We start from the raw sequence: 136973 nt of genomic DNA on the forward strand, positions 1-136973 counted from the left end.
ACCAAACTAAGCCAAGGTTTGGACAATCACATATACATAATTATCATTGTAGCATGCATATATTAAGCATCAATATGATACATTTGGTGAAAACTATAGCCATAGAGAGTATGACATGTTGAGAGATAAAATATGATGACAAATCTAGCAAAGAATCTTGATCAAGCTCTAATTATTAATTAATCTAATTTCCTAGATTAAAAAGAAGGCAGATCACCAATTCGGCTTTGTCTTGTCACCTATAATGAGATTGTTCATTGATTGATGGCCCTACGAGAGTTGCAGACAAGTACAGCTTAGCTCGAGGTTAGGTCACATGAGAAGATTAAGTGAAGCAAATAGACACCCTCGGTTCTTGAAGAACGCATATGACTATCCAAGCTTTAGTGAGTTTATTATTGACATCATATCATGCTATTTGCAACGAGTGTAGAGAGAGAAAGCATGGAGTTTTAAGCCATCACTTGATTAGCAACACATGTGTTTATATGTTAATGCAATCTTTAAGTTGTGAATTAAATCAATTTTCCAATCCACATTAGTGTAAGATTATTATTTGATCGTTTTTAATCTTCATTATGCATAGAGAGAGAGAGAGAGAGAGAGAGAGAGAGAGAGAGAGAGAGAGAGAGGAGGGGTGGGTCATTATACATGGCGGCAAGGAGATAGATAGAACTCCGTGATTCGCGACGAGAGGTGCGAGCTGTGTCTTGAGGTTGGGGTCGGCGTCGCCGACAGCTGACATCAAAAGCAAGTCAGTAACGTGATGTTACGTCCAAACACCTTCATGATCTCCACCCACCGCTTCCTTCCTTCCCTCCACTGTTCCCCTCTCGATGACCTCACCAACACGACCACCATGCATGGCCACTGCCAACACCCACCTGACTCTTGAATTGCTTGTGTCGATGCACATCCATGCATGACATGACAGTGAGAGAGAGAGAGAGAGAGGGAGGTAGCTGTCTTCTTGTGTTAGGGTTAGGCTTTGTGCAGCTTCTATTCTGTTCCTTCCCCACCACCTGTCTCAGAGAGGAGACTGATGGCGAGTGGTACCTCCGAGACCTCGAGGAGTCGTCCCTCGGGAAAGAATACCGCGGCCGACGAAGAAGACGATCCAAGAAACGGAGTGAGCTCGAGCAGTAGCACGGTGGAGGAGGAAGACGACGACGACCGGAAGGTCAGCGTGCGGCCGTACGTCCGATCCAAGAACCCAAGGCTGCGGTGGACGCCGGATCTCCACCTCTCCTTTGTTCATGCCGTGGAGAGGCTTGGCGGCAAAGACCGTGAGCAGATCCAAACCCCTCTTCTTGGAACTCATCAGAGAAGCACTCTCCTCCTCGTCTGACCCTTTCCTTGGCTGGATTGATGTGCAGGAGCGACACCCAAGCTGGTCCTCCAGCTGATGAACGTAACAGGACTCGGCATCTCTCACGTTAAGAGTCATCTGCAGGTATCATCTGATCAACCCAACTTTTCCTTCGAGGCTGTCGATGTTCCCATGCACTAAGATTCGTGTGGGCTCTTCCGCTCTTGGCAGATGTATAGGATCAAGAATGATGATGCTTCGACTCATGGTATTCTCTTCTCATAGCATGATTAACCTGCATCCTTTGGCTTCTACAGCCTGCTACTTACGGTTTCTTGTCCTTCGCTGTAGCAAACCCCAAGAACCCTATCGATAGTCTCAGCCATTTCCCCATGATGCATGACAACCATTCGAGGTGTGTGAAACACTTGAGTTCCATGCGTGCAACATCAAACAACCTGATACAAGAATTGGGTTTGAACTCTTCTTGTTGTAGCCATATGTATTGGAGGCAAAGCCAACTCCTTACCGCAGCTGGATCAAGATCTTATGCTTCTGCAACTGAAACATGGAAATTGGAGGAACATGAGCCTGATCTCACTCTATCTCTAAGTACAGGATCAAGAAAGGATAAGCGACCAAAGTTGAGGCAAGTCGAGGAAGTAGATAGCAGCTCGTTACTCACCTTGTTTCCTCCATCATCTTCAAGACAAGACAATGATTCACGGATGTTTTATTAGATGCTAAGGAGTCCTCTCTACCTCAGCAGGTTCTGTTAGAGGAAGAGATCAGCATGGAGCATGGGAGTGTGTCGAGGACTCTGTGTCTGACTACATGATGGAAATGTGGTCAGATGTTTGGTACTCACACAAGGATGAAGAAGCTGATCGATGGACATTAACACATCCTTCTCTTCCATTGTTTCCAACATGTATTTGTCTAATGAGGTATTAGAATTACTTGCTTTGATTGTATAATTCTTATATAAGTAGATTTGACATGCTGTTGGGGATTGATATATACATTTCACACACACACACACACACACATATATATATATATATATATATATACTTATTAAGATCAGTGATGATGATTTTTCCTTTTATATATGTATTGGGATTGTCTTGTACCATCTTTTGACATGTATTGGGATTGAATTAAGTGGTCAGTATCATTGATTATATATATATGACGTGGTTAAATTTTTATTTTAATCCAATTGGAGATATTAGCATTGTAAAAACTTTTTCGAAAGTTTTTAAAAGTTGAATCAATTTGAAAACTTTTTCGATTATCGAAAATATATTTAATGAGTAAAAATAGTAAGCAACTAAATCAGTTAGTAATTATAATGAAAAATATAAAGAAAATATAAATCGAATTTATAGTGGTTCAGTCGTCCTGACGTATATCTATTCCCGATTCCTCTTCACTGATGCCTTCGACTTTTATTACCGTTCTTCTTTCAACGAGCAAAGATCAAGTATCCTTGTTATAACTCTTTCTCTTTTTCACATGCTTAGGAAAAAACCTTCACGTATCTCTTTTACAATTAGACCTCATTCCTCCCTTAAAAGACTTTTACCTTTAGGAGGAAGAGACTCAATGACTCAAGAGAGATTACAACTCTTTTTTCCTCAAGAATTCTTTCCATTTTCTACTTTTTTCTTGTTATCATAAGCAAGAATGGGTGGAGTATTTATAGACACCAAATAACTTTTAAAATGGAGCTGAAAAATTAGATCCCCAGGTTTTCGGGATATTGGCGGTATCACCTCTTGCCACCTTGAGCACCGACGGTACCACTGCCTAATACAGTTTGAGAGATCATGTTTGGGTGGGGTAGTACCACTACTGACCCTGGTGGTACTACCGTTGACCTTAGCGGTACCACCATTGGGTTTTTTGAAAAAATATATTTCATACTTTCCAACTCACAAACGGTTCCACTGCTTGGCTCAACTTCATGTCACTGAATTGACTATCCAATAAGCCCAATTCAGCCTTGATTCAGGCTTAATGGACCCCTAATTAAGTTGGCATAGTTACACCCAAAATAAATTCAATTAAAACCTAAACTACTTCAATAAATACATAATTGATTATAAATATGAATCCTATGTTATCCAACGTGTCATTGGTTTATCCAATACATCATCCTCTTTTTCGGTGTATTGCTCAATTCATCGACATGTTGACCTCATGCAATATCTGATTTTTTTGGCATAATGTTCGATTCTTTTGGCCCGATGCTTCAACTCATGGTACAAAATCTATCTTCCTACACGTCGACCAATCTTCCGGTCCAATGTCCAATCTCTAACATGATCCATTCCGGCCCAATATTTGATTCTTTCTATTTCAATTGATTTATCTTTTCATGAACGAAATTAGTCCTGTATCACTCAAACACTTATTAGATCATAATTTATCAATTGATTTCATGATCAAAATCTGAAATTCAATAGAATATATCACATGTACCAATATTCTCTATTATATCTCCTTGTACCATAAACATCCTAACATAATCTTGTACCTTAATCTTACATGAGGTTTTTAAAAAAAATATAAAATAAAGATTAGGTATCCAATATTTACTTAGCGGATCTCAAGAATAGAAGATCGATCTAACCTATCTCAAATAGTCAGCACTTACTATTTTGTTATCTTGTTATATTACTATTAATGAAAGTTGAATAATGTTCCATGAGCTTCTTATATTGTTATTGTATGGTCAGTATAGCATGTCTAAAAAAATACATATTTCTGGGTTAGAATAACAATTCTCATGATAATATATAATGCATATGTGTATAATATTCTAGGTTTAAAAAATATATATATTATATAGTAATACTATTTTTAATATATAATACTTGCAGTATTTGTATATTATTATTGTATGGTTCATTATAGCACGTATAAAAATAAATAAATAAATACTTATGTGATGATTCACTGTAATTTATCTAAAAAAGTTAAAATTAATGTGGCTGCTGGGATTCGAGCCCAGGTCTCCACGGCCACAACGTGGAATTCTAACCACTAAACTACAGCCACTTCATGTCATTGTGCTTACAAAGAATATATACATATATTTATACTAACATAGCAAAGACTATCCGCCTCCATTCCTCAGTGACCAACCGTTGCCCACAACCACCACCAGCTCCAAAGTCTCCTCTCACCGCCGACATTACCACCACCTTCACCTCCACGGCGATGATCTCAAGTCAAACACGTGCGTGATGGAGTTTCGCCGTCTACCAAAACGCATGTCAACCTGCACGTAATACACTGGCTCTTATTAAGATTGATGATGATTGTTCCTTCAACTTATGCATTTGGATTGTCTTGTGCCATCGTTCTGACATGTATTGGGATTGAATTAAGTGATCAGTATCATTGAATCAATTTTAATATATATATATATATATATATATATATATAATAATAATAATAATAATAATAATAATAATAATAATAATATGGTTAAACTTTTCTTTTTAATCAGGTTGGAGATGTTAGGATCGTAAAGAGGAGCTATGAATTAGTGTCTTGGAAAAATTAAATGAATTTTAAAACTCGATGAAACCTTATCAGAAATATGTTTAATAAGTAAAAGTAGTGAGCAACTAAATTAATTAATAATTATAATAAAAAAATATAAAGAAAATACAAACTGAATTTATAGTGATTCGGTTGTCCCGACCTATATCCACTCTCGATTCTTTTTCACTCGAAACCATCAACTTTTACTACCGATCTTTCAATGGCCAAAGATTTAGTATTATTGTTATAACTCTTTTTCCTTTTCACATGCTTCAGGAGAGAACCTTCATGCATCTCTTTTACAATTAGATCTCACTCATCCTTTAGAAGACTTTTAACTCTAGGAGGAAAAAACTCAGGACTCAAGAGAAATTACATCTCTTTTTTCCTCAAGAATTATTTTTCTTTTCTACTCTTTTTCTTACTATATCAAACAAAAATGAATAAGGTATTTATAGACCCCAAATAACTTTAAAAATAAATTCAAAAATTTAAATCTCTGGATTTTCGAGGTACTAGCGGTATCATCGTTTGCCACCCCGAATACCGACGGTACCACCACCCAATTTGGATGGTACCACCACCCAATCTGGACGGTACCATTGTCTGATATGGTCTAAGAGATTGTGTATGAGCAGGGCATTCCACCGTGGACCCAACGGTATCACCGTTAGGTTTTTTGGAAAAGTATATTTCATATTTTCTAGCTCACAGGTGGTTCCATCGATTGGCCTGGTGGTGCCACCGCTTAGCCCAACTTCAGGTCACTAAATTGGTCATCCAATAGACCCAATTTTACTTTGATTTAGGCCCAATGGACACATAATCAAGTTAGCATGATTACATCCAAAACCAATTTAATTAAAACCTAGACTACTTCGATAAAAACATAATTGATTACAAATTTGAATCATATGTTGTCATTGGTTCATCCGACACATCATCCTCTCTTTCGGCATATTTTTCGATCTATTGGCATATTGATCTCCTATAACACTCGATCTTTTTGGCGTAATATTCGATCCTTTTGACTCGATACCCGAACTCATAGCACGAAGTCTATCTTTTTGTATGTCGACCAATATTTTGGTCCGACGTCCAATATTTTGGTCTGACGTCCAATCTATAATATGATCCATTCTGGGCCAACGTCTAATTCTTCTTACTTCAATCGATTTACCTCTCCATGATCAAAGTTAGTCCTACGCCATTTAAACACTCATTAGATTATAACTTCATCAATTGATTTTATTATCAAAATCCGTGATTCAAAAAAGAGATCACATGTAACAATATTCTTTTTATTTTCTCTTGTACCTTAATCTTACATGTGATGATGAGATTTTTTATTAAAAAAATATAAAATAAAGATTAGGTATTTGATATTTACTTAGATATGATTTTTTACCGATCTCAACAAGAACAATAAAAATGGATGTAACCTATCCCAAATAGTCAGAACTTACTATTTTATTATCTTACGTTACTATTAATGAAAGTTGAATACTGTTCCATGAACTTCTTATATTGTTATTGTATGGTCAGTATATCATGTCTTAAAAAATACATATTTATGTAGCTGGGTTAGAATAACAATTCTCATGATAATATATAATGCATATGTGTACAATATTCTAGGTTTAAAAAATATATATATTATATAGTAATACTATTTTTAATATATAATACTTGCAGTATTTGTATATTATTATTGTATGGTTCATTATAGCACATATAAAAATAAATAAATAAATACTTATGTGATGATTCACTGTAATTTATCTAAAAAAAGTTAAAATTAATGTGGCTGCTGGGATTCGAGCCCAGGTCTCCACGGCCACAACGTGGAATTCTAACCACTAAACTACAGCCACTTCATGTCATTATGCTTACAAATAATATATATATATATTAAAATAGCAAAGACTTTCGCCCTCCATTCCTCCTACAACCACCACCAACTCCAAAGCCTCCTCTCACCGCCGTCATTTCCTCCACCTTCACCTCCGCGGCGATGATCTCAAGTCAAACACAAGCGTGATGGAGTTTCGCCATCTACCAAAACGCATGTCAACCTGCACGTAACACACTGGCTCTTAAAGTCAACGTATGCCCATAATAACAGTACTACTGATGAAACCTTGCAGAGATGGTTTCTACCTTGCGTGGAGTCCAATCTGAGGAACCATTCTGGAGTCGGAGTGCTGATCAACACTGTTTGTAGGAGAAGGGTAAGCTACAGAGTTGGTTCTGAAGGAGGAGGATGAGGAGGAAAACTAACAAACGAAGGCAGACACCAATGGAGAATGATGATAGATGACCTATTTAGTGAAAATGATCAGAGCCATCAAACTTCCTGATTCGATTTACACAGGAAAGCAATTACATTAACAAGATTATAGTCATTTCACGAGGAGTGCTAATGCTACATTATGCAAGTAGTGTTACATCAATCTATACATTCTCAGTCGATGATGATTCTTGAAGGAAGGAGAACTCCAGGTGCATGCTCCTGAGCAAATGTATCCTTGCAAGCAACAAGTCTAAGAATGTTGTGAGTTGATGAGAGGTTGTACCTGCATCTCAACTCAGTGAGACTCCTGACAAGAACCTGCTCGAACCAGTTATTTAGAGCTCCCCTATCTTCTGATGACCATGCTGCTGCAAGTATCTCCTCCATTGCCTTTTGTTCAATCTCCAACACACAATCAGAACCAAAATTACTAAGAAAGATCTTGTTTATATCTTTCAAAATACTATCAGCAAAGGCATCGAAATCAATAGGCTTGAAGTCCACTGTTGCATCGACTAGGCCGAGGAAGTCTTCCATCCATGCCGCCGAATTTTCTGATTTAGAGTGATCTTTGTGACCTTCAACGTCTTCTACAGGCAGATTCAAGTCTAAGAACACATTTGAGGTTGTTTGTGCCCGTTTTGCAGACATCAAATCATCAGAAATATCCAGCTTGCGCTTTCTTACAAAAACAGAGTGTTCATATACTTGATTATTCCTGGGTTTTTGAGTTGAAGCAAATGAGAGCTTAGCAGTTTCTGGAGATGGTTCTAAGAAAATCTTCATCTGCCAACATGAAGCTGCCAGAATATTCTCCTCGGAAAAACTACTGTGATCTTTCCTCCGAGAAAAGTTTTGGCCTTGAGTTCCTGATGAAGTCAGGATAAATATGGCATCGTTTATGCCCAATTCCCTTCCATGGGAGTCAGGAAATTTACCGGTACGAATAGCTTGGGATAAACTGTTCTGAACAAGCAAGTCAGCTTTATCCACATTTTCAAGGAATACAACAGATCCTAGTTTCTTGCTTAGCTCTATAGCAATATGGTCCGCATTCATTTTTCCTCTACATTGTAAACCATTTCCGATGGCATCCTGTTGGTTACAGATGCTCCTGGGATGAGCAACACAATCCTGGTAACTTAGATCAATGCATACAAAGTTTTCTTTGATCCCATATATTGTTTCTGCAAGAGCCATTGCTACTCTCTTCTTTCCAATCTTGTCTGGGCCGCGAAAACTGAGCCAAACATCTCCTCTCAGGCTTGCACCACGACGTCTTTCACCAGTTTTACAATGGACTATAGCTTGAGTAGCAGCAATAGCTGCTTCTTCTTGTTGGCAAACTTTGTTGATGAGACTTGAACATAATGGTTTATAGTTACTCAAATCAAACTTGTGCCTTGTATTGGACGAGATGAGTGAGCTTTTATTGTAGGCAGAGGCACAATCATTTGAAACCTGTGAAAATGAGTGGGTCAGAACAAGTGGATGGGTACTCTTTTCGTCTGAAGATGATTCAACAGCAACATCTGGGCCAAATTTTCTAATCATATCAGCACTCATTGATGGCAAACAACCAGACAAATCCTCCAAATGATCTTTTTGCTCTTGCCAAACAAAATTTTCCTCATTGCAAAGCGGCTCATGAAGAGTTCCCAAAACCAAATCTGTCATGACAGATGTAACAGAGGAAGGTGAAGCATGTTCATCGCCCTGGTGAGATTGGAAGAACTCCCTTTGAAGCTGTTCACCTTTGGAAGGTCTGACCTGAAGTTTCAATGATAGGTCCTCATTTTCTGGTTCCAAAACCGAAGGCAAGGAGATCCTCTTACCAGCCATGATGATCTTCTGTGTACCTACTGAAATAGGATATGGAATTCCATGCCCTCTTGGCCTTTGATCATCATCAGGATTTTCACCATTCCAACTGCAGGCCCTCTCCATGTTAGAAATATATGATGGATTCGTAGTGCAAGCAACAGCAGCACAATCGTCTGTGTTTGTTGTCTGACAACCATGATGGAGGCATTGGCTGTTATCATTCCATTTCTTTTGCAAATCCATAATCTTAGCATTCAAAACTATTTGATCATCTTTAGCCTGCATTGAAGAAAACTGCATGACTTCTACTTGGAAAGGTAGGAAAATAGCTCAATTGCAATTGTTGCCTAAATTTACTCTTTACACAAGAGTAACAAGACCATGGCATGACATGTCTGGTGGTTCCATGACAGCTGGTGAATCAGTTTCAGAGGTGATATAAAGAAATTATTAAGATTTCCTGCTGTAATGTATGAAAATAAATAACCTTATCAGAGAACAAACCTTTGCTGCATAGGATCCATCATTCAGGCTAACCATATTGGCTTTGTGCAGCCAAAAAGGCAAGTTTGCATTTTGCTGACCATCAACTGAAAGAGTAAGAGAAACTTCTTGCTCGCACTTGTCATTGCAATCGTCATAGCGGAACACTGATGAATACACACTGCTAAATATGCCCTTTGACTCATATGCTGTAGGGAAAAATCCTCCTAGTGGAACAAATGACTCCATCAAGCTGTAATATGAACAAAACATGGTTGAGATTCCAGAGCACAAGTTTTTGCATCTTAAAACAAGCATATCTTTTACAGTGTGAAGACTAATATCAGGTACAACAGTTGAAAGCCTTCAGAAAAGTGCCTTCAATTAACCAAAACAAATCTCAGAATCATGTTTTGCCAACCAAATATTTTGCTATATCTTATGCATAAACTGGAAGCTTGTTGTCATGCATTGCTAGCAGATAAACACTTTTCGCATTTGCTCAAATACTACATCGGTGGCTGCAAAAATTGAGACATATATAAAACCGAACATCTTTTTCATAGACTTTGAATCTCAAAGTGAAAAGAAGAGGATGTAATCATATGGAATTGAACTATAAGAATGGAAGATCACAATAACAGGGCAATTACTTTGGGTCAAGGGAAAAACAAATCCTTGTTCAGAAGATTGGTGTAGCTGAAAAGTGCCAGTGATTGTCATATTGTTGTCTCTATATGTATCTTACTCTTTTCTTTTCAGTACACAAAACTAGTGCCATAACAGGCTTCAATGCCAGAAGAGACTTTGGATCAAGACAGTGAGGTATATTTTGTCCAGATTTCAGCATCCAATGCCAGAACAGGATTCAAACTGTTTGTTATGTATGATATTATACTTTAATCTCCAACTTGTCAAAAGCCGAAAAAACGAAAAAACTGTATTTTATAATCCTACAAACTGTATTAGCATACACCTGCCATCTGAAACCATAGTACTCTCAGTGTCATGTGTCTTGCTTTAAGCACACAGTATGGAATCTTTAATTCTTCCTTTTGTTCAAGCATGACAAACTTCAGTCTCTAAGAGCAAAAAGCTTTCATGAGCATATCAAGAACTTATAATCCTTGATGTAACATACACAATTTAGAAATTGGTCATAAGGTAGGTTCAGTTTCAAACCTAAGTAGAATAAGACTTAGCTGGAAAAAGAGACTAAGAATATGAAGCAATATCATGTTCAACTAATAAAGATAATCCAGTACTGAGATTTAAGAGCTTAAAACTTTGAAGTCAGTGATCCACCCACCTTGAAGGTCTGGTAAGTGATCTACCCATTCCAGTCCTCACTGAAGTGATTGGCAACAACTGCAAACCCCAATCTTTATCCAGCATTGGATGCTTGGACAAGAACTTCATGTATGTCTCGTACGTCGCCGACCATCCCATCACCCACAATCTCCCATGGTGGACCTCCAACAATCTGGTAACCTCTGAAACCAAACAGCTTTCCTTATCATTGCATTCAGCACAGCCTTCCACTGCCCTCTTCAAGTCCCCAATGTTCAAGATGGCACCTGGTGACTCTGCTTTCTTCCCCATCTCCTCCAGCCGAATGCCAACCGCCAGCTGATCACAGCCGCCAGTACTGAGCTCGGCCACCTCCTTCTCGATGCTAACAAGCTTTATTCCATGTAGCTCTGGCGGCAAAACCGCCCAATTCTGCCGCTCGACTACTTGGGCGAAGTCTCGAGCTGCCTCGCCGGCGCCAACTCCGACCAGCATCGGATTCCGTCCGCTGCTCTTCCGAGCAAGGATCTCCCCTATCCTCCGGCAATTCTCACCGCCGCCGTCGGAGCAGAGCTGCGCGGTGGCCGTGGGGAAGGGGAAAACGAGCTCTCGGGAGGTGAGTACTGTCTCGAATCCATCCCCGGCCGAGAAATTGGACAGGAAGAGCGGGGAAGATCGGGCGGCGCGGGGAAAGCGGAGGATGGGCGGCGGGGGGCCGAGAATGGCGAGCTTGATGTCCGTGCTGCAGAATCCGGCGTCGCCAAACGCCCGGCTGACCACGGGGTCATCCAAGATCGCGAGCAACAGCTGCTGGAGTTCCACCTTCACCCCGGAGAACGACGATGCGCCACCGCCGCCGGGGGTCTGCTGCTGCTGGTACAGGTACAACGTCTCCGGATTCCGCCGCTGGATCGCCTGCGACCGCTTGATCGCCGCCATCAGCGAGTTCGAAACCGGCGGTTCATCACCGCCGCCACCCTCCTCCACCGCCTGCCTGTTGCTCGACGACGACGGCAGCCGGTTGAGAGCCACTCCGAAGCAGAGCTCAAGCGCCTTGAACTGTAGCCTGGGCGAATATACGGAGCTCCGGGCTCGTGAGAGCGCGTCACCAAGGAGGATCGAACACGGCGCATGCGAGCCTCCATCCGCGCCTCTTCCGGCTGCGGGGGAGGGGTAGGAGGAGGAGGAAGAGAGGAGGAGAGCGTAGACGACGTGGAGGGACGTGGTCTGGGCGTGGGCGCGGCGGAGGGCGACCGACACGGCGCCGTCGAGTGCCGCAGCCGCCTCGGCAGCGAGGCACGCGCGCGCGTTACTAACCGGCGTCGGCATTCCGCCCTCGACCAAGCTAACATATACTCCACTAAAAACTAAACCCCAAGAATAACATATACCCCTTCTCGAATGCAAGATTCTCCAGGGAGTTCTCCGCAAAGTACAATACAATAGCAATTAGCAATAATAAGAACACGATGACTACCGCGAGAAGAAGAGAGAAGAGAGAAGAGAGAGGCAATCGATTGTCTATGGCAGTTGGCACTCCTCCGGTTTACTTATCGCTGGCGACGAGAGGGGGAGAACGGCGGGCCCCAGGGCTTCCAACCAACGGGGGAGCAGAATGGCCGGCGGGCCCCACACGGGGTGCTCCTCACACAACCGTCACCGCCAGCGGCGTCGCTGCTGCCCTTCGTTTCCCCCGCTCCTTGGACCGTAGGTCTCTCGTCGGTGAGTGACGGAGGAGATGCTGCGGATGGCGGAACCGCCGGTCGCGTCGCCCTCACGGGCGTACTTGCGCTGGAGAGCCTGGGGGTTTTGGTCAGCGGCCGGTTTCTGCTCGCAAAGGGCAGTCCCTTCCACAAAAGGCCTCTTCCAGTTTTGGGAGAGCACGGGTGATTCACCCGCCGAATCGTCAAGGGGTGATGTGCCGATTCGTCCGCACACGTCCTCATCAAGTCTTGAGAGACTTAAAGCACTCGAGGTGGACCCCACGAGAGGTGAGGGCCCAGCCACCTAGCCTCCCCCCCTGTCCCTCGCTTCATACTGTCCTCCCTACCCCCGGATAACTATATGGGAACCGAGACGAAGGTTCGTGTCCTCCTCTCCCTGTCTCTTCCCACACCGGCCGGTCCCGCTCACGCACTTTCCTCTACTGATGCAGGTGGGCACACTTCAACTTTTGAGTGATGATGAAGTCTCCATTGACTTAAGAGAGAGAGAGAGAGAGAGAGACTGCTCCCCGCCTTTCAGAGGCCGGCTGACACTACCACCGCCACCAACAATAATAACTGTCACTTGACGATCATCAGAAACAATTTCCTCGCACTGTAATTATTTTCCTGTGACAGAAAAGAAGAAATATAAGATTAAGTTTGATACATTTCATGCATCCCTGCATCTTCATGCAAGTGAACTGCTGTTTACGTGAAATCTTTGCTTTGAGCATTCTTCTCTTTGTCTGTTGTTTAATCTTAATCTTTAATGCATCACACCAACTCTTCTCGCTCATTATTGGTTGGGGTGCGTCCCTTTCTTGTAACTCCGAACAGCATTAAAGGAAGGAAAGCAGGCACTCGACGCCAATCAACATCTCCCTCGACATCAAATCCTTCTCAGCAGCGCAGGGTGGATGCGCTTTCCAGGATGATGACTGTGATGCCTTTTGGAAATGGACTTCTCCCTTGACACGCACTTGTCCTCTCTCTCTCTCTCTCTCTCTCTCTCTCTCTCTCTCTCTCTCTCTCTCTCTCTCTCTGTGACTTGTAAAGGCCACAGAAAAAAAAACCTAGCTAGCTACTTTCTGGGTAAAGCTCGTTCATACGACGTCTTCCGTTCTTCTTCTTCCTCGCTTTTTCTTGAGGGAGATAGGTTGGAATCTGATCCACTACCACCCTTTCTCTTGCATCAGGCTTCCACTGGGTACCTCCTTCCCCCCTTCCCATCTGTCACTCATGCTTATCATCGCTTGGGCGGTGTTTTTGTTTCGTGCTTCCTGTTTTCGAAAAAAAGAAACAAAAACAATGATTGAGATTACGACCTGTCGTTGTTTTCTAAAAACATGTCTTTTGTGTTCCAAAATTTGTAGGAAGAAAACAGAAACAAATTGTTTTTGTTCGTGCATGCAGATTAGGATGAATGTCATTGTTTACATTGTTTATCTAGCGGCCATTTCTAGTGTTCTAATTTGTATCTGTAGAACAAGAAATCATCTCCTCAGCAAGCTAACTTCAGGCATGAAGGATAAAATTCAAGAGGACCATTATAGTGCGGGAGGAACTCTAAAGTCAGAAGAAGATGCTCCATGCATTGTATTTTATTGCCTTACATTCTCTGAAGCTGAAGCAGCAAGAATTCCTCCACTAGTTGAGAGAAATGCAGGTGTAAGAATTTCATCTCATTAATCATGCAGGGGGAAGAACATATACTGGGGAAGATCTCATAGCACAAGAAGCATATATGCTGGGCATTTGAGAGTCATGCAGGTGTAGGAATTCAATGAGTAGGCCTTTTTCTCAGTGGAGCATGCCTGCTGGTGAGGAGAGGGGGTGGGGTAGATGTGAATGAGATGACACAGGCTGCTAGTGTGTAATGAATGTGTATGATGGACCAACCCCACTCTCAAAAGAGCTGTTGCACCTTTTTTTGATGGCTCCTCCACTATATCAAACAGGGGGGAGAGAGAGAGAGAGAGAGAGAGAGGCCTTGAAATGGAAGCAGAATCTTTGGTAAAGTAAGGCCTTCATTTTCTTCTTTGGTGCTTTCACCTCAAACTTTCTCCATGGCAGGTCAAGCTGCAAGTTGATCTGTAGGGTTCCCTTTCCACAGGGTTAGTGGCATAAATTAGCCTACATTTGGACCAGAAATCATTCCCTGCATGCAGGATAGTCCACTTTGTATCTTGTGGAGCCTGCTGCAATCAGCTCAAGTTTACATGTGGCTAAGGCCAAACACCTGTGATCCTCTAGAAGCAATCACCACCTTGCGGTTCTAATGACTCCATGGAAAGCGATTCAATCATGAATGGTTGCTACCTGGCCAGATGCAACCTTCTCCCTGAGAGTGGAGGGAATCACCTGCATCTCATGACAGACAAGATTCCATGACTTCCATTGAACATTACGAGTGGATACCAGGATCCCAACTTAGCTGGTCAGATCAAAGTAACTGGAGCACTGTGAAGTGTTATTGTGTTGGTGGGAATGGGGAGTCGTGGCAGGGTTTGACGTCTTACCATGTTGAGCTTGAAAGTTCTCCTTCAGATTAAGTTCCATCATGTGTTCTAGATCCGAAATGTTATCCAGAAAAATAAGATCCACCATGCAGCAGAAAAAATAAGCAATGGAATCAACAGGTGGTGCTGAAGAAAAAGGTTTGCCTGAGTAAAATGTGGGCAGCAGTATCTTTCGGGAAGATCGAAGAAAACTTAGCACAGAAATCTGCAAGCCTTCATTGTGTTTCCATTTTGTTCGATCACCATCTTGAAAGATGAATTATCATCTGGTTTTCAATGGTTTTTGCTGCTTTCTAAAGCTTGGAACCTCCACCATCTCTATGCTTTTTCTTTTTCTCAATATTATGTCTAATTCAGTGTGAGCTTCCTTTCTGCTAGATGACTGACTTTGAGGTTTATCATTTAATGTTTTATCAATATCATTTCATTTAAAACTTAGGTCAGTAGAATAAACAAGATCTACATAAATTATTATTAGTAGAGTAGAGTGATATTGACGATCTCAATAGCACTCAACCATTTTGAACAACCCTCTATCCAAAGATCTCTTCAAGTATGGAAGTCATATTCGGCTAGACAAAACCCATATCACAATTGTCCATTCATCTCAATCTCAGTCCTAGTAAAAATAAGACTAGGATAGTCCTCACCCAAATAATAGGAATAACAACCAAACAAGAGAGGTACACTCCTAGTTAAAATAAGATAAGACTATGTGATAGATAGCCTTAAACAAATCTTAACTACAATAAGACTTTCCAAATCCTAACCTAACTAGGACTTCACCTTTACCTCAACTATAAAAGAAGGATAACCCTCTCCTAGTATCCAAATGGTGCCCTCTTTTGAGAAGCCAATCAATCCTAAATTGAGAAGAGAAGAGAGAAGCAAAAACAGAAGAGAAAGAATAAGGGTAGAGAAGAGATAAAAGGATGGGGAGGAGAAGGTGAAGATGGAGACAAAGTAAGGAAAGGCAAACGAGGAGACACAGGAAAGGGGAGAGGAAAGCGGAGGCTGGAGAGGTAGGAGGAGAGGAAGACTGAGGAGGAAGAAGAGCCAACAGGGGCAGTAAAATGCACAACTACGAAGTAAAATGCAACAAATTTGCCTAGAAAAATTGACAGGAAGCACATCTAAGTAAAAAAACTAGTGCAGTGTGCAACATAAGATGATGCAACGAAATAGAAACGAAACATAGAAGTTTATGAACATTATGATATGATTGTAACTATCCAATCGGTATATGATATTTCCCTTTATGTTCTGAGTTATCAGACAATACACAAAGATACATCTGTTCTTCCAGATGCTTTGACCAGATTGAAGTCTCCTTATTATTACAGTGGAAAAAGAAAAGCAGATATAGGGTGTTATCTGTCGAGAGAGAAAGAGAGAGAGAGAGATGTCAAGCTAAGCTATGCGCTTGAAAGAGCTTACAGTTGTTTGATCCAATGGCATGGTTCAGAAATTACAGTCGTTTGATGCAGTCACATTCAGATATTATCCATGTACTGCTTGTGGACCATCTTCTTGTAATCTGGTAGGACATAAGCATCAGTACAAGTCAGATCACCACATTTTAAGTGCTGAAGAATTGGATAATTTATTATCACAAACTAAATAAGTCTATTGTCCACAAACTAAATAAATGGAGCAATTTATCATAATGCACCAATCAACTGATCATGAACCATGAACACCATGCTTTTGTTTCTTAAGTAGAATTTATCTCAGAACAGTTACCAACAAAACATCCAGGAAGAAGCTTATTGCTCAAACTTCAGGATGTAACTTGGCTAAAGTTGGAATGTTTTATGTATAGTAGAATACTGAGATGGATAAATATAGTAGCAAAAAAGGTAAGGCCAGAGAGAACATATGAACCTTCTTGGTTGCTCCACAGTGTTGCAGCATAGCTGTTGAGAGGACTTTCATTATTGGGTTCTGTGGCAAATGAAAATAATCCACAGTTAACAAGATGGGGCATTCAGTTGAACGAGAAGACGGTATTCCCATCACAAATCATAGAAAGATTCCGTACCTCCTAACAAGCTCTGTATAGATAACAAGATCGTTCTGCAATCATATGCGGAAGACCACATGTCCTGGGTCAGAGTACAGAATATATCATGAACACAAGTGCAGTACATTGCATTAGGCCATTAGCGTAGTAGTTTGCTGATCGGAAAGCCAAATATCAGAGTACCTGAAGGATGTCTAAACAAATGTTGCCACATTGATCAATATTTGGATGGGAAGCATGGAGTTTCAAGCTTAACCAGGGGTGGCTTAAATGGATAGACCAATGGGAAGCTTAGTGACAGCTTGTACAACAAGCCTTTGTATGGAGTTCCTTTGCTTCCCTCAATGGTACCGATCCAAGAGAAGATGTTTTCACCCTCAGGAAATGCTGATACTCCAGTATCTCCACTCATCTATGCATCAAGAAAATGATCAGACACACAAAAAAGAAAAGGCAACATTACGGGAGGGAAACCCATAAAAGTAAACAAATATTTAACAATTATTCAAATGCACTAAATGAAATTATTCATCACAAAAGGAATTTCATAATTGCATGACAAGAAAAGGTTCTTTTTTGGCAATAACATGGAACCATATTAAATATTCTTAGTGGGTCTTAGCTCTTGTGTGGCCTATATGGAGAAGATATTAATTCATATAATAACACTCATTGAAATAAGCAAGATATGTGAGCTTAAAACATTTGCGTGTCCAAGAATCCTCAACTATTGATAGTCAGCTTTCCAAAAGCTAACAGGAAGCTGACTACACAAAATGACAAGTGCTATTGTCTTGAAATCAGTGAATTTAATGGCTCAAAACTAAGTGCTTGTAGTTAGCGAATCTTGAACTGAACTCCTTGTAGGTGATTTTTTTCTTCAAATTGGCAAACTACTTCTAGCTCTTTCTTAGCTTGTGGCTAACCTTGCTTGCTCCCAGAAAAGTACCGTCAGTGTGAGCATCACAACCACAATGCTGTAAGTTACTCATTACCCACCTGCTTCGGACCTTTAATTTGTTGCTGTCTGCATTCCAATTATCTGATTTGATATTTGATATGTTAGTACTGTAAGCTTTCTATTCATCTTTCTATTGAATAACTTGACATGTGAAGTTATTAATTCCAACTGATTACAATGGCCCATATCTGATGAGTACTGAAAATAATTTGTCGCTAACCTAACAAACATCTACAAGTAGTTGCCAAAATGAAGACTGATACTTCCCATCTTTGAAGATGGGCGGCTCAAGAAGACGAAGGATAAGGAAGTAGGAATGCAGAGGAGGAAAAGGAAGCCAAAAGAAGAAGTGAGCAGAACAAACAAACATGTCGTCATAATAAAACATCAGTTCGAGAACAAAAGGAAGAACCTAACCCATATTACCACATACATTTAATGTTCTATGGACTGACCATGTGTATTTATAAACATCCATCTCAATTATCTCATCATATACTACTATCAACACTATAAGCACATATCATAGCTGGAAACAAATTCTTTTGAAGCATGTTATATACTATGGTTTCCTTGACAAATAGTATATGTTGTCGAAGAAAATGGAAATTGACATAGATAATAAGATGACAAAGGGTAACATGGTTCTCACCATAAAAAGTAAATGGAAAACCAAACACAAATTCTAACAAGTAAAAGAAAAAGATTATTCAGAAAGCTTATTCACCTGTCATCACTATCAACCATGCAATGAATTGGAAGGTTCATTCTTGAAATTGCAGACATGTTAGCAGTCATAAATATTAATATCTTTTTAGTGTAAGTGAGTAGCATGGTCGAATGATTATTGATGTCATTACTGTTGCATGGACATGAATTCAGGTGTCGGATTCGGTAAGGAACAAAATGAAGATACTGTAAAATGTCAACTATGAGAAGCTGAGTTCAAAAGAAGCCTTAGAATCACAGGAGGATCACTTATCAGATTTGAATACCATTTGATGTTGGAACAGTATAATTAAGGGCGCGATTAAGTCTCTGATGTGCAGATATGCAGATCCATATCCAACATGGATTTGGGTCTGGGTGTGAGAGTCCATAGAGCTCACTTCAAGAACAAGCAGGAAGAAATTTTGAACCAACGTCTTAATCACAAACTACCATAATTGCACTGAACATGAGTGAAAGATCGTTATTCTACAATACATATTTGTCCAAAGTAAGGGCTCTTATCAAAACAGTGAGCCTAGTAATATTAAATTCATTCAACTTAGAAAATTTGATTTCAGGTTGCATTTCCTAAGATGGAAGGTAGGCAGAATGCCTCTATCTTAATAATCTCCCCAACTGTATGCTACCCTTTTGACATCCAAGACATTCAAACCTTTCGATTATAAAAGGGCTAAAGCTAGCAAAAACTACTCACTTTATGAATTGTACCATGATCTTGAAGAATTGGAGGATATAACGAAAACGATGGGATGAACTACTTGTCCTCAGTTATCAAGATAATCTGAAGTACTGTGTTAATTAATCTCTCTGTTATCCAACTTTTCAAACTGAATCTTATTATACAACGAAAAAATCGTAAAGTCCCAATTATTTGGGGTCGATAAGATGGATCTTTTGCCATCACTAAGATCTATAATGAGTTTAATAATACTTAAATCTTTATTTATAGTTTCTATTAAAGTTTTTTAAATTTTCATTTACCTTTCTTGTACCGCTAATACCACTAACAATAATCATTTAACCTCGTCTAACTATGTATTTGTAGGTATTCTTAGTGTATGTTTATAACATCATAAACGTTTCTCTCTCATTTTATCATCTACTGAAGCGATAACTTCACAAGTTCATCTCAGCATTTTTAGCAACACAAACTATTATCAGCTTCATTAACACTCTCCAAAATGAGCCCTCGAAAAGATCCCTCAACCAATCCATGGTGAAATCATTAGGCATTTCAACAGTAGCAACTTTCAGCTAATCTTGGGAACAAGATGAAAAAGGCTTGGCCAAGCAATTCAAAGCAGAAAATGGCTCCAAATTTAAATGCAATCTAAGGGTTGTATTATAAAACTCCTATGTTTTAACATAAGGGTAATTTACTCGTCGATGATTGTTATGAAACTGACTTCATCTAATTATGTCTGCACAATCTCGGGAAGAGATCGCGCATATGTGTAGATTAATACGAGAACAGAAGAATAAGAGAAAGCAGTCATCTTTCCCAAAAAATCGATCATGAATTAGTGCATCAATGATTAGAGACTACAACAATTAAGAAGAGATGTAACTCGATTGCAAAGGTACTCTCTTCCATCAAACCCTAAGAACAAAACAGCAGACTGAATCTAACAAGGAGACGAAAGCAAACACAAAGCAAGCTTACGTGAAGTTTTACACAGTTTCTTCCGGAGATAGGTCGGCGGCGGATTAAGATCCGCCGGAGGAGCGGTAGCGGTAGAGCTTGCCGAAGACGTGCAGGGCGGTGACGAATCCGATGAAGCAGAGGCTCATCACCAGGACGACCGTGGGCGTCATCTTGAACCCGGGGGCATCGTCGGTGTAGAAGCGCAGCATGTTGCTACCTCCCCCGCCGCCACCGGCGGCCCCGAATCCCCCGGCGGAGCCGCCACCCAGCCTCCGCCTCCTCATTCCCGCAGCAGCCGCCGGCGTCCCCCTAGGCCCCACCGTGGCCGGTCGCCCCCCGCCTCCCGCCGATGACGCCTTCTGCGACAGCGAGCTTCCCCTCGCCATCCTACTCGAGATCGACAGAACAAAAACGAACTGGAAACCACGAACCGCAAAAAGCCCTTCCTTTCGCCGTCTCCTTGGGAAAGAGACAAAAGAAAAATACGTATAAAGTCTTACCCATTCATTTATTACGCAATCATTTACCTGCCTCTTCATTGGAAAAACTCTTGGGTCCCAGTACACGACTACGTTCCCACCAATCACTGTACAGGTATCGCAGCTAATAAAATACAAGCATCCATATCCGGTTTCAGACAACAGTTGGTAGAAACAGTTGGTTAGTCTAAGAACAGGTCGCCATCCTCTTGGAAGATGGGCCCCGCAATGTGGGTCGCTAAGTAGGTAGGCATCGAAGCAGAAACACCATGCCGTTCTTGAGGTGGAGAGCAGTGGACGAGACGATGATTCCCGTGCACCCACAGCAAGGCTTTCAAGGATTCCATCGTGCATGAGAATGATCTTAGAAGCTCGTCAGCTTCCAAAAGTTCATCAGGCAATCTAAACCAAACAATTCTTTCACAGTTAGATCTCTAAAAGATAGTTTCTGTGGAGGGGAATGGAAACAAATGGTGAAGAACATTTCAGCAATGGATGCTATTACAAACCAGTTTCTGATGGATAATCTCTCACTAAAGATCGAAGGCGATAAAAGCCAAATCGCTCCCCATTAGCTCACTAACAAGCCATATCAACAACAATGAACACAACCCTCAAGAACAATCCCCACACATACAACAGTGCACTTAGTAGCTAATGCTGTGTCACCACAAACCACCAAGGCTCTCTCAATTGTTGGCTTCTTGTTCCTTCTCGATAGCTACATCCTTCAATGGGGAAATTTCTACCTTGGGAATTCTTGCAGGAGGTGATATACTGTTCACGTCAGTCATAGGAAAAGAAAGCCTCTTCACCGAGCAAATTAATCGCTCCTTTAGAGTTCCATGTCTTTCACTTTGAGGGCTAAGGAAGCGAGACCTGGCTCTCACTGATTCTGTGGATGCCATGTAGCTTGGAAGGGACACCGAGCTCACCAGGCTCTCATTGTCTCTTGCCGATGAACTGCGCCTCCTTGGCTGCTCAGACTGCAGGCTGAGCATGCTCCTTGAGTCATCATCTGCAGAGCACCGACTAAGTCTTGGGGGGCTCACTGATTTCTTTCTGTTCATGACCGATGATGGCTTAGACTGTGGAGTTGCAGGTGACTGGTGGCTGGGAGGCCGGCTTGATTTATGAGCTGCTGATGAGGTGCGTTCCATGCTAGTGTCATAGCGCTTCATTGTCTGTCCTACGGTGCTGCAGTTGGCTATCTTAATGGTGGCATCATCCTTGGTCTCTGTCGTTCTGTGGTTCTCCCATGGCCTTGCTGCCATCCAGCGTTGCAACCAGTTCCAACCCCATTGTGGATTGCTCGGGTCTGTGGGAACCATAGTCGAGGATCTGGAAGAGCTCTTCCACTGTGCCAGAGAAAACGGATAAAAACATTTGAGAGTACTGAATAAAAACTTACAGAAAGTACTAGAAGGAAAAGCAAAGAATGGTATGAAATGCCTAGTTAAAAAAAATCCACAATTATAGTGCGATTAAGAAAGCTGAGAATTGAGGTAGCAAGAACATCATAGATGCATTTAGGGATCAAAATGCCTACTACCTGATGAGAAAATGCATAAGCTAGTGCCCTTTCTCTTCTTATAGCAGCTTCTTGTTTGTTCAGTATATTTGCTTCAATTTGCTCTTTGGACCGAAGACTATCATCCCATTCCTCTTTGATCTGTCAATGGCCATTAACCATAAGTCCAGACATAGCAAAATTTAGTTTTGATGAAAAGATGAGCAACATGAGTTCAGGATATTGTGTAAAATCACATAATAGGTAACAGATTACAGTATGAAATACCAAAGTTATGGTCTTGAACAAGAACTGTTAAAATTGTCCATTTTGTTATTAAGATGACCACCACATACCCATTGCCATTGATAACTTCCTCTTTCTAAATCAAACAATATAATAAAACAGACTAGCAATAGGTGTATAAAGCAAGGTTCGCAATACCGTACCGTACCGGTATTTCGACCTGGGCTCGGTACCGGTACGGTACGGTATACCGAGTGGTACACCCAGGTGTACCGAGCGGTACACCTAGGTGTACCGAGTACAGTGCACTGCTACAGTGCACTCGGACCGGTAATAGTCGGTCCGCGTACCGACAACCTGTCGGACTGGTACGTACCGCCCGTACCGGGCGGTACGGCTCGGTACGGCAGACCCTGGACTATAAAGTAGAATATTATGATCAAATTCAAACTATGGATGCAATAAATATATTTGCAGCAATAGCACGGGGCTCATTGATAATTTTTGTTAGTTTCATAAGTGAGCTAGTCCACCGCAACAAAGATCTTGTGGTTAGCATAATGCGCAATTGATAAATCTCATGTTTGAATCCGTGTAATATAATGGAAGGAAATTAGTTTAAAGAAACAAAGATACTAAAAGAAAGCCATGAGGCTCTTAGCTATCTCGTATTAGGTAATTTAAACTTTAAACTAAACCTATACAAGATGCTGAAAAAATGACTCTCTGCACTTGCTTTGGCTCATTGTCTTAGTAGCACATAATTTGTAGGGAATATGTCATGAAATGACTGCTAAGTTGCAATAGTTACTGTTAGAAATGACAAGTGGAGTTTGAGGGTTTTACCCACCTTTAAAGGATATAGGTAGACAGACCTGACAAATTGGGACCAATCCATGTGTTGCTGACTGGAACCTGCCCTAGTTTTTGTGGGTTTTTGCTGGATGAACAACATTTAAGAGGTTTTTGAAGGGAATTTTGTGTAAGATCAATGGTGGAAATTCAATTTAGACCTGAACCAACCTGCGCCTCGACCCAAACCTAGTCCAACTTCTAACCATTTTACAGAATACAATCTACCCTATGAAACACAATATAACCCTGATCAAGGAACAGAGCATGTATGGGCGAGTTTGGAAATGACAAAACTTGGCCCCGATCAGCACCATTGTCAACCCGAGATACAAGGCAGTTCACCACCAAATATGAAGGCTCTATGTATTCTACCATCTAAAAATTTTAGAAATATAATTAAGTAAAAGAAAAAGTCCACCACAGGATTTGATTGAAGATTAGTAAATCATGTAAAAGCAGTTGCTAGTTTATTTCCTAACGTCCAAGTCTTAGCTCTCGTGAAGTAGCATGGTGAAACTGGTTTCCTTCCTAGAATTTATATTCATCACAGTTTTCAGAACATGCAAATCTCATATGCATCACCATAGCACAACAAATGCAAACAAAGTAGCAGATCTGGTATATCCAATTGTATACATTGAACAGGTATCATCAATCATTTAGACCATCCTTCACTGCATCTAAACCATTATCAATCGCTGCAAACAATTTCACCTTTCTGAATCAAAGCATCAAATGGTGTGTAAAATGATATTGCAGATAGTGACAAAATGCACACTCACCTTTATTTTTGCTAGTTGAATCTCATGTTTTCGTTGCAGATGCCTCTGAAGAGCCTGGTTTTCCTCTGTCATTCTGATCCTCCTTGAGCGTATCTGTGTCTGAACTCTTGCCATTGTTTCCATGGAATGCAATGTGTTAGTAGTCTGAGACTTGACAGAATTTCCATCAACCCATCTCTTCAACCTAACAAATCCTCTCAAATCTCGTAGTGTTCTTCTTGCCTTAATAAAATTTTCAACAAAATAATAATAGATCATATCACCAACAATTGAAGACCGGCAAAAGATCATAAGATAGTAAAGGAGCATCAAGATGATAAGTGCAGAAACACATGAACTGATTCAATGCAAGATGAATGTGCAGGTCTCACTAATAAGTGTAGCCCTAAATAAGAAAGGTCTTAACCCAATTAACTCAATGCTCGTGAATTGGTGCCGCACGAAGAACTTGATATAAACCAGCTTTATCTTTGTACATATGCATAACGGTTTATATTTCATGATAATTTGATGATTTCTTGAACTTGTTTAAACAATTTTTATTTCATTTGAACAAGTTAGTAAGTCAAATGGACAAGGCTTTGGATCTGAAATCCTAAACGACATTAGATCTTAAAAATATGTGTGATGCAAATTTGGCATTCATTGCTAAAGGGAAAATTATGAACATAGAATTCCCATTATAAAGCTTTTGAACCCAACACATCCACGGTTTTGCACTATATGCTAATGTGGATATCAAAAAGTCAAGTAAATTAGCTTCATATGCCTGCTAATATGTAAATAGAGTATCAATAAAACACAATGGTTTGCTGACCTTATTTAGTAAAGGGAGGTACAGAAAAACATAGAACAGATAATTAAATGGATAGGACACAAGCTAAAATAGGGAAATTATAAGAAAAAAAGCAAGCCGATTATGTAAAGAGAACAATAGAATGTCAAGGTTCCATGATTTTCAAGACAACCAAATGGTGATATTTGCACTTCCAACAAGAACAGAAGGAAGCCCAGTTTCTCTAAAAATATATAAAATAACAAAATAATATTCTCTTGCAACTTAACCATTGTTTCCAATGAGAAATTAATGATAGAACAATCACTAAAAAAGACAAAATGTTGAAACAAGAAACTATACCAGGCACCCCCGGAACGCAGCCTGGATCTTGATGGCTGCAATATCTTCTTTCGATTCACCTAAGAGCCCGGTCATTGAGGTGGTGAGGTGGATGACCTGCGCTGCTGCTTCAGCAGCAACAGCTGCAGACTCTGCAGCAACAGCTGCAGCCTCTGCAGCAACAGCACTGGCAAGTGCCCCCGAGTTGGCATGCTTGCTCTCTTCATCCCCCGTCTCTGTCAGCTTAACCCCCTCAATGGGAGCCAGCGGCAGCAGTTGAGCATCATCGTGAGCAGCAGTCTCCACTTCTTTTGTAGGGAGTGGATCAGAATGCTTGGATTTACCAAGATTCTCCCTTTGTTCTCCTTGACAGCAGTTACAGATCAAGGTTCTCTTGACCGCAGTAAACCACTTCCCTTTTTTCCCCATCTCCACCCTCTTATTGGTATATTGTAATCTTTATTAGATCACTCCTGTGCGAGAACCTTCATCGGACAAGCAGCAAAGAAACAAGAGAGTGAGATCAAATCCTAATTCATTTGGTGCTATCCCGCGTCCGCCACAAACCAAGAAGACTAGGTTATATAAAAAGTAACGAACTTTCTTCCCAGAAATCAATACTGAAAGCATAAAGATTAGGACAAAACTTTCTCACAGATTTCATCTTTTCCCCAGAAAAATCAGCTCCAGGACAATCTAAATCGCATTTATAGCAGCAAATGGAAATAATAAGGAACTAAAACCAAAAAATCAAAAAAGGAGCAAACAACTGAAATTATCAAAATGAAAGAAGCAAAAAGTAGAACATAACGTAGGGAGACAAAAGGAAAAGGAAATCGAAATGGGAGCAAAAGGAGAAGCTTTTCGGGAACACCGTTACCTTGTACTGGTGGCGAGATAGCAGACACGCCAAAGGTCCACTCTTTCTTCCCAAAACGATGACAGGAAGCAGAAAGAAACGAGGTCCCAAAGACTGGGTTGGTGGCACGATCACGCCAAGGCCCACAAAGAGGACCCTTTTTCCCTCCCTTTTTCTCCGTCTATTAGAGGCGAGAAGAAGAAACAATTCTCGGAAAGAAACCAAACCCTGGAGATCGGTTAAGACCGCGAGAGGAGCACACGGCCACCCACACCCTCGCTCTCCCTCCCTCTCTGATGGAACCGACCTTGGCGGGAAGGTTTGGGACCCACCTCGCCAAGCCGCCCTCTCCTACTCCTCCTCCTCCGACGCCAGAAGGGAGCTGCCCTCGCAACCCTTTTAAGGCTCTGTTGCCGTCCCATTCCGTTCCTCTCTCTCTCTCTCTCTATCGCTCTCCCTCTCCCTCTCGCTCTAAACTTCGCTTCTCCTCCTCTATCCCAAAACTAATCTCTCGTTTCGCCGAATCGGATAACCGCCCGTGTTTAACGTGGACAAAGGTAAACGGATAGGCCACCTTTTTGGAGGCCATCGCGGTGGGGTGCGTTTCGGTGAAACTAATAACTCTCACCGCCGCGTAACGGTGGCAGTAATGCCGTTGAGTTCGCACGATGCTGCAATTTAATAATACAGTAAAAAAATCGAGTTTTGCAAACTTATTTCTATAAATAAAAATATGTAATTATTTATTAACCAAAAGACCATATTTTGTTTACTCCAATACTGTCGATGGGGAAAATAAAATGTGAAGTTTTGGGTTTTCCTTTCCAAAATACCTAAAAAAGAATCTCAATTTTTCAAAATAATAAAATTATCCTCATCGATAATTGTTTATCTTAATTTTGGAGTTTCCTTTCGAAACGATAGAATCAAACAAATTACAATCTTATTATAGTATAAAACCGATTCAATTATAGTGTTTTTTATTCAATCGAACTGATTAATAATAATTTTTAAATAAATTATATTATTTTTTACTAAACTAAAAACATCATAACTCGATCAATTAAAATTCTCACAAACCTTAATTATTAATCTTATTATGAGTAATAAAGTTTTTTTAAAATATTTTATTTGAGAGTGTTTAGGTGATTTTAATGAAAAATCAAAATTATTTCATTTTTATGAGTTTCTAAGAGTATATATATATATATATATATATATATAGAGTGTTTTTATTAATTATTTAGAGGCTCGTATATTACTTTTATCTGTAATCATGTGCTTTGTTCGGTGGTTGAATTGAGATGTGGTGTAATATAATGGTTGACTATTAACAAATTCATAGTTGACAATTAGTTTTGGTTGCTTGTAGCTATTAAGATCATCAAAAAATAATCTTGTTTGACTTCTAAACAATCCACGATGAGAATGTCATCTCTTTGACCCACGTCTTATGGTGATATTATATGGCATCATAAATTATATTTAAATTAAATATTCAAAATAAAGTTGGGTCTACTATGTATCCAACTAAACAAAATTGGATCCTCCAAGTCAACTTCATATAACTGAAGGTTTCATGATGTGCTCTCTCTCTCTCTCTCTCTCTCTCTCTCTCTCTCTCTATATATATATATATATATATATATATATAAACATTGTAGTGCATGCTTCGATTAGTTAAGCCATTAAGGCTGTCGATAAACATTAATATAAATTTTCTTTCTCTTTCCTCTGAGTCCACTTACCAAAAGTTGTCATGTTTTAATAAAGGAACCTCTAAGGGTTTATATGTCCTTTTAATATGATCCCCTCCAAGCAAATATCTCGTAACATCATAGAATTATAAGTCAAACTAGCATGATAGATATGCTTGATGAGATTACTCGTACGAGAGTTGATGATATTATTTTCACACTCAAAATCAATATAAGGTTTGATTTGATAAAAAAAAATATTAAAAAAATATCATTTATGTTTTGGTCAATTCGACATAGTGTCTGCATACACAAGATTATCCAAGGGTGATGGACTTAGTCGTCACCTCCAGGGTCCTAGCTGGTATTAGCTTGAGGGTTATGGTGGCCAAGCTGGTCATCACGGTTGATGTCCTCGGCCTCTACCATTATGGAGGATCATTGATTGAGCAAGGATATCTTATGTCATGATATCACTTCGTATCTCATTTTATTTTGGTGGCAATTAAGATACTAATCATGACTGAGATGATAGTATCATATGTTGGGATAGTTGTGACAATAGCATAATAACAACTTGCATCGTGCTTATTAGTGTTTGCACATGTTGGGTGAGATTTAAAGAGATTTAAAAATAACTAAGCAAGGATGAGCAAATGACTTGGGATTACCGTCGAGGGTGATAGGCATTAGGCCCTCTTTCCAACAACAAAATGATATGCGAATGCATCTACCTCGACATAAACACCAACATGATATGGGCATCTATTCAACGACTTGGGCCTCTCGCTCTTGGGAGTGACCCCAAGCCACTTGTTTGTTCTCATTTAGGTGTTATTGAATCTTACCCAATATGTGCAAACGCTAATGGGCATGATGCATGCTTATTCTGCTCTTGCTCTGGCTAACCAAATATACAACACCACAATCTCAATCGTGATCAGTAGCTTAATCGTCATCGCCACCGGCATCCATCAGCACCAACTCCTAACATAAGACCCCAACAAGATAAAAAAGAGATAATAGAGTGATATTATGCCTCAACTTATGGATAAGATATCCTTGTTCGACCGATAATCCTCTCCAATAATAGAGGCCAAGGACATCGATCGTGATGGCTTGCTTGACCACCGTACTCCTCAAGTTAACGCTAATCACGCGACAACAATAAGTTCATCACCCTTAAATAATTGTAAGCATACGAGAGTATATCCGATTTACTAAAGCATCAATGATATTTTTTCATAATAAAAATTTAAGCTCCGATTACTGTCACATAGGACTTTGCATACGCACCACCCAATCCCTGGGTTAGTGTTTCTTTAAGTATGATTCAACATATGATATTGAGTGCATAAGATGGAAAACAAGAATTTTACTTGAAAAAAATATTTTATAACCATTATTTTATCAAATAGCCAATCACATGTCCATCATTATGATTTATTTGGCAAAAGCTTTTTTTATGATCAAATTATCTTATTAATACTTTTTATACCCATTAACTATTGCTAAAATAATTAATATTATCATCGTATGATATGATGTGTTTCGTAGGTAGTTGACAAGAGGGGGGTGAGGCGGTGATGCAATAATTCCACTCATCCACTAATTCGCAATTAAACTAAAAGCAACCAACCATTCTCAGACTAATTAAAGAAAGCCTTATAGGAAACGCGAGCCACAGAATTAAAAGGGTCAACCTGCGACCACGAAAAGGAGGGAAACGAATTAATATTAATTTAATGATTAATTAACTTGAAAAAGAATATTCCATCCCCATTATCGACAAAGCAGAGGCAGCCTCATTTCCCGCTCCCCTCTCTTCTTGGCCTTTCGACTTCTTCCTCCGATCCGATCTCTTCTTCTCTCCCCCCCAACCCTAGCCCTGCCCCTCCACGATCGACGCTTGGTGGTGCCAGTCGCAGCGAACTCCGCTGGAATCTTTCCCCATTTCTCCATCGAACGATCCAGAGGCTGGTGACGAGGAGGAGATGAGCACCAAGGGAAACTGGTCGCCGCCTTCGGTGAGCGGGAGGCTGGTCACGCTCGGGCTGGTGGCGTCGTGGTACTCGTCCAACATTGGGGTGCTCCTGCTCAACAAGTACCTCCTCAGCAACTACGGCTTCAAGTACCCGATCTTCCTCACCATGTGCCATATGACCGCCTGCTCGCTGCTCAGCTACGTGGCCATTGCCTGGCTGCGGGTGGTGCCGATGCAGACCGTGCGCTCGCGGCTGCAGTTCGTCAAGATCGCCGCGCTTAGCGTCGTCTTTTGCGGCTCGGTGGTCAGTGGGAACGTCTCGCTTAGGTATCTGCCCGTCTCGTTCAACCAGGCGGTGGGGGCGACCACGCCCTTCTTCACAGCGGTGTTCGCCTACATCATTACTGTAAAACGGGAAGCCTGGCTCACTTACGTCACCCTCATCCCGGTGGTCGCCGGCGTCGTTATTGCCAGTGGGGTACGGCCGCTCTCTATCTTTATTTAATTCGGATTTGGTAGATCAAGTATTTTTAACAAATTGTGATGAATGCCATGTGTTTGATGTTTGCCATTGGTTGAATCTTCGTTCTGCAATTCAAATGAAAGGAGGAAACTATGGAATTAGATCACTTTAACTTAAGAGTCTATAGAGCGCAGGGGTTAGAAGTTGATTTTTGGTTTATTTGATGTAGTCCTTTTAGCTACTGAACAATGCAGGAGGCGTAATTGACTATGACATCAGTTTTACATTTTTTCTGTTAGTTGATCATGATATATGGGTTTCGATTTGAGAGTTGTTTATTGATCTAACTCTCTGGTGAGTTGCATCATAAAGCACGTACAGTCAATGCAGCAAAAGGCATAATTGTACATGTTAGATGTTGCAGTATATGTGATTTAAGTTATAGAAGACACTTCATATTAAAGTAGCCCAGCTTTTTGTGTTTGGGAACGAGTTATTCTGCCGTTTAGACCTCTTGTGTTTATTGTTCCATAGGATTCATGTTTCCTCTTTGCTTGTGGCTCTTGATTGTCATGCTTTTGATTAGACAGCTTAGAGGTTGTTAAATGCAACATGGTATATCAGACAAAGTATCCATGATTTTCTTCATAGGTGGCATACTGTTTACTTCCAATGCTCTGATTTAGTTTTGACATTCATTTATATATGTTAAGAACAAACACAACTGACTAGAAATGTTCATCGGAAAGATTGTCTTGAACATTCAGAAATTTATTTTATTAAGAAATTTCTTGCTAAAATGTTCTTGACTCGTTTCTTTACAAGGTTGCCCAAGTGCTACATAGCTCTAATTGGTGAATCCTTACAGTAGACTGGGTGAAATACCTAGATGGCTAGGCCAGAATATAAGTAACTCTATGCCTAGAACTCATATAAAATTGTTCAGTTATTATTTTTTGATATACCATAAGTTGTTACATTAACTTGGCCTGTGAACATCATACGTTTGAACAATAATAATATCAAGTTGCAAACATATGCAATTATGAAAACTTATGTTAACTAGTAAGTTTTGGATAAACAATTATGCTAGAAAACAAATCTAGATGGGTGATTGATAACAATCAGAGACAGGAAGATGCTAATATGTTGAATGTTATATGTGAATTCTGTGTTTCGCTACAAAAGGCTTTTATTTTGTAAATAATTGTAATATGTAGATGAAGTAAAAAAATTACAAATTCCCTCTGTAACGCTATTAGAAGTGACTTATAATACCTAATTCATTTTGCACATCAAAATCGCCTACAAGCACCTAAGGCTGCTCTAGCCTTAAACTCCTAAAAGCTATCAAGCATCCAAGTAGTGGGGAAGTTCAACATCCCAAAAAACATCTTGGAGTCCTTGGAGGCCACTTCTTTAGTTTAGTTGCACAATTTGGATTTTGGTTGTTGAATGCTGGATGATACAAGGCTAAAGTTGGATGATCAAGATAGGAAATACACTAGTCACTATAGTGGATATTTTAGCTTTCAAAGTTTTTGGAGTTTAAGAAATGTTCAACAAAAAAAAAGTTTATGCCACTTCTACCCAGCAGGTGTAACAAATAAATGAAGAAACCAGTCATTTAAGAAAATGATCTAGCATAATTGATTGTCCTGGATGTATTCTGATTCTATCCGTGAGAGCTTTTGTGTATTCCAAAGGAATGCTATTTTGACCAGGAATCTCATCTGGATTACTTGCAAACCTTTAGTTTCTCATTGAATTATATTCTCAAGACTCTTGTCTTGTTATGTAATGGGTAGATTCTTATATGTAATGTTGAATAAGAAGTTTGATTGGTAATGAAATGCCACTTTGCACTAACATGTCAAGGAGGATTACAGTTTACGTAGAGACTGCCTACTGCAAGGTGAAATTGGCCCTTTAAGTTCTCAACCATGTTGTTTTCCAACTATGTTTAATATTGGTTTATGGGCCCATATATAAATTTTATTTCTCGAATGATTCCTTGAGAATAATTATTAACTGGTTTTTACTTTTGTTTACCAATGCAGGGAGAGCCAAGTTTCCAACTGTTTGGTTTTATCATGTGTATAAGTGCAACTGCTGCAAGGGCACTTAAGTCAGTATTGCAAGGAATACTGTTGTCTTCAGAGGGGTAATAAATACATTTTTGTGCTGTATGATAATTGCATCTTCTCTACTCATTTATAACTCTGTAACAGCCTTACAGTATATTTACTTAGTTATTACAAACTAGAAATTTTAGGATGTTAATATTTTTCCTTGAAAATGTTATAATTCATTTTCTTCTGCAAGACTGGTGTCAAATATTTACACTTCTCTTGTGTTTTTATACTTCATTTCAGGGAAAAGCTAAATTCAATGAATCTGCTCCTACACATGGCTCCGATAGCAGTTGTTTTCTTACTTCCTGCTACATTAGTTATGGAGAAAAATGTGGTCAGCATCACATTGGCACTTGCTCGAGAAGATAACAAGATTATATATTACCTATTGTTTAATTCTGCTCTTGCCTATTTTGTGAATTTGACCAACTTTTTGGTGACTAAGCACACTAGCGCTTTGACACTCCAGGTATGTTCCGTACACGATTTCATTGCCTTCTAAATAACAAGAAAAGACATTTACATCTTATTCCTTTTATATTCATCTGCTTGGCTTCATGAAAATTTATTTGCTTTAAGTTTTACACATTATAACCTTGCATTAGTATGTTTGATTACAAAAACTTGAAAATGATATTTGTTAATTCATATCTACTGTTATCTTTACATCTATAATGACCTTCAAAAGCAAATGCACAATGGTCGTGTTGTTTTCATCTCTTACAATGGGTTGGAGCTGCTGAACACCAAGTACTTGGGAATTTGAAATATAACTGTGTCAAAAATACAGCAGATGAAATGCTAATACCTAATTTGTAAATGACAAACAGCAAATAAGGTAATAATGGTGTCGTTCTTTGATGGGCTCAATTTCATGTAAGACACTTGACATATATCTAGCACTGCAATTAAAATGATTGAAAGCATAGCTTTTGGGCAGTCATGATGTAGGAGGGGATTACTGGAATAAAGGCCATCAGACTTGTTCTGCTGCATGATAGATGATTAGTTCAGCAGGAAGGAAAATTTTATCAGTGGTTGATCTCATTTAGTGGTGAAATAGTTTATATTTATGTCAACTAATTGGACACTGTTCTTTTTGTTGAAAGACTGAAGTTGTTTGTAGTAAAAGAAGAAGAAGATGCTTATAAGATAATCTGCAACTCCTAAAAGGTCTTTGCTGCCACCGCAAGGCACTTCCAGTTTATTCTCTGCAGGATCTTGCATAAGGTACTTCTTATCCATTTATTAGCAGGCTGTCCAGCAACCACACAACATAAAGAAATTATAATTGGTAAATGGATTCTCTTTCTGAAATAATGAAATGGTAAATAAATCTCATAGCCCGACATTTACATAGTAAGCATCTGACTAGAACACAATCATCTGCATCTTACCATCATCAGATAGACAAATGATTAACCCCACCAGTCTTTTGAGCAGGCAATCCTGAGTGATTATCTTTGTGAATCATAGATTTAGATCACACCCCAACATTTTTGTTGATCTCAGGGCATTGAGTGAAGATTATGTTTTTATAGTATGATGCCTGATTGCAGTCAAATGATAACCTCTGCCATCTTCCTAATATGACCTCGCATATGATGGGATCTAGGTGTCAGCCAGGACATGTAAAAGAAAGAATAATGTGGATGGGAAATTTTCTAAGGCTGCTGTATAACTTTCTGAGGTCCATTTGCAGATTTATCCAATATTAAGGATTAGAATAATAGAGTCAGCCTATTGCTTGATTTTTTGATAACAACATTGGCATTTGGAATGAAATCAATCATGTCACCTTCATGCACAGATATCTATGACCTTCTAACATTGAGATTGCAAGACATTGACCCTAGTGACCATTTCAGCTCTATTCATGAGTGGTGGTTTTGGGGTTTGATGGACCTCTTTATAACAATACTAAGAGGCTAAGAGTATGGTTGTGTTATTATTATTGCACCATTACTCAAGACTTGAAAGGATAGAAGCATGACTTAACTGCACTAGATCCGAATGTGTTATACTCATAAAAAATATTGAAGAATTGATGGAAGCCTATAATTTTCTATGTGCTCCATAAATAATTTTGCCTGATCTACCTCTAAGATTAGCAGTCTACCCAGTAGTCATAATACGTGGCATAGCTTTTAGGACCATTCTTAAACTTCTAAGATGAGTTAGTTCAATCCAGCTTAAAACTCAAAATTTAGTGCCTGGTCTTTGCTTCTCTAAAGAATTCAGTAACCTGCTTGATTCTTGGAGGGATATGAAATTGATAGTAATATCAAACATGTTTGCCTTTTCTTCCAATCTTATGTCAGCTTGAAAAGCAGTCAAGTTCATAACTGGTACCAAGTTCCTCCTTAAGAACTTCAGTCTTCTATTGACATTCTGCTTCAAGCTCCTTAATTCTGTCATCAAATCGTACCAAGATGTTGAAGTTATGTTACTATCAGCATCAAAGAACTATTTATAGCTGATGAATTCTGATCTTTGTTACCATTCTGCTTTTATATACTTTGTTTATTGCAATGCTGCAACGATTGAAGATCAGCTTTTGGTGGTTTCAGGTTCTTGGAAATGCCAAAGGTGCCGTTGCAGTGGTTGTCTCAATTCTAATATTTAAGAACCCTGTGACAGTGACCGGGATGCTTGGCTACACCGTCACAGTAATTGGAGTTATTCTCTACGGTGAAGCAAAGAAACGTAACAAGTGATTGTCCTCAGAAACAACCATCAGGTGCGTTTTTGTTCCTTGTTAGTGGTTGCAGTGGCATTGGATTAACTGAAGTGGGAGGTTGGTTAGCTCATGTGTGACACTCATGCATCCTGTCTGCACCTGATTCTTGTCTTTCCTTGTTAGTGGTTGCAGCGGCATTGGATTAACTGAAGCTGGAGTTTGGTTAGCTCATGCACGCCACTCATGCATCCTGTCTGCACCTGATTCTTTTGTCTGAAGCCTGGAAACATTCCCATCTTAACACCGAAGACCAGTTAGCAAATAGGGATAGAAAGTGCCAACAACTAATTGGCTTCATTTATTTTGGGAGTTGCATTCTTTTCTAAATCATTTTGATTGAGGTTCCAATGAACAGAACTCTTTGTGAGAGGATCATGTTCCATTTTACTCGTGTACTTTAATGAGTTACATTCTTTACGATTACTAACAGTTCACTTCTAAGAGGATCATAGGCGTATTTTTTTTGTTAATTGATGTATCGTTTAACATCTTTCATCATACATCAGACAACAAAAATGCCTATATTTGTTCATTTTTTTGGTGTTGGATAATGTCATGCTTCTTTTTCTTGGTCTACCAAGCCAAAGATGGCATTGTTTATCATAGACTTGTGCCTTGAGGAAACCTTAGTGAAGTCTAACCACAAATCTGTTTGACTAGCCTTCTAAGTTTTAAATCTACCTGATATAGATGGAAAGATTTGATGTCATGTGCTGCTCGCAGATATTGCACCTATCTATATCTTTATAAGCTTCACATATTCCATATCGATCATGCTTTTTCAAACTTGAACTTGTAGATGTTTAGATGTAGTCATCAGGAGGGATAAAATAGAGGGCCACCAACCTTTGTTTACTGTATCTAAATTAACTTCTCAAGTAGCAGTTTTGTAGGATGTGAAATTTGATTTGCTAATGCAGTTATAACAAGTGAATAGCAATCATAGGCCCAGTTCTCTTAAGCCAATATGAGCCTCACCTCTAGTGATTTAATTGTTAGCCAACAATTTGCCTTATCGTTAGTCATCTTGATCACTACATTTTATCTGTCAGATAAATAATAACTTATATGCATTCTAATAATTCCATAAATCACAGATAAACCTTGACTATCCCGACGAAGTTCAAGGTCACTAATATTTGAGAGCAATCGCTCAAAGTATGGGCCTTTCAGTCTTGATCAGGGAGTGTGTTTCTCATTCCCGATAAGTGGTCACAAGGTTGCGGGATTTCATGGTAATGCAGGCTGGTACCTTGATTCCGTTGGATTTTACCTGAAGCAGGTGAGGAGTCCCAGTCTGTCAAAAGCTTTGGTTCCATTTCAAAGTCTAGCAGCCAGCATGGAGGGGACTGCTAGTCAGGGATATGATATAGTTCTTGTAGTAAGAGGAAGGGGGCAAAACTTTACAGTTCTGTCAAACACAAACACAAGGGAGCTGGCATGGCCTTCCCAGGACTATAGAGCTCTAGATCTGAAGAATAAGGTATGATATCCTAACTGAATTATATTGCTTTTAACATTGTCAATTAGATAGAGCTAAAGATAGATGTTCATTTTGATGAATGATTTTATAGTTTTTGAGCACTCATTCTTGTGCACATCAGCATACATTTTCAAATTGTAAGCAATTTGAAAATGTATGCTGATGTGGGATCAAATTCTTTTTAGTATGTATGTTGCCAGCAAAGAAAGACATTTTTATGAACTAGATTCTGATATATATATATATATATATATATATATATATATATATATATATATATATGTTACTCTTTTAGATGATATCCTTCCTGAGCTATGCTACTTCAGAAAAGGATCCTCAACCACAGGAGGTCCCTGGGGTGGAAGCGGTGGAACAATATTTGATGATGGTGTGTACACAGGTGTTTGACAAATCAATTTAACACACAGAGTTAGTATCACATTGTTAAAGGTTCTATATGATAGATATGGTCAGGCAGTGTGGGGAAACAGGCATGGGGGCAGTGGAGGAATCAAAACTGACAAGGTAAACACCATGCAGTTTATTGCAATGACTTATGTTGGGTGTAAAGCCTGACATATATGTATATTTCTCTGCAGATAGCTTTCAAATTTCCATTTGAGTTCCTACCACATATAACTGGTTACTTTGGAATGACTATGCTCATGGGACCAACTGCAGTGAAGTCCCTCATGTCTCACACAACAAAGAGGGATTATGGACACTACGGGGACGAGCAGGGAACATTCTTCTCCTCTTGGTCGATGGGATGATCATTGGCTTTCATGGTAGAAGTGGATGGTATATTGACAGTGTCAGTGTTCATGCTCTGAAAGGGAAGGTGCCATCAACATATGGTCACGCCAATGACTCAAAAAGATGTCTATCCTAGCTGGTCTGGAAAACCAGTTGATTCAACAAAGGAGATTGCAGAAGAGGTAACCTATTTCTGCTGAAGTCACTCCCGTTTGTATGCTTTTAACAGCTGTTAATGTGTGATTGCTATGCTGCAAAGCTTGATATGGATCCATTTCTATAAGCATGAAGTCTCCATCTATAGAAATGAGATTGAGGCAATGTTGACTATTTAGTGCACTTTTGAGGTGTAAGTAATCTGTCTGTTCTAACAATTTGTGTCTTGTGCACATCATTTTCTTCTTGCAGCCTGTTACACGACAGTCTCTGATGCATGTATTTACTCTTGACCATCTTGTCAATTATTATTAGTCGAAGATTCAGTCCCTGGAATAAAAAGCCCAAATAGTATCTGCAACAATACGTAAGGAGTGACATTATGGTTACATCTAAGCATGGTCACTGACACTCTCTGACTAACACCGTAATTGGTTAATTTGCTTACAGAGTATGTAGCCACTAAATATTTCTTTAGTTGGAATCAGAACACCTTTCTTTTTTTTAGGAGAGCAATCAACTCAATTTTATTGAAACCGAAATAGTATAAACAGTTGAAGAAAAAATTATAGGTTTCTCCATGTTAACCCTTTGTGAACACAACATCTTTCAGGTTACATATGGTCTGATCAAAGAACCAACCCCATCTAGACCAGGACCTTGGGGTGGTGATGGAGGTAAACCATGGGATGATGGAGTTTATTCAGGAGCCAAGCAAGTTCATATCACAAGGGGAGATGCCATAAACTCTGTGCAGATTGAATACGATAGGAGTGGTCAGTCTGTTTGGTCTGCAAGACATGGAAGCAGCGGAGAGACCTCGCACCAGGTAATAAAAGGGTATGCATCGGTACTAGATTCTCTAAACCTCTGCTCTCCTTTCCTGCACGACTGCTATAAACACTGACAACTTCATGCCAGTGACTGATTTTTCCATGGTTTTTGCAGGTCAAAATTGACTATCCCAATGAGATCCTTAATTGTACAAGTGGATATACTGCACCATCAACCATGGCAACAGGCTCAAGATCGTAAAATCTCTCACATTTCACACCACCAGGGGGAAGTATGGAGCATTCGGTGTAGAGGTTGGCACCTATTTCACTTCCACTACAACCGAAGGGAAGGCCGTCTGCTTTCATGGCAGGAGTGGACTGTCTTTGGATGCCATTGGCGTTCACATGCAGCGATGGCTGGGGGAGAAGAAGCCCACCACTAAATCCATGCTCTCCAAGTATGTCTTCTTATTGCTTACATTGCATGCACGCACAGGAAAATGGACAATCTTCACCTGACGGACCTATGCTCTGTACAGCACTGAAACTTATATACTTGAGAAGATACATACATGAAACTTATCAAAGCTTCATACAAATCTATTCGGACAGGCCGTACCAGCAACTGGTGTCATATGCTTGGAAATAGAATCTCAATAAAATCTCTTTGTTGATGGTAGAACTCTCTGGTATGCTCCAGTGTGTTGTTTAATCTGCACGAGTTAGATCAAAATATCTTGTGTTTGCAAAAATTATGCAAGTTCGTACTTCCAAAGTACAGATCCTCAGCTCTGAAGATATATTTTTGTATATTAGCACATTTCGGTGCCAGAGGCCTTCTGCCACCATAACCTGAAACACCAAAGTGTTTGACATTGCCCAGTTTGCATTGAAATGGGCCTTCTGTACGTGTAGTTTCCATGTTTGATTTGTTTATCGACTCAATCTTTTGTTGCTTGTTTTCTCAGCAATGGATCATTTGTGCATATTATGGTTTAGAGGGTACTAAAATATATATATATATATATATATATATATATATATATATATATATATATATATATATATATATATATATATATATTCTGGGGCATGCATGTAAAACATCGTGGGTCCAGCTATACTATTTTTTTTGGCCAACATGGATTGTTCACAGCCATAGAGAAATGAAGCATGGAATCATTCCTAAGTCTGCATTCAGATCACCTGACCAATGGCTTCAATTTCAATGGTGACAACTTTGGTTGGTACAGTTAATCTCAGCAAATAGAAAAGTAAAGCTTTGACTTTTCCTATGCCAAACTAGTGAAAATAACACTAAACCAATAATTGCTAGCAACAAAAACTCACGAAAACCATGTCAACTGTGATCAGAAACGGACACGCTGATATCAATGCATGCGCTATATTGGTGTCCTCATAGCTGGAAAGAACAAAAAACCATAATGGTTGAATGTTAAAGGGATAAACTTTGAATGCTTCAACTCATATGCGCCATCGAGAGTGACAATAGGTTCAGTGTTTCCTTCTGTTCATTGGCTGATTAGACCAGCATGCGCCCACAGATTCATCCACAAAACCATGTGGTATTCCTCCAGTCTTCTTCGACTAGTGGAGAGCATGAATACCGACTGTTTTCCAAGTTGATTATTGATTCAATATAAAAGTAGTGCTTCCCAGTTGGATGCTCTTACACCCTTTCCGATTGGCTTTCCTCTCCAAGAGGCTGAACTGTGACAAGACTTCCTTCCGAAGCTGAGAAGCCCCCCTGAGAGAAGTAAGGAAGAAGATGGCGGCAGAAGGGAGTCGCACGGTGGGGATCGGGATGGACTACTCACCGACGAGCAAAGTGGCAGTCCGATGGGCCGTCGACAACCTCGTCTGCGCCGGCGACCATGTCGTGCTGATCCATGTCCTGTCCAAGTCTGATCACCACACGGAGAAGCAGCTTTGGGAAGAACATGGATCACGTACGTCTCTCCCCCTGCCCCGATCTCCTCTCTCGTATGCATCTATGAACGAAAACTTCCTTGTGTTGACTCGTTTCATCCTCTAGCTCTGATTCCTCTTGGTGAATTTGAGGACATGAACCTGACGGTGCGATATGGGATCAGCCCGGACGGCGAGGTCTTGGATATCCTGCACACTGCATCCGAGACCAAAGGGGTATTATTGTATACTCGTTCCGGTCCAAGAACCGCCGAGCAAAATCCAGTCGAACGATCTGCAGCTATAACACACGGCTCATCTTCCGCAGGTGAAGGTGGTCTCGAAGATCTACTGGGGCGATCCGAGGGAGAAGATCTGTGATGCAGTGGAGGAACTGAAGCTGGACTCACTCGTGGTCGGGAGCAGGGGCTTAGGAGCCATTAAAAGGTAGATTGCTCGCTTCTTCGTTTACAAGCTTTAATCCTCTCCAAATCTCTGAGCCGGTGATCACTGATGCAGAGTGCTGCTCGGGAGCGTTAGCAACTACGTCGTCGTCCACGCGACCTGCCCGGTCACGGTTGTGAAGTCGAATGCCTGATTCGCTGTGGCGTTCTCCCTAAGACAAACCTGTTTGCTTGCTTTGGTGGAAGAACATTTAGCTCCTCATGCTTTACTTGCTTTCTTTGGAGAATAAGCTTCAGTGAGCAAATATTACCGATTTAATGGATGTGTTTCTTGGATTGTCTTAATCGTATTCATCATTCTCATGCAATACCAGAATAGAAATGCTACAGAAATATCCTTACAGAACTTATTGGAAGCCTCAATTCTTCGGGCTGCTGCCTTAAGCCCGGCATCACATATAACGCCAAGAGAAGTATGATTGTTGTATGCCTGCGACAAGTTGACTTTTTTGTTTGACTTGTAGTCTTCTGGAGAAGCTGTCTGATACATGGTTGTGATGACTGTGTGCATAATCTAAAACCGATCATCCGATGACATTACAGGAGATTACAGAGGATCTTTGTGTTGTCTGTGGATAGAGCTTGGCAGTAGGTAGGCATGCTAATTTGGATCATGTCTTAATGACTTCAACTTCAAACTTGTAGATAGAATGAATGTGTATTGATGTATATCTAAGTGAATACATATATATATATATATATATATATATATATATATATATATATATATATATTCCCTAAATAAGAGTTTGTATTAAAAGTGAATGTATAATTCAACATCCATTTGTTAATATGATGACACAAGTTTTGACTTTGCACACCTCAAGTGGGTCCCTGACCAACCTCCGCCGTTGGATTGCCACGTGGAAGCACGGGAACGCATCTAGTGTTTGGTTATGGAATGGGCCCGTCTAAATAGCGTTTTTGTTTCCATTATTATTACTTATCGTTATTCCTTCCCGTCTTCTCAGTTTACCGCCTTCATCTCCAGTTTGAAACCATAACATAACCGAAGCCCATTTGGAAACTTCCCTCTTTCTCGCTCTCCTCCTCTGCTCCTTCGCAAACGATGTCGTCTCCTGGCTGAAACCCTAGCTCTGCTTCGCTTGTTGGAGTTCTTGGCGGACGAGGCTTTGTTCGTCTCCCTCAGGGTGACTGATTCCGTTCGGTGGTTCTTCGCAATTTCGTTTTGTTGTTTTCTTTAATTGCGATCCTCTCTGATGTTTGATTCGATCGGGCGGTGCGTTCTTGAACCCCTTTGCTTCAGTTCTCGAAGCAGCTTTCGCCCGAGGAAGCGAATTCTCGTGGAAGAGATCGCCTCTTGGGGTTCTTGGAGGCGGCTTTGCCGAACCGCCACCACTTTATGAAAAGCCTTCTTTTGCTTCTGTGGGTATTGATGCATCTTTATCTGTTGTTCTCCTTGATTTCGACCCAGTCGGAAGATTCACTTTCGTTGCTCCGTGTGTTCTTGAATCGTTTTGCTTCATTTCTTGATGGACCATCGGGGTTGAATTCGGGTTCTTTAGTGAACGATCGACCAACGCTTTGATCGGTGTAGCAAAATTAAAATTTGTTCTCTTCCTTCCAGTTTTTTTCTTGAATTTTTATTGTTTTGTCTTCGGTTTCGATGGTTTACGATGGGTTTCTTGCAGGTCGGCGACGAGGAGCTGCTCCGAAGATGAACGACCTTATGACCAAGTCTTTCATGAGTTACGTGGAACTCAAGAAGCAGGCGCTGAAGGATCTCGAGGCCGGGGCGGATGACCCACCGAAAGTCGAGGCGGCGGCCGGCGGTCTCACCCGCATGGAAGAAGAGAACCTTGCTCGCTTCTTCAGCGAGATCGGCGGGATCCAGTCCGAGATGGACGACGTCTCCAGCCTCCTCGTCGATCTCCGCTTCCTGAACGAGGAGTCCAAGTCCGCCCACAGCGCCAAACTCCTCCGCGGCCTGCGGGATCGCATGGACGCCGACGTGGTGGCCGTCCTCCGCAAGGCCAAGGCCATCAAGGTCCGGCTGGAGTCCCTCGACCGCTCCAACGCCGCCAACCGTGGTGTGGCGGCGTGCTTCACCGAGGGCAGTCCCGTGGACCGGACACGGGTGTCGGTGACCAATGGCTTGCGGACCAAGCTTAGGGAGACGATGAATGGGTTTCAGCTGTTGCGGGAGCGCATAGTTTCCGATCACAGAGAGGGCCTGAAGCGGAGGTACCTCAACGCCACGGGCGAGGCCGCGACCGAGGAGGCGATCGACAAGATGCTCTCAGGGGCCAGCCAAGTCGGGCTCCTGGACAACAAGGGCGAAGTGGACTTGGAGGTATTGGAGAGGCAGAAGGCGGTGAGCGACATACAGAGGAGCTTGATGCAGCTGCATCAGGTCTTCCTCGACATGGCGGTCATGATGGAAGGGCAGGAGGATCAACTGAACGACATCGAGGAGAATGTGGCCCGGGCGAAGGATTACATCAGTGGGGGAACCGACCGCCTCGTCTCTGCCAATGCAATGAGGAAGAGGAACAAGAAGTGCGCTTGCTTGGTTTGTGCTCTGCTGCTGGTTGTCATCTCGGTTTGCTTGGTTCTTATACTCACGGATCCTTAAACACACGCCCATGAATTCGAGGATGCTGATAGTATAGATTGGTCGGTACGTTTTGCTTTACCTTTTGCTTTTTGTGCTTGTCTTTTTCTCATTCTTGCGGAAGACCTTTCGTTATCCAAATTGCAGAGGAACTGTAATAACCTGAGTCACGTGAATGCGATGGCTGATGCTTATGACTGTGGAACATGATGAACTTACACGGATGTAAGATAAGTAGTTGTTGTTATTTTGTTAGGTGTTCAAGTTCTTTATGGATTTGGTGACATAATCTTGTTTGAAACACAATCTAGAATCTATGAGTGAGAAATCTCTCAAGGCAAAGAGAGCTTTGAAGAATTAGGGACAAAGATATGGTAATAGAAGACATCGCAAAGCAGACATTAGCCACAGATAAAAGAGTACGAGGTATGCTTTATTCGGAAGTATCGGTATGGGAAAGACTCAGGACTTGTGGATACAATTATAGTTAATTTATTATGGAAGGACTCAGAACTTAATTGCAGAGAAATGTTTTCTCACAGGTCGTGTAAATGGATAATGTAATTATGTGCATGTTTTATATGGGAGAAGAAAGCTTTGGTACCAAAAGAATAAATAAAATATAATATATATCTGATTTGGGTTAGGATATCTCTTGGAAAGGTAATGAATGTAAGTATATATATAGTGTGTTAAGGAAAATAGAGAATCTTCAAAACTCATGACTATTATTGAATATTAAAATTTATAAACTTTTAGACTCTTGATGATCTCTGGCCCTCTCTACTTTTATCTCTGACTTTCAAATTATATATTTAAAATATTATATTAACTTTATATACATATATTTAAATATATATATATATATATATATATTAATATATACATCAATCCTAACAAAATATTAATATATTTTTAGTTATTCATCAACTGTTTAATTTAAATGATCCCATAATTATTAGTTACAGATTTTATAGGATTTTCTTGCTAAGACCGAGTCTAGTAAACGATAATGATGTTTTGTGATTTCAAAATTGACTAAGTAATAGTTTAGGACGATCTTATATTAATTAATGATGATGGGATTGCGTGCTCTCAGAGACAACCAAAAAAACAAAGGAAAAGAAGATGACGACGCCACTGCGAGAAATTTGTCCTGCCATAGAACAACAACAGAAACAGAAACTTCATTGATCTAACGTCAAAACTATCTCCAAGATCGACAATTAATGAAATCGTAAGAACTGCCATTAAGTCATTCACCGTCGATTAATGAAATAGTGCATGATTATATAATTTTTTAAATAAATAACAAATAATAAAAAAATATATCGGATGAGATTTCGAATCTCTATCATTTAATAAGTAAATTTAGTATTTAAGATATAAAATATATATTAAAATTTTATAATATATCATAATTAGATAAATATTTAAAATATATTAGATGGATTGCGATCTCACTTTTAGGTCTCGACATCCTGCGGCTCTGACAGCACCCCTATTTGAAGCAATCAACCGTCCATATTTATTGACTTAGGATCCACGAGGTCAACGACCAGATAACAAAAAATAACGGACGTCGGTTCGCTTGCGAGTGAAGCGTTTCGGCAACCGGGGGGGGCGGCACGTGGTCGCAAGTATTCCAGACCGGCTCATCTGACGCGTACTTGAATGTGAGCGGGGCCCATCGGGGTGGCCCTCGTCTTCGTCGTTTCCTTTTATTTTTATTTATTTATTCTGATTTCTTTTTCCTACTCCCCCGAGTCAAGTCCACCGGCGAGAGACTTCAATAAAGACGGCAGAGACTCGACGAAGGGCCCTCCATCGATACAGCCAAAGCGCCAGTGATAGCCCTTTCGATCATTTTAATTTGGAGAGATTCTTTATATTTTCCTCCGTTACCACGAAGAAACACGCGATGCTTCCTCCCGACTCGGCCTTTTCACTCTCCCCCTTCCTCACCCGCGGTGAAACTTTCCGTCCCACATCCGGCGCGTCGAAGATGGTGCCTCTTGCCACTGGTGTGGGAAAACGCCGCCAGGTTTCGCTGTTTCCTTGATGTGAGGGAGCCGATCGGAGGCTGGAGTGCGCCGGTCAGTCTCTGCTGCTGCTCGGTTGTTGTGATCTTCGTCGCATGAATCCCGCAATAATTTCGGATCTTTTGTTGTCGCTCCGCTGCTTCTTCGGTTGAGGTTTTGGGCGAGGGAGTTGTTTCCTCGGCAAAAGGTAGGATTTGGAAGCAGTTTTTCGCTCAAATTGTGTTGCTGCTTCTTGGGATAGACAGGATGATGGCCCTCTTTCGGGCAGTGGTTTTTCAACCGTTTCCTCAATATTTTGACAGGATTTTCTTTGAATCAAGAGATTTGCTCGAATATTTTGTCTTGTACACCTGAACTGAAACCTAAAGTACTTAGCACGTATACTTAAAACTTCTGTGAATTTCTTTGTTCTCATGCGAAAACATTTGAGTATTGGTGCAAACTGAATGTTTTGATTCATTACTTTTTGCCCTTCCTTTTGAATAGCCTTATCGACGCTATTGTCGGTTAAACGTCTCACTTGTGTTGAGGACGTCTTCTCGATCGAAACCTTGTCTGAGTTTATTTGCTTTTCCACTGCCTTGCTGGCTGATATGCATCTTTTCTTTTACTTTAGAATGAATTATGAAACAGTCAAATCGTATGTTTCTGGGTTATTCTGGCTATAGACCAATTTCATCTTAAGTTGTTTGTTCTTTGTTTTTTTTTACCCGTTCCAGTTTGTTTTGAAATAGAATACAAGTGAGACTAGCAACAAAATCACATGTTCTTGCTGGAAGACAAAAACATTCATGAACGAATGATCACCTAAACTCTCTACTGGTACTAAGAATGTTTAAGGTTCTAAGATTAGTCTGTTACGTTCATACTTAGATGTTGACTTGCACATGATCTTGCTGGAAGACAAAAGCCTTCATCAATGAATGATCACCTAAACCCTCTACTGGCACTAAAGAATGTTTAAGGTTCTCAGATTAGTCTGTTCTTGCTGGAAGACAAAAACTTTCATCAATGAACGATCACCTAAACTCTCTACTGCTACTAAGAATGGTTAAGGTTCTAAGATTAGTCTGTTACATCCATACTTAGATGTTGACTTGCACTTTTACATAAATATGATTACCATGTTCTTAAGAACTAAGTCCCCAAAAAGAAAAAAGATTATATGTTAGTTAATAGAACAAAAATAACCATGTCCCAGAGTGTCACTCAACATTACATAAGAGAAGAGGGAACAGTCCCTTGCCAAACAACTTCAAACTTGCTAACTCTGGCCAAGTTAGTTTCCTTGTTCCCTTCTCTAAAGGTACAAACAATAGATAAATCAGTAAAAATTCCTCAGCAAGCTCAAAATACTCCTAATTATTTCAAGAATTAACCAGCGAGGGGCACATTGACCATTAATAATGTCAATTAAGCACTTGGAATCAGATTCCACCAAAATCCTTTACACTCCCTTGTTTGATGCCCTCCTAGGTCCCTCCACAATGGCAGTAGCTTCGCAGTATAAAATATCTGGTTAGGAAAATACCTGCACCTAGCAAAAAATAGTGTTACTACACTCATTCCTTAAGAGAGGAATTAGGTTTCAATTCTCAAGAATCTCTTGCTTCAATCTACATAGTGTATGCTTGTAAGAAAGAATGCCTGTAATCTAAAAAGTTGTAGCTAATTGGTGTTACCAAAGAAAAAACTCCAAAATCTATGGTCAAATATTATTTTACCTTGTATATATTAATTTTTTGATATAGAATTTGCCCTACCTATGAGTTTTAGTTGCATTGTTTCTAGTTATATTGGTGTTCCAGATGTTTTAAGTTTTAAAGAGATTGGAAGATTGCTAACAAAATACTTAAGAATGTGAAGAAATTAACAATGTAAATCAATCTTCAAATATTTTTACTCTCCATGGCATCATTTTACATGATAATTTTGCATACTCTTTTGCTTCTTTGCTATGAAATTAATACAATATTACTAGGTAACCTAGGTGGTATGATCATTGCTGTTGAGTTCAAATGCTTGAACTCTACTTCATAAAGAAAAAAAAGGAAGAAACACTATGATGCAAACCTTAAATGAAAAAGAAAGAAATATTACAAGTCATCTATGTATTCTTCTATTGTGATAATATCATTTGATATAGCATATATAACAAACGTTTCACACTTGAAGATAACACATGGATTATGGAACTCATTACTTAGAAATCAAACTTAATGCTACTTAAACGTTAGGAAACAATTTGTTTGTTGTCTTATAGCCATTTGATTATTTCACAAGAAACAAATATTGGAGTACCATTAGCTTAGTTAATTCTTTCCCATATGTGCTAATACTTCTTTCACATATATTGATGTTTGAATCACAATAACTGAAATCTAGTCTGTAAGCTCAAAATCTAATGAAATAAATATAGAAAAATGATAAAAAGGGGTGGTTTTGTTGCATGAGACTTCTACGAATCTAGTGTCGTGTGTGGTTCAATGTAAGGATTGCCTTTTCAGGTATTGGACCCGTTTCAACAATCTGTTGGACCGGTATGTACCAGCATACTGACATGGTATGCCGGTGTCAGTGTACCAATGTTTCGACGAGGAAGAAAAAAAGGGTGAAGAGGAGGGGACGGTGGAGGAACAAAGGAGGACGGGGGAAGGAAGAAGGAGGAAGAGGAAGCGGTGGAGGAAGAAGAAGAAGGAAGAAGAGGAGGAGGAGGAGTAGCGGTAGCATACTTGGGAAGCAGCAACAGTGGTAGTATCAGCATCGCAGCGGCAATGGAAAAATTAACTGATTTCTTCTTCTTGATGCTGTTGAACGTATATCAATATAGATCTTCCAGAAATTAATTGACTTGGTAACATAAGAACACATGTAGAGATGAATCTTGGTCAAGCACATAAAGCAACTTTAACTCTGATGTTTCCATGGTGTCTACTGGACAATGTATTAATCTAGTTTTATAAGAGGTTACTTGCTATATTTAACGCATGTATTCTACTCGACAATTTGGAATGGCTTATAGTTTATCAGGAGCTTTCTATTAGTATAGTGTTTTTTTTTTTCTTTTGCACTAAGCCCTTGTGGTGGGTGGGTGGTGACTATCTGGAAAGAAGAGAAAATTGATTCATAGAAAAAAATCTTGGACAAAATATTTCTAAAAATGAACTCTTTTACTAGAAGGTCGTTTTTGTTTCAGGTTTAATTTATTTTACTAAAATGTTGTTTTTGATTCAGGTTTAGTCATAAAAAATGGCTGAACATGAGAAAGATTATGTTCCGATGCTATCAGGCAATATAGAGATGCGAAGATTTACTGCTAGGAGTGCATCAATGTCTGTGCCACCAAATGCATCTTATGATGGTGAAGATTCTTTGGTGTTTCATACTGGTCCTCTGCGTACCCAGAGGACAACAGAGTATGGAGTTGCAGTTGGCCCTTTAAGTAGGAACAGAAAACCAGAAAATCATTGGACTGGACATGGCAAACTGCACAACAGATCCCAAGCTGTTATGCCAGAAGTATTGGGTGGAGGGGCCTTTCCAGATACTAACTATGTGACGAGAAATGAACATCTGCTGATGTCTGGACCTTTGGGTTTATGCAATAACCCTGACTGCACTGAATGCCCTGCAGTTTATAAAGCCAAAAGAAGTCACCAAAAAAGTTCAGTTTCTCTGGAAAAGAAGGTACACTTTTTGCTCTTGCACACATGTTCTAGTAACCTTTGTTCTCCTGTCTGATATAGGTCATTATGAATCTATGATGTTCAAATTTGTCTGTGCAGTTGCAAGTTTACTATATAAATATTATTACATAATAGCTGCTTATAGTCATACGTATATTATATATCAATATAATTAGTGAAAATACATTTCTTTTCTAAAGTCGATCATATAGATATTTCAAGACTCTAAGATAGACTTTTTTTTAACGATAAAAACATATGCAAGTCTTTTCTTCTCTCTATACCTTTCCATCGATTGCCTAAATAAGTAAATAGCCTCTATGGTTGATCTTCAGTGCATAAAACCAAAATGATTTTTGGATATTTTCATTTCACATCTTATTGTACCTCTGATCATCCTTTCCGAAAGTTTCATGGTATAATTCATTTCTTGTTTTCGCTATAACTTGAATATCCTTGGATAGTTTTCTTATTCTTATAAATTGATACTGAAAAGCTTCTCATGCATTCATTAGAGTCTTTCTTAACCTTACAACTTGTTAAATAAATTAGTCAACTGAATCATCCTGTATATCCTACACTCTTCTGAACTAGTGCTATTAGGTTCCACACTCTTACTTATTTTCATTTTTTCTTAAATATTTTTATTTGCTTTAATTTTATGAATAGATCTATGATAACTAAACCTTTCACCATTGTTTATCTCTAAAATTAAGTTGTATATTCATCAAATAAATTATAATAATGGCTTCTCCATCTTCCACATCATTAACAAGTATCTTTTGATCTGTACCCTTCTTCTATGGTACTTAATTCCTCAATTATCACAAATACGTGGTGGAAAATAATTGCAAACAATTTTTCTAGTATGAATCGGCAGCTTCCTGTTTGCTGTAAAGATTTGTCGTTGCCAGTATTAAGTTTGTTGTTGCTCCAATAACCCCTAGTGCTGTTTTTGTACTATGTTTTTTGGGATTATTTTTGATGATATTACATTAGATAATTTAGTCTATATAATGGAGTCATAAATATTGAACTGACATAATTTTTATGATTTCTGTGGCTTACAGCTTCATAACATTCTCTATGGGGATGATGATAGATGGGTTAAGAAATGGATATCTGGTCTCAATTCATATTTCCCAATCATGAATCCTCATACAAAAGTTGTTCAACAGTGGAACAAATTTTTTGTCATATCTTGCTTAATTGCAATTTTCATCGATCCATTGTTTTTCTTCCTTTTGTCTGTTCAGAAGGTATGTTATCACCTATTTTAATCTGTATCATGATAATTTTTGTTGTCATACCAGGTCACATTTAAATGCAAAAGATATTGCTATTCTAGTTTTTTGATTAGTTTATGGTATCATAAATTAATGGTTTTCGAGTTTCGTAATTATAATTAATTCTCATAAAACTAATAAGCGGAAATGTTGGATAAGTCCATGGGACAAAGTTTTGCTGTCTATATAATAATGATAATTAACTCTAGAAACTAAACTGCATTATCTTTTAGTTATTCGGATTCAATTTCTGTGAAACCTTTATCACCTTGTTTGGGTGTACAGTTCTATATGGATGTTAAAAAGAATGTCTGAAAATGTTGAATTTGAGAAAATCAAGAACAATTGTAATCAATTACAATTTGGAAAGATCATTCTAGATGATGCATCGTGGACCGTGTCCTCAATACGTCAATGGCAATACATGTATTACCTGCATTTTCTGAGTTTGGATTGTGGGTTTGGTAATAAAGCCCATGGCAGTTGATTGTGTGTTTTATATGTTTCTTTTCAATCTAGACTACTAAGTTCGTAATGCCAAAGGATATTTGGCCCTTTAATCTAGGTAAAATATCCTAAGATTGAACAAGTAATGGCTCTACTAAAGAACTAAACTCATATAACAATAAGCGAAACTGATTAAGGTCTTGAATGATGAGCACCAGATGTATTCTCTAATGGGGACTTCTAGAAAGGGTTATGTTGTTTATTTTTGTAGGGTTACTCAAGGATGAGAAACTAAATTCTGTCTACTATATAAGAAACTTGATGGAATTGCAAGACGGACATTAATTGACAGAAGCAAGTTATTTAAATGAATAGAAAAGAAGATTTGGTTTCATGTTAATTGTGGGTTTGAACTTTGAACAAAAAGTGGCATGCTTGGGTATGTCAGTGAACAAAATCAAATTATTTTTAGTGTGTTAATTGATGCACGGGCAACAGATCTTTTTCATATTGAGACATAGTAGTGAGTAACGAGTGCTAGCATGCAAAACGTTGAGGTATACTCTAATTTTGCACACCATGAGGTAACTATGTAATCAATCTGAGTTGTTGGAGTGGCTTATTCTTTGTTGTACAAGATCATAATGATACTGTTCAATTTACCTGTGAAGTTTTCTTATAAGTTAGTGCTTTGATGATGCTGTTTATTTTCTTGTGATAAACCATGTTGTTTCTTATGTCACTATTTATTCTTTTTGGAGAACTCTTAGAATTGTTCTCTTCCATTCAGTAAAAGAACTCATTTTGTGGTTATCTTATTTCATGCGAGCTCAGAACAACAGATACTAAATCCCAACTTTTTAACTTCCTTCTCTTTTTGAAACTTATTGACTACAAAGCTTCTTGTATTTGGTTACATGTCCTCTATTGTGTACATATTCATTGGATGTTGCCCCTTATTTTTGTGAAAGTTGCACTATATATGTTTTTTCGTTAATGCAGAACAACAAGTGTATAGTTTTTAACTGGTCCTTGGCAACAGCAATTGCAGTTGTGCGAAGTCTGACTGATTTCATTTACCTTCTGCACATCATACTTCAGGTAAAGCTTTAGGTACATGTTTCAGCTAGGAAACGTTTGGTTGCACTGTTAACTGTACGTGTTATGTTGTGGTGATTGGTGAAGTTGAAAAAAGATGAGGAAAATTAGAGCAACTTTTAAATATAATCCATCAATGATCAGCTACTTAATACTAATTGGTAAAACTTTCCATCAGATAATTGAGTTCCACTGGCTGGGTGAATACCTAACTATTGCACTCCTTTTAGCTTCTTATAATGCCAACGCCTGCCAATTATATAAATATCAGCACACTGGCACTCTTGTTTGCTGTTTAAATGTACTGCTCAGAGCAACTTCTTTCATCTGTCTGTGTTGAGTTGTTTTCCAGTGAGGTTATCTTTCAGTACTAGACTTGCCTTTTAAGTTATCATGATATTTCAAAAAATGTTATCATGATTTTGCCTAGAACTGTCTCAGGTCATAATTCTCACATTATCTTATGACTCTTTTGTAACAGGGAATACTCTCACAAATAGTGAATTATGAGTGCACTATTTGTCTGTAAAAATCAAACATTTTGAAGCATTTGACGAATTAAATGTATATGATTATGGATTTTCTTTGGTTGGTTAAGCTGTCAGATGATGTGATTTGCAAGTTTGTTTTTTCAAAAAAAAAAAAGCATGATGTTTTTTGGGCATTGCAGAATCAGCACTTGACAACTCAAAATTTACATATCCAGGAGTTTACAGTTTTCTTATTTGTCAGTGGTAGTGTTGTAATCAATGCCATTGGTTAATTGAGCAATATTGCTTGATTTATTTGTTTTCTGTAAATGGAGTCTGGTTTTAAATATTCCCTTTTAATTATAACGCAACTTCATTTTTTGTCACAAATTCAATCACTTCTTTTACCTATTCTATTGATTTATCTGCACAGTTTAGGCTTGCATATGTTGCTCCTGAATCTAGAGTGGTTGGCGCTGGGGATCTAGTTGATCAGCCAAAAAAAATTGTTCTTCATTATCTTCGTGGATACTTTTTATTGGATTTGTTTGTTGTGTTGCCGCTTCCTCAGGTATGGACTATTTTCATTTCTTTATCGTTCTTGATTAATTCCTTAAGTTCTGCAAGTGTATGTCTGGTCTGTAGAATGTCTGGCAACTAACAAATTATCTGAATTGCAATATACTTTTTAGATTGCTTTAGTTGAAAGACGGAAGGAAAGAGGTTCTTGATTGTGTTTGATGACATATTGGATGTATTGGTCACTCATTGGGACAAACTGAGCGGTGCATTGGGATTTGCATAAGGTAGTAGATTTGCCTGGTGGGATTAACCAAACCAGGTTGGTTCTCCAGGTTTGAGCACATAGCCAAAACATTGGGTTTGCGGGTGCGTTGAATCTGACTACACACTGGGCTGTTAAGTGAGGTGAGTGGGGTTTGTTGGGCTCAAGCGCAAAGCAAGGGCATTGGGTTTGTGAGTGCGTTGAGCCTAATGGCATGCTAAGAGGGGTTTCAGGCTAAATGTGGGTTAAGTCAGTTTTGATCATTCAGGTGGGGCATTGGATTGGGCTGGACTTAATTTCGTCGGTGGATGTTTGAGTGTAAGTCATACTAGACAAATTCAATCGCTGGGGCTATCATTAGGTTCATTGGGATGCCTAGTTCCCCATTTGAGGCTCCCAGTCTAAGGTGTCTTGTACAGAGCCCTTTGAGATGCTCGAGACTCATCTCGTCACCTGAGTGCCTAGGCAAGCACTCGAGCACCTTTTGACAACAGTGATATGAACTCTTCCATGTGGGTTGCCTGTAGGCATGTTCTCATGCCACAACATTGGTCATACCAAGTCTTTTATTCTTACTATGTTACACTGAAACATATAACTCAATATATGTACAAGCCATTCATTCTCATTTTTTATTATTTTATTTATGATCTTGAATAATACATATCAACATACCACCCAGTATATTGGTATTGTATCAGTTTGATAGATTACCAAAATCGGTGCCACAATGAAGGTATCAATTTTTGGTTAGGATGGTGCTCTTTGTTTTGTGCTATGTGTTCGACTGTTTCATTAGTTAGGACCAGAATTAAGAACTTTGGGTGTCTTATTAGAGCCAAAGAGATTGTACAAAAACCTAAAATTTTGGAATAAGGTAATCTAAGAAAAACATATGGAATGAAACTATAGTTGTATATAAGCAAGAATTTTCAGAGATCATTAAAATAGATCCTTTGGTTTGAGCTGCTATTCTCTGGCTTGCTAAATGCTATACTTTTCCTGTTTGGAAGTGAAGGGGACTTCAAGATAGGAAGGGTTGTCTGGATTTTCTGAATTCATCCAAGGATGGAAGTCTATTCTTCCTCTATTCTGTTGGTTTAGACTTGATTGTTTCCACAAACAAGGGTACAAGTATGGTTCTCTTTGGAAAGTATTCAAGCAGTCAGTCTGAACTTATTGATATTGGCCTTTAGATCTTAGAATAATGTTCATATCATGGCTTTGTGTGAAATCAATTCAGCTGCTTTTTCTGGGTAGTCCAGTTGTATAAATACATTAATATCAAAATGCTTCCTGGTTCTTGCAAATGTCGTTCATGCATGAACTACAGCTAACAAGTAACCATCCTGGTTTTCTTTCATCAAACTTTTATTTATAAATTTTATGCAGAAAAATGGCTTTGTTCTTGTAGTACTTTATGGACAGTTGGTCTTTATTATGGGTTTTATTTGATGTCTTTCTTTTGATGTGGTATAGGTAATGATATTAGCAGTAATACCAAATTATGTGGGATCATCAGAAGCAAATTATGCCAAAAATCTTTTACGTGTAACTGTCCTTCTTCAGTATATCCCAAGAATTATCAGATTTCTACCACTTCTTGGTGGGCAGTCAGCAAGTGGTTTCATCTTTGAGTCAGCATGGGCGAACTTCGTAATTAATCTTCTTATGTTTGCATTGGCTGGACATGTCGTGGGTTCATGTTGGTATCTGTTTGGCTTACAGGTTAGACTGGTGTTTCTGACATATTTGTCCATCAGATGGATATATCCTTAGTTATATGCCTTTTCCAAAGCTGTCTTGAGTTTCATTTTTTTTAGTTTATGATTCTATTGCCCAAGAACTCCTATTTATATGGTCAGCGCAGTCTATTTAAGGTGCACATCTGCTAAACTTAGTATGACATAATCCGGATGCTGTTTAGCCCCTAGCCTTTAATATTAGCCTTGCTCTCTTTTCACTCTTTACCTGCTTTTACTAATGAATTAGCAGGTTTAAAGTTGAGATTCACTGGACATGGCAAATGACAAAAGTGTTTGCCAAATATCCTAAGAGTTTCTTAGTTCTTTATAACTATTGCTAGAGGGTGATGTTTGAGCTAAGCTTCTGGAATCCAAGATTTTATTAAAATCTAGAACTTTCGCATTAACATATTTGTCTTCTATTATGTCCTCAGAATAATTCTATGAGCGATATTATAGCTTTATTTGGATTATAGTTGTGAGTTCTGAATCTTAAGTACTTTGTCCATGAGCAAGCTATGTTTCTTTTTTGTTCTCATAACACTCCTCCTACACAAATGGTTGCTACATTCTTAAGCTATAATCTGGTACATTCTTTACCTGCATTCATCCCAACATTGGAGCAGTCCGTTGGACAGGTTGTTAATAATAGTTGCTATTTATTGGGTGTGATGGATCCAATCCGACTTCCCATTGGACATCTTTCCCAATGATGGTTGTCAATGATGGTTGCAATTTAAGTTCTCTCAAAATTCTGTTTCTTTGATATTTTCATGACCTATAATCAATTATACAATGAAAAACATAAATAAAAGTTTTATTTAGCCATAACATTCAATAATAAAAGCTTTAGAGTTAGCACACAACTTCATTCATGTGGCATATATTCAAATATTACATATATATATATATATATATATATATATATATATATATATATATATATATTCAATCATAAAAAGCTTTGTCTATGATATCCATGCCTTGTCATCCGATGCTGATATATCTATGTATATTCTGCCTAAATTCAAGTTGATCAAGCCTAGATTTGTGTGGATCCATCACACATCCTCGTAGATTTAGGATAGATTTGTAAGAAACTAATCTATATTTGCAAAGATCTAGGCAAACTCATGCAGATGGGACTCAGATACATGTAGTTTAGAGTCTTTAGACCATATCTATGTGAACCTGTGCTTGATTAATGTCTTTGTTAAATCTTAATGTTAAGTTGCTGACTGAATTTTGAAATAGTATATAGCAACTTCTAATGATGATCATATCTTAAATGTGGATGGATCAGAGTAAAAGACAACTGTAATCAAGGTGGATGTAGCCCAGTTGGATTGCTGAATTGGAGAGAAAGAGAGTGAAAGAGAGAGGAGTCAAAGTGAAAGATGAGTGAAAGATTTTCTCTGTGCCTTTGCTTGTGACCCAGTGAATGGTTTTTCAAGCATGTCGGTTTAGAATTTCAGGCATAGTGCTTAAACTTCAAATAAGATGGACTAACCACCAGGCGGTATGCTTACACACCCAGCATAAGGCCCGTCTTGGTCCTTACGATGATATTATTGGATCTTCTTATCGTTCCATGTACTAGTCCAAGTGGTATTTTAAAGTTAAACCATGACAGAGGTGTTGCCTCTGGTCAGCATCTTCTTTCAACACTCATATTTTACTTTTCTTGCCTTATTTAGGTGAATTGCTTATGAATTAAATGTATCATTCTGACTGTCTTAAGACTCATACTGTACTTTTGTCACCCTTGTTTCATGAATTGATTATCATAAGAACTTTTGGTTCATTGGGATCATTTATTTAGGAGGCAAATGTTCAGTTGAGAAAAGATGGAGCTCCTTGAATGGAAGGCATTTATTTTTTCACATAAAGTAATTTGAATTAGATTATAGATATCTAATGTATCAATATTTTCAATCTAGTCTTTCTATTCAGAATACTGACCCTGCCATTTCACATATCTTGATATGTTGGCATGGCCAGGCCAGCCGTATTTATGTCCTAGTACCCATTGGACTGTTCATACAAATGCCATGGGAAGGCAATTTGTCAGGATAGCTTTACCACCTTTGTATGTTATGATGATTTGTATTACTTAATTGATGGCTTACCATTTCTTAACTGTAAATAAGCTCTGCAAGCTGGTTTTCTGAAGGCATCAACATGTTCTTCATGTATCTATTTAGTTTTTGTTTTTCTTTAACAGTCTCGTTGTCCATGTTAATCATACTTAACTAATCCTTGATAAAACTTACAAGGTTTGCTTGCATAATGAGAAGTTAGAGATTCCACATAAAAAGAAATTTCTATGCAACACTTCCTTGCACCTTTTATCACGCTTAAATAGGTAGCCTATTGCACGAGGCTACCACCAATACAGGGTCGGTGAAGGGTCATTATTCACAGCCTTAGTGCCCTTTCGGGTAAGATGTGGCAATATGTTTTGGTCTTGGCATCTATGTAGACAAGATAGTGTAGAAAAATGTAATACAGTTTGCTTTAGTTATTTCCATATGTTTCTCACAACTATTGGTTATTTTCTTTATTTTCTATTCAATATTTTATAATTGTAAGAGCTTCTGCCATATATGCTATGGCTTTTAAGATATCTGTCCTGAATTCCTTGTTATAAATATTAACCATTATTTGAATGCAATTGCTATGTTATTTCCCATATATTTTTCTTATCAGAGAGTGAACCAATGTCTACAAGATACCTGCTCTGCAGCACCAAATAATTTTAATTGCAGCACATTAATTGATTGTGGACGTGGTCATGCTATTCAAAGTCATGCCAGACAACAATGGGTTGATGATAATGATTCTTCAGCTTGCTTTAACACTGATGGAGATTTTGATTATGGGATATACCAAAAAACTGTTTTGCTGACCACGAAGTCTAGTGCGGTGAAGAGATATATATACTCTCTTTTTTGGGGCTTTCAGGTACCAAAACACATGCATGCCAACAATAACTGTTCAATGATGCTAACTTGCTTGTAGCTGTCTGTTAGATGATATCTTGAATGTAAACAATAATTGTGCACTTTCTTGTTGGCATGCATCAATATTCAGTTATATAAAATTCGTTTATTTATACACAATATACAGATTGGGTAGTATTTGGTTCCTTTCTGCCATTGAGCTCTATTGAGGGCAAGAATAGCCTTTCTTGTACAGGATCTTGTAGCAGATCTACCAATAGCAGTTGGAAAAGGAAGGGAAGAAAAAGAAGTAGAAGGGAAAAAATAAAGAAAAAACATATGGTCTGTGATTGGATCCTTTTTTTCCTTGCTCACAATCAGGTGGAACTAACCAGTCAACGGTATGCGAGGCAAGTTTAAGGGTTGATGGTGGCATGACCCAAGTGGAAGATTGATTGAGATAGATAGGGATTAATAGAGATAGAGAGAGTTTTCTTTTATAGGTCTTTCATTGGGCATTGGCCAAAATTTTTAATATGTTGTTAGTCATAGTAGTTTAAAATTAGTCAGGTTTAATGCAGTTTTGTTGATGCCCATGAAAGTCTGTCCCAGTATTTGGTCAGACCAACATGTATCTACTTGTCACAGGTGGTAGCTCATGATATGACAATCCATGATATAGGGCTAATTGACAGCCAAACCAAAAACCCATCAAATGCTATTCTATCATTTGTGATAATATCTTCTTTTCCTTTGCCTCTTGCACCACTAATTTGAATCTGATCAGCTTAAGTAATTGATGGCATGCATCTATGAAAATCCTTTCAACACATCTAGAGTACCTTAAATAGTTTTGTTATTTTATTTCTGATTGAGATGAGCGTAAACATTCTCAAATGCGGTTGCTGTATCCTTTCTAGGAACCTTTTGTGTTCATCTCAACATCCTTATCCCACAAAATTGAACTTTGCAGACCAATTGTGAGTGGTAGGAAGCATTTCAGGAATGTAGGATTGTGACAAGTATGGCTCTGTAGGATCTAGTCTAATAAATTTGCCACTCTCTTCACTTTAATGTTGCATACCATATGGTGCATTTGACTAAGAAAAACAATATCCAACTATCGGCATGCAATTGTGATACAGGGTATTAGGAAATTTGATAATACAAGGAACTGTTGCCTAATTTGATATCATGTAGGTTATGTCACATCTCTTAGTATGAATCAACATCCTTTATCTTTTCTTTATTGTTTTGGTTGTAAATGAACAATGTGGATCCTCATTCTCAGTGATTTGCATCTTCAAATGAACAAGTGTGAACTGTAAAGGAGAAGGTATTTTGTCATCCAACTAGACATTGTTTGTCAATCATTTATAACGATCTACCTATTTGTTGCAAGCATGACCCTTTCCCTTATTACAATGACCTGATGGTTGACTCTTCTGTGATCTGCCAAGACCCATAAATTGACTGCTTGAAGTTTGACCACTTCTTAACATCAGACCCTACTCATCCTGAGGCTCCCATGATCCTTATCACTTGATCTTTCTCAATAGCCTCAGTGATAAAATGAGATGGACATGGGAGATCTTAATAGTCTAAGCCTTTCGAACCTAGTCAATAATAAGATAAAAGTCACTATTATAAGACTGAAAATCCAATGCGTTAATTAATTAGGTTTGGATTTACCTAATCTGGGAGAAAAATCGAATTGGATCTTCAAATTGAACCTTGAGAAATTGAGCCTTTTCTTAAAATATTTGAGTTTGGAAGAGAGAGAGAGTGAAGAGAGCTAAAAGCCTAAAACGACCTTTTAAAGCCTCGAAAGAGAACCCAATGGGTCTCTTAATGCTTGGGACCGAGATATGGGCTCACCACTGATGCAGGCCTGTAATGGGCAAAAGACTGCTGGTGAGTTTGGTTGAGGCGATGAGCATGTTAGTAGGTGGTAACCTTTGGTTCATGCCAAGAGCAATAAATACCATGTTGTATGTACCGGTTCAGGAAAATTTTAAAACTATATTTTTCACATAGAGAAACATATGCTCAATACAACTTGCTTTTATTTCTTAGATGATGTTTAAATGAATACCTTTCCATTTTTTTCACATTTTGCTTGTACGTTGTGTTATTGCAGTTTTGGTTGTAAGAAGTAAGAACAATTATTGAAGGTTATGCATGGATAAATCATATAGGAAATTGTATTGATAACCAAAATTTGAAGCTAATCATGTGACATAGTGTATAGTCAAAGTATAAAACTAATTGGGTTTGATTCTATAAAAGATTAAAAGTACCAATTAAGATCAGATTATAAGGTTGAAAATGATTATTAAGACAAAATTATATGCGGTGATTGTTTTAGGATCTAAAAGTTGTAAATAAATTCTCTATGTTTTTGACAAGGTATTAACAGTTACAACTTAGTGAATATCCCAAGTCTAACATATATACTTTCATGATCTTTTACATGAAAGCCTCTGTGCTTGGTTTTTATCCCTGTCATTTATGACTTAGCTTAAACAGAAAATTTGGTGATTACATTAAATAAGTTGGTAAGGAAAATAAAAGTATGTGAAAACTGAGAATTATAACTGTAATCAATTACTCATGTCCATCAATTTAGGTACTAGATATAGAAAAAGAAAGGGTCCCTTGAACTTAACAAAAGAGTGTTTTTTTTTTGTTGGTATCAAATTAAAAGTTTTAACTTCCAAGGTAATTATATATGATTTTCATGTACTTGTTACGATAAAAAAAATTATATTTACCTTCCTACTGTACACTATTCACTAGCACCTATAGCTAAACTTGGTATTTGTTAATAATGTTGCTAACTTTACACAGTTATTTTTTATATATTTAAATGCTAACTTCTGACTCTTTTCTCAGTGGTTTTATATTTTGATATTTGAACATTCATATGTATAAGTAGAAAGTTGTCTTTTGCATTACACAATGTGTTAAATTTTTATAATGTGATGTATTTTCCCCAGCAAATCAGTACTCTAGCTGGTAACCAAGTTCCAAGTTACTTCGTGTGGGAAGTTTTGTTCACCATGGCAATCGTTGGACTAGGCCTGCTTCTTTTTGCCTTGCTCATCGGAAACATGCAGAATTTTCTTCAGGCTCTTGGTAGAAGGTAAAAGAACACCTAACTTTAGCTTCTGTGGTTTATATTGTTGTTACTATTTATCACATAGGGTATTATTTCTCAAGAGGAAAGAGATTTTTATTGCTCTTGTGATGTATTCTTTTGTTGCATATATGTGACTGAAAGTTCAGATGTATGATTGAGTGTAATCTACTTGCTAAAGTTGGATGTTGCTGAAGAAAAGGGTAGTTTGAGAAATTTTTGGTGCTGGCTTAACACATACTTTTTTTCTAATTTTATTTTAGTTTTAATGTTAATGCTTATTTTGCAAGAAGATATCTAAATGCATTCCTTCACATTTATATCCCATTTAATCTGCTTGTTTTCATGTTTGAATTAGGATCATTTTATTTATTATTGTCAAAATGTTTAAGTTATAATTTTTTTTCAATGAGATATTGTGTCAGTATTCAGATAACAATAGCGTAGTTGATTGTTTTTTATCATACATGATAGCTTACATACTGAGAAATGAGAATTAAATTGAAGTCTTAAGATTGGTGAAGGTTCAAAGAGCAAAATGTTTTACTAGATAGAAAGTATTGTGTGGCTTATGACTAAGCTAGAACTCATGTGCACCAAGAGAAAACTTTGCTTGCTATAAATAGTTCATGCCGCAAAAATCTTGAAGGGTTTTGGTTCAAGCCCAGCACCTGTTTCTGGCCAAGATTGTACATGTCTGGTATGTACCAATTCACCAATAAATGGTTGCCAACATACCAGGTGGCATGGACCAAACTGAAAGAGGGAGAGAAGAGGGAAGGAGGACATGGATAGGAGGTAGAGGACCTGAAACGCACCTGTTGTTGATAGTCATTTTCACCTTCTAAGACCCCATATTCAAAAACTTATGTAACCTGTTTAAAAAAAAATAATAGATCTTTAAAAACCTGTTTCAAAAGAGGACCTGAAAATGTACCTGTTGTCAACAGTTGTCAGCAGCTGTTTTCAGCTGTCCATAATAAAAAGAAAAAGCTATTTTGAACTGAACCAGGTGCTAGTCCCTGGTCAGAGAGGTAAAAATACTAGTACATACTAGTCTGGATGGTTCTTCCAGCCTGATTACTTTTCTAGGCAGTAGGCACTTCATTATTAAACCCATTGGTTTCTATAGAACTTTGAAAATGAGCTTCAAGCATGTTCAGTCCCTGTACCTATTGGAATCTTCACCTTTGATGATCTAATTAGAAACTAGATGGAGATGTAATTGCCCATTAAGTTCATCAGTCTGAAAATTGATTAGATAATGCTTTGTGAATCACAATTTCTAATAGATAGATGAAAGCATGTTAGGGACTTCCAGTTACTTAAATTGATTTTCCTTTATGTAGTGACTTGAGGTGGATTCAAAGAGGATGTAAAGAGACTTATTCATCTAATTGGGACATTCTGATGCTGCTAAATTACCTAGGATCATGAATCTTGTGTCTGTGTACAAGAACTAAACATTTGCAGTTGGTCCTCCAACTTTGGCTGGTCAAGTAAAAAACTGGTCAAGTAAAATTGTCATTAATCTAATTGGAAGTAGCTGGAAATTAATTGTTCTAATAAAAAACTATTAGATATAGTCAAACTAATATTTCAGAAGGCTTGTTTAGTGAACTTCAATCTTCCAAGCAATTGTTCTATAAGTCATTGTTTAGTATTTGAAAGACATTTTATCTTGTTGATCTTATGACTTTTATCTTGTTCCATGTATTTCTTTTACTAGGAGACTTGAAATGCAACTTCGACGACGTGACGTTGAACGGTGGATGAGCCATCGGCGATTACCTGAACCATTAAGGAGGTTGGTTAAAAAATGATCTTTTGCCTGTCTTCATCATATTTTCTTCTCTTTATAAGTCTGTCCCCGACAAGTTTGGTAGTCTAGTTTTATTTTTGTTTACCTGTGTATAACCACTTAGTTGTTATGTCTTAAGTTCTATAGAAATCAATCAAGCTACATCTGGCCTTTTGTTTATTGTTGACTATTTTGTCCTTTAACTTGAAATTCTATCACCTGCTAATAGAATGCTACTGCATGCATACTTAAATTAATAGTTCAGACTTCAGAGGATTGGATCCAGATTAACTGACAATCCAACCTATCTTGGCTGTTTATCCTGGTAAATTCTAGCAGACCTGTAATTATTGGTTGATTAATCCAATTCTTGCTGATCCTGCAGATCTCTGTCGATTTTCGACAGATTGCAAGTGATTGTAATTTCAAAAAAAAAAAATCACAATCTGATTCGACGACCCCATTGCCAACTTGATCTTTCAGCCTGATCATGTGATCTTTGTATGACATTGTACCACTGGTATCATGAGCGCACATAGAAACAACCTATTTTAGCTGTTGAGTTTTTGTTATAATTAAAGATTTTCCTCTCCTATAGTTTGTGTTTGTAAATCCCTATCATGGGATACCTTATCTAACTCAAGCATATGATTATGATAAAAATAAAACAAGTTGATTAAAGTGTATAGTTGCCTTAGAGGTACTCAATAATGGTCATGTACCCTTATATTAAATGAAAATTTTTATAAACAAATAAGGCTGTCAGGTTTACCATGCTTTATAGACTAGAATATTAGGTAGACAGATATATACTTGTGATGTTACTTCAAATCCAGGACCGTCATGCTTTATAAATAAATAAGGCTGCCAGGTATGAATATTTACCAAATGGTACACCCACACCATTCTATCATTGAGTTGTAGCAAAGGTGTTTGATGCACATCCGTGACTTTTCAATTGTGTTTTTTGTGTTTTTACGTGATTTGTCATAGGCAACTTGTACAGAACATGCAGCGGCATTGTCAACTGCATTTTGCTTTTAGCAATGTTTTTATTTCTGTATTTGTTTTGTAAACCTTGGAAATGTTCTTGGTTGTTTGTCATCACGCGAGGAAAAATAACCAAAACAATCCTGTTTTTGTGTGCCACGGGCTGAATTTTACTGATGGTCTTACGATGAAAATGTGAGCTGTTTTAACACCCTGGGTGGCAGTAGTCCGGATGGAGCCTTGGTTCTACGTGTGAGGGATGGTGCAAAATCTTTAATATGTGTGCTTTATGTTAGATAAAAGTGATAGGTGAACATTAGGTCTAAGCTTCCTTCGAAACCCCTTTGTGTGTGACCAGTCAGTCAGTATGTGAGAGCATTTTGTATCTAACAAAATCTAGTTTCTAAATCTGGTATTCTTACCCTTCCTATGCGCGATGGCAGTATATTACTTGTGCGTTCGTCTTTCTATTTTTATCTTTTCTATGCAGTCCACAACGTACAGTGTATAGAGGTGAAGGTCTTGGCTAACCCTTAGCGGGTGTGGCTTGGATGTCACATGCCTTGAACAAACGAACTAAGGAAGTGATGACAATATGACCCTTTATCACTCGGAAAATATAATTTAAAAATTAAACTCCAATCTTTACCAACCTATATTTTTCCAGTATTTTCCTTTGGTTGGAGCAGTCCCAGTCTGACCGATATTTGATTCCTTGGAATTATTCATTTGTCCCAATGGTATTTGATTCCTTGGTGGAGTTATTTGTATGTACAATTATTTTGTGGATTAAGTGAAAGGTGTATTTGCCATGGTATGGATGCAAAAGGCATAGCCTTGATCTTAAAAACTTGTAACAGACAGGACCATGGCCATAATAACAAGTAATGTGCATAACCTTCAACTTAAACATTACTAATATGACAAAAAATAATAATAATATGACTTCTTACAGGGAATGACAACGTTCAGTCGATCTACGAGTGTGAATAAGTGTTCAGAAGGCTTGATAATATCATTTAATTGTTGTTGTGCTTTGGTATGCATGTGGGGAAAAGGTTGTGAAGAATGCTTAATAGTAGAAAGTAATGAGTACACTGGAACTGTGCTATGGTATTCTACTATTAATATTAAAAGTATTTGTGCTCTGATAAGTGAACATTCATGAAAAGTATCAAAAATTTCTCTTGCAACTTATGTTAATTGATAAGAAGCTAAAAGAAGGTAACCAGCCTGATATTGAAGAAGTTCAAAAAATGCTCCTTGGACAAACAAAATGAAAGTAAGTAAAATCCACCATCTGAATAAATACACCTTGGTTCCATCTCCATACCATGGCATGAATAAGTAAACCATGCTGTCAGGGTGTATATTCACAAACGATATTGATATTCAGGACTGTTGCTGAACAATGTGTCAGGATTTTCAAATAACTGATCTCATTTTATTTAGATCATAGCTGCATTTGGGTAAGCACGAGGTTTATTCCAATGGATTTGTCCGATGAGCCATTGTTGTATCCAGATTTCAAATACCACTGGACCAGTATGTGGCAAACCAGCAGTTATTGGTCTAACCAAGGATCAGTACTGGACCATATAGTTCAATCCCGCTCAATATTTATCTTCCAACATTTATTCAGTCATATCAGGTGGTATATGTTGGTTACCAGTACTATTTCAATCCAACAAGATATCAAACAAGAAATGAGACAAGGTAAATCTTTGTCTTTAATTTCCTTCCCTTGAACTGTGGTCTTTTTTCTCAAATCCATTGACACTTCTCTTTTGCATGATAGTGTATGATTTGCCTTGATGACATATACCATGCTAGCAACTAATAGACACATAAGCACACAGCAAGGCAGATAGAAAATCTTTTTCCTGCATTTTCTAGAATGATGAAACTTTGGTCAATCTTTCATTTTATTCATCATAAGATAGAACATACATTAGAAAAAGCCTCTTGTGAAATTATCTGTGGATTTTTCCCTAAATTTTGATCATTTGGGCATTGTTATAAGCATGGTTTGCAGTAGTACTGTAGCAGTATACCGTACCGTACCGGTACTGAGCCCAGGTCGAAACTCCGGTACGGTACGGTATTACGAACCTTGGTTATAAGTGTGCAATGCATACCTAGCATGCATTCATAATAGGACTAGCTCATACATGGGTGCCGACTTGTGGTGGCCTGGCAAAAGCAAAGTACCAGGATATCTCCATGCCTGCTGACTTCTTCCTCGTGATAACTAACAGTTAGGAAGCATCTTTGGTACTGGCACATTAAGAAATGAAGCAATGTCATGAAATTGAAAACCTTCATCCAACAAATTTGTATTCAACTTATTTGATGGTGAGAAAGCATATTATTTCCATTCCTCTTTTAATACTACTTAGTGTTTTCCTACACAAATTTAATGACTTCAATCTCATATTTTGTTACATAACTAATGCAGACTATCTGGACGTAATATTGTGAGTATTGTCCCTTAGCTACATTTTCTACTTCTGCTTTTTTCACTAGTGTAATCTCAAATTAATTTATTTGCATGTTTGCTCTTTTTCTCTTTTTATGTTTTCTTTGACAGCTTCGTTTATTTATAATGCAGGAAAGTAAGACAAGCTGAAAGATTTAGTTGGGCTGCAACTCGAGGTGTTAATGAAGAAGAACTACTAGAGAATTTACCCGAGGACATACAAAGAGAAATACGTCGCCATTTCTTTAAGTTTCTCAATAAAGTTAGTTCCTAAAAAGATAATATTTTTGCACCATATGATTGAAGATACTATATCTGATAATAACCATGTGATGTAGTTTTAGGGCTCAATATAATAGGTCGATAATATAATAAGCAGTTTACATTTTGTATATGCAGCAAATAGTATAGAAGAAGGGCAGAACAGAAAAACAAGAATAAAGAATTTGAGAAAGAATAAACAGTGGAAACAACAAACAATTAACTGGCTGCTGAAGCCTTTTCTCATGTTTTAAATATCATAATTTCAGGAGCGAGAGAGAGCTTTAGGGAATCATCCTATTCTCGAGGAAAAAGGAACAGATTTTCGTGAGGAACCATCAGGACAGTTTGACTACACAATTTTAGCAAAGGGATATTGTGATTTTCTATAATGGAGGACATAGTTTTAAGAAATAGAAGAAATTTCTCTTTTCTCATAATATAGACATCTATTTACCATAAAATTGCATAGTACCTAATATTCGCATGAAAGATGTGAGTCAAGTGAAATGTGTCACTGTAATTTATTTGAGAAAATTCTCAGTGGTCCTCTTTAAATTTTGTCCTGTTGCTATAGTTATTAGTATTACAGATATACCAAAAGTTTTTTAATCCATTACTCTAGTTTATTTTGATTTTCTTTTTCTTTTTTGTTTCTTTTATTTGTTGTTTTTCAACCATTTTCGATAAAACCTATTGGTGTCATGACTAGCCTAATGAGATAACTTGCCTATTAATTTTGTTGAGCTTGAACCACTGAATCGAAATGCTTGGTGTTTTACAATCTTTTCCATTGAAGTAGTCTAATGTCCTTGTTAAGGCCCAACATATTCTAGAATCAAAACCTAGTATGGTGCATATGAAGCTTAGCCTAGTGGTTTCTCCATGTCGTGACACACTCTCCAACCTCGTCCACTAAGCCCTAATATGAGATGAGTAGCTCTTTCCGAGCCTCTCACTATTCCCTAATACAAGGTTTGATATTAAATATCATGATCCTATATGATGAGATAAGATCAGGGATTTTAATACCGTTTCGTACCGGTAGGTACGGGCGGTATCAGTCTTTTGGCCTTGTATCGGGCGATACGAGGCTATATCAGGCGGTAATGGTCGAAATTTCGACCGTTACCAACCTGTTCCGGCTGATATCGGGCGGTAACAGGAGAAATAAAGCCCTCGCGGAAGAAGAAGCTGCCTCCCTCCGACCTTGACTCCTTCACTTCTGGTGAAGCTGCCTCCTTTCGACTTTAACTCCTTCGCTTCTGGTCTCGACCTCCCTCATCGTCAAGAACCGCGGCCACTTGAAGAAGCCCTTGTGGAAGAAGAAGCTTCCTCCCTCCGACCTTGACTCCTCCGCTTCTGGTCCCGTTGCAACCCCCCTCGTAGGGGCACTGGTACGATATGAAATTAGAAACCTTGGATGAGATAACTAGTCTTTTAACTTTGTTGGGCCTAAACCAAGTTTAAATTAATACACACCCTTATAAGACAATATTAGTATTTGTCCACTTCCAATGTGGGACTAACCTGATGTTACAATTGAACTTAACAAAATAATGACAGTAGATGCTGGGCCAAAACTTGATTGGAAGTGAAATGTGATATTGTGATGTTGGATTGGTTAGCCACTACTGTAGACTTCTACTCAGTATCATATGGCTATTTTTTTTTAAATGATTATTTACATTTAAATAATGTAACTATGTTGTCTATTTTTCAATTTATAATCATCATATAGGACCTGATTTCTCTTTCCTAAAGCTTTGACAAGCTATTGTTGGTTTAATTTGTTGTAGCAAAATTCTGGGTTATATTAAATTTACAAATAATAAAATCATATTTCACACAAAGTAATTGTCCACCTGTTAATTTTACAAAAATAAACTAATTTTGCAGGTCCGTATTTTCACTCTAATGGATGAGCCAATCTTAGATGCTGTCTGTGAAAAGTTAAGGCAAAAGGTGTACATTGGAGGAAGTGCCATATTTTATGAAGGAGGTACAGTTGAGAAGATGGTTTTTATAGTCCGTGGGAAATTGGAAAGCATTGGAGCAGATGGAAACGTAGCTCCACTCTCCGAAGGAGATGTATGTGGTGAGGAGCTCCTTACCTGGTATCTTGAGCACTCTTCAATTAATAAAGGTATGATCTATCTTCTCAAATTATGCATAGCATTATAGTCTTACAATGTCATTCATTATTTGTTTTTTGTAATATGTAAATTCAAGAACCATCCTGTCTAGTAAAGTTCCTGCAAACATCTAAAGTTAGGAAAGCATCAGGACATCAAAGCCATGAGTTTTTTTTTTAATAGTCATCTTTTCCTTTTGAACATGGATCAGCTGTTCATTTGTGACCTTGTTTTTCTGTTTTTGGTAATGGAAAGTCCTTTAGTTTTGCTGAAAGTGGCAATTAGGAAAAAGAAAAAAGAAAATCCTATGGACTTGTAACTGGATGTAATTTTGCAATCATGCTAAAATGTGTCTTTAGGATTTTGTTTTGCTTGCAGAGGGTGGGAAAATCCGATTCCCAGGATCGCGCTTATTCGCTACCAGGACTGTTAAATGCATTACTAATGTTGAAGCATTTGCTCTTCGTGCTGCTGATCTGGAAGAAGTAACTACATTGTTCTCCAGGTTCTTGAGAAATCCACGTGTACAAGGAGCCATTAGGTAAATCATGCAGTTTCTTCAGAAAATAAATCCTTTTAGGTGATGAACATTATTTTGCATTTTTCGGAAAAAGAAGCAAGCTATTGTTTGCATGAAGGTTGGTCTTAATGAGCTTGGTCATAATTAATTTTCTGTTGTAATATCTGTATTTAAATTATTTGCATGGTCAATGGTGTGCATAGACAGAAATAGGGTGGTCTATGACCTCTAACCAACCATCCTAGGAACTTTTAACTTTGCACTATTGGGAAAATTTTGGTGGAAGAACTTAAACGATAGAAAACTGTTGTGCAAGAGTGTGCTATGGTAAATGTGCTTTATGTGAAGAGAACCTCGTGGAACAATTGAGATATAGGAACATGAAGTTCTGTTATTTTGAGAGGCCATCTGAACTATAAGATGAATTCACAATTGAAGTTGTTGGAAAGATGGCTTTCACTTGACCGATTGTTACAGACCTCTGGTAACTAGAGCAGCTTAGGTTAATGCAACATTTTGGGGCATTCAATCGACTCACTATTTTCATTTCAGCTTGCTACTGAGACACCAATTTTCCTTGAGCCTTGCCTTATCAGTATCTCTTTCATCTGTCAACCCTAATAATAATTGGACTTTTAATTCATAGTCAGCCCTCGCTTGTCCACCATCTTTTTTTTTTTTTTGGCTCAGGTAGCTACGTTTTGGTTGAAAGTATTTCTAACTTCATGGGTGGTGACATGGAATAGTACCTAGAACTAACTGAGATCGTGGTGGAATGCTACTAAAATATCTTTTTTCATGAATTCTGATTAATTCTGTTCTAAATTCCATTTTACTTGACCTTATTTTTGTTTGGCTGTTGTGTAGTGCTTTTCTTTTTTTTTTTCCTCCTAGTGTCTTGTGTCAGATCACCTGCTTTCTGTCCATAGGGAAATATAAATTATATGAGCCTAACGCTCCATGTGAAATGGAAGTATGGATGATCATTTAGGCCATTGGCCTCTATGGTTTTAAAATAGACCACCTGGGTTCCTCAGAAAGTTTGGGATGAGAATAGACTAAATCTGTGCAAAAACTAGGAAAAACATGCCACAAAGGCTAATCCTTGAAGGCATTTTCCAATTTGCAATTGTTTTGCATATAGATAAGATGGTCGTGTTTAATTGGTGTGAGAGTATCATTAGCAGAAATATTGAAGGATGAGGAACATTCAAGTAAATATGGAATCTCATTTTTTATATCCATTCATGAGTCATTCTGGGTACTGTCATAAATTGTCGTTTGGGGAAGTACTTATTTAATTTTCGTTAAGAGAATTTTTTGAAACAAGTTTGCTTGTCACTGAGCCTTATAGGAGATTCAGTAGCTGCTTAGATTATCATGAAAGTAGTGCTCGTAGGTCACAGGATTTGGTGTATCATCTATAGTAGGTGGATGCATGTCACACGAGGACTATAGGCTGTATGCACATTCACATCCTTATATGTTGCCTCCAGACACTACATTTACCATCACAAATGGGTATTTGTTCCATTGTTGTAATATCAAGATTTGCATGTTTTATATAATTGAGAAACAAATAAATCAATATGTCAATGAAGGGTAACTTCTATGTTAAACGTAGATTAATCTTATAGAATGAGAAGGGTGACAGGAAAATTCAAAGTAGGCATAAGGACTTCCATGTTAAACTTGTTATAATCTTTTTAATGATTCGTTTTAAATCTTGTCACCACTGTCTGAGCTTTAAATCTTGTTGAGCAGCATTCAAACACAATCAAAACTTCAAAAACCCTTAGATGGTGCCAGTGGTACTATTTTCAGAGATTTGCAGTTTTAGGCATACAATAACTGGTTGATAATTTGTATATTTTTAAATATTCAGCTCAGAGTCGATTCATTATTGAACCATCATTTTCAATTTGATTTTCTTTCTGGACCATTTATACTATGTGCAACCGTAAGGATCAAGAATGCCTTTTCATCAAAATGTCAGGTATGAATCACCCTATTGGCGCAACATGGCTGCGAGGCGCATTCAAGTGGCTTGGAGATATAGGCAGAGGCGTATAAAGCGGGTGTCAACTAACTCTAGCTCTCGTGCTCGTTGATGAGCATCCATCCAATTCAGCAAAAACAAACATTTATTCCTGTAATTTGTATCTATATCCATATTCGGCTGTATGAAGCAAAAAGAAGGTCCCTTCCTGGATAGCATTCTCTTGCGATAGGGTTATGATCGTCTCAGGCTCAACATCGAGAGGACAAGTGGTGCGTGAACGTGCCCAAGTTTACTGTGAAAGAAGCTTAGGGCAAAGATGGTTCATATGTTCTACTCCTTGGTCACAGTTTATTGCTGTGTCACACCTCACAATCTGGCCTTATTTCATATGAACCATTGACAAGAGTACATGGTGGGATTTCGACAATCTCGGTGGTTCCCTTTCTTATTGTGATCAAACACGATATCTGATTTGATCATTAATTTAGGATCTAACAGGATTATGGTGTGTGCCAAAGGAGTCAACAACTACAGCAACCTGCTTGACTTGAGGATGAGGTCAATACATAAGCTTAGTTTTGTATTGACCTCATCCATGTAGCAAACTACAGCAAACTACAGCCCAAGGAGAAATCTGACAAGTGATGGATGAAGCCATGTAGGATAAACATATTTATCATATGTTATGACCAATACATAGGCTTAGTTTTGTGGAGATTCGAGTTAATATTGTTGTCATCATTATGTATGGGAGTATGTTTGACCATTCTATGACAATCTGATTGTTATGTCATGGTACACAACGCTTGTGATTATTGGGTTACTGACATGGGTTTGATATGCTAAAAAAAAAGAAGCCAAGGTTCTATATGTTCCGGTAAGCGGTAAGACGACACGAGACACAAACCAGATGTAAATATGATGGCTTATTATGTTAGATTGCTTTGTCCTTGGATTTGTGGAGACTATCAAGATTATATAGTTATAATGATTCTTGTTCTAATTATATTATTGATACAAACGAATTAGTTTTAATAATTGAAAATCATGTATCTTCCTTCTGCAAGAAAGCCGTTATCTGTAGGAGAGATGTACAGGAGAATAATTAGTAGTCTCTCATAGGACTCTATTAAGTGTTTGAGCTCTCAATATTTATCTCTCTTGAGAGAATTAGGCACTTATGGGATTTGTCTACTCTCTCTCCCAATTAGGGTTGGTACGATAATTTAGGACGTTCGGACTAATCGATAGGATTTCTAATTAAATTTAATTTTTTTTTATGGATTAGGATTTGGATTTAATTAGGGATTCAAATAGGAAAAGTCTTTAGGATTAAGATTTATTTTTTAAAATATATTTTGAGTCGTAAAATTTTGGTAAGACGGATAGTAAGAGATTAGATACTTTGGGTCCGGTTTTTTCTAGTGGATTTAAAGAGTGATGAGATAAGAGTTTTACATGTTTATATGATAGGGGTATATAAGGAGATTTTTTTTTATTATGAATAATTCAAGGGTCTTGTAATTTTTTTATATAATAAAAATTTTAATTTTCTTTATAGATGGAGATAAGAATTGTCGAACCATGTTATATCTTGCATCGACTTTTAAATATTCTTTTGATTGTTAATCTAGAGTCTTGTTTTGGTTTTTTGTTCTTCAGCTCAAAAGGTTCGATGATCAAATATTAACAAAGATGTTGATCATTTTTGCGGATGAATGATTCTTTTGTTCGATAAGATCTATCAATAACATTAAAAGGATGAGCAAGCATACTAGAAAAGAAACGCAATGAAGATTACGATGAGCTTAAGGTAAAATGTACAAGTATTATTCATCTTTGCATTATTGATAATATTATCAATAATGTTATTGATGATTACTCCATCATTTGTTTGAAATAAGTACTTTATTTAGCTACAAGTTTAATTAACAAGTTATATGTGAAGTAAAAAATTATATAGGCTGACAATGGAGGAAAGTAGAGATTTGGTAGAATATCTGGATATATTTAAAAAATAGTAACTTAGAAAGTTGAAATTGCATAAGAAAGATATAGTAATTTTGAAACAAGTTGAAAAATATTTAGGGTTTCTTGCCATCAAGAAAAAGGATAAATCTAGAAACCTAGAAAATCAAACATTAGTCCTATAGGGTGAAGGTCGAGGAGGATGATTCTCTCAAGAGTTAGGTCTTTAGATGATATTCAATATTATAGATACAAAGAATAAAGACATATTAAGTTGAATTGTTCAAAGAAAATGAAATAGAAAAAAGAAACCAATCGCTTGTGATAGATGATGATGAAGATGTCCTCACAGATCAAATCGAAACCGAATTGTTATGATCTTTAGAAACAATTTTGTTTTTGATTCATTTTTAGAATCTTATATAAATTAAGTTCTTCTGTTTTTGGCATTATAGTTTAATAACTCAACATCTTTGTCATTCTTTTTCTCACCATCATCACAATTTACGTACAAAACCAAAAGCCATATCTATAGAGAAGACACACTAATCTTATTTAATTGAATTGCTACTGTCGCTAATCTTCATGAAATCCCTTTCCATTCTATGTAAAATTCAACGTGACATTTGAGACCAAGCCATAGACTTATAATAAGCATGTAATATACATTCTAGAATTGCTAGTCGTAGGTCTCATAACTATTTAGAGTCTTGGATGATGTCGACACAGTTCTTCTCTTGCTGCTGCCAAAATGCTAATCCGGTCGAGTCATAGCTAACGACAGTAGGTAGATTTGGTGTGCCAAATCAGATTAATCCTTGTCGCGGACTCCAGCAAAAAAGGGTCAAAAGAATTAAGCACCCATCGCAAGGATCCCACCCAAACAGCTGCAGTGGGAGGAAATATTGAATGCAACAAAGCTGCTCTACCTCAGAAAGCCAGAGCTTTCTGCACCCCAACTCACACCTCCTTACAACAGCTAACATGGATGCTTAGTCTTTACAGTTCTTGTCCTAACATGCCATGTCTTCGCTACATTACACGAGTCTTACTGCATAAAATAATTAGCAGCATCGATAGTAGTAAACCAGTTGGTGCCATTAGCATGCCCGTGGAGAATAATAATCGTCGCGCTTGTGCCACAGTTCTTAGCAGGACTTGCATGTCTTCGGAACATAAAGGAGAGAGGTGACAAGCACGATCGGGGTTTGATCTCTCCGACCACATCAGAGTGTTCGATCTCCTTATCCGGTAGAACAAAGAAACAGCAAAAGCCTGAAGCAAATTCATGATCTTCCTTGTTTCTTCTCCGTGTATCCTCCATCGCTTTAGCTCACTTTACTGGCCTCCTGCGATGGCGAGGATGATGACGCCGGATGCTTGGTGTTGTCTAGCAAACTGCTGATCGATCGAGCTTTCACCATGCCTATCCTCTTCCTCTTCTTCGTTTCCGTCTTCTCCTCTTCCTCCTCCACCTCTTCTTCTTCCTCCATCTTTTGCATGCCATTATCAGCGGCGACGGCAGGGCGCTGCCTTTGCTCCTTCTCTGCTTCCTCCTCCTGCTCCTCGGGCGAAGTCGATGGGACAACACCATTCCTCCCGTTAGCACGCCACTTGGGCTTGCTGGTACCCAGCTGCCCTCTGACGCTGCTCATGCTCCTGAGCCTTCCTTTCCCGAGGTGGTGCTCGCAGAGGGAGTACCCGACGAGGGTCTGCTGGCAGCACCGCCATCCCCTTCCATTGACACGGCTGCACCGCGAGCCCTCCATCAGCACCGCCGGGCTCCTCCGCCTCTTCCCGTTAGCGTTCGTTGCGTTCCCAGATCTCACCACTGCTACCCCACCAATGTGGCATCCCTCCATATCAGTATCCTTACCACTGGTGCAATTATTGTTCGCTGAAGCAGGACCAGTGCTTGCTCTCGCCTTCGCCTTGGCCGTTCTCTCTTGCTCCATTCGCTGATCCCCTCCTCTTGTATTCTTCTGTGGCGACACCGTCCCTCCAAGCTGCGCCGCGCCTGACGCTACTGCACCAGAGGTGCCACTTATCCTAGGGAGGCAAAGAGATGCCAACACGGAAGACATTGCATCACAGCCCAGATCTCATCATCCATTGATTATTATTGCACCACACACATTACTATCTTCCACCTCTCGTGTGATGATGCGCTACCACGAGTTTGGGATGAGCTAATAACTACCCAGAACTAAAAAGAGGAGGAGATGTGTGTGAGTGATTGCATCAGTAGATGGGAATGGGGTGGGCTGTCATTATGGGGTCAGGCTGGCATGCATCGTATATGGTGGCAGCAAATACACGGATTTACCTTTGTCTCTATTTTAATCCACAAACGATGGTGATACAAAAGGGAGAAAGGGGGCAAGTTACCTACCTCTTGCTGCTGTTGGCCTGGCCATTCCACCTCCTGCTGGAATCCACCACCACCACCACCTCCTCCTCCTCCTCCACCACCACCACCTGCCATAACCCATGAGGGTGTGTTCTAATCACCACATTGCACCCGGCAAGCAAAGAGATGTAGTAACAATGCAACCGAGAAGACAAAAGCCGGGGGGGGGGGGGGGGGGGGGTAAGCAGTAGGCACCTGCATACTTGTGCTGCGGCGTTCCTTGGCATCTCTATATGGATCTGAACGGGGAGGACTCCGAGTAGATCCTCCATTAGGAATCCTCCCTGATTCATGGGGGTCTATAGACAGATCCTCCCCAACTGGGTGCAACCTTTCTCCTGAGACAGTTGTTCCTCCTCCGCTGTTATCCTTGTTTCCATGACTCCCATTCGGTGGGTGGACATGGAGGGAGAGATCTGGGGAGAGAGGAAGCGAAGCGAGAGAGGGACAGTGGGAGGAGGAGGGTCTCTTCCGGATCCTCATGGTAGAAGAGTCTGAGATGATGGATAGTTGGAGGGGAAGAGAGAGAGAGTGGGAGATGTGTGGATATAGAAGACTGCATCAAACCCCCCCTCCCGAGAGACTAAAAGAAAATAAAAGGGAAGTTTGCTTTGGTTCTTTCTTTATTTTTTCTTCATAATTCATTGGATGGATAATTAATATTAATCTTATTATTATTATTAATATTAATAGACTCCTCCTCGTACTTCAAATAATCTAAGGTAGAAAACTGGACATGGATATTAAACCCATATTATGTGGGAAGTGGGAAATCCTTGGGAGAGCTGCACCGCAATCACATACTCACGAGACCGACAGGATTCAGAAAAAGCAGACCTCTCAAGTGAATACTTTCTGTCGCAACGGGCCGATCGGAAGACTAAACCATGGATTCGTTTCCTGAACGCTGTCTCAGCCGTGACAGGTAATCCGCGCTTGGATCTGAAAACGAAGACAGCCACCAAAAGTGGAATCCGACCTTCCTTTCTCGTTGTTATATGAGACCATATCCTTCATGTTTCAAGCATAATCTATATCTTTAATTTCATCTATATATAATCCACCAGAGTCCACTGTATGCTCGTCATATGATGTACACCAAGATCACATCACAATTTTGAGTGGCAATCAGGGAGACCACGTGTCGCGCAAAGATCGATGATCGAGGAACTTGTTTTATATGTTGGCTATTAGATATAATTGGCTAATCAGTGAGCACTAATCTTTTTGCAGCCCACCAAAATGTCTCGTCCAATAATATGAGAAGAAAACAGGTATAACCTGCGATTGATTCATCAGTAAAAGTAGAGAGATGAACAGAGTTTGGGATGCCCGCACACTATCTGAATTCAAAACTGAGGTGAAGAGAGAGAGAGAGAGGGATTGAGAAGGTGACGGGCACATGAAAAAGTCGATGGTTATCGGTTGTCCAAAGTAGCACTTCAACAACTATAGTTAAGTGGTCCTGTAGGGCCCCACACACCACATGCAAAGACATAGAGACCAATACTATCTTTATCTACTGGCGTTTCATTTACTTCCCGACATGAAACAGCGACACACCGGACGAGAGAATGAGAACTCCCAAGTGGTCTCAGGCCATGACTAGCTAAGCTGTTATGATACATCACCCCAGTTTGAAGGGTCTTTGACGAATTAAAGATTATAAAGCATATATATTTTTTTGCTTTGGATATTCTCATAAAGGATATTGATCACCCTTGGCCTATACGGCATGCCGTCATCTTAATGGAAAGAAAGAAATCAACTTTGATACAATTCAGCAGTATTAATCAATGATCAATGAAATTTCCGAAATCTTATGCATCCAAAAGGCAACTTGGAATATTGTACTCTTTATGTGTAGCACCATCCTGACAGTAGAAACCAAAGAAAACAGATGAGGCACACTGATATATGTTAAAACAGCCCAAACAGAAAGAAACCTTGGATTGGATTATTCGTACATTGTAGCAGTTATTTGACGCATCCCAAGATTAATGAAGCGAATGTTCTTCAACTTGAAATAAGGAAACAACAATCGGGAAATATAAACTTACATGACATTCTAGGAGAGGCCGAGGACTTTCCCCGTAGCGATATCAATGTCAATGTCGAAGAAACAAGGTCGAGTTGGAAGGCCGGGCATCGTACTCATTGTTCCTACTAGAGGGTATATGAAACCAGCCCCAATGCTAGCCCTCACATCTCTGATCGGAAGCACAAATCCACTTGGAGCACCCTTTTGAGATGGGATGTGCGAGAATGAGTACTGGGTTTTCGCCATGCAAATTGGTAAACCAGAAAACCCTTGCTTACTGTACATCTTAATCTGCTTCTCCGCCTTTCGATGAAAGCAATAACTGTGTCAGCAAGGATTCTCAAGAACTTGAAACCCAAAAGTAACGTGCATGGCATTGATCAGATAAAAAACTTTAATTCCTATGTCCAGTTAACAAGGACTAACATTCAACTGTCAGATGTGGAGCTATGGTAACATGGTCCATAAGTTTACTAAAACAGAAGGCATAGGAATGCGCTCAATTAGTTTTTTATGTGGAGATTCTCACCTTTGCCTCTACAATTATGGTTCCAGCAATTGTAATTACTAGGGAATAATAGGATCGAAAAAGGATTACCTGTTCGGAGTACTCAACACCAGAGGCACCATATGACTTAGCAATCGCCTCGATTTTCTCCTTTATACCAATGTCCAAAGGATATAAGAAGTTCAACGTCTGTGATTGACTTTCACATGCTCTTTGAACTGCAGTCCCAAGGTCAACCTGGACATTTTGGAAATGGCGATGAGAATGAGAACTTAGATAACATTACATTAAACTCTAACGATGCTGATACACGGGCAAGAGAAATGAGGGAAATCAATTTACTATACCAGACACAAGATTAGTCGTATAAGCAACTGAAAGCACAAGGTGACACGACCAAACATTCGGGAAAATAAATTGATGATGGTATGATCATGTGAAATGAGATGAAGTGGTTGCTAAAGACGGTACATGGATAAGTGCTTTATTTAGTACTTCAAAATTAAAGGTGCACAAAGCAATCCTGATCACCAAAGCTCCACTGGAAATGTTATATAAATGATTATGGAAAAGAGGTTATGATATGCAATCATACAACACTGCTAAGTAATTGATAGTTTAGACAGAAAAAAGATGCAAGAAACAGTAAGGAGAAGTACACAGGAAGCATGCGGAACAGCAATTGGAGTCTAGAGTAAGTTTGTGGAGAAAGAAACAACAGGCTTAAGTAAAACATCTATAATTTCATGCCTGAAATTATAATGGGAAACCTATCAGAAGCCACTTAATATTTCAATTAGCACAGTCGTAAACAAGAATGTTCCTTAAAAAAATTTAACAATGCTATCAAACCAGCTTTTTGAGCATTTATACAATATAGATAGACCAAACCAAAAAAGGACAATAAAGATGATAAGTTAGTACAAACCGCTCCTTTTCCGCCATGAGCATGATGAGTGCATACAACAGCATCAAAAGCACCAGCTGCTAAAGCTGCAGTTCTAACTGCATTCATCTCAGCATCAGTATCGGTCGCAAATTTATTGATCGCAACTACAACGTTCACTCCATATGCCTTAGTATTTGAAATATGTCTAGAAAGGTTTACACAACCAGCCTCAACAAGGGCAACATTTTCAGTTATGTAAGCACGGTCCAGGGGCTTTCCAGCAACAACTTCAGGTCCACCCCCATGCATTTTAAGGGCTCTTATAGTTGCCACAATAATAGCACATTGTGGCACCAAACCACTGTACCTGCATTTTATATTCATGAACTTTTCTGTGCCAATATCAGAACCGAAACCTGCCTCTGTGACTACAAAACCACCCTTTCCAACCAGCTTAAGGGCAATTTTATCAGCCACTATTGAAGAATTTCCATGAGCAATATTGGCAAAAGGTCCAGCATGAACAAGGACAGGAGTTCCCTCAAGAGTCTGCATTAGGGTAGGGTTGATGGCATCTTTCATTAGTACAGTTAGAGCACCTCCAACACCTAGATCATCTGCAGTTATTGGTTCACCAGCATTGCTGTTGCCTATTACCATTCTTCCAAGCCTTTCCCTCATTTCTGCAAGAGAGGTAGTAAGAGCTAATACAGCCATGATTTCACTAGCCACTGCAATATCAAACCCTGTTTCTCTGATCATCCCCTTCTCCTCAGGACCTTGTCCAACCGTAATTTTTCTTAGGAATCGGTCATTGACATCCATGACCCTTCTCCAGGTAATGGAATCTGGGTCAATATCAAGCCTAACAAATCTTTTGACTTCATCAGGCGTAAGCTCATCTGGATTGGTCTTTGAAATACCGAGCTTTTGTAGACGCCTGAACATAACATTGGCAAAGGTTCGTTTCCCTTCTTTATTTGGTGGGCATAATCTATTAAACAGAGCTTTGTCTGACTGAGATGCCTCATGGAATATCCGGGTATCTATAGCAGCAGCAAGAAGATTATTTGCAGCTGTGATTGCATGAATATCTCCTGTTAGATGAAGATTGAACTCATCCATAGGGATAACCTGACTGTAACCACCTCCAGCAGCACCCCCTTTTATTCCAAAAGTTGGCCCTTGTGATGGTTGACGGAGACAAGTGACAACCTGATTATAGAGAGACAAAAGTAAATTAAGTTTATAAAACAAATGATCTTAGAAAACAAGAATGGCTATTGAAGGTGACAATGTTTTATCATGGTAAGAGGATCATATTTGAAGCAACACTATCAGACAATATCGATGGCAGACACTGACCAGGATAAGTGTGATCGTAGAAGCACATGAAAGAATAAAATTAACATCTTTTTTTTTTTCTTTTTGATGAATCCATAATTTAAGCCACCTGATCCATTTCTAATGAATTCTTTTTCTTTAAGTTTAAACTAGTATAATCCAGAATAATCAAAGCAACTTAGAAACTCATTCTGTTCTGATTAACAATTGCATAAAAATTGTCTATAAAGACAAACAGTAGCTTATTCTTGGAGCAAGCATCTGCTGAGTAATATTAGAAAAATGCACCTATAGCATGGAAAGAGAAAGTTCTATCAAAGAAGAGGATTATAGAGATTGCAGCATTAACTTTTCAAACAGCGGCAGCAATATCAGCCACACTTAGGATCTGAACAATTTAAGATGTAACTGTAGCACATATAACCTGTGGAAGACAGCACAAAATAATGTTTTCTTTTCTTATGATGATATTCTGTCATAGAGAACAATTATAGCACACAAACATGAGTCCTATCAAGTATAGGTGTCAAGGTGACTCAGATGATTGAATTTTACAGCCACGAGGTAAAATACCAAAGACTTCACCAGAGCAACCACTTTCAGAAGGCCTGGAATAATGAATAAATTATAAAACAAAATATAAGGGCATCATTATCCATTTAAATTTTGGAATTTGTGCTTGAGATGTGACTTTTTCGAGCTTTCTATGTGGACAAAAATTGCTTGCATACCCTTACAAAAGATCTAATCTCAAGAATTATCCAATGAAAAGAAAATATATGTACCATCCCTCCAAATTTCAATAAGTATCTTAGTAAGGGTTGTATATAAAAAAAACTAGTTCATTTATGCTAAATTCATGCATATAATCCCCTAAAAACATATTCATCATAGTGTCTTATTTTAGAGGAATATCACATATTTTTCATCTTTCAATGGGTTAATACAATTATCAACATCTAAAGGTTACAAAGAAATAGCCACTATATTAATGTTAAATGGCCCAACCATTAGACTACATTACACTCTAAATCTTCAAGGTCTGAAGCGATCAAGACCTGTAGAAATCAATGTCATCAAATGTGTACAATAGTTACTACATATGCCATGAAGATGTCAGAAGGCCCAAATTAACATAGGTAAGGGTCAGTAACAAAGTATGAGAGATCAATGCAGGCAGTTGTCACATAATTTGTTGCCTCGTGATCAGTCAGTTTCTGTAAGCAAATCAAGATATCACAGTTCATGTTTACGAGCCCTCTCTTTAACCAATTCAAACATGACTTATGAAAAAATTGCAATAATGACTTAGGTCCAAGGCTTATGATGTTATGCAGTTTCAGTTTCAACCATGAGTTTGCAACTCAGCCAAGACCTTACGAGTTCAGATTCAGTGATCTCAGCTGCTTCAACTATCTCAAATAGCTTGAGGCAGTTTCAGCTGAAAATTATTTTCAAAAAGCATTATATATCTTAATTAAAGAATTGATAACAATACTAACAGATGGTTTCTGATGAAATATTTTTTTGTTCAATAAATAATTTTATTTCAAACAGCTGCTCAATATTTTTTTGTTGCTCTGCCAAGTCCATTAATAGTTTACGGAGATCTGTTTAAAACTTTAAGAAATTACATGCATTCCACTAGAATTATCTTATGACCAATACATCTTATTAAAATTATGCATTTTATACTTGTAAGATGATATATCATGCATCTATAGAATACAGATCTTCTAACTGCAAGATACAGTGAGCCATAGTGAATGATCACAATAACAAAGATCATGGAACCAGTATCAAACTACAAATGCTAATAAAAATAATTCATAGTAAATTATTGCCAATCATGTATGTCTTAAGATCATAAGTACCACATACAGTTATCAGGTGATGTAATTTACTAAGATGGTATACAGTAATTTCAACTGAAACTCATGTGTTTTGGGCTGAAAAGGGATGAAACTCTGCAATTATGATGGTTTTAGATCAGCCAAGGCTGAGACCAACCCACCTCAATTGAAACAGATCTATTTATAATCAACAATTAAAACTTGAACATTTTAAATCAAAACTAATAATAGCATCATAAAAATGTCAAGTCTAATAGAAAAGAAAAACTCAAGACAGGGATAAATAAGATAACCAAACATCAATTTGCTACACCACCATAATTTATGTCCTGAATCAGCTCATCATTATCAAATGAAAAATCAAAGCTCAACCTAATTGGCTCAACCTCGTGCTTCAGAATTTACAAATGGGGATAATGTATCCATGTTGAGAAAAATTAGGTGCTGTTCAAGCTACTTTGACAAAAAATAATGGCTGGACTGTGTAACAGCAAATAGAAGGGCAAAATCTAGAAAATAAAAAGAGGAGTGAGTTTTGTATTAGGAAAAATTGAAAAGAGGTTTTTAAAGATCTGTTGCTTAAAAAAAAAGAAAAAGGCCCATCCTTAAAAGAAATATCATAAAACAGTAGTCACTAGCCAAAAGGATTCTCCTTACTACATAACTGATGTACTTTGCACCAAGTTTCAAAACAGGAAAAAAAACAATATGAATTGATATTTTCTTGACAGGAAAAATTAGAACCAGAATCAGGAGGATGTGGAATGTGGAACCGGCCAATTATAAAAAAGAACAGCCAGTTTATTAAACCTTGTCTGTAACTCATTCTATCACTTCAAATAATGAAAATAGAAGATTGACTAAACTTCTTGTTTTCCTACAGTTGCATCTTAATTTTACCGTGTGCTTGAGTCCTCTATGACTATATCAGATTTTTCTCAATGAGAACAATGGAATACTTGTAATCTGCAGAAACACACACCTTTAATCTGTAGCAAACTACGAATTATTCCACTGTATAACAGCATGCAATAATTTAAATTAAATTCAGTGGTCTTCGCAACATAAATACAACAAATCATATAAGCCTGCTGTTGCTCTTTAATTTGAAAGGTCTAAGTGAGGTAGAAGCATTTAGGATAAAAAGGAGAAAGAAAAGGAATTTAAAGCGGAAATTTGTGTAGGTAGCATACGGTTGGAGTTGTTTGATGACCTGAGACATTTAAAGGATAAAAAAATATGAACAGGGATAAGGAATCATGAAATAGGAAGAGTAATATTCTTGGACTCATTCAAATCCTGGAAACTTGCTCTAGGAGGATAAAGACAGCCTTGCATGTAAAGAAAATGAAACCGTTCATTCCATTCATCAATATCCAAATGTACAACATTCTTCACTTTATACTACAAACCAATTTCAACAAGAAAAAAAAATTAAACAAACAAATAAAAGAAGTGCATATTAGAATCACTGTGAATCATTTCCTTGCCTAAAAGTATTAATATGCAATCCTACATATTGCATGAAGCTTTCTTCCATGCTTAACAACACTTAACTGAAGAAACAAGCCATTTCATTGATCATGATCCTTAATTTTACCTCCTTTATAGTCAAGTAGAATCTGCCATCTCTGGTAGAATATTGATTAGAGATCATATTTTGGTGAAGCTCTGTTTGTATTAACTTCCTGATCAATTATTGTATTGCTTGAAGAGATAAAATCTGCACAATCGCAACATTGGCCCTAAACAACTACCATACTACGATGTTATGATAAAGATTATAGCATATGAAAGAAAGACCAAAAAGTGCTTGGCCGACTATAAAATAATGGAAATCTAATTACAGCTACATATGACCACAATATTGATTCATATGGATTCAGGTGAACTTTCTTTCTTTGAGCATAGTATGTGCATTGGAAGCATTCTCATCTCCATCAATCTTTGTAGATGCAAGTAGTTCCAGCACTGCCAAAGCATATAGCTTGTAACCTAAAGTGAACAATTCTTTTTACAGGATACCAAAAATTTATGGAACCACCATCAATAGTTTAAAATCTCCAAAATGTTCGCATACTCTGCACAATCTACACTTCGTTTTTCCAAGTAGAGTATCATCCGATATAAGTTAGCATCTAATTTAAACGATAATTCAGATTTGCAAATATTTTTTTTTGTGTGAAATAGATAATCAAGAAAATCAAACAAAGAATAATGGCTGGCAAGTAAAAGTCAGCTATTCAGATCCAAATGTAATAGAAGACTCTTTTCTTTCTCTCTTACGAATATACCAATAAGAACAAGCAAACTCAGTCCCTCAAATCCACAATAAGATAAGAAAGGTACTTAGATCTGCTGTATATTTTGCAGTTCTTTCACACCTCAGGCAAATCGACGGCGAATTAAGAAGCGATCCAATTCAATTCAAACCCAATAACTAATTATATAAACTCGCATATGACGCATTTGTTCAATTGCAGCGTGTTTCATATAGTAAACCCTCAACATCTGGAGTGGCAACGAGAATCCAAGAAAAGCGGAACCAATTTGCCAATAAAAGACTACACAAGTACAGGAGAGCTCCAAGGCGTCACCTTTTTGTCAAGGAAAGCTCCCAGAGCTTGGCAGAGACCCACCGTGGTGGTCGACTTCCCTTCTCCGAGCGGCGTTGGACTGATCCCACCGACCACCACGTAGTACCCATCCTCCGATCCCTGTAGGTCGTCGAGCACCGACAACAGCACCTGAGGAGAACAGAAAGAACACTCGAGAAGACCCACATAACTCACCAACCCAAAAGAAGAAGACGACTAATCGAACAACAAGGATGGAGTCATTCGGGGGACCTTGGCTTTGTATTTGCCGTAGAGGTCGTAGTGCTTGGATCCGAGGTTGAGGTCCTCGGCGATGGCGGCGATGGGGAAGGGTTCGACGGAGTTGGCGATGTCAATGTCGGCCGGCACCGGTGAGACCACCTCCAACCGCCGAATCGTCTTGGAAGGACTCATATCTCGATCGCTTCTACTCCCTTCCACTACTCCACCGTCCTCGATGCGGACTTTTGGGCCAGAAGGACTATCTTATTGGATAATTCATTGGGTGATGTGAGGAGTTCAACCGTAGGATTACGATCAGACGGTGCGAGTGAGAGATATGGTGAAATGTGGCAGCAGATCAACGACGGTCGAGAAATCCCAAGAACAGAGAAATTTAGAGATAAATCATATGGCAAATTGACCCTCGTAAAAAAAAATGGGAATCTCAACGTAAAATGGGAATTAATAACTCGATCGTAGCCGTCAATGGAACACCATGTTATTTAAAGCGGCTGATCCCCCTTTCTCCTCTCCCTCCATTCCTCGTTTGTGGATAAGCAACACTTGACCGCCGTCGATTCTTCTCGATATATCCCTCGCCAACATGACGAGGAGCAGAGGCAGTCTGGAGCTTTTTGTTTCCTTCGATCGAAACAGCTCCGACCGGAGGTTTCAGGCTATCGATTCGTACAAAAGCGTCGCCTTTTTCCCTCCCAGCTCCAATCCCCGGCCACCAGAATGGCAGTCTTGGCTCCAAACTGTTGTGTTTTCGGTAGCCGTGGTCTTGACGGACGGTGTGCTTCGGCGGCAGCTAATGCCGGAGCCGTGGTCTTGGCTCTGGGTAGCAGGGCGTGGAAGAAGAGGTCGAGGGTTGGGGTAAAGTTGGGGGCTTCCAGGCAGGAAATGTCGTCGAGACCGATGTCGGTGCCGATGGAAGCCATTACGGTAGTGGAAGAGCTGGATCAGATCCTCGAGCAAGCCCATGAGCTCTCTCAGGTCATTATCGTCGACTGGTTAGTGGAATATATTTCTCTTGACCTCTCACAAGGAAGAGGACTCGAATTAACTTCTTATGTCGCGGAAAAAAATTGAGCTGATTTCTGAATCCGCACACTTGCAGCAGTGAAATCTGATGGTTGTTTTTGGTCAGGATGGCGACTTGGTGCAGGAAATGCATCTACTTGAAGCCCAAGCTTGAGAAGCTTGCTGCAGAATACGACCCAAGGTGAGTTAGGGCATCCAACTCTACATTCACAATTAGTTGATCTGGCCGTGTGTAAATTGGGAATTTTGTGTATACCCAGAGTCAGATTTTATTTGGTGGATGTCAACAAAGTCTCTCAGGAATTGGTGAAGCGAGGAAACATCACGGTTAGTAAACCAACCACTGTAAGAATCCTCTATTCGCTCTGAGGAAAGCTTATAATATTGCGCTGATTACTGATGATTCATCATCTTCTTCCTGCGTGCATGGATCTTTCTGTTCTTTGCCCAGAAAATGCCAACCATTCAGGTGTGTGACGATGATTTGGTTGGTCTTTCAAACCCATTTATGTTGAGAAATAATTGGAAGGGTTGTGGTTCATGCAGCTGTGGAAGGACAAGGAATGGAAGGATGAGGTGGTTGGAGGCCACAAAGCATGGCAAATCATCGATGAAGTCCGAGAAATGATCCAAAAACATATTTGATGCACCATCTCTTCATTGCAAAGCATGTATAATCTGTAGATGTGGACACATATATATATGTTGGTCATGTCCAGTTTCATTTTTGGAGAACATATTTGGATTTGGTTATTTTCTCTTGTAGCAAACAGCGAACTCGAAGAAACTTGCGCTGCAGGGTTATGTTTTATGTATGTTAGAAATTAAATAAATATAGATAATGATACAACTTATCACCAACGTCGCTTTGGCCGAGTGGTTAAGGCGTGTGCCTGCTAAGTACATGGGGTTTCCCCGCGAGAGTTCGAATCTCTCAGGCGACGAATGATGTTTTTATTTTAGTCATGCAGAGAAGCCAATAATCATTCCAAGCAAATTTTAACTGAAGTTATAATTGTCTCAATTATTTGATTTGGCTGTATAAATATTTTCTCTATTAGTTTTTGCTACGTTGTGGCTGAGGTGTCAGTATGGCTCGGTCCAGTCTCGGATGTATAAGGTTGCCCACGTGGATGCTTGGGTGATGAGAGCGAGAGTCAAGTAGGGTTGGGTTCAAGCCTCGTCCCATGAGCACAATCTTCTCTCTTAATGAGTGGTCTACTTCTTTATTGTTGAACTTCTGCACACAAGTCGAGGTCAGAAGGGGGATTTCCCAACTCGTTCCCTCCGAAGCTTAAGTTAACTTTTGGTGAAATGAGATAGAGTTGAGTGTTCGAAGTTCTCTCCCTCCTGATTAAAGAGGGTTAGCTTTTATACCTTAGAGGATGAGTTGGTCGTACGAGGTCAATTAACTATGGTCGACTTTAGCTTCTGTACGAGCATCGATTGACCTGCATGGATCGACGTCGTGCGACGCTGTCCTAAGCTTTCCGGGATGACTGTACTGTGATGATGTCGTTCATATGGAGAGGGCGGTAAGCAATTGTCAGTCACGTGCGTGTTGCATGCCACATTGTACTTGAGGTTCCACGTCTGCATCATCGTGTCGGCTTGTTTAGGTCCACGTGAGCGATGTCAAAATATATCATATCAATTTTTATGTAAGACAATATCCTTGGAGTAACTTAAACTCTTCTTTTTATATTTCAATAATTATTTTAAATAAAATATTTATCCTTTGTTAATCCTAGTATTATTTTCTTGGATGTAATTTAACATATCATATTTCGGATACAAATCATATATATATATATATATATAGGTCACGACGGAGTGGATGTAGGTCACGACGACCGAACCACTATAAATTGGTTTGCATTTACTTTTATAGCAAACTATCTCTCCTCCTTATTGTGCTTTTACTACGCCTACACTCACATAAGCTTTCAAGCTATCTTTACGAAACAGTTTTCATCGAAAACTATTTTATTGTATAAAGGTTTTCTGAACTGACGTAGTATTTACGGCCGCACTAATTCCCCCCCCCCTCTTAGTGCCACTCTTGACCTCGTTCCTAATAACAACATCGGTTTTACTAACGAAAATACGAAAACAAAAGATAAAAAAGGTAATTTCAATATTCCAGCCAATGGTGATGAATTACGATGCCACCAAGGTTTACTAGTGACTGTTGTGGATAAGGAGAGCAACGGTGAGAGGTGAAGATTGCTCGGTAATTACGTCGACGTCAACACAGATGCAAAGTGGTAAAAGAGCCGCTTGACAACTATATTAGCATCAACGCAGATATAGAACAACCCCTACCTCTTGTCACTGGCTTCCTTATTCATAATAGTCGCCCGTAGCACACCGTCGTCTGCCACAAGTAATTATAACATTAAAATTATTTTTTATCTTTTATTTTTATATTTGTTTATAAAATCGATGATATTATAGTAAATAAATCTAGATATTTCACTTTATTTTAATATAACGTTTTATAATATAGGGACCGACATACTAAAAATACCTAACTACATTACATAATATCTAATTAGCCATTCTATTTCATTGGATGAAAAAAAAAAAAAAAAAACTCAATTTGATGTGCCAATAGATAACGACCAATAAGTAAATTTGAGGTTCTTTTGCTTGTGGTAAGTGGCAATTATCCTTATTCGTTAAATTGGCAAATTCAATCCTTTGATTACAACCAAAGGCTTTTATCTAAAACATAACAGTCGATTATTACTAGAAACTTTGATCCGTTGCAGCATTTAATCGACTAAAATTACTTAAATCGTCGATCAATGATTCATAGTTTCTTCCTCTTCTGTTGTTCTCTCTATTCCAATAACGTAGCTTTAATCTTGCACGCTTTGAGTTGCCCGATGCTATACCGTTCAAACACGTTAAACTCAACCTAATCACCCATCAAATCAACCGATCGGATCAAATCGAATTTGAATACCACGAATGCCGTGTAGATGTTAAGCAGCACCAAAGAAAGGATTATTATCATTCGAAAGAGTAATCAAGGTTGGAATTTGAAACCAAGTCACATAAGTTTAACTTTGTTCTTCAAATAAATTAAATTAACTGAGGAAATTAAATACAATCCATTTCAAGCTGATATGATGAGCTTAACAATGAATACAAATCATACAGCCAATTGACACGTCATAACTGATATATTTATTTCATTCCCTGTTTAAATTTAGCTTAATTTGTCCTATTTCTATTATTTTGGACTTTTTTTTCCTACGGTTTGGTCTTTTAAATCTAAGATAGAGCAAAATATATTTTAGCTTTTTTTATATATTTATGCACTACTCGTCTGATGTTAATCCATGCAATTAGTCACTTCTCCAAATTGATTCCCACCTAATTGCTTAGGTCATTGGTTATATGTGTTAGCGAAAGAGTTTTCTCTCTGTATGATTATGATTAGGTCATTATCACACAAAATATTTGTAGCATTCAACCCCTAAATTATTAGTCAAATGTGTTGAAACGAAATTATAGAATTGACCAATGACTTTATATGAAAATGACAAGTTGTGTGTGAGAGAGCTTCGAGATTGTAGTGTGATTAGATCCATGAGTACTAATTGATAAGTGACAATTTGGTTGGTCGATCATTGGTGCGACCTGTAGGCTCGTGAGGAATTATTCGTTTTGGACGATGGGCATGCTTATACGGTTTTGTCCTTTTCGGAACATATGAGCTTCAAAAAGAGCCTTTGACATAAGGTATTCCTTCTAGCGCTAATATGATAAGGGATAATTTGATCGATCGACTATTAGTGCAGCTCGTAGGCTCGTGAGAAATTATCCGCTTTGGACGATGGACATACTCACACGATTTTATCATTTTCGAAGTATGCAAGCTACAAAAGACGCCTGTGAGGATAAAAAAGATCCGATAGACTTATGAGCCCTTGATTTGTATACTTCTCGATCACCTATTGCAAATTAAATGCCACTAAAAGATTTAGACCCCTTGCAAATCTTGCATCATGACCCATTGCAAATTCCTGTGGGTTTGATGTCAGTTCATCAGCTGACGAAATTGGATGTGAACGGCAACTATTAAATCTGCAATAGAGTCTGCGTTCCGTCGTGGCTACTGCTTCTAATTAATAATAGTTAATGCCTCACACATGTTGCATATGTTTTTGGCTTGGCAGAAAAGAACGGCTGTTGGTCAATTTCAAGCCGGAGGTTGGATGGCACACCGATTTGATGCACCCCAAAGGACGGAGGCATTTCGTCGAACACCTGGCGAAGGCGGCGTGTGTTGACGTAATACCTCCCCGGTCACCACGCCGTCGCTATATTGCGTGGGAAAGAAGAAAGCTCTCGTTGTTGCTGCGTGGCGGAAAAGCCACTCTTTCCTTCCAAATAAATATGCAACATTAAAATAAATAAATAATCTATAAAAAAATGTTTTGCGTATCGCTTAGCACCGGAAAAATAAATCATTTTTGCATTAAGAAAAAATCATAATTCATTCCTCTCCCAGCTCCATTCTCGACAACCATGGTGGGGTCAAACAATGTGGAGTTCATCTAGATCCTCTCCCCCGACCCAACTCCCTTCAAAGCTTTCAACTCGAACCATCTAGATCAATTTTTTCCCCCTTTTTTTCCACTTTAAATCCCCCCTCAAGCCTTTCCCCAGCTTCACCCCTCCTCTCTCTCTTCTTGGGTTTCCTCGCAGCACTTGATGTAGCTTACTCCGAACGACAAGGAAAGATCCCATAGCTTAATCTTGCCTCCCAAGCAAAACGAGTGTCCATCTTGCGGTGTCTGAGGAGGCATCATGGGAACTTTGGTAGGTCATGTGGCACCAGGCTTTGGGTTCTTGGTGATTGGGCTGTGGCACCTCTTTAACCACATCAAGCTGCACTCCCTGCGTCCCGGCGCCTACACCTCCCGGCCATGGTTCCCCACCTCCAAGCTCAGGCGCCTGGAGCTCTACCTCATCATACTAGGCAGCCTGGCTTCCATCTCCATGGAGCTCGTCATCGGCCCGGAGAAGCACCAGCCCTTCGACGACGACGGCACCATCCCCCCCAACCACCTGCATAACTTCGAGCACGCCTCCATCTCCCTCGCCCTCCTCGTCTACGCCTCCTTCGCCATCGTCTTCGACCGCGTCAACCCCAGGCTGCGCGACGAGATGACCATGCTCCTCGCCGCGACAGCCTTCGCGCTGCAGCTGCTCATGTTCCACCTCCACTCCGCCGACCACATGGGCGTCGAGGGCCAGTACCACTGGCTGCTGCAGATCGTCATCGTGGTGTCGCTCGCCACCACCCTCCTCGGCGTCGCCCTCCCCCGGAGCTTCCTCGTGAGCTTCGTCCGCTCGGCGAGCATCGCCTTCCAGGGCGTCTGGTTCGTCGTCATGGGCCTCATGCTGTGGACGCCCAGCCTCATCCCCAAGGGCTGCTTCATGAACCTGGAGGTGGGCCACATGGTCGTCCGGTGCCGCAGCGACGAGGCTCTCCACCGTGCCAAGTCCCTCGTCAACCTCCAGTTCAGCTGGTACACGGCGGCCATGGCCGTCTTCTCCATGGCGCTCTACCTGTGGCTTTCCAAGGTCTTCCCCGAAGAGCCGCAGTACCTACCGCTCCTGAAGGACGCAGCTCGAGAGGAGCTGGAGGAACAGGACTTGGACTTGGAGTCACAGAAGAAGCTGATGGAGTCCAAGAGCTTCCTTCACACGGGAAAAGGCCTAAGGGCCATCGAACTCGAGAGGTGACGACACGAAAGATCAGCTTTGGTCTCCTCTTTCTTCGATCCAGCAGTCTTTCTTGGTTATGGTATCTCAACAGGTGGCAATTTGTAACTATTGGGATTGTTTTAGGTTATTCTTTTGGCTTCTGGTGTTTGGTCCGCTTCTTCCTAATGGAGGAGTTACTGTGTGATCTAAATTGTACAGTGAAGATGGGTTTCTGTGACCAGCTACTAGAATGATGTGTGTGTCTATTCGATCGGTTGATTCCAATCGCCATCGATCCTTTCCTTTGAAGAGACCGGTTGGTTCGGCCTTCTGCTGCTATCTTTCTTCCTTCTTTCTCGTGTTTCTAACCCACTCTGCGAGGCTTCGTCACACAGTAGTTATGTCTGCGACATAGCAGAAAACTTCTCGGTCAAAGTCGACAGAATTCAATGCCATCAAATCGAACAGAGTCGGCGAAATGTAAGTTTGACTTCAAAAGCACCTTTCTTGCATACCAGTCAACACCTGTCGCTCTCTCCTCCTCCATCATTCAAACATGAGTTGGCCCTTTTGTACCCCATCTTATCCGCCTAATACAGATAAAAATATGGGATGTATATAGGGCTGCTGAAGAAAACCGAAGCATAATAACTTCACAGACTGACGATTCACAACTTTCTTAGCGAAGAACATCTCAAATCAAAAGGGAACAACTGGAGAACACACTGAAATCGGCCTTAAATCTAAACTGTAGTATATTCCTCATCTTCTTCTTCTTCCTCAAACTAGCATCTCCATTGTCAATAGATTTTCCATTATTTTTCTTTCATTTTATGTTGATATATCTTTGATCTCCATCACCTTGTTGCTCCCTCCTCTTCCTCCGTCATTAAGATCATCTTCACTTTTTCCTATGCTTTAGTCATCACAGATTTTATATATATATATATATATATATATATATATATATATATATATATATATATATATAACATTGAAATTTCCAACTGATATGATACCCTTAAAGAAGGTTATGTAAAGATTCCCTCTTACATTAATAGTTTTTGAATTTGAACCATAAATTTAAGTTTTACGAAATAACAAGTTAGATAATTTCAAATATATATATATATATAAACATTTTTTGTTACTCCATATATTAGTGGTGTTTATAGAGAGAGATGGTAAGCAAGTTTCTCATAATTGGGAGGTCTGACCGTTAAAGAACCCTTTAAACAAGAATTGGAAGGTATTTTTTTTGGGCATCTGATTCCGATTTCACCCTCGCTCACGTGACTGAAGGCTGCAAGTTAAAAATATATATGTCACCTCTACTTTACCTGACTCTCCGTTCTACTTAATGGGGGGACCCTGTGGGTCCCTGAGATGCGACTCAATAAGAGAACGGGTAGTTGAGCGGAGCAGACGAAATGATTGAACCCCTTTAAAAGCCGACGCCCTTCTCACCCTTCACTCTCTTTCTTCTCATTAATTTTCGCACAATATTTTGTATTTCTCGTCTCCTCCCACCGTTGCTCCTTCGCCCCTCCCATCGCGAACCCCCCCGAGGCGCTTCTCTCGCCCAAGCCTCTCAGCTTCGAGATCTGACGGGGGATGGACCGTGGATCGGCCGCCCAGAATTCGCGCGTGCTGGAGGTCTTCCGCGACATCAAGGGCCGTCGAGCCGGCATCCTCAAGGCCCTCACCACCGGTATTTCCGCCTTCTTCCCCTTTCTCTTTGCTCACAAACATGCGATCTTTATTGACGCTGGTGTATCTTTTTGTGGCTTTTTCTCTGCAGATTTCGAGGAGTTCTACCAGCAATGCGATCCCGGCAAGTTATTCTATCACTACTACCTGCTAGTCAAGTCCTTTCGTGTTTCTTGTGTTTTTGTAATTTAGGTTCTTGGAGGTTTTATTTATGGTTCGGAAACTGAATCTTGTTGTCTTTTGTGAAGTTTTGGGGGTGGGATGAGCGTAATGCTATTACATGTACGGTAGTGGTACTTGAATGCATAAGACACAATCACCGGGGCACCTTACCGGGATTTGGGGTGTAATTGTTAGCGATTTCAACTAACATAGTACGTGCGGAACCAGTATTAAAGAATTGATTACGATTACGTGCAGACCATGAATTTACCAGTAAGTGAGCAAACATTGTTGCTAAGCTTTAGTCGATTGTGTTGGTGTCTACCCGGGAGCAATTGGGCTGTTTATTGGCCAAAGTAGCTACTTAATCTACATCTGTGACTTGGGGTGGTACATCATCCCAATTGTTCTTGATTCTTTATGTACTGCTACTAACTCTTTTGAAAACTAGTGGAGCGGTTTTATGTTTTTGTCGGAAAACTACGAGTGACTGGACCTGGCTACAACCAGTTTATAAGCAAAATCTTGTTGTATTTGATCGTTCAACAATAATCACTTTTTTCTAACCATTAATTGACAATTTACATGTGAAAACAATGAAGAGTTTAAATTATATACTTGTCCAAACATGTACAAGCGATGTGTCATCATCAATTAACTATCAAGAGCATGAACTTTCATTGAAGTGAAGCTTAGCGGTTACTCTCTTATGTTATGATTATGTTCAAGAAGGATTTTTTTCGGGTATTATGACTCATTAATAAATATTACAACGAATGCAATTCCTACATGGTTCGTATTTCGTGATCTCTTGCATTTGCATCCAGTTAAGACATGGCATTTTGATTGTACAAATTAGATTAAGATAGAAAGTCAATCTGAAAAAAATTTATCACATACAGAATACTAAACCCACATCATAATTTGGACTTACAAATGGGTCCATTTTTGTTATCCATATGCTAACTTAAGGTTTGTTAAATTCAATGATTGGATAAATAGGACCACACAACATGTCAGGAAGGGGCTTGTTCATAAACAAAATGAGAGTCGTGGTCAATGGGGCTTGTGCTTAGAATCAGATGGTTGGGAAGCATGTGAGCAACATTGAATGAAAAGGGAGTTGGTACTGTTAAAATGAGATGAGCATGTGGCCTACATTTGAGACCTTCAGCTGAGAGGGAGTGACAGACATGCTGCACCCATCAATACCTTTTCTCATTTTGGTAGACTACTTTAAATATAATATCATTATACATGTTACATTCCATCGGGTGTTTGAATGGAAGAGATTCACATCATTGACTCAAAATTGAAGGAAAAAATTAGAACAAAGCATATTTGATCATACTTATTGTTGCTTCCTAGGCTTAGCTATTGGTACTGTGTAATTTGTACTTATCGGACACTTTGCTCAACTTCAATTTATTGTCATCAACTAATAAGGTATCACCAATGTGACTACGACGATGGTCATATTACTGTTTTAAGATCATGATGGTTTCTTAAGATCGTAGTAATTTTACAATTAAGAAAGCAATATCTAGTCTCTAAAATCTCAGCCAAACAACAGTCTGCTTTTTTTTTTTGTTGCTTATGAAGTTATAGAGCCATTAATTATTGTCATACAACCATGCTTGTAAGTGCTTATTCATGTCCATACTAAAGAAGTTGAATAACTTCATGTGTTGTGACAAGCTTTTATATATGGATATTTTTGGTAGTTTATAGGGTTTTGTTAACATAGGCATGCAATTTGCCATAATCAATAGTATCTTTTCCATCTAGAGCAATGTGTCCCCTTTTCATCTTTTATTTTGTGGCTACCTGCCATGCACAAGTATTTTATATAGAAGAGGCTCTAATTACCAGTATTTGCTACTGTTTACTTGGTTGGTTTTTTTGGTAGCATTCATGATTCTGATGGGATAAGAAGTCGGAGGGGATATTTCATAATGCCCATTGTCAATAACTAGATATTATTATATGCATTATGCTGTGAATTTTCTTTATGAAATTATTAAAGCTAACAGTAATATTCAAGAACTAACACTAATGGCCACACTTTAAGCATGAAACCTTGGGCTTACATCCTCTTTTTCATATTGCATAGCTACCTCAGAGGTCTTATGGAAGAACAAATTTCTTTGTAGAAAAAAGCTTTCCTTTTATGATAATCACATCATTTTTCAAAATGATGTGAATTATGTAATGACTTTCTCAACCTGTATTATGAATTTGTTGTTCTCAAATTTCTTTCTGTTAGAGAAATTTGAGAACAACATAGGTAGTATGGAAGGAAAATTGTCTTTTGACATTGTTGAAAATGAGGACTTGAAAAACCTCAAACTAGTTTATTTCTCTTGGGAAGCTTGTTAACACATGCAGATTTTAAGAAAATTCATAATACAGGTACAACATAGTCTGCTACAACATTAAAATTGTTATAAATTCATTGGAGGTTTTATGCAAAGTTTCACAGGAAGATCCTTCATGATGTATTTATTATATTCCTCAAGTATACCCAAATGAAGGAAATCCATGGAGTAATGATTGTGGTTGAGAGGGTATGGCAATGGCATTGTATAGATCTCCATGGACATTATGGAAGATGAATAATATTGGAGAGTGTCCAAAACAAACATTTCTCTAATTCAAGGAGAAAATGCCTCAATCTTTCAACTAAAAAAATAATCAAAACATATGTGACCCCTTAGGTTTACATCCTCTTTTCTTCCTTCAAAATCCCACCAAAAGGGACCTATGGATTTTCTCCAAATGCTTTCCTAATAGTTAAACAACCCATCTATTTTGGACCATAATCATATTAGGAATCATGCATCAAAGACTCAGAATATGATTATATCAGCTTTCTGTAGCTACTAAAATTAATGATGAAATCAGTCTACGATTCACTAGCCAATAAGAAAGCATATCCTAGGTATTATCATCTTCTCCTATCAGCTTTATGAGTATTTTAATCAAATTTTACTATTTTGGGGTTTGTAGGAATTGTATCGGCCCTATATGTTTGGTTCATCCTGAACAAGGACCAGCTAAGGTGGTTTCCTTTTTGGTCATGCATATTATCTTGCATTGATCTGTTTCGATTGAGAGGGGCCGCACCATGGCAAGCAAGGATTATTACCTGCCAATTCAATAGCCAAGCGGGATGATGACTACATGATTTTACCCAGTTTAGGATATGGACTATACCAAGTAGGCTCATTGTGTCAGACTTATCGGATGGTAAACAACATGATACCATGTTATACCAGATGATAAGTTTCCAGTCGGTATCTAAAATCTCTGTTTTTAACATCTGTAAATGAAGGCTATCTTTTTTTATTTTTACTCTTTTGTTTCTATTCTCTTGTTCTCATGCTCTGTGTCTCTCTCTCTCTCTTTCTAATTTTCTTTCTCACTCCCCCCTCACACACTCTTTCTTTCTCCCTACCTTACCTTTTGTGACAAGATCCAAGTAGCCGACTTTATAATCTGGAAATATGGCTCATTGCTACTATTGTGTATGTTGACATGATTACTGATATGACAACAGAAGACCCTGAAGAGCCAGCAACATTGAATTACATATTCTGGCATCATTCTTGAACAATAAATTCTTCTACATTATTGTCCACTAAACAGGAGCAACACTGATTTGCAACACCGATTTACTTTTATCCGGCTTTATATTTTATTCTTAGCATTTTGGTAAGAAGTTTATTCTAAACAGCAATTTAAACATAAACAATCAAGGGATACAATATAGTGTTAGTGTTGAGAATATTGGGAAGCTAGTTGACTTTCATAATCTTGCCTACGAGTTCACTGATTGTACTCGATATGTTTTGCATGGTTGTAGATTTTAACCAAATATTACTTTATTGCAGCAAAAGAAAATCTGTGTCTCTATGGTTTTCCCACTGAGCAGTGGGAGGTTGATCTGCCTTCTGATGAAGTTCCTCCAGAGATTCCGGAACCTGTTTTGGGTATTAATTTTGCTAGAGATGGAATGGAAAAGAAATCCTGGTTATCCTTGGTTGCTTTACACAGTGATGCATGGTTGCTTGCTTTAGCATCTTATTTTGGTGGTAGATTTCAGTTTGATAAAAAACAGAGGTGAGTAAAGATGCAATTTGTTGATTGCTTCTTTCATTAAAAAACAAAATTACTTTCAAGTACTTTTTTGTTAACTACTTTTCAGTTCTAGCTGAATTTGGTCTGAGAATTTAGAACTTTGTTAAGTTGTTTTTCTGTGAAATATGAAATTTATCTTCTTATCACTGTGAGTTGTAGTTTAGAACGTTGATCTTCTTGGTAAGTTGTAGTTTAGAGGTGATTGTAGTTTCTATGAAATCTATCTTCTTGTCACTGTGAGATGGACAATTGTTCATCTTCTTGGTGAGTTGTAGTTTCTATGATTCTGATGGTGAACTGGCGAACAATTGTTCTTGGTGAATTTATGATGTTGATCCTCAAGAATAACAATTCCTGACGTCCCCAGTTCTTTAGCAAGTTTTATAGAAACATATTACTTGATTGCTACTCTTTTAAGTAAAATTCTTTATCAATTATAAAAAGGTCTGATGAATAGATTGCCTATGGAATTTAGGTGCATTCTCTATCAGAAATTCAAGTAATCTACAGTAGTTTCATTTGATTGAGTTGAAAAAATAGTCTCTAGACTGAATAGATTGATTCTCCCCAAACCCCACATTGACGGGAGCCTACATGAGTACATGGGGCTGCATCTACTAGTGTAATGGTTCAAACATGAAAATTACCCAAAGTTGATGAGTTTGTAAAGGTGACTATACCAAGCTTCCTTATATGCACAATTGCTTTCAATTATTAAACTTGCTCGTCTTCAATAAATAACCTTTACGGCCAGTTCTGCTTTTTGTATAGTTCCTAAAATTGCCTTTCACATTAAGAATGTTCATGCTTCTGAGGTTATTTAACTATAAAGTGAGATAAGAAAAAATATAGCATCATATTATTTTTAGCTTTACAATATACCAGAATTTGTTGAGCTGTGATGAAGATATAGAGTTTCTGAAAGTGCCTTCCTCCTGATTTTCTGTGCTATGCTTATTCTTTTGTAGTACAGGACCATTGAAACAGAAAGGCAAACACTTACCATACTCATTAATAATCTGATTAAATAAAGACCATTTCTGAGAGTGATATGTACTCTCCATACACTCATCATCTCTATCTAATTTGGTCTTTTTATGCTCCTAGACTCCGTTGTTTTTCTACGGTTACCAGTACACACTTAAATCTTTTGTCCTTTCTAGCCTTTATTATAAGGAGCATACATATTGCTTCAAATGCATTTACTATTTATAATAAGAGGTCACTTAGGTCAGTTTATTGATTTGCCAAGGTCACGACAGGCTTAGGTGTTTGGCACTCAGTCTAGGATGTGGGGGAGGATGGAAGGAGCCATCATGGTTGGAATATATACATAGGGACTGTATGGCATTTGATCGTCTGGCTAGGAAACGGGACAAAATTATAAACACCTTTGTCTTCTTGCATCGGTGCCCAGATATATCACTTTGTTATACAACATAAATTTGATTCTGATTTGTTAATTTTTTCACTTCAATTTGCTCAAGTCATGTTGGTAATAAATTATTTGTATCTTCTTGTAGTGTTAACCTGAGTTGTCCTGTATATCTTTCTTTATTAATATTAATGTCCAGTTTGTTGTAAAGAATATGATCATTTGAAAGAAGACCTGGATAAATTAATTTCTGTAACTAACTAGACTCTAAGTTTTATTATGTTATTTCATTAATAAACTATGTTCACTACAAACTGGAATATATGCTGTTATATAAGCATCCTCCATTGCTTGATAACATATTAGGCCCCTATTTTGTACTCATTCGAAATGATCTATAATTTTCACTTAAGTTCAGTAGGTTCAGACAAATCAAATTCCCTGAAGGAACTTCTTAGGTTTAAAGAAATATTGTTATTTCCTTTCTAGAGACATTTGAAGAAATTAATCGATTGTGGCATTCTGTTTGCTTCATATATCCTACTGTTATAGTCGGTGCTCACTGTGCCTCCTGCCTAAAACATTGCATTGACCACTTAAATCACATTATTGTTTCCAGCATGGATTTGTGGAATTTATGTTGATCACTTAAATCTAAGAATTCGCTCTTTAATTAATCTGAGCATCCCCTGTGCCTTTCCCTCTTAATCCATCTTAACATTCTTGCTCTGGATGTCTATTTTGTGCTAGGATTGTTCATCATATAAGAAGGCAGTTTTATTGTTTTATTCCTCATTGAGGAGTTTACAAAAGTTTAAGCAAATTTTCATGTCTGATTTGTGAAAATGCATGGGTAAGATATAGTTCATAAGATCCATCTTCAGAGAAAGGCACAGATTATATTTCTCTTAACTCCTAATGACACTTTCCGATTGTCTCTAATAGCCTAGTAAAATACTTCTCAAAATTGTGCAAATCTTACTCTTTCTTCCATTTTTATATGTGGTAACTCTCTCTCTCTCTCTCTCTCTCTCTCTCTCCCCTCACCGTTTCATTAAAAATGGTGCTGCTTTCTCCTTATTTCTAATTAGATGATGTTTATTTATTTTTTATAAGAAGCCATAAAAGAAATTTGCTTTGTTTTCTGTGATGCAGGAAAAGCCTTTTGGATATGGTAACTGATCTGCCTACCTTATGCGAAATTGTAAGTGGAAAGAATCAAGAGAAGACCTCTGGTTCTAAAAACATCAGTAACAAGTCCAAATCAAATTCCAAATTGGTGAGGAAAATTTCAGATGTTTTCTTTTTTGAAGACTCAAAACTTCCATTTTACTTGTTGACCATGCAAAGGAGATTTTAATTGGGAAGTTTCGTTCCACTCAATCATGACATTACATTTCTTGTATGCTAGACTAGCATATATGCCATATATAAGATATAACAGAGTGTGGTATTTGATTCCTTGATATAACGTATAGTCGTATACTGTTTGCTTTTCGCTGGAGTAGTGCAAGATCTTACATGGTTTTGTTATCCAAAGATGATTTAATCAGTTGGTACAAAAAAATGCAAGAGACTCTTGTTTAAGCATTACTAAAACCGAGTAGTTTCTTTATTGCTGCCTTAAACACCTTTTTCGAGGATTGCTCGTACCACTAAATGATGGCTTTCCTAACCTGCCTCCATATGGCTTAGGTGCATTTCTCACTGTACATGAAGTGGTAACAAACTCCCTAGTGAAGCACTGAAGGGAACTGGTGTTTATCGGATCACTTTACATGAAAAGCAAACTTGTGATGACCTTAATACAAATATCACTTCTTGTTTCTTAGGATTAGAGATTTTGGCATTTTGCATTTCTGTGCTGAATTGACAAAAAGTGGGAATTCGGCACATATGTTAGCAAAAACAATGTACCATTTAAGGTTTCACAATGTATAGTCAAGTTAGCCGCTTGTTCTGTTGGGATCTTGCAGAAGGCATCAGAATATCAGGCCAAGAACACAAAAGCAAAGCATGCCAAGGAAGAGGACGAAGACTTAATCGAGGAGGACGATGAAGACAATTATCTCTGTGCGGCATGCGGCGAGAGCTCTGTACCAGATAACTTCTGGATCTTCTGCGATACTTGTGAGAAGTGGTTCCATGGGAAGTGCGTGAAGGTCACCCCTGCAAAGGCTGAGCACATCAAGAATTACAAGTGTCCATGGTGCAGCAACAAGAGGATGCGGACCACGTAAAACCAGCAATGGCAAGAACGCCACATTAAGCTTCTCGATTTCCCTTGGTTGGCATCTTAGCAACCGTGACAACATTGTAAAGCTTTGTAGAGAAGTTGCAGTTTACGTAAACTGCAGGCGGCATTACACAACCATCGCTCGTAATGCAGAAATTACTAATGCATAGTTTAACTCCGAAAATTTGTACTAATGCATAGTTAACTCTGAAAATTTGTACTGGAACTCCTCGTTGGTTGTACTAGCTCAGGTAGGGCAGTTTGCAGATTGATCTCAGGATACCTTGTTTATTTGTGTATTAAGTATTCTAATTAATTATGTAACATATAGATCTGTTCTTCCATGCATGCTGCTCTATCTTTTGGATTAAACAGAGTTGTTATTTAGCTATGTACTGAAATATAGAGTTAAAAATCCATCTATTGCCCTTCGTTTTTAGTTAAAAAATCATATTCATGAACAATCATATTGTCCTTCGTTTAAATGTTTATTTGTGGAGCTCACAATTATTTGTGTCTATTACTTAGTGGATTGCATCCTAAAACCAAATAAATATCGATTGTTTCTCAACAAACGACGGTTAGAAAGATTGTGGAAGCTATGAGAATTTTATTTGGGTACACATCTTTGTTGCTAAAATGTGGTACATTAGTTAGACTATTGGAATATAAGTCACATTAAAGGAAGCTTTTTCAAACAAATTGATAATGGTGCAAAAGAAGTATATCTAGCATGATTCTATGATTCTTTCAGGGTTATTTCTCAAGAAAATCTCAAGTTTCGGATTTTTCTCATTTTTTTAATATATTTCTCACGAACAGCTCCTCCTCTTTGTAATGGGTTAATCGGTCTGATGCAGGTTCTTTATATTACAGTATTTATGAATAGAATTACAATACTTCTGATGCAGGTTTGTGCAGAGAATCAGTGCGCCGCCAGCTGCTATGAGAGTGACGGTGTAAGGAGAATCCAGATTCAATCTGACTCGAAGAGTGTCCACACTCACTGTAATTAAAGACGTACTATCCGTTCTAAAAATTTTCAGAGAGCAATAATCGTCTGGCCTTTTTTTTTATTTTTTTTTTTTGCTAATCTGCTTCGATATCGACGAAAGCGGTTTTTGCACCCATTTTGGCGAATAAGAAGGATCAACCTTTGTTCTCTTCTCCCCCAATCCATCTTTCCTCTCACTCGCTGATTTATTTTTATCCCTGGCAAAATAATTCCTAGTCCGCATAGGAATCAAAATTCAAACTCTGGGTCGAGCCAACATATTTTAGGTAACACGAGTTGAATCAACATATTATATCTTTACCATTCACATTATTACCTAAAGAAATCCGAAAACCTTTCTGAGGTAACCTATCAGTCCAGTCCCTAATGTTACTTAAAAATCAAAATCGCAGCATCCACGTACTAATTCCTGTCTCAAGTGAACAGCTAAACATGCAACAGCATCAAGATATATAACAAACGTCACAGCTACAAATCAATTTCTTTCCCATTGCAAGTTTTAAAAAAAAAGAACAGAATGCAATTCAACCATCAAACCAACATTGGTTAGGAAGAAAACATAGTAAAACAAGTTTCAGACTGCAAAATAGACCAAAAACGCTAAACTTTTTTGTTTTTGAGAGCAAAAAGAGACCTCTTCCCGGAACCATTATACCCCAGCAAACCAGGGATCATCAGACGATGGCTACCTCTGGAGCCAAAGTTGGTGTTGGCCTGACATATTCATCTTCGTCCTTTGGTGGATGAATGGTGACGAGATCTGGCAGAGGCGTAGTAGGACCTTGCTTTCCCTTTGGATCCCAATCCAACATAATTTTGACCTTGATTCCAAGAACACCCTGTGCAAGACACAACACAGCGTTGCAGGAATACAATATTATATCAGCTATTTGTTAAAACAGACCATAGAACAGAAACTTTGACTCAACAACTAATATTTAGTGTAGTAAAATATTACCATAGTAGATAACATAATAGAATTGACAAAGAAAAAAAAAAAGAGGTAGTATGTCATCTTAAAAACTTCCTACTAGTTTCTTCTGCAAAGGATGGACATTAAGTAGGAAATAGATCGACAGCTTGATCGTGCAAAGTGAAAGATGCAAACATTAAATCTTAGAAGATCACCTGTCTTAGGAGAACATGCCTCACTGCAGAGTCAATATATTCATTGACCGGCTGACCAGAAGAAATCATATACCCATCCTTGAACTTCATGGACTTGGCACGCTGAGCCCTGAGCTTTCCACTTACAATTACCTACAACATATCAAGGAATAAATCTCCAATGTCCATAGGAAACGTCACTGCTGCTTTAGTTCGAAAACATACCTCACACCCCTTTGCACCACTCTCCATGACAAACCTCAGGACACCATAACAGGCCCTAGAACAACAATACATAAAAATATCAGACAACTTTACTCCAAAAGCCTTTTCATAAATTACACACTCCAAGGAGCTGACAATCATAACCTTTGAAGTTCACAATTACAAATGAATATTGCGCATGATTCAAGATCATGACTAAACCATATTACCCGGCACTATAAACACAAAAAATCATGTCACAGATAAGACAGGTCAAAAAGCAGATTAAAAAAATTTACAGCAATTTCATAGGAAAAAAAAGGACAAAATCTCAAGTGATACAGCAACTAATAGTACTAAACAATTAGATTTCTCTTCTTTTTTATCATTGATCATACGTTGAACGACACAAAATGAGATTTGTTCAAACAAAAAAGAAACCACTAAAGCAGAAATGAGACAGAAAAGAAAACCAAAGGCAGTTATCTCCAGATAATACGACCAATCATATTAACCCCAAAAACAAGGATGGCAGATATTGGCAACTAACATCAGCCAGTCTAAATAGATTTTAAAATTTATCAATTAGCCACTTTAATACCAATATAGCAAAGATATGTTGGAGTGTATTCCAAACTCCAAGCATACAAGATACAAGAAGCCTGACAAACTCCATAACTCATTCTATGAGCATCAAGACGAGCCATCAGAGCATACACTGCCCAGCAGCAGAATGAACAATAACAAATGCTCAATTAGTTACAAAACAATAAACAGGATGAAAAAATATTCACAGCAGAAGAAATCAAGAAAACAAACAATAATCACATTCAGAAACATAAAGCAAAATAGTAAGTGTAAAATAAAAAAACAAAGCTATGTAATAACACACACAACCACACACACACAGCATTGGCTCAGCAATAAATTAGCATTGTATCAAACAAACACAGATACAATGCTACTGCTGAAAAATATATGATCGCTTTTTATAGCCATCAAAGTTGAAAGATATTTTATAATGATCCAACTAGCTTTTCTTTTATTTGAGAAAATTAAATTCAAATATCTATACAAAAAATAATATTGAAAGGTTCCAAAATCAAAACCACAAGAGAAAATTTAAAAAAAGGTCCAGAAATTATCAGCACAAATTTCGCCAGGAGCTTATGCCATGAGATCAAAAAATTATCATGAACTTAACTGCATCCATGGCAATCTTGATTTTGTCACCTTCCGACACAAAGTTGGTAATGAGTAACCTATTTGCTTTATAGATGACAATAATAAAAAACACTGAAAACAGACTTGGTGGCAAGGCTCCAGCCAATACCAAGATTGGGGAAGATCGATGTGCACAACCTTACCCCTAGAATTTTTTTTTCCTGAGACTCGAACCCTTGTCACCCATTTAGGAGGAAACATAGTGTCACAGTAAATAACATATTTAAACATTAATTTAGCTTCACATGGACACTTAAAATTTGTAAATAAACAGCTGACAAAACACATAACATAAAAAGATATAGCAACTAAGGGTAGCATATATGAATATATATTCATATCAGCACATGGTAACATCATAATCCCTCAGCATGTTCATGACAGTGCATGGTAAAACTAATTTCCTACAATACTCATTGAACAAGACGAGTACTGAAATATGACAAGCTTAAGAAGTGGCTTCAATGATTGAATAGATACGAAACATGTAGCCAGGAGCTTTCTGCCATGAAACTAAGAAGTGTCATAATCCTAACTGCATCCATGGCAATCTTGTTATTGTCACGTTCCGACACAAAGTTGGTACTGAATGACCTATTTGCTTTATAGATGACACGCGCTTGAAATCCTACATTACCATCTCCTGGCCTAACACCAAATTATACTTTTAAATGCTACTTAACAATTAGACTAAACTCTAGCAACAGGCAGTGACAAGTTGTAAAACAAATCAGTTAACAAAATCATCTAATGGTATATCATATAAAGACATCCTCAATCTTTCGAAAATTTATAACATAATCATCATAACTAATAACGATGATAAAAGACAAATTTGAAGGGATAATGCATGCATAGTATAGAGTTAATATCAAGCCAATAAAGATGGTTATTTCCAACAAACTTAATGAAGGGTGAATGAGATCCCAACCTCCTAACGGCAAGGCCGCCAAGAAGCTTGTAACGAAGCGATTCAGCCTGAGCAATGGCACAGAGCCCCCTGTTGTTCACCTTCTCGGCGTAGAGCTCAACGCCATTCTCGGGAAAGTTGAATCTTTTCTGCACCACCGATGTCAATTCCCTGATCCTTCTTCCCTTCTCACCTAAACCCCAACCAGAAAAGCATCAGACACTAAATAACACCTTTCCAAGCCCAAATAATTGGATAAAAATAAGGAAAAAATAAAGACATAATCACCAAGGACGTTCTGTGTGCGCGTCGCCCGAATAATGATCTCGGTCCGCATGGGCGTAACCCTAACCTCCACACCCGAATAGCCATCCTCCGCCAACTCTCTCGTTAGCACCTCGTTCAACTCCGCGAAGAACACCCCATCCGCCACAAACTGCGAGAAACGGGAAAAAAATCAAAAGGCAAACAAAATAAAATCGCAAGCTCGGGTGAGAAGCCAAATCGTGGGAAGGAAGGCATTTGAATGGGAAGATTCGAGACCTTTCGCTTCTTACTCATCTGGGTTGCCATCTCGGAGGTTATTCGAGGGGGAACGAACTCGCCGCCGCTCTTCGTATGGTGTAGCGGAGTTGGTTCTCTGTGAAACCCTAGAGGAGGCAAATAAGCTCAGCTTGGGGGCCTTAAATAGTGGTTTATTGTAAGGATCGGACGGTTAGAAAAGATTGATGATGAATAGAGGGATAAATGGACGATTGGAGTTGAGACGATCGTAGCCGTAGATATTATGCATAATAAATCACGCTTGATGATTTGGTTCGATTTCGAGGGATTTTTATTTTTTTGGAGAATTTCAGAGCAAATTAATACGACTATTAAGAAGAAAAAAAAAAGGCAATCATAAACGAATTAAGAATAATCGGATGTATCTTTGTTTCTAAAAAAAATTCTTTTCTCGGGAAAGATTTTATGTTTTATCAGCATTTCATTTGAACCAATATTGCATGATTTGTATCAAAATATATTAATCCCATTTAACCTTGTTTTGTTGGTTGCATGCACAAAATAATTGTAAGCCTATACAATGAGTTCAGAAATGAAGACATATTTAGAGAAACTTCTTTACTTGTTTATATAGTATAAATCTTATTATCATGTAATTGGTGAAGATATATTTCCTTTAGGTGTCATGCTTATATAACATATATAATAGGTTATTTGTGTATCTTTGAAAATTAACATGGAACATCTAATAGATACTGATTACACTATAATTTTCAATCCTAATTTATCAAAAATAATGATCAGACCATCTACTATGTACTAATTAACTTGGTATGATTTTATTTTTACCAAAATTTATTTTTTTTCTAACTAAGAAATAAGGCTGAACATATCAAAAAAATTTCCAAATCTAATTTAATTTAATTCTTAATCATTAAAATGTGAAATAATAGTTCATTTCGGAGTGTTATTTTTATTATTTATGGTTCTCCAAATCAGATTAATTTTAGTTCTTGGGCAGGTTGGTGAGGGCACGTATCCCATTCTTAGACCGAAACGGCCGTAAATAGGATCGAACTGCCACATGCTTCCAACGGTACACGCGTAACAGTATAACAGACGCGTTATTCCGTTATTTTCTTTATTAATTCGAGCAAAAAACAAAAGAAAAAAGAGAGAGAACACATACCAGAAACAGAAGCACTTCCATTCCCCGTTCCTCTCTCTCCCCTCCAAATTTATGTGGTTCCACACCTGCCGGAAGGAGGCGGAGCAAGGCCGCCCTCGGTCGGAAACTCTGATCTCCTTCCCCGCTTTCCATGGAGCTGCGATCTCTAACCATGGTCCTGCTCCTCCTCTTCCCGTTCCTCGTCCCCGCCGTTTATCCCTACTCGCACCTCTCTCCCTCGCCGTCGCCATTCCCGTCCCCTCGTCGCACGCTGCCGTCGCCGACGGCTGCTGACCCTCCGCCGCAGCTTCCCGGCAACAATGACGGCCACCGGGAGCACCCGACGCGGGTGGGTGCATCGCGGTCCGGGAACCCCGAGCGGCTCAATCTCGGAGAGAAGGTAGGGTTGGCGTTTCTGGCCGTCGCCGTGGCGCTGCAGGTGGCGCTGGGGGCATTCCTGGTCTTCAAGAAATCGCAGCTGGGGAAGTTGGAGCGACGCGAACGGCGGATGGCGGAGAAGCTTTACTCCGCTGCTTCTTTGTGATGCTTTGAATTGGGAATCGGAGTTCTTACAGTTCCGTGGATTAAAGTCTTCCATCGGGCAATTGGGGGAAATTGGATCATTTAGAATCCAATTCCAATCGCCCGATGCTCGATGATCAAGGTATGTCCTTTTCCTTCTTCGTGCTTTAAAATTGGTGTAAATTCGATGTCTTCTGCTCTGTAATCAGGCAATGATGCCATGTATTCCACTCCCTACCACACTGAGTACAAAATCAAATGGTAGATGCCCTTTTCCGTTGTCTGTTTCAATTTTTCTTGCATGTTGTTTTATTTTTTTTCATCCAGAAATGTAATTAACGCGATATATATATATATATATATATATATGGAATTTTCAGTGTAGTGTGAGTTTAAATATTAATCATGCTTTGCTTCTTTCATATGTGTGATTAGAGTTTTATGTTGTACTTAATTAAAAAATATAGAAGAAAATGTTGCATTTAATCTGCTATAGGACAAGCAATATGTCGGTAAATAATATAAGAAAAAACTCATTCTTTCATATGTGTGATTCCAATTGGAATAGGAGTTGAGATAGGTCAACGATTTTGAATTGATTTGTCCATTCCGTCAAAATTAAGCGAGGTTAATTAGGTATTTAGATGGTGTCCTCATTTACCTGCCTAAGCAAACTCGGAAGTGCGCCAAGCTCTGGCGGAGAGAGACCGGAAGAGCACCAGGCGATGGCGACAAGCGGCGCGGCGAAGAAGTCTAACCTCGTTGATCACCACTCCGTCAAGCATTTCCTCGAAGAATCCGTCACCGGCGTCAAAATCCTTCCCCCTTTTTCTCCGCCTCCCTCGTTTTCTCGATCGCTCGAAATCTCTATCTATAGGGTTTCTTAGATGAAAATGCTTTTCTCGGATTCAGGTCGTCGGAGAACGTCAGAGTGAGCGACGTGAGGGTTGCTGATCGGGTCCATCATCATCGCCATCTCGCTCCTTGCGCAGTTCTTCCCCATGGCATTTCTGACCATACGAGACAGAAATTCCACGGATGATATGAAATGTTACAGGAAAATTACATTGACATTATCTAATTGAATCTCGAAGGCATTAAAGATTCATGTTCCCAAGAAGTTTCAGGTATGCAAATGCTCTATCTTCAAAGCAACTGAGTGATGATCTGATGTCATCAGAGCAGGTTTTTTGAAGGGTTGTTCGATGGTCTAGATGTAAGCAAAGGCATGCATTTTTTTGCTTCCCAAGAAGGAAAAAGCTATATTACTTTACAACTCTTGTACAACCTGTACTGTAGGCATGGCTTAAATCCATACAGTTCATCAACTATTCAGTTGCCAACTACGAAGGTAAGCTGGTAGCTGATGAGGCAACCCCTATGGGAGATCACATACTGATGTATTTATCTCCCATCATACATATCATTTATTATTTTGTTTTAGATAACTAGTTAATATTTTATTTTTTATTATTCTTAGTATAAAATTTATAATCATGTTATCTGTAATATGAAAAAAAATTATGCCATAATATGAAATCAAATAATAATGGATCTAAACAATATTAGGATTCGTACATTTCGTTGTTTTTCAGAAGAATAAATCTTATCTGATCTACAAACGTATTATTATCGAATCTGATATACCAATCTATAAGGAGAACTAGATACGTCTCCTTTCGTTGGACTACTTAGATTGATGAATTAGGTATTATCGGATTTGATATATCAATCTCCAAGAAGAACTAAACACTCCTTTCTTTCGTTGGATCACTTAGATTGATGAATTAGATATTATCGGATTTGATATATTAATTTCCAAAGAGAACCACACACTCCTCCTTTCGTTGGACCACTTAGATTGATGCATTAGGAAGATTGAAATAAAAAAGTTGTGATGCGCATATATAGCTCATCCAGTCTATTTATAGACGAGAGCGTTCCTCCCATTAAAGACATCCCTTAAGGAATTCTACTATAATATGAATTTTTTTTCTATCGTTGAATACCCATAATCAGAATTCAATCATATTTATAGTATATCTTACATAATTAAATAGAATCACATGATCTAACACTTTTGAGTTACCAAGAAGGTAAGATAAGCAGATGTATTTATCTCCGATCATACACATAATTTGTTATTTTATTTTAGATAACTAGTTAATATTTTATTTTTTATTATATAATAATAAATTGATGATGTCTTAAAAAGAATAACGAAAGTCTAAGTGAACCCGAATAGTCAAAATGAAACTTAAGAAGTGACAATTATTTGCAAGTTGAAGATATTATCATGAGTTACATGATAATTTGTTCGATCAACTTAATGTTATAGTTTATCAATCGAAATAATTTAAAAAGATGACGACCATCGATTGCTTCTTCCAGTTGATAGATAGCTGATAGATCTCATAGACAATATATATTTTAATATTTTAATTTGGAGAATATTAATAATATATTTGAGAGTAAGACGAAGGAGATTTTTTCAAAAATGGATAAAGACGCAATGAGAACAATAATGGATAAAGACAAAATGATCATTTCATTTTCAAAAAAAAAAAAACATTGTTTCAAAAAAAAATAAACTCGAAGCATTCTACATAAAATACCAAAGGTAGGCTGAAGAACAACCTTTGCGCTGGCACTGCGTTGGTTGGGACCTGAGAGTCGGTGGAAGGACTGCTTTAGTGCTTCATCGTCACTGAGAGTTGGTTGGGACCTCAAAATCACGCAAGGAGAAGCGTAGCTTTCGAATTACATGGAAATCGTAATGCATGCAATTTGTTTGTGGAAGGAAAGAAAAAGGCAGACTATAACATCCACTAGAAGAGCAACAGGTTGCATGGCATGCAATAAAGAAACATCTTGTTTTGTCACATGTTCTTTGGTCGATTGAACTATGTACGATTAGGTTCTGAAATTTCCAGCCTGCAATTAATTCTTGATGTATATATAAATTCGTCAACAGCACAAGAGCAGACTAATTGTAGTCATTAATCATTCATGTTCTTCTGTCTCTATCTCATTTGGTCTCACTCGAATCTCTTCTAGAATATGTTTTAGGGATCAACACTTTACCAACTATGAATCACTACATTAATAATCTATATGTTCAGATGGGGATGGATGACTTCTACTTTGATTTTTTTTTTTTTTTTTTGCAAAGTCATCGGTGAAATCATCACATTTTTCTTCTGTTAATGTGGGAAAAAAAAAAACAGGTTGTAATTCTATGACAACGTAGTTAGATAACTGTAGCTTTAACTCTAGCACGGTCTCCTAACCATGGCTGTAAAGGAAGGTTTGGAACAGGCAGTGAAGAAAGGAATCCCAACCCATGTTGGGAAATATTTGTAATCTTTATTCGATTCAATAGTTTTTCTCTTCGATAAGAGATCATTTGGTCGATCGATCCTTGGTACAATCAATGGCTCATAGCCTACGTGCATAATTCGAGAGCGAGTTTGCTCGACCGAGGTGCAGGCATCGAACCCTCATTCTAACATCAATTTGATAAGGGATCATTTGATCGATCGATTGGAGCGTATTCGTACGATTTTATCCTTTAAAAACATATGAGATTCAAAAGATGTCTCTAAGGATAAGGGAGACCTGACGAACTTATAAGCAGTTGATTCCCATACTCCTAAATGATCTTGTAAACTAGAAAAAGATAGATAGCAATTGTACATCAAAACTAGGTAATAAAACTCCTTTTTTATAATTATATATTTTTTAATTCTATATTTTCGTAATTATAGAAAATATATATATTTTTTAAAATATAATGATCGAAATATTAAAAATAATAATTAATTAATCTTGGGGAGAATTGAGGGTTGGATAGTAAATTCCAAAGATTTAAAGGATTAATAAGGAAAGCAACCAAGAAAGTTGGTAAGCTGTGGGCTCTCACACGCCGCTGTCCGAAGCTTGGCAGTGTCATCTCCGGAAGCCAGCTGCAATATTATAGCACAAAGACACCCAAATAACAGAGAGGTAGAACAAGCAGCTGCACGGATCAGGCAATGGAGATCTCCGCCTGCTTTCTAGCGGCCTCTCTGCTCCTCCTCTCCTCTTTCTCTTCAGCCACCGACAGCAAAAGTAAGCGCGTCCTCTCTTTTTTAAATGTCGGTGAACGGCTGTTCCTCGATGTGGATCTGCTGCAGAGCTCCGTTTCTGCTGAGATCTGTGGAGCATTGGCTGCATTGGTCGGTTCAGGAGTCTGTCCTCCTCGTATTCGAGTATCTTTCGTCTGATTCGCTCGCATTGATTTAGTGATGGTTGATTCTTATGAAGGAATTTTTTTTTCCCTTTTCCTGTTTAGCCGATGGAAACTGCATTAGTTGTATATCTCACCAATTGATGTGTTTCACTGATATATGGAGGAGCATTTCGAGGAGTAGATTAACTTGGTGAATTTAGATGGTTAGAGGATTTTTATCTTGTGTTCTCTCATGGCATTTCTGTCGAATCAGAGTTGCTTATCTTTTTTGTTTCTACAGTAAATCCATTTATTAGATTCTGTGGGTGATGACATCTTTTTTGCTTCTGTACAACCTGATGTAGGATTTTCTTTTATATTTCTTACCTTACAAGCGATTACTGAACTAGTCGGTCTATTTTATTTATCTTCTGCTGCCTGTCTCCTCCCTTTCTCTCTTGTTCTTCACCAACTAAAACCTAAGATAGTCAGTTGGCATCAAAGATTTAGGAATCTGGTTTGGTTCTTCAATTGGTGCGTCAAAGATGATCGGAAAAGATGACAACCTTAGCTTGTTGTTGAGGATCAAGGATCGTAAATTAAGTACTCACTCAAAGTGTCTTTTGTGGAGCCATAATTACAAGTTTATGACAATGGAAAATGTTTGTAAACTTTAGAAGTATTAGTTCAGAGACAATTAATGGAGTCAATAAGTGAAGCTAATACATCACAGGTAACTTGTTTTGAATATTGTAGCGAAAGATTCTCAATCTTTCGGTTGATCGTCAAACTTAAAAGTCTTATGCAAATATCTTGTTTGACAAGAAAGAGGATCAAATGAGATTGATGGCCATTTGTGATGGTCAAAGGTCTGTAGTTTATTTGCGAGAAAGAGATTGAGACATGTTTGGAATTGTTAAGAAAACAATTTAAAAATTGATAAATTTGGCTACTGAAAACCTATTTACAAATGCATTTAACAACTTTATCACACTGTGGTGGTAAACTGGACAATATGAGAAGAATCTGTGAGTAGAAAGACTTAAATGAACAGAGGATCATGGCGAATGGGATTGCAAACATGTCTTGCAGATGTTTTGGGTTGAATTCCTACTGATACCGGATATGATGATCTCTTTGCACACGCATTCACCTTTAAGAATGTTAGCTACGAGAATGATGCTGATCGATTGTGAGTGATTATGTCACATGGTAGATGAAATATATTTAGACCTTAGAGATTGTAGATCGAGCTAAATTGTTTGGTTAAAATATTTGGAACCAAAAACAGGGACAGCTGCCATCAGCTTGCAATTTGTTGAAAGTTGACTAACATTGACTATGATTTGGTAGAATTTGGTTAGAGTCGCAATGGTTAGTCATAATTTGCCTGAAACTACTCTCATTGGCTGAAACAGGGTTTGAAATGGTTGGATACAATTGAAAATCAATCAAAATAATATTTGGGGTTTTGGTATCAATTTGAGATGATACTATGCAATTGGAATTATGACGAGAAGCAATTTTCATAATATAAACTCTATCTATGTTGCTTAATATGTTGGTAGCTCTAAGATTGCTGTAAGATCTGACCTGAAAGAGAGCATACTGGAAGAATTCTGTCACGAATCGAGGTTTAGCCAAAAGGAGAATTGTATCATATTTTTAGCGTGCTGATTGTGTTGTGCCATAGATCACAGATAGATTACTTTGGACCATTAAAGCTAGAGATATTGAGACTTTAGGTGACTGAATCATCCATTGCATATTGTAGAAGGTATCTTTAGACCAGTAAAACTTCATAGTGCCTGTCATGTTTGTCTGTTGGGAGATATTGTTTGGGGAGGGGGAGGACATCAAATAGTCCAATTTATATAATTCTATCACAATGGTCGAAGAGCTTAAGCTGTTAGGTATATACTAATCGTATAGATTTTGTTCTCATTTTATTATTTTCTTGCGATATAGGTCTAACTATCCTCACATGTCTCCTCTCCGGCAATCTTACCCTCATGTGAGAGTCCCCATTGATTGTTAACATCCCTCGTATCAAATTAAATTTGCCATCTGTAGTTGTATCACATACCAATCAAGCAATCTCAGAATTAAAGCACTTACGTACTGACTTAACTACTTACCTTTCTCTTGTATAGTCATAGTCATGCAGAAGGTTACTCTGACTGGTCCATTACTCCTCATTGCTCAAGCTACACCATTGGCTATGAGGCTATCAACTGGGGAGATATTAGTCCAGGCCAACACATTGATATGGCAATTGGATGTTGCTTCCTACGATGAAAAACTTAAGCTATTAGATTACGTGCTAATACCATGTCTTAATTCTTCATTATTTTCTTTGAAATATGAGACCAACAAATGTTTGTTGGTCAACATGACGATTCAAGTGAAAGGATGCAGCTGGCCCCGTCCCTGTCCTTCCAAATGGATGGCCAAAATTTGACCTAATCACTATCCATGTAGAAATACAAGGCTTTAGACCAGCTCAAAATTTTTTATCTGGGAAATATGCGTCTTTATGTAAAGTATATGCTTCATTTTTTTCCCCTTTTTATACCGGGATGTATATTCTATGATGGCCAAATACTAAAATAACTACTTGGGTGAGGAACAACTGCAGAAAATGGTGTAAGTTAAGGCGAGAATTTTGTTTACTGTTATATGAAAGAGCAACATCTGCAGAGTTAGACTAGATTACATATGATATAATTGCAGGAAGCAATATTTTTATGAATGAAAAGTTTCTCTTATTTCAAGACTATGTATCTCTCTCTCTCTCTCTCTCTCTCTCTCTCTCTCTCTCTCTCTCTCTCTCCTTGATTCTATCTTGTAAGCTACTTTATCTCTGGAGTAATATAATGTCCAATAACAGGCAACCCATCCCATTAGATCACTAATCTTTTAATATTATTAACATCTGGTTTCTCTTATTGTCTTTCCTGCCTTCTCTCAATTTGCTTTCTTTACAGACAATCCTGCAGATGAGCTTGTGTCAGTGATCAACAGCAACAGAACATCCCACAAATCCCCCGCTCTCTTTGACAATGCAGGCCTCGGCTGCATTGCCCTGCAATACATCAAAGCCTACGAGGGTCAGTGTGGTGAGGTTGGGGACAGCAAGAAGCCACCTGACAGTAGTTTTATCGATACATTCGCTCCCAATTGTGGTGTTGAAGCTCCAACACTTGCTCCCATCACCGGCCGGCTACTTGCCTGCCAGAGCACCTACGTCTCCCCTGAAGCGGCCTTCGATATCTTGATTGAAAATGCTCGGAGCCTGCAGATTCTGCATGACAAGAACCACACGGAGGTAGGAGTTGCTGTTAGTGGCACCGATGGTGGAGCTCCCTACTTCTGGTGTGTTCTGTTTAGCAATGGGACAAGGAACAGCAGCTTCGTGCTTCAGGGAGGAGTGGCGAAGACAGTCCGGCCTGGATGTTTCAGCGGCAACAACGACGACTGCAGCGGCGCCAGCAGCCTCAGCAGTGCTTTATGGACTATGGTGGCTGCAGCTTGGATTGCTGTTGCTTATGGTTTTGGCTTGTAAGTGATCCATCAAGGAGGAGGAACACACCATTTGTTTCTTGTTCCATTTGCTTAATGGTCGATCATTACCTTATAAGTGTGTTCTTCACTGGTTCTTTACATGGTTGCACCTCCTTTTCAGGTGCAGACTACAGTGCATTCCTTTTAAGTTTAATTACCGTGTAAGCATAAAAATTATAATTATAAGAAAAGTTTTAATATCAAAAATTAAAATCTTATTCATAATTTACTTTCAAATACTTATTTATAGATATTTTTACAATCTTTGAAAAATAACTATTTTGAAAAGAATTTTTTTTAATTTGAACAATTTATAACAGAAGCTGGATCTCCTTCTTCATCGGTGGCGGCAGCAGCAGTGGCGCTTGTGGTGCCAGATTCTTCCTATGGTCGACCGGGAGGGGGAAACTGAGCTGGATCTTGCTCTTCTTCGGTGGTAGCGGCGGCGCTTGTGTTACCAACTTCCTCCCGCAGTAGACCGGGCGGGGAAGACTGAGTTGGATCTGGCGCTTCTTCGATGGCAGTAGCATCGTAGCCGGCAGAGCCATCGCTGGTGATGGTGCACGTCGTCACCGTGCTCCCGCCGGCAGCAGCATGCCTCTTTGGGCTGCGGTCTTCGTTGCTTCCCCCCGTCTCATCATTATGTGACTTCTCCTGCACGATACTGGAGGCAAGTTGATTCCTGCGCTTGCGAGTGTAGGCGTTTTCCGGCTTGCCAATCTCCCCAGCGGAAGAACAAGCCTCAGCGTCGGTAAGGTTCTGGAAAGATCTGGATCTCCCGGCGTAGAATCCTGAGAGACCACGCCTACGACCAAATGAATAATTATAACATACGTTAAGAATAAAATAATATAACAACAATATAGAAATAAAAATATCAAAAATTAAATAATATAAAGTACAAGAAGCATATTTGATATAATAATAAATAGTAAATCAAAAAATATTATCAACATAAACATGCAAATGCCTCACATAAATGTCAGATAGTTTTTAAAAAATAGCTTAAAATAAAAAAAAAATGCACAAATTATGTAAATAACATAATTTATAAATTTGTGGTTTTTTTACTATTATTTCTATTTTATTGTTTATTTTGCATTATTTTATGGCATGTGATATTGTACTCTTTTATTTTTATTTATTATCTGTATGATATATAAAATCAAATTACTCCAATGTTTATAATGAGTAAAATCATTTTCTTATATAACTAAAAGAAAGAGGAACGGTTTCCAGCGCAGGCTCGATTCGAGAACTCAGACAAAAGGAAAAGAAAGAAGAAGGACGCGGAATCCATGGAGATCAAGAGCGAATACCTCATCGGCAGCGACTCCTCGAGCACTTGCAATGTATCCAGCGGCCCCTTCGACCCGCTCTCCATCTCCGTCTCCCTCGATTCCTCGCCCTCCGACGCAGATCCGCCGGCCACATTGTCGCTGTCCTGCCCGATAGATGACGAGCTACAAGAATCCCCGTCGCCGGCCTTCGCCTTCCCGCACATCCCCCGCCGGGGCGCCGCCCCGGAGGTCGAGCGGCGGGCGGCCGTCCAGTGGACGAGCCCGGGCCGTCCGATCCCGCCCCTCCTCCCCGTAGCTATAGGCATCAAGTTGCCGCGTCCACCGGGTACCGACGGCTGGGATTTCTCCGGCACACGAGATCCTCCGTTCAACCGACTCCAGCACAAGAGGGAGGGCAGCGTTTAAAACGTGGAGACCGCCGCTGCGCCTAATATATAGTTTCCATTAGCAGTCTAATTTATATGCCGACGTACAGTGAGCCGATTAATTTATGGTTAATTTCCTCAGTAATCTGATCCCCGATGGGATTAGGATTTGAATGGGCCATTAAATAAATAATAGTTTTGGTAACAATTACCTATTCATATTGCTTTAACATAGGCATTTCTTTTTCTTATTTTTGTTCTTCCACTTCTATGATTTATTTATTTTTAATTAATTGTTTTTAATTATAATTAATATATTAAATTATATTAATATGATATAATTTAATATTATTATAACTAATAAAGATCAGATGTATACTAATCAGACTTGAAATTAGATAGATAGACTTTGAAAATAGTTTATTTTGGAAAGATGTCCTCCGTTTTATATATATATATATATATGTTCATGCATGTTGATTGTATCTAATTGGTCGATGTCCTTCATGTGTGTTTCTATTATTAAGATCGGATAAACGATAAAAGAGAATCCTATCCAAAAATGATATGGACAATAGAACTCGGAACAACTAAGCCATGGTTGTCTCCATATCAACTACAATGTGTGGCTTCTAAATTAATATTTATTTGTGATATTATTTTTGATAACATCTAATGAATTGGGAAGGAGGGTGTAATCGGCACGATAAGGTTGTTGTCCGAAATATTATCTAGTCATTTTGATAAGGTGCTTGTCCTCAATTAACTATTATCTTATTTTATTTTTGATAAAGTAAAATAAAATTATTTATTTTACTTTTAAAACTATAAATTTTTAATTTAAATATAATCGATAATACACCACTTTTACCCCTCTCTCTCTCTCTCTCTCTCTCGTTGAGTCACTGTTTGTGGCTTCTAAATTTAAATATAATCGATAATAGTTAAAAGTTAAATACAATGTGTGGCTTCTAATTTTAAATATAATCGATAATAGTTAAAAGTTACTAAATGGTGAGAAAAGGAGAACATTAGAACAAGCTCAAATGGAGCAAAAGAACAAGTAACCGAGTATATATATATATATATATATATATGTGGATATTGAAATGAGAAATAAAAGATGATATAGAGCGAAAAGCTACCTTTAGGTGTTGGCTGATAGCCCATGATTCAGCTTATAGTAGGCTTTAATAGCTCACAGGTTATTTCCCTTTTGATTAAATCCTAGATCTAATTAGATCAGATCTATAGTAAATTCTTGCTGTGATTACTTAAAGAGAATTTAGATATTGTGTACAGTGATATGATCCTTATATCATAGTTATTCTTTTGTGATTGTTATTAAGGTTTAGGGTAAGAGATTGAGATTTGTATATTCATTATTCTAATAGTGGATTATATCTAGTTTGCCCTGTGGTTTTTACCCTTCACTTTGGAGGGGTTTTCCACGTAAATTTTGGTGTCATATTTGATTGTGATTTTCATTTAATTCTGCTGCGTGTTATGGCCTGCTAGTATTTATTCATATACAAAAGTTTATTTCTCTTTATATCCCATCATCTAGTAGATTCTTGAAAACTCATAACCATTTATGTTGTGTTGTTGGCTATTGGAAAATCTAATGGCTTATCACCGAGAACTTGCTCTGTCGTTCTACTCAATTGATGCCCGACCATGTCTGCGTCTGGAAACTCTTCATCGGCTGACGGACAACAATGGATGGGCATGAATGCCAGCAACTGGAATTAACAAAGAATCAGAGACCTAAACGAAGATAAAAAAAAAAAATATCACTTACAAAGGATGTCGAGGGTAGAAGACGATGATGAAACAAATCTTACTCATGTGGTGAGTAGAAATACTCTTGATGCGGTGTTTTTTCCCATCCCACAACAAGAATGAAAGTTGTTTGCTCAGGAGAAGAGGAGCATCAATTGCCATCTTCCATTGCTTTTTACTTCAAACCTGATTTAACCTAGTTTAACCCGATCTACTGTGTAGAATCCAACCCAAATGGATTAGATTAGACCAAATCAACCATTAGATCGATTAGGTTTGGCTCAGGTAGTTAGATTCAATAAAATAAATCGACCCAAGATCAAGTGTATTTTTGATTTTTTTAAAAAAAATATCTTTTAGTAAACATCAAATATGAGGGTGTCCTATGATAAATTTTTTTTTGAAGACTTTTTGTTGGATAAATTAATCATTAAAGTTTGATAATATTGGTGGTGACGAAAAGATCGATAATAATTATTATAGATACATTATAGGCATTGACAATAATAATACCATATATATGAGATATCTTGATAACCAAATAAATGAAGAATCCAACATAAATTTATTTTTAAGCGATAAAGATTGTCATTTGTTATTTGAACAAGGCTTAGGATTTTGATTTTTTTTAATGGTAGAGAAAGTTTTTATTCAATTAAATTTATCAATACTAATTTTATTTTGAAATATCAATACTAATTATCCATGAGATATTGGTAGTGAAAAAACCCATCTAGATATATTTTCTTTTTAGGATACAAACTAATTCTATGATCTTCTAGGAAACAACTGATTGTAGTATTATCAACAATAAAAATAGAATACATTGCAGTTGTAGCTCTAGTTCAAAAATTAACTAAATGAATTGATGTTTAATTTAGATGTATCAACCAAAATATTTTGTGATAACTCTTCAAGTCTAAAAATATCTAAGAACTAAACCAATCATGATAAAAGATAAATATATTTTTGTCAAATATTACTTTGTAAGATAATAAAATCATCAAGATGAAATACTACAAAAGTGAATTGGAGATTAAAATGACACGTATATCCACGTGGCCTTTGTAAAAAGATTTGGTTAAAAAGTCTCAAACAAAATTTAAATCGAATTGACTTAATCATTTAATTGTCAACCTAAATCGATAGCCAGAAAACTTAAGAGAGTTGACTTTTGCCTCCACTTCCCTCATCTGCCCTTCTTTGGCTCCGTTAAGGTGGGATACGGCCGTCAACAAACGGCCGCATCCCCAAATTCTGGTAAAGTGGTTCGGACCCACGCTCGGACGAGTAGATGTAGATTTGACGGTGAACGGACGGCTAGGAGGCAATCACGGGCCATCCCAAGCTCTGGCCACGGGGGAAACAAACCACGTGCCGCCGCCCCCGGATTCTCTCGTAAGTCGTAACACACACCATGCCCAAGTATATTGACCAAAACACCCCGCCGATTGCCACTTCGTCGGAGGACATTATCGTCACTACGGACTCGATCCCATCAGGGCGCGCCGCGCGGCAATATCTTTTTGAATTCCTCGCCCCCGCGCCGCGGGCGCAGCAACGAGCGACGAGCCAATCCCACGGAGCGGACTCGGATACCCGATCTGTTTTCGAAAAAATTCCAATTCGCCCCCTCCGCGCCAAACACAACTCCCTCGACCTTTTAACAATCGCCATTCCGCCCCCCCCCCCCCCCCCCAACCCTTCCTCGCCTGATCTCGATTCGGAGCCTCCGCTCTTTGCTGTCGACTCCGAGGAAGGATGTCCTCCTCTTCTTCGCACCCGCTGGACGCTGGAATGAGGCACCACGCCTACAGCAGGAAGCAGAAATCGCTCGGCCTCTTGTGCGCCAAGTAAACCTCGCTTCCCCTTGTTCTGTCCTTTTGATGATGCCATCCTCGGGCTTGTTGTTTGACGTGCCGTGATCTGCTGGTTTCGAAAAGTTTTGTGAGCTTGTATGATCGCGACGGCGTTGACTCGATCGGCCTGGATGACGCGGCTCGGCGGCTCGGCGTCGAGAGGCGGCGGATCTATGATATCGTAAACATCATGGAGAGCGTCGGGGTGAGAGCTGGACTGGTTCCGATGATCGTTTCATTTGAAAAAGTGAAAGAAAGATGCATCTTTTTAATCTCCCTCTGGAGTTTTGTTTAGTGAACAGAGGATGGTTTTATTTTTTGGGGATCTGGCAGGTTCTTGCGAGGAAGGCCAAAAATGCGTACTCCTGGATCGGGTTTTCGGGGATCCCAAAGGCATTGGATAGATTGGAGGTCTGAGCTCGTCAGATCTATCTTTCCCACTTTTGATTTTGTTTGTAGCACAAAACATTTGACGATCTAGCATCTTGATCTGGATTAGGATGAGGCACGAAGCGGAATTACTCGCAGTGAAGGATCTGGTTTCAAGGTATGGTTTGAGCTCTCCTTCCAGTTCCAATTACTCGTATCTGCAGCGCGTAAACAATGTTCATGTTAGTGATCAAGTTCTTTTTGTTGTAATAGGAGGATTTGGAGGACGAACTAGACGAAAGTCCAGATCTGTATGCAGACGAAGGAGATGAGAAACCAAGTCAAATAATTAATTCTTCTTCTTTATCGAGTGGTGCTTGCTGCAAAGCCAGATCTGGTGTGTATATTACACTTTTAGCTTTTTTTGTTAGGATAAAAAATAATACTTTTGAATTCAACGTATTTATGCCCTTATTTGTTTTAATTGTAGCGACAGCCAACAGAAGGGAGAAATCCTTAGGCACGCTCACCGAGAATTTTATCAAGCTGTTTCTAACCACAGATGTATGCCCATCGATCCCTTTGTCCCAATGAAATTTCATTGATCCTTTCCCTTTGTTTTCTTACCATTTTAGCTAATTTAACTAGTTTTCAATCAGCGGGACACAATTTCGCTTGATGACGCTGCGAGGCTGCTGCTTGGTGCCATCCATGACGCATCTTATATGAGAAGTACTCAAAATCTTTCCTCAAATCTCATGTTCTTCATTAGCAATGTTGGTTCTTTTTCATTCTTTAAGATAATAATGCAGCCAAGATCCGGCGTCTCTACGACATAGCGAATGTCCTGTCATCTATAAATCTCATTGAGAAGGTAAACTTCTATGAGTTACTATGAGTTCAACATTGAAAACGAGAAAGACGAGAATGCATTATGTTTCTTATCTTTCGTTGTGATCTGGGTGTTGCAGACGCAAGTTGAAGCACGGAAGCCAGCCTTTCGCTGGTTGGGATTGAAGGAGGGTAAGATGAAGGCAGATAATAATGTTACAGTTGTTGCACCAGGTCCAAAGAAGCCGACGAAGAGAGCATTTGGAACTGAGATCACCAACGTGGACTCGAAGAAGAGCAGGCCAAATTTAACAGCGGATAAGAAACCGACCAAAGTTCAGACGAAAGGTGAGGATCTGAACGAGTGTAATCGCGAGGCCCTGAAGCACTTGGGATCCAAGAGTGGGTACGCTTTCGGTCCTTTCCATCCGAATGGAGTAATGAAACGGGGAGCTGATGTTGAGGTGAAGTGCGGGAAAGGAGTTCAAGACTGGGAGAGCTTGGCTGCTTCCTTCCGCCCCCAGTATCACAACCAAGGTCCGATCAATATCTTTATATATTTCATCCGCCAAATTTCTTCTATTTGCACCGAAGGATAGTTAACTTGTTACAGCTATTTAGTTGCAATTTGATGGCTTTATATCCTTATGATCTATGTTCTTGAAGAAATGTCAGCACTTGATTGAATATAAATATGTGCATGTTCCCTGTTAAAGTTTATATTGAGTTATTTTTAGTAGTTTAAGTTTTTGGGTCTCATTACAATAACTTGCTCTTAGAGGATGATAAGGTATACATTTGAACCCTTTTCGAATGACTTGAATTTCTGAAATTTGTATTCATCAAATCAAACTAAAATCTTTAAGATTCCCTTTGCAGAAAATCTATAAAGGAGGACAGATTTTGTTTCTTATGCATTTATTGTTTAAATTCATTTAGTAAGTTGGGATGAATCTTTAATTTGAAAAGCTTCAATTATTCTTAATCCAAGCTCATGCCACATGAAGACAGTCCTTTATTGAGATTACACAATCAACAAAGTTCTTTGTTTTGCTGTATTTATCCTCTCAATGTTTGATCCACAGAGTTTATCTATCTACTAGCTTTTAAGATGCAAATCAATTGGTCACAGTTTTATTTCCTAAAAATTTTGAGTATTGCAAATGGAAATTTTTTCTGTGGAGATAACAACCAACATGAAGCTTAATTGTTTGTTTATAACTTCTGAAATTTGGAAAGGAGGAATAATTACATACTAATAATGTTTCAGAACCTAATGGTCATAGATCTAAATTTTTATTTCATCTAATTATCACATTCCTTGCATCTTGGCATGACATTAGCCTAACAATTAATCTTCTCCTGTAGCTTTGAGTGAACTGTTTGCACATTACGTGGAGGCATGGAAAACATGGTACGTGGAGGCCACTAAAGGAAGCAGGAACCTGCAACAGCCTTTCAGTAAGCTCGTCACGAGTGATCTATTGTAGCAAAATTGATATGATCCTCCACTTCATCTATCTGCTTACTTTCACCAGTTAACCTGCGCAACAATTTCTTCATCGTATATGAATTGGCCTGAGACTGCTTTGGGTTCTATGTATTTTCTTCGTACAAGAACCCACAAAGGCTATAGATGAAAGAAAAAGACAGTTCTTGGGTTGATTCTTGTCAACCAGCGCATGTACTCATCTCCGGTCCTTTTTAATGTTACATTTCAAAAAGATTCTATTTGTCTTAAAAGGTTAGCTTTCCACATTGCTGGTTTCCGGAACATATGTTACTTAATTGTGGAAATGTGTGCAATGGTGAATATGATCCAATGTGAAATCTTAGGGTTCTAATTTCACATATTTCGGATCACCAAACTTGTGTGTTTGTGTGGCAGATATATCATGACCAGCTTCTAATCAGAATGACATCAAGTTAACTTATTGATGCTCATACTTCAGTTCAATCTAATGATGGATCTCAGAAGTCTTAGATCACTCTTTTAAGTGTAAGAATGATTGTTTCATTAATGGATGATAATAAAATTTGACCTGCATGTTTTTGATGTTGGCTCTTTGTTCATGATTAAAGTCTTATAAGAGAAATAGATCTTTTGTGCTATCTTTTTGGCAACACTCGTTTGGCATGGTGATGATGTATCAAATTCATTTTTAATAAATATTAAGATTTAAATATTTATTATTAATTTTCTTACATTTAAAATATTAATATAATAATGATGTATGTTTTTCATTCATATATCAAATATTCAAAGTTTAAATATTAATTTAATGATGAGAGGACACTGAATCCAAATGTTTCCTTGACATGAGAAGAGAAACAAAGCGAAAATATGAACATATGATTGATTGAATACAGTGGCTGCCATGGTGACTTAAAAGACATGCCATGCTTCTTGGTGTCCAAGGCTTCCTCCATGAAATCTTCGGAAGCAGATTCGCGTTCACTGGATCCAGGAATGGGTGGGTTTGATGAGCGACCAAGAAGAGACGCTTGAGGTCATCGACTCATAGAGCCGTTTCATAACGACACCTGCCTCTTATGATACGTGCCTAACTGATGTACGTATGTATATCTATTCTTTCGCAAGTTTCTAAGTAACTTCTCCAGACGACAACAGATGTAATTATAGTTTGAATATAAAAAAAAAATACTCTTAAAATTTATATAAATATCTAAAGTACATTAACATTTCAATTAATATTTCAACATTGTTATTCAAATATCATTGTTTTAAGAAATGAGGCATTATATATATATATATATATATATATATATATATATATATATATATATATATATCAGCTTCTTCTCTGCCTCGAGACTCTGAACCCTCGTGAGTACCACATAAGCAACAATGGCCGTCCTCGCCCGCTCCTCGTCGCCATCCTCTCTCTCAAAGCTCCTCCTCCGTCCACATTCCTTCTCGTCATTACGCTCCTTTTCTTCCTCCGCCGCCGATGACCAGCGCGTCCTCACCATCGAGACGAGCGTCCCCTTCACAGGCCACCGGATCGAGCCCCCCTCCCGCGCCGTCGACACCACCCCCGCCGAGATCCTCTCCTTCTTCCGCGACATGGCGCTCATGCGTCGCATGGAGATCGCCGCCGACTCGTTGTATAAGGCCAAACTCATCCGAGGCTTCTGCCACCTCTACGACGGCCAGGAGGCCGTCGCCGTCGGCATGGAGGCCGCCATAACCAAGCGCGATGGAATTATCACCTCCTACCGCGATCACTGCACTTTCCTCGGCCGCGGCGGCACCCTCCTCGAGGCCTTCGCCGAGCTCATGGGCCGCCGCGATGGCTGCGCCAAGGGCAAGGGCGGCTCCATGCACTTCTACAGAAAGGAAGCCTCCTACTACGGTGGCCACGGCATCGTCGGAGCCCAGATCCCTCTAGGCTGCGGCGTGGCCTTCGCGCAGAAATATTCCAAGGATGGCTCGGTGACCTTCGCCTTGTACGGCGATGGGGCTGCCAACCAGGGGCAGCTTTTTGAGGCGCTTAACATGGCCGCCTTGTTAGATCTGCCGGCCATCTTGGTTTGCGAGAACAATCACTGTGAGTGTTTCTATCGTGCCCTTCTATGTGTGTGGGTAGGGAGAAGGACGCAGACGGTGACTGATGGAAGTTTCACCTACCTGCCTTGTTTCCCAGATGGAATGGGTACAGCCGAGTGGAGAGCCGCGAAAAGCCCAGCCTATTACAAGCGTGGCGACTATGTTCCTGGTCTTAAGGTCAGGAAAGGAAGTCCCTTTCTAACTTTCTAAGCTTCTTGATGCATTGGTCACGATCTGAATTCTAGGTATTTTAAGTCACTTTCTAACTTTCTAATCAGCCACTGCCGCTGACCTATTTAACTATATAGCACTTTCGGACTAACAGTAGAGGCCTATTCAATAGTATTTCCTTTTTATATAGGATCTTGGTAACATTTTGCTTTTAGCACCATAGAAGCCATGACATTTGGGATGTTGTGCTTAAAAAAATGGTGGCTCAGTGCACGAGGGGTTCACCAATTTGGGGTGGTCATCGCATTCAGCTTTACCCTGCAACTTCATGCAGGGAAACTATTCCCATTACTCAAACCTTGTGGCATTTTAGATTATATTCCTCCTTGGATCATCTCTTGAATCATATTGCTAAATGAGTTCTTTCTCTGTTCGTTAACTTCTTGGAGTCTTCTCTTGTTAAATTAGGGTTGTAGATACTATTCAACATTCTGTGGCAGAGGGTGGAAGAGCAGCGGTCATGATGTTAATACAGTTTCACTTACTTTTAGCCTTTTTTGGGTCAAATTAAGTTGCTCATTCAGATGTGAAATACCTCAGCACTTATTGATCTCTCTTATCTCTTGCTCTTTTGGTGGAAAGTGAAAAAAAAAAAAAGTAGGTAAAAAGGTTCACAAACCGTGAACTGAGTTCAGGACTTTTATGCACATGGTAGATGAGTCATTCTCTGAGACATTTGTTTCAAACTTGACAATTATGAAAAGACCACTGGAAATTTGATTTTGCATAATTTGTAGGAAATATATTTCAAACTTGATGATTAGTTCAAGTTGAAAATAACATTTGAAAATTGAATTGCAAGGGTAGGTTGGTAAGAGTTACTCTAGTATAGTCTTGATTGCAGAGTTTGTTTAAAAGGATCATTTCCTTATCACTAATTTCAGACTGACTTGGATCCAGCTAAATATGGGGGTGTGTCTAACAATGCACTCTTTGTATCCTTTTTGTCTTCCAATTTTCTTCTCAATATCTTCGTGAAATGTACTTTAACTTAGTTTGTTCTTCTAATCCTAGAGAAATTATCAGTATGAATCCAGCCTTTTCTGGAGTTTGTTTATTGATACAAGAAACTAAACATGAGTTCTATTATCTGGAACTATGTCTACATGGATGTGGAGCTTTTCTTCAAGAGAGGACCCCAGTTGAGAAAACCCATGTATATAATATAAGTGCCCCCAAAGTAGAAATTATGATTGATTCAATAACATGGCTGGAACAGTAAGAAAAATCTGTGTTGGTCCCATGCACCATCCCTAATTCTTGTGTTCCTCTGGCACATGACTTTTTATGGAGTTTACTTCTGTGGCTGCTTGAATGACAATCAGTTTGACAACTCAACATGCTTGAATTTTTTTTTTGTGGTGCTAAAGATCTCGGAAAGATTAATCTTGAGGCTTTCAATGCATTCAAGCAATTGCAATAGTATAAATTGAAATAAGTTACTGAGCATTTATCGGTAAATTTAGAACTTGTATTGGAGAAGGAAATAGTTAATGTCAGTTAAAAATGTTCACTTGGCTTGGTGTCCGCTCTGCTTACTATGAAAGAACTGAACTATTTCGAGTGATGACCTAGTCATGTCCCATTATCTGTGCTTCTTTGGGCTCAAAGACATAAATGTGTCTTTCAATTATTCAACCCAAGTGTTTGTTCTCCTAATTGATTGCAATTAAAGTCAGCCCAATCTTATATGGGGTCAACTATATGGATCTTTGACACAATGAAAGATTGAGCTCTAACATAGTCATTGTTGTTTATTGTAGAATTCAACTTTCAACTGGAAACAGAGAGATTGTCTTTGTGATTCTGGAGGATGGAAAATACATGGTTTAAACCTTTTTCATGTTTGAGTTGATATTGAGATTTACCACTGGATCTGATCCATGATAGATAGTCTATATTTGTTACATTATACGTGCTATTATAAATGTTCCTGAGGTCTGACCATTTTTGGTTTGGGTCATTACCATCCAGGTTCCTGGTCAAAACTTATATAGTTCTAAGTGAACCAGGTCTCAGATTAAATTGAATTGGACTCGACTCATTGACCCCTCTTTATAGCAAACAGTGACTATTCATAAAAGGTGATTGTAGACAAATAAGCTACATAAATGGATGTTAATATATTTTTCTAATCAACTTGTAATGTTCATCTTATATATTATAAACAAATGATGCTACTAAAGTATGCATATATGGATATGTTGTACTTTTTTATATTGCAAATGTATATGTGGATGCCTAGCTATATGATAATGTTATATGCACATGTTAGGATCTTAATATTTTGATTGCAATTCTGGTTCATCGTTGCAAGATTTGCTTTGTACAATTTGCTGGTTGTGAATTTTGATTTTCTTCTAGATTATCATGTTATTCACTCTATTTGTATTAGCAACTTCATTGCCTATGCCCGCAACGTAATATAAACTATATCCTTTAGATATTAGGTTCTGTTGATTATATAAAATTCCTTGTCAGTATATTGTTTTTTTTTTCATAACAGGTTGATGGAATGGATGTTCTTGCTGTGAAACAAGCATGCATTTTTGCTAAAGAATATGCTTTAGCTAATGGACCCATTGTGAGTATATAATCAACCTTTTTATTTGTCATGTTTTATTAGAGAATTTTTTTATGTAGCCTTGGTACAAACTATCTTATGGTTTGTGTGGAGATTATAGAATAGTTGATGTTGGCTAACTATTATGTCAGATATAATAGTTTAGTACAGATTAATTTAGATTAATGAAGATCCATGAAGCATGATGAGCTTCGCCTTTAATGAATATGTAATCATAAATAGATTTTTGGTGTAAAATGAGGACTTCAAAGTTCAAACATAATATCTGAATAATGTTTGGTCACAATATCATGCATGCCCAAAGAATGTGCTCTATTACCAATTTTGTGTAAACTTGTATCAGGAAGTATTTATCCTTTACGTTAAAACATCTTTATCATTTATTTTATACTATTAATGTATCTATCCGAGCCTGTATATGGTGATATCTTATGTCTCCTGCATATAATAGTCACATTTTATTCTGTCAAATCCTCTTTGCTGCATTTTAGTCATAGTTCTGAATTTCTGATGTTGTAGGAAACACATTATGACTTCTATAATTTGTCAATTAGATGTGTGAAGCCCCTTGCTGGATCAGAGTGGTCCATGGCCACATCCAACGTCCTGTCATGGACTTAGCTGAAAATTCTCTACTATTTTCTGTGGATTGCATGTCCTGGTCCTCTCTGAACAGAATGCAGCTCATGCATGCGTCTCTGGTGTACATGTGTGGCCTGATTTAGAAAGGAAATATTTAATAAGTTTAATTCATTTCAGTTTACATGGCCATCAATTTTTAAATCTCTGAATCATGTCGCTGGTACTCTGAGCTAAAAAAGAAAGGCTGTCATATGTGTGGGCCCTATTTGAAAACTCCACTTTGACATATAAAAAATACCAATTTGAGTCAGATTGTCAGAGTAGATTGGCTATGAATTTGAGGCAGAGCTTAATCTGCTTCCAGGAGTGATACCCTCAGTATTTTAGGAAAAGGAAGTCGGAAGTTCTGGCATCCCTCTGCAAGTCACAGTCTGCAGAAATCACCATTGTAGATCATACGTTTTCATGATTGATGAACTCAACAAATCAGATTGAAGACCATACTTGCAATGAATGATGGAAGAGAGATTTTTTTAATTAAATAACTCTGGAGTCCTCTATCATATCCTCTGACATAAAGGACTCCCAAAATTATATCATTTAAATAAAAGGTCAGTTATTCTGTTTCTGCATGATCCAGACCTCTTGCATCTTTGGCTGTTAATAATATGCATGTTCTACAATCTTTATATTGCTGGTGAGATTTTTCTTTCATTCTATTAAAACATGTCATGTTGATGATTTTTATTAAACATTTTACTTTGACTTGTTATCGATTTCAAAAAGCATGTCAAACACTGGGACCATAATAGATGTACTTGTTGACTTAACAAAAATGGAACACTACTTTGAACCATCATTGGACAATTGATTTGATATGAAAAACTAGTTGAATTGTTATATTTTTAGCAAGCAGTGAGTATTGGTTTTTCCTAGTCAGCACTTAAATTTCTGGTATTCAAATCTGGAATGGACATGTTTAATATATTTTGTACTATGTTTAATATTTTAGATAATTTCTAGTCTTCCCTTGGAGTGAAGTTTCTGGCTTTGTCCCTAGTCAACAACTTCTGCCAAGTGGTTTGCTTTTCTATCTTTCGGATGATCAGTAAAATTTCTTTTCTTCTTTAAATCTCATTCTTAATCTTTTTTCCCCTTGAAGTTGATGCTGTTGGCCTTTTTATCATTCTCTGTTTCATAGAGTTGTTTTTTTTTTTGAGTGTCCTAACTCCTAACTGCTTTAAGAAAAATCAGGACATCAATTATTCAAATGTGTTGAGATCTTAATTTTTTGCTGAATATGGAATCAACCTAGAAAGCCTGGTTAATTGACATAGATGAAGATTTCACAATTTTTGGGACTAAAATGTTGTTCTAACTTGTGGGATGTATAGTTTTCTGGTTACACTTCATCTTTCCCTCATATTTCCTAAATATTGGTCCTAACTGTAAATTGTTTGTCATTGTACATCAACATGGTTTGTTTAACATTGTATGGGTACATGGCTCGATTCTTGTTCCATACCCTTTGCATGTGTATACATAAATTTGTGTGGATATATCATACACATAACATTGTATGTGTGGATATATCATAAATTGATGTGTGGATATATCATACAATCAGCTGTATACATAGTTATAAGCTCGTGTTGATATAAATTAGACAATGGATGAAGAACTCATATTTTTCTTCATATACTGGTATCCAGATTCTTGAAATGGATACTTACAGGTACCATGGGCACTCCATGTCAGATCCTGGAAGCACATACCGTACACGTGACGAGATCAGTGGTGTAAGACAGGTCAGCTGATCATACCCGGTTCACTTACTATTAATTGATTTTTTGAGTTCTCGTTCTAAGAAAGCTGTTTTATATTGTACACAGGAACGAGATCCCATCGAGAGGGTTAGAAAGTTGATATTGTCTCACGAGCTAGCTTCTGCCTCTGAGCTGAAGGTTTTATTCAATTATGTTCTAGAATGAGCTGCTTGTATTTCCGGAAATTAAAAAGCCATATGAAAATATTGAGAGTGTACAGTCGTATCAATCTCTGCATTTGAACTTTTTGTCCTTTTGATCAACTTATGCTTCATGATTTGTCAGGATATTGAAAAAGAAGTTAGAAAGAAAGTAGATGATGCAGTTGCTCAAGCAAAGGTCAGCAAGTGACTCTGAACTCGTCATAAGTTTTACTATGCCATGCTCTTTGATATTATCATGGTCTTGTTTTAACCTTTTCTTTTTTAATTCCCAAACTTCAGGAATGCCCTATGCCTGATCCATCTGAGCTCTTTTCCAATGTGTATGTTAAAGGTTTTGGTGCTGAGGTATATGATTTTCTTAAATCTTTGCTTTATTTTTATAAAATCTATCTTTTTGAAATTTAGATTATCATTAATGAAGAGAGTTGACAATGCATATTGAATATCTCGAGTAACATGGAACTTCAGGATCTAGCATTCTCATTCTTGCTGTTTCCGGTATTAGTAAGGCAATTCAAACAATCATATGTAACATATTGGAGACACAATTGCCATGTTTCTTATAAGCCCCGTGGGTCTAGTAAAGGAGTTACAATAGTGTTATCATACATCCATATTTGTCATAGGCCCCAAGAGTATACTAAAGGAATTACAGTGTCAGGTGCAGTATAAAATTGAGAGATGTATGAAAGCCAGCGATAAATAGCAGAGCTAGTTGACCTTTTTGATCAATGAAGACATTTTGTGTTGCTGTGGATATGGATAGGCAAACCCATTTGCGCAGCCAAACCAAGATGAACTGACCCTTATAGCCCTATTTGACCAATCTTGATCTGGTGACCGTCAAGCATAGTTTTCACAATTAGTTGTTCTCAACTGATCCCATGTTTACTTCTCCCCAAAAAGATTAGTTTGTAGAACAGATCTGGATATGCCAATCTGAGCCCACTCAATGCAGTGGAAAGGTGGCTGTGTATACGTTTTATATAGAACTTATGATGTGGGTTTGTTTTTAAACTTCCTGATGGTTCAGTGAACAAAGCAACGGTTATTGTCTAAAGTGGGCAACTATGGAACTTCTTCACAGAGGAATTTATTTGGCTGATATAACCAGGAGAAAAAGAGAAGAAACAATCCACTATGAATACAGTTACCGAAATTTCAATCGAGTATCGCTTGCTTAAATAATCTCCTTAGAGTTTATTTTGTCAGTGATGGATCAAGCACCATGCTCATTATATACTATATAGTTATTTCAGTTTAATATTGGCTTGGTTTTCATCTTATTCCTTGCCAAAGATACTAGTGAGGATGCTAAACTCTTCGCCATCAAAAAGGAATATAGACCATTGCCTTATGATTTTTTAGCTTTGATTTTTCTATCAGTTGTTGTACACTATTTGTTCTTGCATTTAAGGAAGAGGACATGTTCAAGATCTTTTCGGGCATGATTCATTTTGAGAATTTATGTTCTTACTGTGAAATATTACCTGCCATCATGTTAGAGGACAAGGATGAGCTGTGGCTATCGAGAATAAGAGACCTGTTGATTTTTAGTTAATGGCCAAGGATGAGCTGTGGACGGCATTTGACTGACCCTATGATTATGATCTTGTCATAGTAAACCTACATACATGGTCATATATCGAATCAAAGCAGAGGAAGAATCAAGTATGCATCGTGCAGCTGGAGTTGGTGTTATGCTGATATGAGTAAATTGATTTGGACAAGTAAATTAGTGACTAATTTGTAGTTCTGATGCCATGAAGGAGAAACGTGGTCGGTGATAGATTTACTCAGGGAAGTCAAGTTCAGATGTTGCAGGAACGTTAAGCATTGTAGAATAAGATTAATAGTAGTCTGGAAGGCCAATAATGCTCCTTTATGATGAATTATACTGCAAGATCAAGTTTTTAAGTGCCCATCGCATGATTCACTTAAAGATCGATGATGAACTTATTGTTGATATTCTCTACGAGAAATTGGGCACTCATCAACCTTACCCGACATATTTTTTAGCCATTAAGCTGTTTGACTGCTTTTCGAACATCCCATGTGTTTCCTAAAAGGAAAAAAGTGTGGTTGGCAAAATTTGCATGGTAAATCAAGTCATCTTTTTTTGTCGATGATCATCATTTTTTCTATTGAGTGCTGATTCTGTAAGCACTGATTGTATTCGCATCATTTCTCAAAAGAAATTTTATTGCTTTTTTTCCTGAAAAAAGAACTGACTTTTCCCTTCCCTCCCCCTCTTGCAGACGTTTGGTCCAGACAGGAAGGAGGTGAGATCTGTTCTTCCCTGAATCAGATTGCAGTAAGCACAGCAACTCCTTTCAATTAGTGTTGTTTGGAAATAAGAGGGAGGTGAGATCTATTCTCCACAACTTATGAATCAATCTGTGCTTTTCTTTGTATCTTTTGGTAACGAAAATTGTAATATTTCTTTCTTCTTCTACAGCAACAATAAATCTTTGTCTTAACCATTTGGAGTTGGCTATATAAATATTTATTTTCTTCCTCAAGCAGGTAATATATGATTTTTTTATTTAAAATTCGACGTAGCAATAAACTTATTCGAGTTTCTTTAAGTGTAATGAATGGTTTTTCCAAAAGAAGACTTCGTTTGGAAGTTCCACGAACACAAAAGCTCACGTGGGAAAGAACTCGAATGCGTCTCATACACACAACACGAGATGGGAGAGAGATGATACCGTGCGGGTATGGAATGAGAGAGAAGCCGTGAGGAGGTTGACATGCATGGGCTTCCCGAGATGCCTTGCGTGCGAAATGTGCATCCGAGGTCGAGGTATATGCGGCGACGTAGATCACCGGCCGTTCATTCAACTCGAAGGCTTTGATAGTTGTGGAGATACGATAAGCTATCATTGGGCGGTTACGATCTAAAAGCAGCGTTCGTTGGTTTACGGGCAAATAATTTCCGTGAACACAATCATTGACATCCTTCTCCGCCGGCTCAGCTCACAACACTGCCACGTGGTGGTGGCGCTTGTCCCCGGTTTCCTCAAACCAGCAAACGGAACGTCAAATCCGGACAGAGCCAACCGGAGAGTTGGCCACAACGGCCACAACAAACATGCAAACAAACAAACGGCAACAGCAATTAGCAGCAGCAGCGTGACTCCGTCGCTTCCAATTTAGCTAAGCACCCACATAAATGACCTCGCATCCCCGCCCACCACCACCTTCTCCGGTCTTCTTTTTTCCGCTTTTTCTCTGTGTGGCCAATTAAAGATTCCTACAACACGATATGGCCTGCGGAAAAAAGAAGACTAATTCTCCTTCTCCACCACCACCAGTCCAAGAAAGAAACGCCATGTCTTCCTCTCTCTTCTTCTTCCTCCTCCTCTTCTTCTTCACATCCCCCACCGGCGCCGCCTTCTTCTTTGCCCTTGCACCGCCTACACCCCCTGCCCATCTTCGCTTCGAGGAGGCCAACCAGTTCCACAACAGCGACATCTGCCCGTCTGCCTCCGCCGGGGTTGGCCGCGCAACCGCCTGCGACCCCTCCTACGTCCACATCGCCATGACGCTGGACTCACACTACCTCCGCGGCTCCATCGCCGCCGTTTACTCCATCCTCTGGCACACCTCCTGCCCCGACACCATGTTCTTCCACTTCATCGCCCCCGCCGGCGGCCATGACGGGGGCGATGATAAACTTCCCAGCCTTCTTGGCTCCATCGTCCGTTCTGTGTTCCCTTCCCTCCGATTCGAGGTGTACACTTTCCAGGAGGAGCTCGTCAGCGGCCTCATTTCCTCCTCCGTCCGCCAGACCCTCGAAAACCCCCTCAACTACGCCCGCGTCTACCTCGCCGACCTGCTCGACCCCTGCGTCCACCGCGTCGTCTACCTCGACTCCGATGTCGTCGTCGTCGACGACGTCCGCCTCCTCTGGGACGACGCGGCCGCCCGCCTCGCCTCCGCCGCGGCCGTCGTCGCCGCCCCCGAGTACTGCCACGCCAACTTCACCCGCTACTTCACGTCCGCCTTCTGGGCGGAAGGCGGGGCTCGGGTCTTCGCCGGCCGGCGTCGCCGGCCTTGCTACTTCAACACCGGGGTGATGGTGATGGACCTCCGCAGATGGCGGGCCGGGGGGTACCGGCGCCGGATCGAACGGTGGATGGAGGTGCAACGGGAGCGGCGAATCTACGAGCTGGGCTCCCTGCCGCCCTTCCTGCTGGTGTTGGCCGGGGAGGTGGAGGGTCTGGATCACCGGTGGAATCAGCACGGCCTCGGCGGCGACAACCTCACCGGAGAATGCCGGTGGCTCCACCCCGGTCCCGTCAGCCTGATGCACTGGAGCGGGAAGGGGAAGCCATGGGACCGCTTGGACGCCGGCTCCCCCTGCCCCGTCGACCATCTCTGGCATCCCTACGACCTCTTTATCCGGCCATCCTCCGGGACCGACATCCTCGCCTTCTTCATCCTTTATTGGTCTTCGTAGTCCTTGGCGTGTTACGCATTGGCATTCTTTATTCCTTTGTTTCCATTCGTTTAGGGGCGGAGAAGGCAGCTCGCCACCGCCGGCATAACAATGTACAGATCAGAACAGAACAGAGAGCGAGAGAGAGAGAGAGAGAGAGAGAGCGGCGATTCATCCACCGGTTTGGTTCGTTCTTTAGCTTGTTTTTAGGGGTTCAAAGATTAATTTGAAATCGCTTGCTACATTTATGTCGTCCGATTCATTCAATTCATGTATAAACGGATGCATTCCATTGTATTTTGGTCTGAACAATTGACTGATCTTTGTCTACAATTTTATCACGATGGAAACGGGGAGTAGGGGGAATATTATGGTTGGTGGGAGGTGGGGTCCAATTAATGATGCTCTTCGGTGTCAGCCACGTCTCTCGTACAGGCTGGATATGTCTGGATGCAACTAATTATATCCGCAGGGGAGGATAGTCGCCAGCTGTGCAGTGCAGACACTACGAGGTGCTTGCGGTCTCCACTCCGTACACGTACATGAAGCTGACGCGTAAACCGACAATGCAAACTCTCCTCCTTGCATTTACGTGTAAACACGCATATCAGATGATATTATAGCATAACATACTTTGTCGTGTTTAGCATATTATACACATCATGTCATGTCATGTCATTTCACATTCAATTGCACATCATGCCTTTGACAACACCCTCGGTTGTAATAGTAACAGCAGCTGTACATAAATGAAATTAATAATAAGGTAGGGAAATAGTATACCCAGAATTACAACTCTATGCAAGAAAAACATTATTTATTGAGACGAGGTGATGTCATTTCTCTCCAGCATTATCCACCCATGTGATGATGATTCACGAAACATGATGTCACCGCTACGAATGACGACACGCATGCGGAGGAGGACGAGAGGTGTGATGGATAGTGGCGACGCGCTCGCGAGGCGTACGTGTCATGACTTGCGATAACAACGATGGTCTCTTCATCATTTATAATCGCAGCACCTCATACAACAAACCATCCCAAGAAGCTCTTTTCGCTGGAAGTCATCGAGGGCAAAATCCTTCCTCCGTTTTGGTCTTCCTATTTCCTCTTTATTAGGGTTTTTTTTTTGTTTGCGAAGGAAGGGGGTGACGATCCTATGGGTTTCGATGCGATGGCCAACGGCGCTTCGGTTCCCGCCTTGATCTCACGGGACGCCGCCAAGAAAAAG

General features: G+C 38.7%; 20 protein-coding genes, 3 non-coding genes and 1 pseudogene across 48 annotated transcripts in view; 15 read left to right on the top strand and 9 right to left on the bottom strand.

Moving 5' to 3' along the window:
• Positions 1-794: 794 nt before the first annotated feature.
• LOC135595084 (putative Myb family transcription factor At1g14600) lies at positions 795-2480 on the top strand. Of its 3 annotated transcripts, none has more exons than XM_065085603.1 (5): positions 795-1286; positions 1377-1453; positions 1541-1577; positions 1661-1958; positions 2079-2480. In XM_065085603.1, the coding sequence occupies exons 1-5, from the start codon at positions 1043-1045 to the stop codon at positions 2086-2088; spliced, it is 666 nt and encodes a 221-aa protein (XP_064941675.1). In that variant the 5' UTR covers positions 795-1042; the 3' UTR covers positions 2089-2480. The 3 variants fall into 3 exon arrangements, with proteins under 3 accessions (XP_064941675.1, XP_064941673.1, XP_064941674.1); XM_065085602.1 differs by having other exon boundaries at positions 799-1286; positions 1661-1724; positions 1806-2480; XM_065085601.1 differs by having other exon boundaries at positions 798-1286; positions 1661-2480.
• Positions 2481-4303: 1823 nt separating this feature from the next.
• On the bottom strand, positions 4304-4375 carry TRNAH-GUG (transfer RNA histidin (anticodon GUG)). The gene has a single exon. It is a non-coding gene; the product is annotated as a tRNA-His (tRNA).
• Positions 4376-6669: 2294 nt separating this feature from the next.
• Positions 6670-6741, bottom strand: TRNAH-GUG (transfer RNA histidin (anticodon GUG)). Its single transcript has one exon. It is a non-coding gene; the product is annotated as a tRNA-His (tRNA).
• Positions 6742-7208: 467 nt separating this feature from the next.
• LOC135594633 (protein DWARF 53-LIKE-like) lies at positions 7209-12244 on the bottom strand. Its single transcript, XM_065085006.1, has 3 exons — positions 10777-12244; positions 9489-9720; positions 7209-9263 (listed from the first exon to the last, which is right to left on the bottom strand). The coding sequence occupies exons 1-3, from the start codon at positions 12084-12086 to the stop codon at positions 7332-7334; spliced, it is 3474 nt and encodes a 1157-aa protein (XP_064941078.1). The 5' UTR covers positions 12087-12244; the 3' UTR covers positions 7209-7331.
• A 4249-nt stretch (positions 12245-16493) lies between these two features.
• Positions 16494-20754, bottom strand: LOC103969548 (protein transport protein Sec61 subunit beta). 4 transcript variants are annotated; one of them, XM_065085007.1, is made up of 4 exons: positions 20362-20754; positions 17024-17417; positions 16867-16926; positions 16494-16519 (listed from the first exon to the last, which is right to left on the bottom strand). In XM_065085007.1, exon 1 carries the CDS (start codon positions 20727-20729, stop codon positions 20406-20408), a length of 324 nt encoding a protein of 107 aa, XP_064941079.1. In that variant the 5' UTR covers positions 20730-20754; the 3' UTR covers positions 16494-16519; positions 16867-16926; positions 17024-17417; positions 20362-20405. The 4 variants fall into 4 exon arrangements, with proteins under 4 accessions (XP_064941079.1, XP_064941082.1, XP_064941083.1 ...); XM_065085010.1 differs by lacking the exon at positions 16494-16519 and having other exon boundaries at positions 16864-16926; positions 17024-17087; positions 17189-17417; XM_065085011.1 differs by lacking the exon at positions 16494-16519 and having other exon boundaries at positions 16864-16926; positions 17024-17087.
• A 529-nt stretch (positions 20755-21283) lies between these two features.
• LOC103969550 (protein IQ-DOMAIN 3) lies at positions 21284-26531 on the bottom strand. The gene is made up of 5 exons (XM_009383112.3): positions 26213-26531; positions 25354-25817; positions 24216-24437; positions 22375-22494; positions 21284-22180 (listed from the first exon to the last, which is right to left on the bottom strand). Exons 2-5 carry the CDS (start codon positions 25759-25761, stop codon positions 21512-21514), a joined length of 1419 nt encoding a protein of 472 aa, XP_009381387.2. The 5' UTR covers positions 25762-25817; positions 26213-26531; the 3' UTR covers positions 21284-21511.
• A 3169-nt stretch (positions 26532-29700) lies between these two features.
• On the top strand, positions 29701-36876 carry LOC135594634 (probable sugar phosphate/phosphate translocator At3g11320). 2 transcript variants are annotated; one of them, XM_065085012.1, is made up of 5 exons: positions 29701-30350; positions 32396-32499; positions 32711-32939; positions 35041-35210; positions 35334-36876. In XM_065085012.1, the coding sequence occupies exons 1-4, from the start codon at positions 29883-29885 to the stop codon at positions 35185-35187; spliced, it is 948 nt and encodes a 315-aa protein (XP_064941084.1). In that variant the 5' UTR covers positions 29701-29882; the 3' UTR covers positions 35188-35210; positions 35334-36876. The 2 variants fall into 2 exon arrangements, with proteins under 2 accessions (XP_064941084.1, XP_064941085.1); XM_065085013.1 differs by having other exon boundaries at positions 35343-36876.
• LOC103969988 (jacalin-related lectin 3-like) lies at positions 36550-39232 on the top strand (annotated as a pseudogene).
• An 823-nt stretch (positions 39233-40055) lies between these two features.
• Positions 40056-41059, top strand: LOC103969552 (universal stress protein PHOS32). The gene is made up of 4 exons (XM_009383114.3): positions 40056-40351; positions 40438-40547; positions 40639-40757; positions 40830-41059. Exons 1-4 carry the CDS (start codon positions 40171-40173, stop codon positions 40906-40908), a joined length of 489 nt encoding a protein of 162 aa, XP_009381389.1. The 5' UTR covers positions 40056-40170; the 3' UTR covers positions 40909-41059.
• A 146-nt stretch (positions 41060-41205) lies between these two features.
• LOC103969553 (syntaxin-112) lies at positions 41206-43942 on the top strand. Of its 3 annotated transcripts, none has more exons than XM_065085015.1 (3): positions 41206-41925; positions 42427-43574; positions 43661-43942. In XM_065085015.1, the coding sequence occupies exon 2, from the start codon at positions 42453-42455 to the stop codon at positions 43368-43370; it is 918 nt and encodes a 305-aa protein (XP_064941087.1). In that variant the 5' UTR covers positions 41206-41925; positions 42427-42452; the 3' UTR covers positions 43371-43574; positions 43661-43942. The 3 variants fall into 3 exon arrangements, with proteins under 3 accessions (XP_064941087.1, XP_064941088.1, XP_064941086.1); XM_065085016.1 differs by having other exon boundaries at positions 41206-41366; XM_065085014.1 differs by having other exon boundaries at positions 41206-43574.
• Positions 43943-45161: 1219 nt separating this feature from the next.
• Positions 45162-71969, top strand: LOC103969554 (probable cyclic nucleotide-gated ion channel 20, chloroplastic). Of its 3 annotated transcripts, none has more exons than XR_670599.3 (13): positions 45162-45578; positions 48626-49078; positions 50148-50336; positions 51813-51911; positions 52812-52949; positions 54642-54890; positions 57617-57871; positions 60849-60994; positions 62718-62795; positions 66391-66520; positions 68419-68665; positions 69014-69195; positions 71171-71969. XR_670599.3 is itself a non-coding variant. In XM_065085017.1 (13 exons), the coding sequence occupies exons 2-13, from the start codon at positions 48641-48643 to the stop codon at positions 71283-71285; spliced, it is 2247 nt and encodes a 748-aa protein (XP_064941089.1). In that variant the 5' UTR covers positions 45166-45445; positions 48626-48640; the 3' UTR covers positions 71286-71969. The 3 variants fall into 3 exon arrangements, 2 of the variants coding, with proteins under 2 accessions (XP_064941089.1, XP_009381391.2); XM_065085017.1 differs by having other exon boundaries at positions 45166-45445; positions 69033-69195; XM_009383116.3 differs by having other exon boundaries at positions 45167-45578; positions 69033-69195.
• Positions 71970-74256: 2287 nt separating this feature from the next.
• Positions 74257-76037, bottom strand: LOC103969989 (uncharacterized). The gene is made up of 3 exons (XM_009383618.3): positions 75750-76037; positions 75537-75622; positions 74257-75193 (listed from the first exon to the last, which is right to left on the bottom strand). Exons 1-3 carry the CDS (start codon positions 76035-76037, stop codon positions 74473-74475), a joined length of 1095 nt encoding a protein of 364 aa, XP_009381893.2. The 3' UTR covers positions 74257-74472.
• A 1027-nt stretch (positions 76038-77064) lies between these two features.
• On the bottom strand, positions 77065-85261 carry LOC103969555 (formate--tetrahydrofolate ligase). Of its 2 annotated transcripts, XM_065085018.1 has the most exons (6): positions 85039-85261; positions 84787-84936; positions 79032-80207; positions 78194-78340; positions 77615-77898; positions 77065-77428 (listed from the first exon to the last, which is right to left on the bottom strand). In XM_065085018.1, the coding sequence occupies exons 1-5, from the start codon at positions 85198-85200 to the stop codon at positions 77623-77625; spliced, it is 1911 nt and encodes a 636-aa protein (XP_064941090.1). In that variant the 5' UTR covers positions 85201-85261; the 3' UTR covers positions 77065-77428; positions 77615-77622. The 2 variants fall into 2 exon arrangements, with proteins under 2 accessions (XP_064941090.1, XP_009381392.2); XM_009383117.3 differs by lacking the exon at positions 77065-77428 and having other exon boundaries at positions 77492-77898.
• A 288-nt stretch (positions 85262-85549) lies between these two features.
• Positions 85550-86776, top strand: LOC103969556 (thioredoxin-like 3-1, chloroplastic). Of its 2 annotated transcripts, none has more exons than XM_009383120.3 (5): positions 85550-86021; positions 86159-86233; positions 86313-86379; positions 86504-86521; positions 86599-86776. In XM_009383120.3, exons 1-5 carry the CDS (start codon positions 85747-85749, stop codon positions 86695-86697), a joined length of 534 nt encoding a protein of 177 aa, XP_009381395.2. In that variant the 5' UTR covers positions 85550-85746; the 3' UTR covers positions 86698-86776. The 2 variants fall into 2 exon arrangements, with proteins under 2 accessions (XP_009381395.2, XP_064941091.1); XM_065085019.1 differs by having other exon boundaries at positions 85863-86004.
• Positions 86777-86914: 138 nt separating this feature from the next.
• TRNAS-GCU (transfer RNA serine (anticodon GCU)) lies at positions 86915-86996 on the top strand. The gene has a single exon. It is a non-coding gene; the product is annotated as a tRNA-Ser (tRNA).
• A 3672-nt stretch (positions 86997-90668) lies between these two features.
• LOC103969557 (uncharacterized) lies at positions 90669-92020 on the top strand. The gene has a single exon (XM_009383121.3). The coding sequence runs from the start codon at positions 90877-90879 to the stop codon at positions 91816-91818; it is 942 nt and encodes a 313-aa protein (XP_009381396.2). The 5' UTR covers positions 90669-90876; the 3' UTR covers positions 91819-92020.
• Positions 92021-93262: 1242 nt separating this feature from the next.
• LOC103969558 (PHD finger protein ALFIN-LIKE 3) lies at positions 93263-101746 on the top strand. The gene is made up of 5 exons (XM_009383122.3): positions 93263-93490; positions 93581-93613; positions 97545-97773; positions 100322-100445; positions 101143-101746. The coding sequence occupies exons 1-5, from the start codon at positions 93394-93396 to the stop codon at positions 101404-101406; spliced, it is 747 nt and encodes a 248-aa protein (XP_009381397.2). The 5' UTR covers positions 93263-93393; the 3' UTR covers positions 101407-101746.
• Positions 101747-102884: 1138 nt separating this feature from the next.
• Positions 102885-106557, bottom strand: LOC103969559 (small ribosomal subunit protein uS3x). The gene is made up of 6 exons (XM_009383123.3): positions 106406-106557; positions 106151-106298; positions 105884-106055; positions 103750-103804; positions 103546-103677; positions 102885-103256 (listed from the first exon to the last, which is right to left on the bottom strand). The coding sequence occupies exons 1-6, from the start codon at positions 106433-106435 to the stop codon at positions 103092-103094; spliced, it is 702 nt and encodes a 233-aa protein (XP_009381398.1). The 5' UTR covers positions 106436-106557; the 3' UTR covers positions 102885-103091.
• A 5422-nt stretch (positions 106558-111979) lies between these two features.
• On the top strand, positions 111980-115906 carry LOC103969560 (uncharacterized). Its single transcript, XM_009383124.3, has 2 exons — positions 111980-112166; positions 115254-115906. Exons 1-2 carry the CDS (start codon positions 112091-112093, stop codon positions 115829-115831), a joined length of 654 nt encoding a protein of 217 aa, XP_009381399.2. The 5' UTR covers positions 111980-112090; the 3' UTR covers positions 115832-115906.
• A 188-nt stretch (positions 115907-116094) lies between these two features.
• Positions 116095-117436, bottom strand: LOC135594635 (protein OXIDATIVE STRESS 3 LIKE 1-like). The gene is made up of 2 exons (XM_065085020.1): positions 117150-117436; positions 116095-116635 (listed from the first exon to the last, which is right to left on the bottom strand). The coding sequence occupies exons 1-2, from the start codon at positions 117434-117436 to the stop codon at positions 116215-116217; spliced, it is 708 nt and encodes a 235-aa protein (XP_064941092.1). The 3' UTR covers positions 116095-116214.
• A 3448-nt stretch (positions 117437-120884) lies between these two features.
• LOC103969561 (E2F transcription factor-like E2FE) lies at positions 120885-124093 on the top strand. 2 transcript variants are annotated; one of them, XM_009383125.3, is made up of 10 exons: positions 120885-121131; positions 121222-121342; positions 121471-121548; positions 121637-121684; positions 121780-121903; positions 121997-122070; positions 122166-122238; positions 122319-122380; positions 122478-122874; positions 123706-124093. In XM_009383125.3, exons 1-10 carry the CDS (start codon positions 121040-121042, stop codon positions 123825-123827), a joined length of 1191 nt encoding a protein of 396 aa, XP_009381400.2. In that variant the 5' UTR covers positions 120885-121039; the 3' UTR covers positions 123828-124093. The 2 variants fall into 2 exon arrangements, with proteins under 2 accessions (XP_009381400.2, XP_064941093.1); XM_065085021.1 differs by having other exon boundaries at positions 120961-121131; positions 122003-122070.
• Positions 124094-125156: 1063 nt separating this feature from the next.
• LOC103969563 (pyruvate dehydrogenase E1 component subunit alpha-1, mitochondrial) lies at positions 125157-133817 on the top strand. The gene is made up of 8 exons (XM_065085022.1): positions 125157-125909; positions 126006-126085; positions 128646-128723; positions 131018-131113; positions 131198-131269; positions 131417-131470; positions 131575-131640; positions 133554-133817. Exons 1-8 carry the CDS (start codon positions 125207-125209, stop codon positions 133596-133598), a joined length of 1194 nt encoding a protein of 397 aa, XP_064941094.1. The 5' UTR covers positions 125157-125206; the 3' UTR covers positions 133599-133817.
• A 335-nt stretch (positions 133818-134152) lies between these two features.
• LOC103969564 (probable galacturonosyltransferase-like 6) lies at positions 134153-136072 on the top strand. Its single transcript, XM_009383128.3, has one exon. It carries the CDS (start codon positions 134564-134566, stop codon positions 135758-135760), a length of 1197 nt encoding a protein of 398 aa, XP_009381403.2. The 5' UTR covers positions 134153-134563; the 3' UTR covers positions 135761-136072.
• Positions 136073-136770: 698 nt separating this feature from the next.
• LOC103969565 (uncharacterized) overlaps positions 136771-136973 on the top strand; it is a 4975-nt gene continuing 4772 nt past the window's right edge. For all 13 annotated transcript variants that reach the window (XR_010480160.1, XR_010480163.1, XR_010480166.1 and 10 more), the window contains exon 1: positions 136771-136973. This exon is cut by the window's right edge and continues 3 nt beyond it. Coding sequence is in view for 3 of the 13 variants with exons in the window: in XM_065085023.1 (XP_064941095.1) it covers positions 136902-136973 (72 nt within the window). In the remaining 10 variants the exon portion in view is untranslated.

The sequence above is a fragment of the Musa acuminata genome, chromosome BXJ1-10 (genome assembly GCF_036884655.1).
Source record: "Musa acuminata AAA Group cultivar baxijiao chromosome BXJ1-10, Cavendish_Baxijiao_AAA, whole genome shotgun sequence".
Classification (NCBI taxonomy): Eukaryota; Viridiplantae; Streptophyta; class Magnoliopsida; order Zingiberales; family Musaceae; genus Musa; species Musa acuminata.

Coding starts and splice junctions, on each gene's coding strand:
- LOC103969561 (XM_009383125.3), top strand. CDS start 121,040: ATGTCCTCCTCTTCTTCGCACCCGCTGGACGCTGGAATGAGGCACCAC. Junction 121,685..121,779: donor GTGAAGGATCTGGTTTCAAG/GTATGGTTTGAG, acceptor TTGTTGTAATAG/GAGGATTTGGAGGACGAACT. Junction 122,239..122,318: donor TGACGCATCTTATATGAGAA/GTACTCAAAATC, acceptor ATAATAATGCAG/CCAAGATCCGGCGTCTCTAC.
- LOC135594635 (XM_065085020.1), bottom strand. CDS start 117,436: ATGCCTATAGCTACGGGGAGGAGGGGCGGGATCGGACGGCCCGGGCTC. Junction 116,636..117,149: donor GAGGAGTCGCTGCCGATGAG/GTATTCGCTCTT, acceptor ATTTGGTCGTAG/GCGTGGTCTCTCAGGATTCT.
- LOC103969556 (XM_009383120.3), top strand. CDS start 85,747: ATGGCAGTCTTGGCTCCAAACTGTTGTGTTTTCGGTAGCCGTGGTCTT. Junction 86,022..86,158: donor CAGGTCATTATCGTCGACTG/GTTAGTGGAATA, acceptor GTTTTTGGTCAG/GATGGCGACTTGGTGCAGGA. Junction 86,234..86,312: donor GCTGCAGAATACGACCCAAG/GTGAGTTAGGGC, acceptor GTGTATACCCAG/AGTCAGATTTTATTTGGTGG.
- LOC103969557 (XM_009383121.3), top strand. CDS start 90,877: ATGGGAACTTTGGTAGGTCATGTGGCACCAGGCTTTGGGTTCTTGGTG.
- LOC135595084 (XM_065085601.1), top strand. CDS start 1,043: ATGGCGAGTGGTACCTCCGAGACCTCGAGGAGTCGTCCCTCGGGAAAG. Junction 1,287..1,376: donor GAGGCTTGGCGGCAAAGACC/GTGAGCAGATCC, acceptor ATTGATGTGCAG/GAGCGACACCCAAGCTGGTC. Junction 1,578..1,660: donor TGATGATGCTTCGACTCATG/GTATTCTCTTCT, acceptor CCTTCGCTGTAG/CAAACCCCAAGAACCCTATC.
- LOC103969555 (XM_065085018.1), bottom strand. CDS start 85,200: ATGAGTCCTTCCAAGACGATTCGGCGGTTGGAGGTGGTCTCACCGGTG. Junction 84,937..85,038: donor ACGGCAAATACAAAGCCAAG/GTCCCCCGAATG, acceptor TGTTCTCCTCAG/GTGCTGTTGTCGGTGCTCGA. Junction 77,899..78,193: donor GTGTTGAGTACTCCGAACAG/GTAATCCTTTTT, acceptor TTTCATCGAAAG/GCGGAGAAGCAGATTAAGAT.
- LOC103969563 (XM_065085022.1), top strand. CDS start 125,207: ATGGCCGTCCTCGCCCGCTCCTCGTCGCCATCCTCTCTCTCAAAGCTC. Junction 125,910..126,005: donor GGTTTGCGAGAACAATCACT/GTGAGTGTTTCT, acceptor CTTGTTTCCCAG/ATGGAATGGGTACAGCCGAG. Junction 131,641..133,553: donor TTAAAGGTTTTGGTGCTGAG/GTATATGATTTT, acceptor CCCCTCTTGCAG/ACGTTTGGTCCAGACAGGAA.
- LOC103969560 (XM_009383124.3), top strand. CDS start 112,091: ATGGAGATCTCCGCCTGCTTTCTAGCGGCCTCTCTGCTCCTCCTCTCC. Junction 112,167..115,253: donor TTCAGCCACCGACAGCAAAA/GTAAGCGCGTCC, acceptor CTTTCTTTACAG/ACAATCCTGCAGATGAGCTT.
- LOC103969552 (XM_009383114.3), top strand. CDS start 40,171: ATGGCGGCAGAAGGGAGTCGCACGGTGGGGATCGGGATGGACTACTCA. Junction 40,548..40,638: donor CTGCATCCGAGACCAAAGGG/GTATTATTGTAT, acceptor CATCTTCCGCAG/GTGAAGGTGGTCTCGAAGAT. Junction 40,758..40,829: donor GGCTTAGGAGCCATTAAAAG/GTAGATTGCTCG, acceptor TCACTGATGCAG/AGTGCTGCTCGGGAGCGTTA.
- LOC103969989 (XM_009383618.3), bottom strand. CDS start 76,037: ATGAGGATCCGGAAGAGACCCTCCTCCTCCCACTGTCCCTCTCTCGCT. Junction 75,623..75,749: donor GCCGCAGCACAAGTATGCAG/GTGCCTACTGCT, acceptor GGGTTATGGCAG/GTGGTGGTGGTGGAGGAGGA. Junction 75,194..75,536: donor CAGGCCAACAGCAGCAAGAG/GTAGGTAACTTG, acceptor TTGCCTCCCTAG/GATAAGTGGCACCTCTGGTG.
- LOC103969548 (XM_065085007.1), bottom strand. CDS start 20,729: ATGGCGAGGGGAAGCTCGCTGTCGCAGAAGGCGTCATCGGCGGGAGGC.
- LOC103969553 (XM_065085014.1), top strand. CDS start 42,402: ATGGTTTACGATGGGTTTCTTGCAGGTCGGCGACGAGGAGCTGCTCCG.
- LOC135594634 (XM_065085012.1), top strand. CDS start 29,883: ATGAGCACCAAGGGAAACTGGTCGCCGCCTTCGGTGAGCGGGAGGCTG. Junction 30,351..32,395: donor GCGTCGTTATTGCCAGTGGG/GTACGGCCGCTC, acceptor TTACCAATGCAG/GGAGAGCCAAGTTTCCAACT. Junction 32,940..35,040: donor CTAGCGCTTTGACACTCCAG/GTATGTTCCGTA, acceptor TGGTGGTTTCAG/GTTCTTGGAAATGCCAAAGG.
- LOC103969564 (XM_009383128.3), top strand. CDS start 134,564: ATGGCCTGCGGAAAAAAGAAGACTAATTCTCCTTCTCCACCACCACCA.
- LOC103969554 (XM_065085017.1), top strand. CDS start 48,641: ATGGCTGAACATGAGAAAGATTATGTTCCGATGCTATCAGGCAATATA. Junction 54,891..57,616: donor GGTATCTGTTTGGCTTACAG/GTTAGACTGGTG, acceptor TTTTCTTATCAG/AGAGTGAACCAATGTCTACA. Junction 57,872..60,848: donor CTCTTTTTTGGGGCTTTCAG/GTACCAAAACAC, acceptor TATTTTCCCCAG/CAAATCAGTACTCTAGCTGG.
- LOC103969550 (XM_009383112.3), bottom strand. CDS start 25,761: ATGGGGAAAAAAGGGAAGTGGTTTACTGCGGTCAAGAGAACCTTGATC. Junction 22,495..24,215: donor TTCAACTAGCAAAAATAAAG/GTGAGTGTGCAT, acceptor GGCCATTGACAG/ATCAAAGAGGAATGGGATGA. Junction 22,181..22,374: donor CTTATGCATTTTCTCATCAG/GTAGTAGGCATT, acceptor TCTCTGGCACAG/TGGAAGAGCTCTTCCAGATC.
- LOC103969558 (XM_009383122.3), top strand. CDS start 93,394: ATGGACCGTGGATCGGCCGCCCAGAATTCGCGCGTGCTGGAGGTCTTC. Junction 93,491..93,580: donor CCTCAAGGCCCTCACCACCG/GTATTTCCGCCT, acceptor TTTTCTCTGCAG/ATTTCGAGGAGTTCTACCAG. Junction 100,446..101,142: donor CCAAATCAAATTCCAAATTG/GTGAGGAAAATT, acceptor GGGATCTTGCAG/AAGGCATCAGAATATCAGGC.
- LOC135594633 (XM_065085006.1), bottom strand. CDS start 12,086: ATGCCGACGCCGGTTAGTAACGCGCGCGCGTGCCTCGCTGCCGAGGCG. Junction 9,721..10,776: donor TCACTTACCAGACCTTCAAG/GTGGGTGGATCA, acceptor TTCATATTACAG/CTTGATGGAGTCATTTGTTC. Junction 9,264..9,488: donor ATGGATCCTATGCAGCAAAG/GTTTGTTCTCTG, acceptor TCTTCAATGCAG/GCTAAAGATGATCAAATAGT.
- LOC103969559 (XM_009383123.3), bottom strand. CDS start 106,435: ATGGCAACCCAGATGAGTAAGAAGCGAAAG. Junction 106,056..106,150: donor GCGCACACAGAACGTCCTTG/GTGATTATGTCT, acceptor GTTGGGGTTTAG/GTGAGAAGGGAAGAAGGATC. Junction 103,257..103,545: donor GGCATGTTCTCCTAAGACAG/GTGATCTTCTAA, acceptor TGTCTTGCACAG/GGTGTTCTTGGAATCAAGGT.